Source organism: Gobio gobio (genome assembly GCF_949357685.1).
Source record: "Gobio gobio genome assembly, chromosome: 4".
NCBI lineage: Eukaryota > Metazoa > Chordata > Actinopteri > Cypriniformes > Gobionidae > Gobio > Gobio gobio.
In genome coordinates this window covers 24,920,865-25,065,043 of record NC_137100.1, presented here as the reverse complement: position 1 = coordinate 25,065,043, position 144,179 = coordinate 24,920,865, and the positions used below count along the sequence as shown (strand labels likewise).

The 144,179-nt window shown below is 38.8% G+C and overlaps 5 protein-coding genes across 11 annotated transcripts; 2 read left to right on the top strand and 3 right to left on the bottom strand.

The window, feature by feature from the left end:
• Positions 1-26,427: 26,427 nt before the first annotated feature.
• On the bottom strand, positions 26,428-45,580 carry lhfpl2b (LHFPL tetraspan subfamily member 2b). Of its 2 annotated transcripts, XM_079815810.1 has the most exons (5): positions 45,501-45,578; positions 45,265-45,400; positions 39,191-39,332; positions 35,494-36,093; positions 27,334-29,159 (listed from the first exon to the last, which is right to left on the bottom strand). In XM_079815810.1, exons 4-5 carry the CDS (start codon positions 35,900-35,902, stop codon positions 28,903-28,905), a joined length of 666 nt encoding a protein of 221 aa, XP_079671936.1. In that variant the 5' UTR covers positions 35,903-36,093; positions 39,191-39,332; positions 45,265-45,400; positions 45,501-45,578; the 3' UTR covers positions 27,334-28,902. The 2 variants fall into 2 exon arrangements, with proteins under 2 accessions (XP_079671935.1, XP_079671936.1); XM_079815809.1 differs by lacking the exon at positions 39,191-39,332 and having other exon boundaries at positions 26,428-29,159; positions 45,501-45,580.
• A 4,663-nt stretch (positions 45,581-50,243) lies between these two features.
• homer1b (homer scaffold protein 1b) lies at positions 50,244-84,908 on the bottom strand. Of its 4 annotated transcripts, XR_013816403.1 has the most exons (10): positions 84,531-84,908; positions 75,932-76,088; positions 66,423-66,554; positions 62,991-63,083; positions 62,450-62,607; positions 53,562-53,718; positions 53,226-53,336; positions 53,019-53,099; positions 51,073-51,435; positions 50,244-50,969 (listed from the first exon to the last, which is right to left on the bottom strand). XR_013816403.1 is itself a non-coding variant. In XM_079815702.1 (9 exons), the coding sequence occupies exons 1-9, from the start codon at positions 84,533-84,535 to the stop codon at positions 51,247-51,249; spliced, it is 1,083 nt and encodes a 360-aa protein (XP_079671828.1). In that variant the 5' UTR covers positions 84,536-84,908; the 3' UTR covers positions 50,244-51,246. The 4 variants fall into 4 exon arrangements, 2 of the variants coding, with proteins under 2 accessions (XP_079671828.1, XP_079671827.1); XR_013816404.1 differs by lacking the exon at positions 84,531-84,908 and having other exon boundaries at positions 75,932-76,439; XM_079815702.1 differs by having other exon boundaries at positions 50,244-51,435.
• Positions 84,909-86,842: 1,934 nt separating this feature from the next.
• Positions 86,843-105,381, top strand: tent2 (terminal nucleotidyltransferase 2). Of its 2 annotated transcripts, none has more exons than XM_079814153.1 (15): positions 86,843-86,945; positions 87,384-87,534; positions 87,638-87,751; positions 87,880-88,138; positions 89,440-89,554; positions 89,671-89,762; positions 89,933-89,996; positions 90,093-90,159; positions 91,550-91,626; positions 91,713-91,841; positions 92,352-92,395; positions 92,485-92,621; positions 97,920-98,011; positions 98,115-98,194; positions 104,685-105,381. In XM_079814153.1, exons 2-15 carry the CDS (start codon positions 87,413-87,415, stop codon positions 104,757-104,759), a joined length of 1,467 nt encoding a protein of 488 aa, XP_079670279.1. In that variant the 5' UTR covers positions 86,843-86,945; positions 87,384-87,412; the 3' UTR covers positions 104,760-105,381. The 2 variants fall into 2 exon arrangements, with proteins under 2 accessions (XP_079670279.1, XP_079670280.1); XM_079814154.1 differs by having other exon boundaries at positions 86,863-86,945; positions 87,379-87,534.
• A 445-nt stretch (positions 105,382-105,826) lies between these two features.
• cmya5 (cardiomyopathy associated 5) lies at positions 105,827-129,819 on the top strand. Its single transcript, XM_079813894.1, has 13 exons — positions 105,827-106,285; positions 106,818-110,445; positions 112,215-112,310; positions 117,274-117,507; positions 117,712-117,734; positions 118,022-118,143; positions 118,222-118,356; positions 120,922-121,068; positions 121,335-121,482; positions 122,890-123,023; positions 123,435-123,549; positions 123,766-123,942; positions 126,815-129,819. Exons 1-13 carry the CDS (start codon positions 106,161-106,163, stop codon positions 127,065-127,067), a joined length of 5,337 nt encoding a protein of 1,778 aa, XP_079670020.1. The 5' UTR covers positions 105,827-106,160; the 3' UTR covers positions 127,068-129,819.
• mtx3 (metaxin 3) lies at positions 129,671-141,879 on the bottom strand. 2 transcript variants are annotated; one of them, XM_079813895.1, is made up of 9 exons: positions 141,777-141,879; positions 141,121-141,190; positions 140,860-140,936; positions 139,406-139,498; positions 139,127-139,309; positions 137,832-137,908; positions 133,029-133,201; positions 132,540-132,628; positions 129,807-130,874 (listed from the first exon to the last, which is right to left on the bottom strand). In XM_079813895.1, exons 1-9 carry the CDS (start codon positions 141,867-141,869, stop codon positions 130,782-130,784), a joined length of 948 nt encoding a protein of 315 aa, XP_079670021.1. In that variant the 5' UTR covers positions 141,870-141,879; the 3' UTR covers positions 129,807-130,781. The 2 variants fall into 2 exon arrangements, with proteins under 2 accessions (XP_079670022.1, XP_079670021.1); XM_079813896.1 differs by lacking the exon at positions 132,540-132,628 and having other exon boundaries at positions 129,671-130,874; positions 141,777-141,877.
• Between the last annotated feature and the right edge of the window lie 2,300 nt (positions 141,880-144,179).

The window sequence follows — 144,179 nt, the reverse complement described above, 5'->3', positions numbered from 1 at the left end:
TGAAGTTAGAACCATAACCACTCAAATATCCCCCATTCAGCAATTCATCTTGGTAATAGAGACAGAAGCAGGGTAATGTGTGGTGGTCTTGAAGCGTGAGATTGAGGATTTCTCTGGCACAATGCATAATTCATGGCCCTGGCCAGCAATGTGTGTAAGATGAGAATTTCACAGCATGCTAAGAGTAATGGGGTTGTAGGAAGAGGTGGACTGTATTAAATTTCGTTGTATTTCCAGGTATCCCGGGTTTTCAAGACGTGCGCTTTACAAAATTTCACTTCATAATTTGCAAAATCTAGGCTAGAAGATATTTTTTGTGTTTTCATTTACTGTTCCTTTCACATTCAGCATAATGTTTATTCTGTTTCTGGGGTGTTTCAGATGTGAAATTAAGGATGAAAACGCAATGATAACAGGCTTTTAAACTCTCTAATGATGAAAAGCCTGAGTTAATTCGAGCTACAGATTTAATTTGTTCACAACAGGAAAAACAATATAAATCATTTTTAAAACCATTAGATGCTGACTTACATTAATAAAGTCATAATTTGGGCATTATGCTGGTTTGTTATGGAAGCAGCAGGGTGAGCTAGCGCAATTAGCATCGGTAATAGGGAGTTCAGGGTGCGGGAGATAGGCGGCAAGGACATGGTTGAGCAGGACGCTGGTCACAGAGGCCAGTTTTAGTCCGTCTGCGGTGTTGTGTGTATGTTTGTTTGACTCGCTTCTGTTAATGACAGAAAATGGTTTAATTAAATTATTTTATTTAATCAGACACTGTTATATTACTACAGTGCTTGTTGGCATGGTATCAGTCTGACAGAAAAAGCCCATTGATCCTCATTTTCCAAAGGCTGGTCACATTATCTCAACAGCTTGAGTTAACCAGAGCAAAGGTGTAATGGTTATGTTTAGACTGCAAAAGATAACCTATTTGTGAGAAAAAAAACTTTGGTAAAATTAGAATATAATAAAATCCTTACAAATTTTTGTTGTGGTTGTTTTAAATGAGGGATGCTCTGATTTTTGCGGTCGTGGAATTGGATTTTTTGTCATTATGATCATCCGATACCGATCCCATCCCGATCATTCAATCTTTATTTAAGTGATATGTAAGCTTTCTGTTGACTGTCTCTGTTACTCCTTACACCCTGAAGGCATTTTTAATGATTTCACATCTAAGCGGCATATTTTAAAGTAATGTTTTAAAACTCTACAAAAAAATTATCATCAAGTACATTTCATTTGATAGAAAACCTTTCAAATTTTGAAGAAAATAGATTTGGATCATGTTTGGAGGTTCTTATATTACAACATTGCTGAGAAACCCCCAGTATTTTGTATTTATTTATTTTGTTATTATTCATGCTTTACATGATTACTTGAAAGTTCAAAGCCTGGATATACCAACATTGTACCCTTCCAAGGATTCTCTGGTCCGTCTTAGTTTGCGAGATCTCCACAGTGGAGGGCTTTGAGAGGAGAATCAGTAGGTTCTTACAGAAGTGGCCACCTCAAAGTTTGAGCAGCATCGCCTTGTACAGGTGAAACAACAAGCTGAAACTCCCCAGGAGCAGCCCAAATGAAGTATTTATGGTGATCTGTACTAGGGAGGTGCTGCAATGCCGTGAGTCCTGTGACCCAAAAGTCTCATTCAGGGATTGAGGTTAGGACAGGGCGGAAATGGAAGGCATCTGAGGCTGTGGATGATGCTGAATCACATCAGAAGCAAAAGGCATTGGTGGGTACAGAGCAGGACTGGGTAGCAACATGTCATCGCGCTATGGCAAAGCAAGGAGGAAAGACAAAAGACCTCAGCTCTAAGATGAGGTACGAGCATCGCTTGAGGAAGTGCGAGCCCGCAGGATGGTTGGGTTGTGGCAGCAGGGAGCCTGGACAAGGTGGAAACAAATAGCAGAGTGTAAAGTCACTTGGGCTGAGCTCTGAAAAAATCTGAGTCCCACCGAATAAAATTCCTAATCCAGACTGTCTACGATTTACTAAGCCTGTCCAACTTGTTGTTCTGGGGGAAGGTAGAGTCACCAACCTGGCCTCTGTGCCTGAAAAGAGGGACCCTGGAACATCCTCAGCAGCTGTTAAAAAACACTGAGCGATGTGCGCTATCGTTGGCGTCATGACAAAGCCCTGTAGGCCATATGCAGACAGCAGGATCACCCACTGCTAGCACCCAGCGGAGAAGACCATCACTTTTGTCAGGGCTGGGAAGAAGGTATCACCAGCAGTTAGGACTATACTTCATCTGGCCTGCTAACAACAGCACAGGACTGGGAGCTGAAAGTCGACCTGGGGAAGCAACTTAAGTTTACAGAAACTGTTGCCATAACATCACTAAGGCCTGATATCAGCGTACTCTTCCACCCTCAATACCACAACTGAGGGGAGACCCAGCAAGGCACCAAACCCCCAGCTGGGTCGCCTGGGTGAGGGTGTCTGATTGTTGGAAGACCTAAAAAACTTGATGACCCCTGGAAACATCACTGATGATGTGTCCAGGTCCATCACATGGAGATGTATGATAAACAAAAAAGAAAGTGTTTGTGTTTGAAAGCGTCAGACGGGTTTGTTAAGTAGTTTGCAGGTCTTCTTGGAAACTACTTAAACTTCTTGGAAAACCTATTTAAAGAGGTTGTTCCACATTATTAAGCATGTCACAGTTCTCATGCAATATGGAGAGGGAAAAAAAAGATACAGAGTGTTTATTCACACCAAGTGCAAATAGCGTGCCTTGTTGGCAAGTGCTATTCGCACTAGCTCCGCCTAACAATGCCTGGTTGGGCCAAAAAAGATTTAAAAAACGCTTGCACTTCCATGTCTTCAGTGGTGCAATCAGTAAAGTGTAAGGCTCAAGGATCTTGGTTTTGACGCGATGACCCGGGTTCGAATCTGCCTTTTGCAGAGCTCGCTCTTATCTCTTTTCTCATCACAAATCACACTGGAAAGGCACTTTCATTAAAAATTAAGAAAATGTTCTAAATGTGGAAATAAAGTGCATAACAAAATTTTTAATAATAATAGGGGTAGGGGTAGGGCTAGGTGTAGGGAGGGCTTTTTCTGACCCATTAAGGCGGCATCCATTTAATAGTTTTAATAAAAATAATAATTTACACTATGTTATTATTGCATCCTGTTAATGTACAACAATACTGAGGTGCAAATAGTATGTATCTGTCAAAATAAAGTACAAATGACATGTAATTACTATTTACACATATTGCAAAGAACTGCTACTTTTACATGGTGTGAATAGAATATATCACTATTTTCACTTAGTATGCTATTTCACTTAGTAAATAGCATCTACAGCTATTTGCACTTAGTGTGAATTTCATCTATCGCTAATAAAATGTTATTTTCACTTGGTGTAAATAGCATCTATAGCTAAGAAAAAAATATATATAAAAAATAAATAGTAGGCATGCAGTAAGCAGTGTATTTGTGCATTATTCAGCAAATAGTCAGCCATTATTCCATAATAAATATATCCTAAATCTCTGCATTGTTAAAAAAAGCATACATTCACTGAATAGACATGAGCTCATTGTTTCCTTCTCAGAATTCTCAATTTATTTCCTTTAATACACTTGAACATAGAGCACGCAATGAGTTGCAGCACATTAAAGCTATGCTTGATAAGTCAGAATATGTTGCAGAACGCTGGCCCCATCTACAGCACTTTCACAATGGTTTGGCGTCCATCAAACTCATTTTGAAAAATAGAGGCTGGCTGAATCTCCTCTGTGCGTGACATTATCCACTTATGACTGATTTTTATGAACACATCGCTTAAACTAGCAAGCAATTCTTATAGATCACACTGGATCACGTCCAGGTGTTACTGAGCTTCCCAAAGCATTTGTAATAAATTATTCAAGTTATTTGAAAACCGCATATGTGATTTTATTTATTTATATACTAGACGTATAGAAAAAAAATATGTATAGTCAAGAAGGAATTCTTGGGAATGTGATACGAAGCTGTACGAACTATATAATATATAGCATAGATTATATCAAGCCCCTTATGCCTATTTCATTTATGTGTTTCTGTCTCAATTTCTGCCTCTTTATGAAGGTTGCCATAGATAATAGATCCTGAGGGCTGCATTTCTGAACAGACAAATGGTAAATTACAGAGAAGGTCATAAGAGTCATACTTAGCCCAAACTTCCTGGAAAATGCAGCAATTTCACCAACAGTCTCATCAGCAGCAATGCAAGGAGTCACCCACTCTAATTTGAAAATGGAAATGCAAATAGTGTGGTCTACCAAGGGACCCTTCCATTTATTACTCTAAATAGGTTTCATTTAAAATTTGCATGGCATCAGCCTTATTTTGTAAATGTCGCGCCCTATGAATGCGCAGTGTTCTTTTTGGTAAGTTTGTGCTCCTTCTCATTAGTATGTAAATATAAAGTCAATCGGTCTTCTTCTTGACAGTAAACTGCACTTCTAGTGCAGTGTGTAATCAGCTTTGACTGCTATCCACCATTTATCATAAAATGTCAAATAATAAATAATGGGAAAGACAGTACACTCTGAGAGCCCTGTTAATAGGGTGATATCCATTTAATTACAGATCATCATTTGCATTTAAAAGGTAAATATAACAATAGGCTGTGCTTTAAAAAAACATTTAAAAGACTTTACTGAGACTATAGAATCAGGGCTCCATCTCATTTAGAGGTATTTTCTCAATGAGTTTAATCTTTTGATGGTGGTAACACTTTTGGCAGCTGGGTTAATATAACTATATTATAAGAATAAAAAATCTATTTTAAAACATGTGCCAAGTAGGTATGTACTCTTTGTATTTATGTTGCTTTCACACGGTTCTCACTTATATATATAAAAATAGTTAATTTAATAAGAAAAGTCAACAACGCTATACGTTATGTGGTGTAACCATCAAGTAGAAAGTGATAGCATATTTTACACCTTGAATATATTTGTTTGTAATTATCATTATTACTACTTTTAAAACAATTTAAATACACCCACGCACACATATACACAGGTATGACAGGTTGTCATAAAAGTTTGTTTATACAATTTCTGTATATATTCATTTTATTATATATTAGGTGTTAGTGCTAAATACACACACAAATATTAATTATTCACGCAGATATAAAAGTAAAGCCTTTTAATAAATGTGGAGAATAACAAGGAGCAAACCAGAAGCAATAATAGAATTTGCAACTCACACTAACCAAGGACGAGAACCGCCAAGCAACAGAACCAAACAGGGGGGTGCATCTCAATCAGCTCCCTAGTTCAGTAGTCAGGGCACTGATCAGGGAGTCTGCCCATTGACTTATTCCCTGATTAGTGCCATGACTACTGAACCAGGGAGCTGATTGAGATGCACCCAAGGAGTATACAGGGACCCAAAGATAACTAAACAAGACACAGGTGGAGCTAATCAGAAACCAAGGCAACTAACAGGGAGTAATTAAGGTAAAACTGAACTGAAACTGGAACGAAAACACACAGAACATAAAACTGGCACAAACCATATGACATTTTACAACCTTTTTATTTAAACTCTTTCCCCATCATTGATGGAATTTTCCGGCAACCCATGTTATAAGGTAGGGGGCGCTATTACGCATCTTCTGAAAGAGTACAGAATCTCTGGATGCAAAAATAAGTGAAGAAGCAGCAGAAACAAGCGATCATCAAGCATAGAGGGTATGCATCGATGCCACTTTCCCACCGGAACACGCCCCCTCAGCCAGGATTGAGTGGCAGAAGAGCTGCTGCGTGACTGGAGTTAAAGGGTTAGTTCACCCAAAAATGAAAATGCTGTCATTAATAACTTACCCTCATGTCGTTCGACACCCGTAAGACCTTTGTTCATCTTCGGAACACAAATTAAGATATTTTTGTTGAAATCGAGAATCTGTCTACTATCATTGATATGCAGTTACAGTTATCAGAAGCAGGGAGGTCGGTGATGAAGTCTACTCCTAGGTGTGACCAGGGTCTGTTGGGAACGGACAGAGGACAGATTTTTCCGGAGGGAAGATGCTGAGGACCTTCTGACGTCAGCTGCCATGTTTGGCCACCAGAAGCGCTCCTTTAGCAGCGAGAGGTTTTCATTGACCCCAGGGTGGCCAGTTCCCAATAACGTGTGGGATGTGTGGATAAGAGGAGTGTGCCGCGTCAGTGTGATATAGAGCAAACATGGCGGACAACCCGGCGGAGCGTTGGCGGAGGCATTGGAGGAGGGAATGGTTTCTTTGGACCAGACGATTGGACTTACAATGAATTTCTCTGGTAAGATGGGCTCAGTTCTTTCGGCATTTTCTTCAGGACTGTAGAGACGGGATAAGGCGTCCGCCTTAATATTCTTTGATCCTGGACGATAGGAAATGGTGAAGTTGAAGCGGGTAAAGAACAATGCCCAACGCACCTGTCGTGGGTTTAGTCGCTTGGCGTCTCTGAGATACTCCAGATTCTTGTGGTCAGTTAGAACCAGGAACGAATGTTGAGCACCCTCCAACCAATGCCTCCACTCCTCAAGGGCCAGCTTGATGGCCAGAAGCTCCCTGTTGCCGATGTCAAAGTTGACCTCCACCAGGTTGAGTTTTGCGGGAGAAGAAGGCACATGGATGGAGTCTACTTGGGTTCCCTGCTGCTGGGACAAAACCGCTCCCACTCCAGTGGTCGAGGCGTCAACCTCAACAACGAAGGGTTTCTCAGGGTCTGGATGCACAAGGAGGGGAGCGGTAGTGAAGGCTTGGGTGGCGGCTGGGGTCCAGGACAGAGACTTGGTCTTGTTACGCAAGAGGTGGGTAAGTGGACTGGAAATGACACTGTAGTCTTGGATGAAACGGCGGTAGAAATTGGCAAAATCTAGGAATCTCTGGAGTTCTTTGATGGTAGTGGGTGTGGGACGAGAGGAAGTGGAGAGCGGAATTTCACTGTGATCTTGTTGAGTGCTCGGTAATCTATGCAAGGCCGCAAGCCTCCGTCCTTCTTAGCCACGAAGAAGAAACTAGACGCAGCAGGGGAAGTAGACAGGCGGATGTAACCTTGCGCTAGACTAGAGCCTCCTTGATGTAGTCCTCCATGGCCTTCTCCTCCGGTAGAGACAGGGGATAAATCCTCACACGGGTCACTGACTCAACCGGAAGCAGATCAATGGCGCAGTCCCATGGCCGGTGTGGAGGCAGCTTGGAGGCTCGCTTGGGGCAGAAGACGTCGCTGAAGGGCGTGAAACATGGAGGGATGTCCACCGAACGCTTCTCTATTGGGCTTTCGATGGATGTGGCGCAGACAGCCAGATCTTTGGGACGTGGAGAGGACAGGGAAAGCAGAGAAACAGCTTGAAAAGCAGCTGTCGCCCCACTTCAGGATCTCGCCGGTCTTCCAGGAAATGACTGGGTTATGCTGCTCCAACCATGGGTGCCCTAAGACCACGTCAGCGGTGGATTCCTCCAGAACCAGCAGATGTTGTTGTTCGATGTGAAGGATACCCACTTGAAGCTGTACTGGACCGACACAAAAACGCACTTGTCTTCGGCTGAGTGGCCTTCCAGTTATCGAGTTGATCTGGTAAACGGACAGAGTGGCTGTTGTCTTGAGTTTGAACCAAGCCTGCAGCGCTCCTGTGAGAAACTGAAGCTTCCGCGCCTCGGTCGCCCCCCGGTTGCCGGTGCAGTATAGCTCCTAAACCCCACCCTTCCATGTATTTGAATGGAGAGCGAGACACACTAAACAATTCAATAACACTTCAAAATAATTGTTTCCTAAAGATGGTTTCTGTCATTTTAGGCAGTTTTTATCAAAATGATTTCATTTCAAGTGTTCGTTTTTTAAATAAGTTTAGTTTTAGTGAGATATTTGATGCTATAAAAATGGGGGGTGTGATGTCATGATTGATAGCTGAGATTGACGGCTTCTCTGAGTGAAGTTGTCACTGAGGCACTAACAGACTTTTTTTGGGATTTTAAAGAGGAGATTGGAGCTTTAGCTTTAATTTCTACATTTCTATAACTGTTTATTTCACACCAACATAATGAATTGTTATGCATCTGTGAGAGTGTGGGCGGGCTTTTGATAATCACGCCTCTACTTCCTGTTCTCTACTGCGCAACTCCGGTCCCGAGATCGCTACTGCGCAGACTCGGTCCCAAGATGTCAGCGCCGTGAGCGGGCCTACGAAAGCTTCAACTATGGTCAGCGGAAGTCAATGAAGTTGCGTCGTCCATATTTTTTTACGGTCTATGGTTTGAGCTGACGGCAGAGGGCGCCAGAGATGAAGTTGCCGGCTGACCAGCGTCGAGGAGGGCACTAACTGGAATGGAAACACCGGCAGGGTTTACAGTTGTGGTGAGTGGTTTCATCTTATTTATCGGAGGAAGAATGGCACTCACTATGGAACGAGGAGGACGAACTGGGCATGCGGAGATGAAATGCCCAGGTAAACCACAGTATAAGCATAGACTCTGGGTCAGCCGCCTCTGCCGCTCAGTAAGTATCAGACGTGAGTTTTCCAGTTGCATGGGTTCATGTGCTGGTTCTGGAGGGCTGACGGATTCCGGTCGATGGAGGGGTGGTCCAAATAGCCTATTCATTAACAATCATAGAGCCTTGTTTTAAATGGTACAATTGCTCACCAATCTAAGAATCCCAGGCGGGTTTCCCGAAAACCTCTTTGAAGTGGGAGACAAAACTGGTGAGTGACAGAGTAATGGGATTATTCTGGGACCAAGATTTTCGGCTTAGTGAAGCGCCTTGCCATTTAACTGGGAAATGATAAACACTACCTTAGCGTGGTCATCGGGGTACAGGTGCGGTTGCATCTCCAGGACTAGCGAACATTGCAGAATGAATCCGTTTCAATACTCCGCCGAACCGGAGAAGGGCGCCAGTTTAACCATGGGACTGGTGTACACAGGGGTGAAAGAGAGATGGCGGTGTTGACGGAAGTGGTCGCTGGTGGAGGTGCTGGTGAATTCGTGGGAATTCGCCGGTTCGGTCCGGTCTTCTGTTACAGTACAAAAGGGACAGAGACAATGGAATGCAGGTAATGCAGGTATTTATTGAACAACCAGAAGAGCAAATGGCAGTGCAGGTGAGTGAACATGGAATAGCCGGGAGACTGATGTGGATGACAGTGATACTGTCCTTTCTCCTTGCAGATGCAGCGGGCTGGAGACCGAACGGAACGAAGAAGACACAGGAGAACTCACACAAGACGAGTGAGAACGAAGGAGACTTGGAATCACATTGGAGACAGGTAAGTAGCTAACGAGACCGGATGAAGACTGTGTGAGTGAGTGTGTCTTTTGTGCTGCTGGTGATTACTGTGGTGATGGGGTGCAGGTGTGTGTGATCAGTATTCGGGTGAAGGAGTGTGCTGTCATTGGGGGACGGTGGAGCCTGACGTGTCTGTGACAATCTATTAATTATTATTTTTATACACTCTAAAAAAAAGGTTCTATATGGCACCAAAAATGGTTCTTCGTCGTAATCATAAAGGAACCAATCTTGGTGCAATCTTGGTGCTGAGTGTATCGCCTAGACAGCACGCAAAGAGTGCTCCCTTTATAATCACTAAAAGCTGTCACTCATTCAATGAACGCGATCACACAGAGTTTCGTTATATTAATCAGTGAAGCTGATTACACAATGAATCTTTTATACATAATGTCTACACTTAGAGAGGATTGCCGCACGTGCAGAACTCCGCACTGGACAAAAACTCGAGCGGTGAGTGGATTCTAACTTCCATACCTGTGATTGGCTATTGCGTTTTAGAAATCAACGAACATGTCTGTGATTGGCGACATTACTCACTGAAGCGAAAACACATTGGAAATTTTATAATTTTTCAAGCGCAAAGACAGATACACACTGGATCATTTGCCTACGTCAAATAATATGCGATTATAACGTAGAAAACAGACCCTAGACCAGCAGTGTTGGGCAGCTTTTCCCTCTAAAAGCAATCAGTAGCAGAAGCAGTAGCAGGTGGCAGTGGTTTAGTGAGAAAATTACACGTTATTATCAAGTCCGTCTCCCTCGGTCCAGAGGGACACAGGGATGTCCATGGGCTCTGTGGCCAAGACCCCCCGACGCTGTAAACCAATGCTGCCTCTCAGTCTTTTTGCCATTCAGTGGGGCGTAACCGCAGTCACTCCAGCTGACGGTGACGTCGCATGCATACCCTCTATTATCCGATCCAGATAAATAAATAAAAAATGCGATTTTCTCAGCTTTTTGTTCAAATTTTTTTTTTTTTTTAATGAAACTTACCCACATTATATATTTGATATATATTCTATTATCTATTATGATAAACTACTTAAAGATTTTTTTTTTCTTCCTTATATCAGGGCGTTTTTTCCACTGTGACTTTGTTATATTTTTTGCCCCTCAAAAACATCAATATTAAATTAATTTCAGAAATTAAAAAAAATTATAATATTAGAATAGAAATTGATAAATTAATAGAGGCAACAAACATGTCACTACAGTTGTACTTTTATATTGCAGAGGATTTAAAGTGTATTGCAACTTTAACAGGGCCTTTATTCAATGTCCAGTCTCTTAAACCCCGAATAATGTTCTATCTAGTTGGTGAGCTACAAATATTTGATGACCGACTGATAATCACTCCTGGCAAAATGCGTGGCCAAATAACAATACATTTACAGTGAAACAATGAGGGGTATTGGATGTTTCCTTGCATCTATTTTGCCATGAATCCTAATTAAGGTGGCATAAACCTGAGTGTGTGGTCGTCCCAGGAAAGTGACTGAGGCTTGATTGATAACGTGGAAACGGTGAGCTCAAGCTGCCAGAGTTTCTACTCTTTCTTAAATTAATGGCCATCCCAACAACCCTAATAATGCAGCCCGGATGATACACCACCCCCCACCTCTACTCTACCACCTCCCCCCAATTTCAATTTTCTAGAGGCATGGAAAATGGGAGAGATCATTCATTTATCTTGTAATAGCTGGATAATAGATCCATCACAATGGAACATCTGCACATCGCACACACAAACACACTGCCACAAGCCTCATACACTTACACACACACACACACACACACACACGCTCACGAGTACACTGACACTACACGTTAACACAGCCTCCCTCTTCCTCTTCCTCTCACAACCGCTGCCTGTTAAATCAATATCTTGAGAAGAATGAAGCCCACCTGAGTTTCACATTCGGAGCACACAAACAGCTGTTGATATATAGCTCTATATAGCGATATACACAGATATAAATGTGAGACATAAACAGTTTTATAGTCTCTGCAATGACGTACTAATAACGTTAAGGCACTAAATTGATGTTGGAGTCCTTTAAAACAAATATAAGTCACTTCTGCTGACACAACGGACAAAAATGTGTGAATTTAAAACATGAAATCGCTTTTTCAGACATAAAAAATTACATAAAAGTAATAAATAAAAATAATGAATTTTATAAACAATTCAGTCATTTAATTTACCACGCAAAATTACCAAACAAAAACATGATGTGTCAAAATAGGTAATAAAAGCTTACATTATGATCATAGATGTTGAGTTGGTTATCTTTTGGGTGTTGAAAGCTAGAATGGGTCTCCTGTAAAGTAAATGGTGCTGTCAGCGGGCCTGTCTGTGAGGAGGAAAAGCATTACGGGTTTCCTCAACCTGTCAGACTGGCCCAGCTTTCCCCATCAGCCTGCTGAATTAGCACAAAAACAATGGTGGTCTTCTTTCCTCTTTCCTCAGCCTGCCAAGCGTTTAAAACGCCCAGCAGAAAACATACTGCTGCTGAGAAAGTATATAAATGTTGCAAAACAATCTAATAGACTGTTTATTTGGTTCTGTGGTTATATCTACAATTATTTTAATGTAAGTGTTTTTTAAATTATTTTACAATGTCATTTTCTGACCAAGAAATTAATTTGTTTACTTTGTAAATCATACACAAGATTTCATTTTTAAGGTTTGTTGTCCACATATTAATAATAAGTAATAATAATAATCCCACATGGATCCTTAATAATAACTCTAATTCCCATCATAACCCATCATATTCATTTTAATAGAATCAAGTCCCCATCTCGTCCGATGACACAATATTCGTACACTTTGTCCAATCCAAACAGATAATTGTGGGTTTGGCTTTTAGCACTTGGCCTAATGTTTAACACTGAAGTGCTCTTAGAGTCAACAGTCAAGCTCATTCATTCAATTAAGCAGGAGTGAACTATTGCACCTATTCACTCTGCACCAGTGGTTAATGAACATTTCCAAATGGCCATGACCAGGTGTTTAAGAAGACTAATGTACTAGGCATTAAGCATGAGCAGTTGTTTCCCCGCAGATTGGCCAGCACTCACCTCAGGGAAATGACACTACTCTGTTTTTTTGTCCCCTCCGTGTTTACCTTTCACATTCGGCAGCAAACAAACCATGTGATGGTCTGTACACCCAAGCGGAGCATTATTCCTAATTAAATCCCGGGGATGTGTGCCATTAGCAAGATTCATGCTCAGCTTCAGGAGAGTTCATTCCGGCTGTTGACTATCCATTGATTATTCATACACAATCTGATTGGAGCCCATTAATGGAAGATAAAGTGGGAGGCAGATTCTGTGAGAGCAGGCAGCAGAATGATGGTGGTCCTATTGAATGCTTAGAGAGATGGAATGGAGCAGAATGGGGGGCCTTAATATCAGTGTATTTACAACGCTGCTTCATAAATGGAGGGTGTGTTTTTGTTTAGACAGTTTGCAAAGCACTCCCAATATAGCAAGCAAACATAGTTTCTTATAGATATATTTCCTGTGAAATAAAAAATATAACAATTTCATGTTACATTATATGTTAAAATGTTTAGGTTACAGTAACCAAATCCAAATGAGTCTAATTTAATTAGTAACTTCAGATAAAACATGTAGTAGCATTTGAAAAATGACCAAATCACTTTAAATGTACACCAGTTAAAGCAGAAGATTGAATTGGCATGTAAAAATATAAAGTTAGGAAGTGACCTGAACAATATTTTTAAATAAATCTAAAATACTAATATTAAATAATATTTTTTTGCCCACAAACAGGATATTTTCCAATCATTTCACAGTGATATTTAATATTTATTGTTTTGGTATGATATAATATTAAATATAATATGTCTCCACCTTTTTTCTTATAATATGCTTTCTTGTTATTTCAGCTCATAAAGGACTCATAAAGGTCCAGGTTATTTCTGTCTCTAACTTTGAGCTAAAATACAAACCTTGCTACATAATTTGATACATACTAATGTAAAGATGTGCTCACTTTTTGTGGTTATTCCACTATAATGTATTTGTCAATGGATGTACTAACGATGTAAAAGGCCTATAAAAAACATAAAATTCAGTTTTGCTGTGCCAAAGCTGTTTAAAAAGTTTCAATAATTCCATAACCCCAATACAATGCTCATGTGAATTTACTCATTATTTTCACCAATCTACTAGTCAATATGTTAAAACAAGCCTAATGAAAATCCAATTTTAGTTTCAATGCCAAACTAAGCTCTGTCTACCCAAACAAGTTTCCCACAATTACATAAACCCAATACATGTGTTTACTACATTTATATACATTTAATTTTACTGCTTGATATATAATGAGTTTGTTTATTTTGTACTTTGACGATGGAACAGCAGGAACAGTTTGACAAGGGCTCCTCCAAATGGTATATAAATGCTACTACAACTACATAGAAGCAACTGATGCACAATGAACGTGAATTCGTTGTGTAGCCTATATTGAATGGTTAATAAGGCAAATTTCTTTCAAAATGGCCAATTTAAAATATTACACTGGACACATTCAAATGGGGGATTAATTAAGGATTTTCTTTAGGTAAAACAGATCAACAAGGAAATAAACCTGTTTGATAATGCAAACAGAAAGAGCAAAGCAAGCTGTGCTCTTTCGGTTTGCATTATTAAACAGGTTTCAATACATGCAAACAAACAAAATCACTGCTCCACCAATAGATAGCAAAACTAACTCTTGACCCTAAATAATCAGACCTCAGCCCCCGTTTACCAGGACATTCAGATCTAATGAGATGAAACAGTGAGCCATGCTTGTTTGGACAGCAGTTTAGGTGGGATGGCCTGCATACATTCATCAGAGCAGAGGGTGCTTTATTGGGAATTCATTAATCACAACAGACCTAATTATAAATTGATCGCATGCTCATACAAGATGAAGAGGCCTGTCTTGCATTTCTGATCAGCAGGGGAGGGCCAGCAGGGCCTAAGGATAGTAACTGACAGAGAGACTCAGAGATCTGCTTTGATCCGATAACACAGAGCTGGATGAGAAACCTCCCCTCAGCACACCTGCCACATGCAGTCATTACAGAACAAACATCAGGAGTCCGGCCCTCGCTGCAGCGTGTACTTGCCCACACCGACTCATTTGACAAATCTTACTAGAATCAATGACTTTTCTAGGTCCTTAGTTGCTGATGCAAACTTCCATGCATTCACAACCTTAAAATGCAGTTTGCTACATACAGTATGTGCATTTGACACAACTTAGCTTTACGCTCTTCTCCAGAATGAGCATTGGGAGTAATGATAAGGACAGCAGTAGAGGATGTTCCTTTCTGAATTCTGTTTCCTGAGATCAGCAACTTCCTGTTGTGTTTTTTTTTCTTCTAGAATTTTGCTATTTAGCCTCTAATAATACATGATAAGGATTGAAAACAGTGAAAGAGAATTTCCCTATGTAGCAGTAGCTTACTAATATTTGTTCATCTCAACCATAGTAATAGCCTACATAAATTAATTTTATGACACTTAACAATAAGGTATCATTTGTTAACATTAGTAAATTCATTAGCTAACAATGAACTAACAATGAGAAATAGGCCTATATTATGGGGTTTACGCGCAACAAACGTCCGTATTCTGTAAAACAAGTTGCATCATTTCCGGTTCAGGTATTTTGTGCTTTGTTAAAGAACTGTTTTAATTGAGATGCCTTCAAAAGAGCGGGCATAGATGAGCACAACCGAAGTCCACTGCATTTGCAGATTGATATATATATAAAGTTTTTGGTAACACTTTAGTATGGGGAACACACATTCATATTAACTACGACTTTTGCCTCAATAAACTCTTAATTTACAGCTCATTAATAGTTAGTAAGATATTTAAGTTTCCGTATTATGTAGGTTTAAAGGATGTAGAAAAGGGTCATGCAGAAGAAGGCATAAGCAATAAACAGCCAATATCCTAGTATATACATGCAAATAAGCGAGAATTGAAATCTAAAAATTAAGTGTTACCAGTTTTTCTTCTTCTCACATTTGGATATTAAAACCGAATAAAATGAACAATTAAAAAAATGGCTAGGTTAGTTGATTAGCTTACCTTAAAAGTTCACGTCATAATCAGCTGAGGGATAGTTCACCCAAAAATGCTAATTTTGTCATCATTTACTCACCCTCAAGTTGTTCCAAACATGTATGAATTTCTGACGTCCGCTGAACACAAAAGAAGATATTTTGAAGAATATGGGAATATTTTAAGAATGAGAATGTTTCCCATACTTTGGATGTCAGTGGGGCCCATCAAGTGTTTGGTTTAAGCACACCCCCTCTTATAGGCATTTTTTATGTTCCCAGCTCCCTCCAGCGATGAAAAGCTGAGGCGCCATGCAGAGAAAAAAAAACACACATGAAAATGGTTGTAAACTCACCTTATAAAGGTGCGTTAACAGAATGTCGTAATTATTCCAACTTGTAAAAAGCGTTCAGGTCTAATTATAAAAAACATGGGAATTTTCTGAGAGCTCCTAATTGAACCATGTGAGCGCTGCAGATTCAATAGAGATGTGTTCAACTTGAAGTGATGCTATGCAGACCGATCGGCGTATGACATCAAAGTACTGCGAGAGCGTTTCCAAAGCATATGGAGTCGACCTGCTCTCTAATTTGGCTCTTGCAACTTGCGGGGGGAGACTCGGGGGAAATTGTAACATTTTTAAAATTTTCCTTCATAACTCACAGACTACTTGAAATAGACTAGTCATCTTTTGATACAAGAAACAAATAAAGGTGCACTAATTATTAATAAAATTGATATATTTTCACTAATAAGGACAAAACTATAATAATAAATTAAATGCAAGAAGTCAGAGTGTTACAGTTGCCCCCTTTAGTGATTGTAACAGTGTTTGGGGACAATTGTAACACTGAAAAATGTGTCATATTAACCTCAAATGTGCCACACAAGCGTTCCCTTTCGAAAGGGAACTCGCGCTGCGTCAGCTGACGCTACGGGGAACGCCTCTAGCGTGACAGGTGCCTGAAATCACAATTACAAAATGTCAATCCTATTGACCGGCGACAGCCTATGACGTCATCAAGGTGCAACCAGGAAGTATAAAAGGGCGCCTTGCCAACATGACAGTATCTTTTCGTCTTCAGGGACTGTTTGCCGATTTTCACGTAAAGCGTCAAAAGAAAGATACAATCAAAGATGAAGTGTGCCCAGAAACAACGCCACTTCCGCAGATGTGTGGACCCATGTACCAGGTATCTTACACCTGAGGATACACACACACTCTGTATGTACTGTCTGGGGGAGGAGCAGGCACGGGAAGTTCTCGAGGGAGCTTCCTGTGCAAACTGCGAGCGTTTTCCCCTGAAGACGCTCCGCTCTCGTCTGGCTCTCTTCTCGAGGGGAGAGAATTCAGCATCTGGGGACAGCCCCGCTCGAGCTGAGGCTGAGCGGCGTCTGAAGTCCTGGGGTTCCAGGATGGATCCGGCTCGTCGTCTGGAGACTGGTGTGGTGCTCGCAGATGATGATCCAGATCGCGAGGGGCAGACATCGGAGGAGGAGCGGGATTTGAGCTCCTCCTCCTCGTCTGCGGCTCTTCCAACTGAGCAAAGGATGGATGAAGTGGTTGGTGAGTCAGCTGAGGCTGAAACCTAACATCCATCCTGTCCCATGTAAGGGGAGCTGGTGGAGGTCATGGAGCGCGCTGCAGGTAGACTGCAGCTGCCGTGGCAGCGCGCGAGGAGAGAGGTTGTGCGTCCAAATCGTTTGGATGACCGGTTTCTCTCCGCTCATGACCGCCCAGCTCCCGGGAGTCTTCCATTTCTTCCGGATCTCCATCAATAGATCTCGAAGGGATGGAAGAAGCCGTATTCAGCCCGCATCCATCGGCATCAGCGAGCTAACTTCGCTGATGTCGAGGGATTGGCTGAGGCTGGATATGTGTCGTTGCCGCCCGTGGACGAGACGTTTGCGAACTATCTCGCCTCTGGGCGGCCATCGACACTGAGGTCTCCCACCCTGCCGACCAAACCTCTTAGGACAACATCACGGTTGAACGGCAGGGCGTACATGTCAGCGGGTCACGCTGGGGCGGCTTTACACACCATGGCGGTGTTACAAGCCTACCAGGCGGACTTGCTGAGGGACCTCGATCAGGGGGAGGGACTAACCCCTGATGCGGTGACCGAGTTGCGCCGGACCACGGATCTCGCTCTCCGGGCTGCCAAACAAACCGCGTTTGCCATCGGTCGTTCGATGGCAGCGATGGTAGCCACGGAGAGACATCTGTGGTTGAACCTGGCGGACATCGGGGAGAAAGAGAAGTCCTTTCTCCTGGATGCCCCGGTTTCGCCCTCTGAACTTTTCGGCACCTCCGTGGAGGCGGTGGTCGGAAAGTTCAGGGAGGCGAAGGCGCGCTCGGCGGCATTTAGAACATGCATCCCGCTGAGGTCCGGGACCGCGCCCAGGCAGCCGGGTGTCCCTGGCCCGTCACGATCTGAGGACTGGAGACGGGACCAGCGAACCAGCGTCGCATCTCGAGCGCCCCCTCCGTGGCAGGACTGGTGCGCAGAGAAGGCGGGACACCCGCAACAAGAAGAGGAAGGAAGCCGGTGCTGGTAACCGGAACCAGCGTAGGCAGCGGACTCCGCCTCCCAGGGCGTGCAGATGAGCGCTGTAATATAATGCTATACTTTAGCTAGTAGAGATCTACCGCCTCTCCGTGTTATCTCTCTCACTTATGTGAGTGTTTGTATTTGCCGCTCTTGCTCGCGGGCTTGTGGCGCGCGGGGGCGAGTTGTTTGTTTTCCTAGCTCTAAGTATAAAGTAGCATTACGACCGGGTTAAGCACTAATGCGTGAGCTGTAGTGAGATCTGCGCCCAGCCCTGTTGGGCTTTTAAATGGGTTTTCGGGGCCCCGTTGTTTATGTAAGGGGTGATAATATTTCTTTCCCGAGCCCTGGGTAGATCTAGTGCAGGTTTAGCACCGCACCACTTGGCCTAGGCTTTGCCAGGATGGGGGGCGCTTCCTTTAAAAGCAGGTTTGTCGCCCTAGGCCTGTCTTTAAGTATAAGAACAGTGCATGTTTTTCTGCATCCTTGATTCAGTCTCCTCTTATTACAGAGTAGTCCGGCCAGTGGTCGTGGGGCTGGGCTGAGCGTCTTTCGCTGTGTGCGTCTAAGACTTTAGTTTTGCTGTGCCCCGCCTTTCAGAGCTGGTGTGGCCACCACCTTCTGGTGGCCCCCGGCCTCATCCTGGAGGATGGTACGGCCGGTGGGTTACATTTTTTGTATGATGTGTTTACCCTCTGCTCTATGTCCTCAGCTCCACCTTCTTTAGGGCTCGGGTCGAGCTGAACATCGCAACCTTCTGCAAAAAGTGGCGGTTTGATCGAATGCTCCCCTGAGGCCCGAGCATTACCAATGGCTGACGTCCTTGCACGAATGGCAGACCGCTGTATGAGAAAGTAAGGTGGCCGCCCTGAAGCAGGTGACGTAAGTTGTACTCCCCTCGCTTTAGAGGGTTCCTAAGCATTTGTTTGCTGAGTGCACTGCTGTTGGCAATGTGACTAGGTTCATGTCTGTAGGCACTGCCCTGTGAGACTGCGCTATCGCGGAGGCCCTTTAGCCTCTGGGATGGAGCCAGCCCCAGGTGCGGGCATATGAAGGCCAGCTGGTTGTGAGTAGCCAGCTTGGGCAGTCTGGGCAGCGGACTCCAGGACAAGGGAGTCTCGACGTCGTGGCCCATAGGTGGGCCCTCGAGGATTCTTTCCGTCAACGTCAACTTCAGCAGGAAACCTCGTCAACCAGTAGGCCCTCTTTGGCCTCCTTGGGGATGAGTCCCCAGGTGATAACTGGATGTCCAGTTCTTCGTCAGCAGCAGACAGCTACCGTCAGCCCGGGTGCAGCAGCCAGCCTTCTTCTATCTGCGGCAGGGTTCATAGAACCTGCAGACCTCCTATTTGGAGGTAGGCCCTGCCCGGCCTCCCTGAGGGGTAGGCTCCCGTTTTTGGGTTACCTTGGCTCAGATGGTAGGCCCCATCAGGCCTCCCTGAGAGCCTGCTGTGAGTAGCAGGCCTTGCCCGGTCTCCCCCGAGGGGGTATTCCTGAGCATTAGTCCCTCGACGGCTGGCACGAGCTGCTAGTAGGTGGTAGGCGTTACCAAGCCTCCCTAAGGGCCTGCTGTGGGGTAAGCAGGCTCACTGGACCTCCTCTGAGGGGTTGGTCCCGGGCCCCAGTCACTGGATGGCTAGCACGAGCTGCTAGTAGGTAGTAGACCTCACCCGGCCTCCCTGAGTCCCGGTTCCCAGTCTCTGTGGCGGTGAGCACGGAGTGCTAGCAGGTAGTAGGCCTCACTAGGCCTCCCTGGAGGACTAGCACGTTCTGCTATCAGGTGGTAGGCGGCGAGCCTCCCTGAGATCGTTCCCCGGTCCCCAGTTTCGGTACCTCACGGTAGCATGGGTTGCTAACAGGTAGCAAGCGGTACGGGCTTCCCTGGGGGATTCGCTATTGGATTGTAGGCCTCACCGGGCCTCCTCTAAGGGCATGTTCCGGTTTCGCAGTTACTAGATGAGTCTAGTCACTGTGGAAAAGCTATCTCTAGCGCACCTATTGTCAGGTGGCAGGCCTAACTAAGCCTCCCTGAAGGAACGCCCAACGACTAAACAGGTGGTAGGCCTCACTAGGCCTCCCTGACGGAGCGAGTCCCTGTTCTCCCAGCTACCTCGAGGGCTAGCTCGACTGCGGTCAGGTGGTAGGCCTGCTAGGCCTCCCTGAGGGCGAGCTCCGTGGTTTGGACACGCGAGCAGTCGGCACAGGTTATCAGGTGGAGGCCCCTTCTGGCCTCCCTGGGGGACGAGTTCCCTAGGAGGGAACACATAACTGGCTTTACGCTGACAGCTGGTGGTCACCTGCTATCAGGCGCCGGTTTCTAGCTGGTAGCACCTGAAGGCGGTGTTCATACCCTAGCATGAAGAGACGACGCTGCTACTATGCGGTCCCTACAGGAAGGGACTCTCATAGATCGCCTACAGCATGGTTACCTACCAGGCAGGCTTGGGAGCTCCTCTCAAGTGAGAGTCTTCTGTGAGCTGATAGCCGCTTGGCACTGATCCGTCGGTTGTAGGCCCATCGAGGCCTCCCAGCAAGGATCAGCCTGTAGGCCTGTTCGGCCTCCTGAGCACGTTTTAAAGGGGTGGTAAACCACGATTTCACTATTCTAACTTTAGCTAGCGTGTAATGTTGCTGCTTGAGCATAAACAACATCTGAAAAGTTACAACGTTCAAAGTTTAAAGCAAAGGGAGATATTTGCTTTTAAAGAAATCAGTTTCTAAGGACTACAGCAAACGGCCGCTAGGCGACTACAGACATTCCTCCAGGGTTGGTGACATCACCAGGCTCAATATTTACATAAACCCCTCCTCCGAGAATATTAAATAAGGGGGGGTGAGGCCATTTTGTATCGCGGCGCTGTTGTGGTATAGTTAGGCTGGAGTGTTGTTGCCGCGATGCCAAGGAAACGCTGTTATTTTCATCCGGATTGCAGGTCTGGGGTACTTGCTCTGTTCAGCCTTCCTTGGGACGGGGGTGCGTTGCAGAGCGTTTAACATACAGCATGTTATATGCACGTGTGTATGAGACAGCGGGGAACAGGCGCGCGCGGGGCTCCCTGCAGCACATCTTACGGAGGAAAACAACCACCGTCTTCACCGTCAATGCCGGATTTACACAACGTCAGCTGCGTGAAAAAAACACTGCCAGTGCGTGGATGCACGACGCGCGCGCTGCACATTTCACGGAGGACAACTTCCACAAACTTTGCGAGTTCAATACAGGATATGCACCACGGCTTGTCCTGAAAGCTGGATTTACAAACAGAAGCTGTTTACGGGCCACAACCTGTAAGTCTGATTTATTTTTCATCGATGTGTTTTCCTGTAATAGGTTGTACATTGTAGCAAGGAAGTAAACAGATGACAGCGCTGTTCTGCAAACCAGTCTGTTAAATGCTCATTCATACTTAACGTTATCCGACGAACACCTAACGTTACAAACACTAACATTAAAATCTCAACAGCGAACCTGGCATTAGTGTAAATGATTCTTTGATTAGAGCTTTTATGTATTGTTTATCTACAGGCATGCTAAACATGGTTCTGTGTGTGATTTGGCTAACTTACTAGTAAAGCCAGTGCTTAGTGTTCGTTTTGGGTTAGTTCTTGCGACAGATATTTGGCTATAATCGTTCTAAAAATACAAAAGTTAAAGTGCCATTCAGTAGCGATTATAGATCCGCGGTCTTTACTCTTGAGGACTGAACAGGTTCTGCTCGATCATCTTCACTCAAATGTTCTGGGTCTGATTCGGGCTCATATGGTTTTATTGAAGCCGTTGTTTCTAATACTGACCAAAGCACAGCCTCCGGTAAAGGTAAGGGGCGTGGCGTTTCCGACAAACGTGCACTAGGCGGTTAGCGAATCACAACACACTGGGCCAGCTAACCAATCTGAGCCCATCGCGTATTTTTGAGGGACTGGCTTCATACAACCCGGAAAGCATCAGACCGTATTACAAGGAGGGACAGAGCAGTGTAGAAAAAAGGTCAAATATATGAAAAATAAGGCAGTTTTTTTTTAAACGAAGCATGAACACATGTTACAGTGCACCTCACAAACACAGTCAAGCCTTCAAAAGAATGTGTTTTACCACCCCTTTAAAATAAGTGCTTGGTAGATCCTAGGATCGAGTGGCTAAACTCCCCTCGCTAGCAAGGGTTAGAAAGCACTTCGCTGAGCGCTGCTCTCCAGGATAACCCGTCTCTGAGGTCCGGCTGGTGGAGGACACTGCTTTTTGCAGTACCCTAGCAGGATGTCTCTCCGGAGGCAAGTACCAGAGGCTCTGTACTTAAGCAGACAGGGGTTGGCCGAACTGACGTGTCCCACATAGAGGTCGCTAGGTCAGGCCTCCCTGGTGGCATTCGGTGAATTCTTCCCGAATAGTGACTGGCATGGGTTCCCTCGGGTCCCCCTGCCACGTTCCCTTAAAGGAACCCCTTCTGTCGAACGGGCTGGTTCCAGGCCTTCGAGCGGCCAGGGTAGGACTTCATGTAGTATGCGAAGTGTCCTTCTCAGGTTTATAGCTTGGGCTTTGACCGTAGGGAGCGCTGTCACTGACAGCCTAATGTGACCAGAAGGGGAGTGGTTCAGGCTTTTCAGTTGAATTTGCTTGTCCTGACAGTTGTCACTGCCAGTGGGCATGCACTCCTTTCGGCATGGCGGCGTTGGTATATCGTTCCCCGTAGCGTCAGCTGACGCAGCGCGAGTTCCCTTTCGAAAGGGAACGTCTCTGGTTACGTATGTAACCTATGTTCCCTGAGAACAGGGAACGAGACTCTGCGTCGCTTTGCCATGCCGCAATGCTTGCCTGCCAAACAGTCCCTTCAGACATTTAGATACTGTCATGTTGGCAAGGCACCCTTTTATACTTCCTGGTTGCACCTTGATGACGTCATAGGCTGTCGCCGGTCAATAGGATTGACGTTTTGTAATTGTGATTTCAGGCACCTGTCATGCTAGAGGCGTTCCCCGTAGCGTCAGCTGACGCAGCGTCTCGTTCCCTGTTCTCAGGGAACATAGGTTACGTACGTAACCAGAGACGTTTTGATCGCTCCCAGGTGGCTGGATGTAGTATGGGTCATAAACCCCGCCCTCTCCATGTAATGTAATGTAAAGGTACATAGACAGACTAAACATTTAAATTACGTTTAAAAACTTTTTTTCAAAAGATGGTTTGTCCGTTTTGGCTGTTTTTATCACGCCGGTGTTAGTTTAAGTGTTGGTTCGTTAAATAACTTTGGTTTTAGTTAGTTATTTGATGCTATAAAAATGGGGGTGTGGTTATGATTGACAGCTTAGATTGGCAGCTTCTCTGAGTAGTAGTCACTGAGGCACCAATAGACTTCTTAGGCATCATATGCATTCAAAAAGCAATGCTTAGAACAACATGGTGTGAACGCAGCAACACCATATATGGACTGCTCCCTGTGAACATGCACAATTATTGAAAGGCAGAAAGCCCCATTCAATTCTATGACCGCATTTCCATGACCCTAGTTTTTATATGGCAGCTCAACCTAGACAGATATACTCCATCAGATACCTGATTTAAACCTGAATCAAAATAGGTGCAAAGACCATTTTTTATTATCTTTCCATCTTATTTTATTTTTAGTGGCCATTTATGGGTTGGTAAGGAGAATATAATAAAAATTTAGATTATTAAAACAGTAAATAATTCCTGAAAATGAATAATAGAAATACAGAATTGAACAGTAAGTGCTATAAAATAGTATAAACTGCTAGTACATACAAAAAATACAAAAAACAACAACAACGGGTCCTAGAAATGCAGTCCCCTGTATTGCAGGATAATGCTACTCAAGAAAGCACCACAATCGTCTTCTGATTGGCTAAACAAAGAATCTATTTTTATTTTACAGTTTAAAGAGATCACAGATACAGGGCAGTTATTAGGGCCCAAGCCCTGAAAGGGCGCAGAGCCCTATTGTTCTTCCTCAGATTATTCTTTGTTTTTTTTTTTTTTTTTTTTTTTATTTTTTTTTTCGACTTCTCGGGTACTTTTGGGGCACTTAACATGCTCGAAAACTCTTGAAACTTCGCACAGGCGTCGGAATGCGCGGCCATCAGAGCCGGGCTGAAGCTGGTACCCGGGCGTGGCAGGGGGGCTCGACAGCGCCCCCTTAAGTGGGGTCTGAAAACTTGGTCCATATATCAAACACACTTGCACGTACATGTATGAAACTCGGTACACATATAGACCTCATCGGGCCAAACAACTTTCGTGCTCATAGTTATGCGTCAGCCCAACAGGAAGTGAGCTATAATCGGTTGTTCGGAAAACCCATGCTCTGGAATTTAATATACTCCTCCGAGGCCATTGTTTCGATCATCGCCAAACTCGGTCAGCATGAAGAGAACATATCCAGGATGCTAAATTGCGAGCGGATTTTTGATATCTCAAATGGTGTGGCCGTGGCGAAGCAACGAATTTATGGCGAGAAAAGGGAAACAGGAAGTGTGTTATAACTTGTGCAAACATTGACTGATTTGGATGAAACTTCAGCTGTGTGTTTGTTGTAAGAGGCCGATCACATGGATATGACTTTTGTGAGTCAAAGTTATAGCGCCACCAACTGGCAGCAGGAAGTGTGTCACTTTCAAAAATGCTTTGAATCACCATCTTATTTTCACCCCATTTACTTCAAACTTCATCAGTATAATGTGAAAACATGAGAGATAGAGACGTATGAAATGGATTCCTGAAATTTCAAATACTGTTGCCATGGCAACGTGTCAAAGTTTAATAATCTTTTGGCTGTTCTGAGGCTCTTAGCATGCTTGAAATTGCTTGAAACTGCTTGAAACTCAACACACACATCAGAGATGTCAGTCAGTACACATGGACAAAGCCTCAGAAACGGGCGGGGATGAGGGGCTCTCTAGCGCCACCTTTTGACAAAAGTGAAGGGCTTCGTTTCATCTACAATCACCAAACTCAGTATATATATTGACCTCATCGAGCCGGACAACTTTCTAATTTACAGTCATTAGCTCCGACCAACAGGAAGTCAGATATTTTGGTTTGAAGGTAAATTTTTGGTTAAATCGGGGTCTGAGTTTTTACGTTCTCCTCGTAGGCGTTTTATTCAATCTCCACCAAACTCGGTCAACATGAAACAAAGATACTGAAGATGCTAAAATGTGAACGGATATTGGATATCTCAAACGGTGTTTCCATGGCGAGGGATTAAATAAGGACAAAAAAGGGGAACAGAAATTCTCTGTCTGCTGCTCTCCCCTCAATGAACACAAGATGGCAGCATTGTATTAGTTTTGAAGCAGGATAAAAAAAAACTCTCTCTCTCTCTTGTTTGTGATTTATGAGGACACAAATTTGTATAATGACATGGGTATTACACTGGTATTACAACGTGTATGTGTGTGTGTTTAAAAACATACTAAAACAATGTTTTATTAAAATGTAACCAAATAGCTTTAAAATAATCATACTATTTTTCAGATCAATATATTTATTTTATTTAATATATTTCTTCTGAATATTTATTCTCTGTCTGCCCTCCCCTCACTAAAGGGTGGCAGTGTTGTGTTATTTTTTAAACTCTCTTTCTGTGTGTGTGTGTGTGTGTGTGTGTGTGTGTGTGTGTGTGTGTGTGTGTGTGTGTGTGTGTGTGTGTGTGTGTGTGTGTGTGTGTGTGTGTGTGTGTGTGTGTGTGTGTGTGTGTGTGTGCAGGCCCGTCGCGACAAGGCAGGCAAACCAAGCAATTGCTTGGGGCCTCGAGCTGGCCTGGGGCCCCAAGACAGCGACAGGTTAAGAATAAAATGAAACGACAAACTGTGTGAGCGCCCCATTGATAGTCAATGCAGTAAAGTGCAATGACACTGTTATCGGGATCCCCCTTAAGGGGCCCCTCTCAGAAGTCGCTGACAGCAGCCAGCCAACCACGCGATCTCTGCTGCGGCAAAATACAAAATCTTCGGATTTTAAGCGGAATTTTATGCTTCAGGAAGCCAGAAAAGAAAATAGAGAAAGGAAGAGGAGGATAAGAAAAAACAAGATAGTGGTATGTGATAAATTACACTGGATAAAATAGCTCTACTTGTCTTGTACAAAAAAAGTGTAAGTTTGCAGCAGGTAGGCTAGCAAAAATATGTTTATGTTAGCTATCGTTACCTGCCTGACGGCAAATGCTGCTTGTAACGAACAGTTAGTGCAACTTTTTTTTCGAAAAGACGGAATGACATGAGATTGCTATAGCTTTGTAATAGGTTTTGATGAAAGTGGCATAGCATGCTCTACTATTATTTATGCTATGCATAAATAACCTGGAATAGTTAATATAGCATGCTATATTAACAATTATTATAAACATTATTTTACCAGAAAGAGGCAGAGGAACATGATTTTTTTCATAGCTTATCTTAATGTGCTAGTGTCGGGATATATACGGTAGTGACAGTTTATGCAAATATGACATTATTTTTATGAGTTACCAATAGATCTTGAACAATTACTTTATTCTGTGGCAATTTTTACACTGTTACATTTTGAAGTACAGTATCAGGACAACCCACATGTTTGACTGGTACTGTTTACATGTTTTACTGGTACTGCCCACGTTTTACTGGTACTGTTTATTAACTATTTAACAAGGTATTATAGTCATCGCTTGCAACTTTATAATAACCATCCAGATAATGTTTATAGACAGTTTACAAAACAACTAGTAACCCTTAAGTATTCCCAAAGTGTTAGGAATATCTGGTCCGTCTATCTATGTAAAAGTAATGTTTATAGATGTTTAAAAAATGGTTACTTAAAGGTTTAAAAAAAAATTAATGATACAGTGGTGTTTTTTGCAAATGTTTTCAAATTTTATGCACAGTATATGCAACAACAGTATTTGCACTGTAAACCTTTTTATTAATATAAAGTGTAGGTGAACTTAAACTGTATGGCTATGCTGGTATGCTGTGTGTGTGTGTGTGTGTGTGTGTGTGTGTGTGTGTGTGTGTGTGTGTGTGTGTGTGTGTGTGTGTGTGTGTGTGTGTGTGTGTGTGTCAGTGTCCTATCTGTGTGGATGCGTCTCATGTCAGCTAATCAAGGGACACTGACACACACACACACACACACACACACACACACACACACACACACTCGACGCATAGATAGACTCGCGTCAGTTTCCTGCTCACATCGAGTTCTCTTTTGCTCTTGAACAAACAATAACACAGAGGATTGTGAGTATTCTCATATTCGAGTCTTAAATTAGTTAAATAACGTCTTAAATGAACTTAAAGAGTTGTGAGGAAATGAGATGCGCGGGACAGCGCGTGAGATCCACGGCTGTTCTTAAAGTGACAGGAGCACTGATGATGCCTGTCATTAATGTTCATCAAAGAACAACGGGAACAGAGAAAATTGTAGCTTTAATGATGATTAATCTATATTTCATTTATTATTTATGCAGTTAAGGAAGGTTTGATAACTATTACATTTCTGTATAACAGGGAAGGCCATGGGTAAATATAACATTTATTATTTTGGTGATTTAGGTAAAATGGTTTAAAAAAAACACAGCAGAACCACAGCGCATCTGATATGACTGGCATAACGCTGGCGAAGTTAGGGACCGTCTGCAAAGTTACATACAACATTGAAACGTGTATAACGTTACCAAACTTCACTAGCATTTAAAGAGAATGACAGTCATAAAACTGACTGTAAAGTGTTCATCTAGGTGTCAGGTATGATGCACACATTTTGATATTTAATAAAATAAACTGTCAAATCATATGGAAATATGGATATGCATTATTTCACTTGGATACTGTTTGGGCTCTAACACAAAATATGCTTGATTTAAATGCATCGTAGCTGAACACTGATGAGAATATTTATTGAGAATATATTTACAGAGATAATATTAGAGATTATATTTACGACAAATTATTATTATTTATGCGTTATGCGTTGCTATTGACGACGGCCATTAAGTAAAGAAATCCCACAGAATCTAGCTTAAAAAAGTGCTTAGAGCTGCTTTAGTTATTTGTTGTTTGTTTAATTTCAAATATAAAACTTGTTGAAATGTTTTAAGTGTGTGCATCTGTTCTTTTTGAACACTTTCATCTTGTTTGAACAAAACCGTGATAATATTGATAACCGTGATAATTTGGGTCACTATAATCGTGATGTTAAATTTCCATACCGTTTCATCCCTACTTTAGTGTGAATAAGTAAAAAAGAACTACAAACACCTTGAATTAAATACTGGCCTTCTGGACTTACAAAATTTTGAGCAGGAAAATATAACTTTTATTTATTTTATCCTATGATATTAAAATTAATCTAGATTTAAATTACATCATGGGTGTGGCTTGTGGTGATAGTGGCACCAGTTGCTGCGGTAAATGTGGCATATTCGAGCGATTCTAAAATATTCTCCTGTTTAAATGCATATTGCCTGCCGTGCACAGTTAAGCTGATGCCACCGGCGTGGCGGTGCCACCGGCTTGGGCCCGTCATCGCTGCTCGCAGCTTTAATTTAAGATATATCTTTCAGAGACTACACTTATTTTCAGTATATCATTCCATAAACAAAATTGCTAACAGCATTGTTCCGTCCATTATTATTTTTTAAGTCCATATAAAATTTTGTAACAAATAAATCAAAATACTGATCAAATGCATTTGCTTATAAACACATGTTTAAAAAAAAGTTAGTTTAAAAAGTTAGTTTAGTTTTCTTAGGAATCCTTTGTGATTCGTATATTTTGCAATAGCGATAGAGCGATAGGAATAGATAAGAGTAAGAGAGCAAAGCAAATACATTTGTAAAGTCTTTGTTCAGCAGACCAACAGTAGGCCTGAACTACATTCCCATTTATGCAAAAGTCATTTCAAGCAAGTAAACATGAAACACAAATGTTTCTCTTTCATTGGAGTGGTCTGGGCTCACATCTCACAGCACACAAACTCACAGCACACAAACGAGACTCCGTCCCTCTTCAATCTCATCCTGCACCTTGTCGCTGGAGGTGGCGATCTCAGCCTGGGCTGAAAACATGGCACAGATGAAAGTGAGCACAGTGCCTCCTATGGCTGTGTAGAAGGCCCAGCCCAGAGAACACAAGCCCACTTTGTATGGCGAAGCATCCTGACCACAGTAGTCAACCACCTTCTTAGAGCCCCAGCCTGCAGGATAGAGCATCAGACCTAGAATGAGGAATAGACCTGCAAAGAGGAGAACGGGAATGCTGTAATTACAAGGACAAGTTCAAGCAAACAAATAGAAACACATACATGAATGTCCAACAATGGCAACATTAACAATAATGTTTTGTAAGTGTGTGATGCAGTTATGCTCGAGCTGGATTCTGACTGGCTGTCAAAAAATATCATTCTGAAAGTGATTTCAAAAATATCATTCCTATCCTATGTGGTTAAATTCATGGTGTGTGGACTTCCCTATTCTCATAGAATTTGAACGATTATTAAGGCAAAACATACAGACAAAACTCCCCTTTTTATGCACTGGTCAATTATTTTTTTTCTTTCAGACCATGTGACCAAAATACATATCTACATGTGTATTTTATTACACTTTTATCTGTCTGCTTTCAAATAAAACACATACAATATATGGCATGCATTGAGCCAGAAATCGCCATTTCAGTAGAATTTATATAGACCACATTTTTACAGATCACAGATTACTTGCTTGAATTATATATCATTTTATTATTTCTAAAAATATGTGTAATTTGATTACATTTAATTACTTTATTCAATTTCTGTACCAGTAAAATACTGTTAGACCTACCTGAAAAACACTTTATTTTAATATTATCTTTGCTCTATTGTATTTATTTGTGCTATTCCTTGTAGTGTTTGATTATTTATTCTTATTTTCTTTATTTTTATTTGAAATTTAAATTTTTCCTGAAGATAGCACATACTGAAACGGTGACCCTAAAACTGAACTAAACCGTGAGTAATTTGAAACACATGTACACATGTATGCATATATTTAATAACAATTTGTAATATATATATATATATATATATATATATATATATATATATATATATATATATATATATATATATATATATATATATATATATATATATATATATATATATATATATATATTATATAAACTATATAAATATATACATGCAAATATTTCTTAAATATATACATGAATGAGAGTGTATTTATATATACACAATTATACACAGTACACACACATATGTATGTGTGTACAGTATATATATTTGGAAACTGAACTAAATGCAACCCTCATTTTTCTCTTTATTGTTGCTCTTTCCTCAGCTACGTGCTCATTCAAAACGTATTTAGCCTTGTTTTCCTGACAACAACCCTGTAGCCCTTTTGAACTCTGTGATAACATCATCAGAAAAAATATCTTTACAACATGTAATAACTAAGGGTGAGCCATGAGTCAAGACTTCAATTCAATGTCATTTTGTGCCTCTAATAAGCTATGCGATTATGCTTTAAATAGATATTTGCTTCAAATCTGTGATTTAATTGTTGTAAGTACTGTTTAAAAGGCAAGGCAACAACTCTTGCTGATCTAATCTTCATACCAAACAGAGCCGGTTACTGTGATCTCTCCGTTTTATTCCGTGTTCTTACTCTAAATAGGCAAGTGAGATCCTGTCTCTGAAGTCATGCTGAAGTCATGCTCTCACTATTCACAAATTACTCAATCAAGTGTCATAAATCTTTCAATTAAATTATACAACAGCTATGCATTTCGCTTGTGCCTGTTGTTGGTCTTGGTCTTCTATAAAATGAACCACAATATTTTTATTGTACCACAATACTTTATTGTTCTAGTGTTTCCACACATGACTGCAAGTAAGGTGCATTATCATGACTGATCTGTTAGTCCCTGGTATTTTGACTCAGAGTGCCCTGCCACAGTCAACATTACAGCTCCCTTCCTTTGAACTGGGTTGAGAAGTGATCACAAAAGGAGGTTGGATTCCTGGGCCCGGATTCACAAAGCATTCAGGCCAGCATGAAATGAAAATCCAGCTCATCTTTTTTCTAAATTCACGTTATAGATTCAGATGTAGATTCATTCATGCATGTTTCACTTTTAATTTTTAGTTTTTTTAACCTCATATTGTTTAATCAGAAGGTCATCAGACTTTTTTTCCAATTATTAAATCCGCTTAAACTCACCCCTCCAGAACTGATTGTAATCCCACATCTCAAAATCCAATAAACAGCCAAACAATTTTGTTCTTGACAATCTATTACACCCAGTTGTGTATCAAAATAAGCAAAGATGTGTCGCTACTTCTGTTTCATCACAACTTTAAGAATATAATCAACTAACATTTTCGTATTTTTTTTGTTTCTTTTTGAACTTTTTCAAAAATTATTAGGGCCCGAGCACCGATGGTGTAAGGACCCTATTGTAATTGCTCAGCCTATCATTCTTCTTCTTCGAAATGAATCGCTTTTTTGAGGGCCTAAACATGCTCGAAGAACTCATGAAACTTTGCACACACATTAGAAGGGGTGAAAATTTACGCCTGATATGGGTCTCAGAATTAGGTGTGGCAAAATGAAATTCGGTAGACACATGTAACAGCCCAATACCTACAAAAAGGTCTTCTGGTGCAAAATCTGAAAACCAACAGGAAGTGATTTAATCAGACCAACAACAACATATTTTGTCAGTCTAATCTTAAAGGTCCCATGGCATGGCATTTTTCTATTATTTTATAATGTTTCCTGAGGTGTACTTATATTGTTAGTATGATTTTTACATCATAAAATGTCATAATTTAGAAATAAAAGGCGTTTTTTCAATACTGATGTTTGCCCTGTGGCTGAATGCCCTGTCTCAAGAGGCGTGTCTGCTGTGAGACTTCAGTAAAAACGCCCACTGTTGTGATTGGCTGACATCTTTGCATTTGAAATGAGCGGAGGGGGCGTGGTTTAACGAGATCTACGAGGCACGAGCAGGCACGAGCTGCTGCCAGAGAGACGGATGGACCGGAGTTCACTTCTCATCAGTTCTGTCAGTCTCAGTTCAGTGAACTGTTATAGTTACAGCATATACTTCATGTTATTAGTCTATTTCTAGTCGGAGGGGCTGTCACTCATGTCAGAAAGTTAGTAACTTTAGTAAATTATGGATCAGCGCTGACTGGAGACGCGAACCGTTTAGAACGATTCAGTCCGATTTGGGGCGCCCCGCCCTCCCAAAACGACCCCCCGCCCCCCCTGAATGAATGACAAAAAATATTTGTCATTACGGTCGACAATAAGAATTGCCTGATGGTTCAGTGCCAGCGTGAAAGACACTCGGGCCATAGCTGCATCTTCACGGAAACTGATCATTTGCGCATTTTTAAGCCTTGCCAATTTAAATATTCAAGCGCTCATAGACGAGAAAGTGTCTCTCAGTTTGATACTCGCGAAGGACCGCAACACACACACACACACACACACACGCACGGCCACGCATCTCACAGCACGTTAATAATCACACAAAATTATATCAAAATTACTGTCTTGTTGAGTATCATCGTAAACATAGTCGGTTAGGTCTTTTAAATGAACGTAAACATGAAATTTGCCAGTCACCGCCAGCATTTATGGTCATTTTCACAAGTTTTAATGGTCCACAGAATATCTAAACATGCAATATATCAAAAGAAAGAACAGACCCACTGTTTTATTCCAGCTTCATACATTATTTTTTTAATCAACACTTGAATGTTGCAAGTTTCATGAAAAAGCAACATTTTGAGCATAATCACGTTTTTGTAAAAGACTAACGTTACGTCCGAACGATGAACAAAACACAGATGTTGTAGATCGAGTCCATCAACACCCCAAAGCCTCACAGTCCTATAACTCGTCCTGGGTTGGCATTTCATTCAATAACATTAGGCAGTTGTGATTTATATGCTGTTTAATGGTGATGATCGCATTATTTTACATATGCATCTGCTTATGATAACTCACGTTCCTGCTTCTTCAGCAGTGTTTTGATCAGGAGATTCTGTTCTCGTGCAGGAAATGCGCTACAGCGCCCCCTACCGTATAACAGTGAACACACATGGAAAGCCGGAAAATATCGTCATTTGCTATATAAATATTTAGATAACAAAAGACAAAAAAAAAAAATTCACTCACTGCTCTTGACTGAATAACTTTTAATAAGGGTTAATCTGTATTTATATGCAGTGGCATATACTTTTATGCAGACTATGCAGTGATATTTTACATTTGATTACTATTTTTGTACCTGACAATCTAGTTTAGACCTACATGAAAATAACTGTTTATTTCATTTGTATATGTTTGTTCTGCTGTATTTATTTGTGCTTTTGCTCATAATTTGATTATTTGTTCTTATTTTATTACTGATGGTCTTTAACAATATAAAAAATATGTATGAGTTAGGACCCCCCCCCCCCAAAGCTGTAAACCTAGGGGAAACACTGAGTATTATTTTTAGATATGTTCCTATCATATGAAAAGCGTCAGTGATGCGCATTGAGTACACAGCACAAACAAAGACACAACAGCATTAATCGAATGTAATCCAGTTTATTGTGGGGAAAGCTGGCTAGCCCGGATATGCTCACGCTTACCCCCCTTCTGCTTAATCTCGCGCCGCGTTTGGTGCCTCTGCTGTGTGCCAGATGCAGAACTGGGGGTCGGGGATGTTGAAGGCCGACCGGTCAGTGCAGCCCAAGCTTCGGCGTGCGTGAGGTTTATCTCTAAAGATGTGACTCTGCTGATGTTGAGCAGAAACGACTGTATGCACATTTTAGAACAGATAGACGCGACGAGGACGTACAAAAACACTGACTCACAAGATAGAAAACACGAAAACACCGTTCTGTCTGGAGAGAGAGAAGCAGCTGAGTGTGCACGAATAATAAATAATTAGCTACACATCAGAAATCACTGATCACAGATCAGAAGGAACTGAAAAAAGACTTCTGTTTTAATTTGTACATCCAAACACTGAGAAACTGCCAGCGTTCACTCGTTCACAAGCAATGATCTCTCGAGCGCTTGCATGGGCGTGCCAGATTCTCTGGGTGGAGGAAAGGGAGGTAACCGTTCCTGCTTGGACGTCAAACCAGGAGACTTCAGGATTGGCTAGTTTGGCCTGTCATTTTCTCAAAGGCAGAGAGAGACAGCCAGAACTCGGGTTTACACCGATCAACATTTCTATCCACTTAGGGACAATATTCAGGCTAGGGGAACTCATATTAATGTTGAAAAACCTCATAAAATGAAAATTTCATGCCATGGGACCTTTAAGGCCTTAGCGATGTTAAATTCTGAAGATCTTGAGTTTTCACTGAAGGCCATGTCTGTGGCAGCCTGACAACGTTTGATGTTTCACCATTAAACAGGAAGCTGTTGTAAGTCAGGCATACAATGTCCGAGCTGCCCCAAACTTCACGTTTGATAATAGTCCTGACCTGAAGACATTTACATGCCAATATTCAGTTAGTCATAGTGCCACCTGCTGGCAACAGGAAATTGCATGCTTTACACTGTAATTCACTCCCAGAAACACATTTAAATATGCCATGAAGTACCAAAAATGCTAGAAACACGTTAAATCATGCAACACTCGGCTAAGTGCTAATGTGTGAGAATTACGCCACGGCAATATTTGGTTGTAGTCAAAGACTTTGGCATATTTCTCTTATATTTACCCGCTTAAATGCATGTCACCCACTATTCACTGTTTTCTTGAGGCCACCAGGTAGCGGTGGCCCCAGGTGCGAGGGCCTTTTCATTGCTGCTTGCAGCTTTAATTATTATTGTTATATCATTTTGTGTTTTTTTCTTCCTTTTATTAAATGTCAAATTACAGCGAATAAATGAATGAATAAATTAATTTCATTAAACTAACACTTTACCAGTGTTTAAGTATTGAACTTGATGTAGAATAAGGCAGCCTCATATGTAGGCTATAGCAAACAATCGGATGCCTGTCATTTTATTCCTTTTAAAAATGTATGTTCTTAAGAAAAAATAATAATAATTTACTTTTTATGAACTTGCAGTTAACCTTTAATTTTTTTTAAAGAAGACTTTCATGAATTCAGTCCCTGGTGCACCACCATCAGGAAAGTATGCGAAAGATACACTTGTGTTTAAAGGTTTGAGAGGTTCTGTTTCAAATCAGAAATAGGACAAGCTTAACAAGGTTTTATAAACATTGGAGACACCAGAGAGACACTGAAGTAACATTCCCAATGCCGTAATATTTAGACTGTCTTTTCTGTAATAGGATGATGAGAGTGCTGAAGCTCATAATTAGATAGCATGGTCTTTGAGGTCACCAGAGGAATGTCAAACCCTTGAATCTGGTAGTTCAGAGCATTCTGGGGGTAACTTGAGTGTCTCACTTAAATATACTCCCTAATTTTCTGTGTCTAGTTGATTGTGGTTCAAAGCTAAAGATGACCATCAACTGCCACCCCAAAAGACTGCCAAGAATCTAAGAAAGCAGTGTTTCAGTATATGTTCCCATCTTACCTGCTATTCCCTGAAGCAGGCCACACACGTTGAATATGCTCTTCTTCAAGATACTCTGGAAGCACATGCTGAAAACCGAAAGGATGCCCACTACGGACAGGAGAAAGATTCCGATGACTAGAAATATAACAGTTGCCTGCCAGAAGCCACTGGCTATTTCCATAAAGTCTGTGGCGTAGGGCCCACATTGGGCCACTTTCTGCTGTGCCACCTTGATGCAGCGGTTATAAATACCCAGGTTGCGCTGGTTATTGCGTTGTGAAGCGGTGACGGTGAAGTTGAATTCAGAACCATCTGGATATCCCACGAGCCATTCAGCACTCATAAAGGCCACCAGTTCAGCAAACGCCACCACAATGCTCATCAAGGTCCATAACATAGAGCGGCATGTGACTATGACGTGACACATTCTGCAGAACCTTGGATGCCGGCACTTGAGAGGAAACGCTTTCTTCTCTGTTGAGGTCAAGCAGCACGTCAGTGAAGGTCCGTTGGTGTTATCATCACAGCTGAATCAGCCCCATATCTCTTCAAACTGCATCACTGAACAACTCCTGAGCTCTTGAACCATCTGCAAAGTATCCGTGTACTGACACAAATCTATGAAGAGGAAAAAAAGGAACATTTGTTTGGAAAGTTATAATCAAGACCATAAATCTAGATTGCTCAAGAGCTCTGAATCAGCACACTGATCTCTGTAACAAAAACAAGCCACTTCGATTCTCATCAGGTTTTAGAATATATAAAGGTGGCACACTTCTTTCATGACTCAGGAACAATTATTCTTTTAAAGTGGTTATTTTTTTAATGAACTGTTTTAAGTGAAAAAAATGTATCACCCTACTGAAAGAGAGAACTTTAGGAGTGAAACTGTGATGACTGAAACTGTGAGGTGGGAGACATACTGGAGCCATAAACAACACAGTATTTGAAGATGCAGATGCTGCATGAAGTCGTCACGAAATGGAAGTCGGGGTGGGCGATCTGACGATTTTATATTGTGATCGATCTTAAAGATTTCCATGATATTCTCTTCAAACGAATTGTAGAGAATGTGAACTTTTATATCCTCGTAATAATGTTAAAATACAGCAATGACTGCCAACAAGTACTGGCTGTACTGACTTGCCAAATTATATTGTGTGTCTCTTTCATGCGTGGCGATGCATTTGAAAAACATTTCAACAGCAGTAGCGCTGTGCGATGAATCAAATTTTAGTTTCGGTTTCGATTTTACATGATAATCAAAATAAAATTATCATTGTGCCACATACCGTTCCTTTCCTTTAAACCGGTGTGCTTTCGCCCTTCCTTAAAAGCCTAAAATTAATGTCCAAATCAGTTAAATCATGTAACGTGACTGTCATAAAATGCTGTCTACTGCGGGACATGCTTTATTTTAAAAAGTTATTAAAATCGCATTAAACTGAGAAAGAGATTGATCCCCACACACTTTCTGTGTGAGCGAGGCAAGATGGACCGGAACACCGCCGAGCAAAGTACACTTGGGGTTTCAGGAACACGCCTAAACAGTCAAATATACACACGCCAATAAACACGTCATCAGAGAATAGAAGAGGTAGGGGAAATTGAATGAAGTAGAGACGCACACTGATAAATAATTGAGATTATATTTAGCAATAATCCATAAAAAAACAAGAAGTGTCAATTTTGATTTCATGGTGAAAAACTATATTTTGTCATTTTTTTATAAACCTATATGAAAACTAATATAAGTATTTAAAGGTGATATGTATAATTTCTGCACTACTAGCATCACCAGAAGAAATTGCACAATAGGTGTGTTCAACTTCAACTGCAGTTGGGTTTACCAATCTGCAAGTTTTGCCACTTGCAATTGAGGTCGGAGATAAAAATGGAGCTGTCAAGTTGGACACTTTCTGCTTGCTGTAGTGGTATTCACGGCACTGTCAAGTCAGACAGAATTTTTAACCGTCATGTACTGCTTTAAGTGTGGTCTGCTCAGAGCAGTATTAAGTCAAGCACACACCTAATGACTGTTATGAACAACCCAATCCCATGGGAAAATATAACTATTTTATGAGGTGCCGATTTTGTATGAATGGGGTTAGGGGGTTAACCTTCATTCTTACTTTCTCTAAAATCTTACAATTTCATATGAATTAGCCACCAATTCACTAAATGTTTAAGTCATTTCACATATCGCAGGACATTGCTGCTGCAAGCTGAAACTTTCACCTAGGTCTGTGTTATGACAGGTCCTTATACTGTGATACCGCAAGATTGTGTAAGTAGAAAATGCCTGTTTGTACAGGCATGTAAGGTGATAAAATAAAGAATTTGAAAGAACAAATTCTACTTCACCTCAATGAAATCCTAATCTAAACAAAAGAAAAAGGCTTGACATTTCAGACTTAAAAACTCCTAGTTTAAGTAAACTAAGGTTGAGTGCATGATGACAGGTAAGGGTTTCCTTAAAACCTTCAATGACAGTAATGTGCAGGCAGATTATGAATGTATTGAATGAATAATTATGTCAGGTTTTCACTTGGTATCAAGCACTTTTTTCCGTTAAAATTGAAATGGCAGGCAATCGCAACACCATGTCAAAGCTTGTTGTCCCAGGGAATCTCCAAATATAGGCTATACACATACAGTATGTCTTCTGTGTACATATTTTTGTTGTTGTTGCAACCAATAAACTTGTCCTTTCAGTTCTCAAGAATGATTGCTTTATTATTAATAAGCTGCATCGTGGGCTGCCCAACCATGATAAAGTGTTTACCTGAATGGCCAGAATGTTTCAGATCTAAGAAACACAAAGAATGAGCTCACGCTTAATTTAATCACACCACATGATTTCCCCAAAAAAGGAGGTAGAAAACCAAATAGGAAAGTGCCATGGATTCTTAAGGGGCCTGAAGAATGTCAGAGCCTGTTGCTGTGAGATGTGGACACAAAGGCTCTCCTGCTGGGGAATTAACATAGTCCTGAAAAGGGATGAAGAGGTTCTCTACCTCTGAATGAAGATGGAACCCAGTCCCTAGAAATTCAATGGCTCAAGTTTCAAATGGTTATTTGACCAAATTTTGCCTCCAAAACAGTTTGAAAGTTGACAAGAATCCTACAATGTATTCATCCTCAATAATCCTCATCCTTTTCCTTATATGTAATTAATACTGGCTATCCTCTACTTTATAAATATAGTGTTTTCATTGAAAGATTCTGACACTTTTATTGTAGGATTGCATTAACACAGTGGTGATATATTAATTGGTGGTATCATGGTTCACATGGTACATCAACGAAAATGTATGGTAGCCTACATGTCCAAACACAATAGTATTGTCATGTTCCCTTTCGAACGGTCAGTTCGTACTGCGTCTTTAAGACGCTATGGGGATAGGTTCTCCTATTCTCGAATACTGAAGCATTTATAAAATCACGCAGTGCTACTGCACAGTCAAAACGGAGTCGAGACTACTCGCGCGCTATTGGCTGGCCAGTGGCAACTGCATGAACCAATGGCAGAACAGCGTATCTGAGCGAGCCTATGGGCGCTAAGCCCGAGACGCTGAACACAGAAGCCCGCGAACTGAGCGTAAAAGCCCGCGAAGGGCGCCCTTAAAATACGCTGTAATGCCCCAAAAACGTCAGATTTTTCTCCTTCAGCGAAGTTTTCTAATCCTCGCTGATACCTTTTTCTGAAGCTTACCGTGAAAGACGAGCCGTCAGCGGAATTGAGCCAGCCAGCCCGGACCTTGAGAGTCGGTCTGTCTTCAGCGCTCTCATCCAGCATCCGCGAGCTGTCGCTCCTTCTCCCCTGCGCTCGCCGGTGAAAAACACTTCGGTGTATCCTTGAGTACAATTAAGAATACACATGTCACAATTTTGTATTAGGTGCAGCACAACTCTGCATCAGGAGGATGCCCATGATCAGTGCATTACCTGTCTGGGCAAGGCCCACGCTGACACTGCTCTCTCTGGGTCCGGCTGCTCCCACTGCGAGAGCATGCCCATCTCCTCCCTCCGTTCGCGGATCGCGTTCTTCTCAGAGCGCGACCCCGCCCCTCGCGCTCTCCCGCTCCCTTTCCCGTCCGAACCCCGGCGGAAAAAGCGGCGGAGCCAGAGGGCTGACTATACTGAGGCGGGCGAGCTCACGTCGGCCCAGTGCCCGCGTGCCTCGTCCCCGCCTCAGAGAGACGTTTCCCCAGTAACGTTCTCTCGTTTAGACCTGCTTCCTCCGCTCGACGCCGAGGACCTGGTCTCATTCGGCGGCAATGATGAGGACGATCCACACGACGGCTCCGTGTCCCTCGTCGCCTCCGATGCCGAGGAATGGTCGGGCTCCGTTGGCGACCCCACCCCCTCGACATCTCAGCAGCGGAATGACGCGGCTAAGGCTGGTGCGGACACCGAGCTCATCCGTGTCCTCCATAAGGCCGTTGGCGAGCTGGGCCTGGATTGGGCAGCCCCTGAAGAGCCCACACCTAGCCGTCTCGATGAATGGTACCTCCCGGGGCGCCAGCAGGCCCCTCGGCAGAGAGCGGCCCCATTTTTCCCTGAGGTGCACCAGGAGCTGGCGAAGTCATGGCGCGCTCCCTACTCCGCTCGCCTCCGCCCATCCACCTCGCACGCGCTCTCCACCATTGACGGCGCAGTCGAGAAGGGCTATGAGAAACTCCCACCGCTCGAGGAGTCGGTGGCTGCACACCTCTGCCCGCCCTCCGCGATAGGCTGGAAGCCCAAAATCGCGCACCCTTCGAAGCCCTGCCGTACCACGGCGGCCTTGGCGAATAGGGCCTATGCTTCCGCCGGCCACGCAGGCTCCGCTCTCCACACGATGGCGGTCCTGCAGGTATTCCAGGCGAAGCTCCTTCGGGCTATGGACGAGTCCGGTCCAGACCAGGAGGTGTTTCGTGACCTCCGAAGCGCCACAGATCTGGCCCTTCGAGCTACGAAGGCCACCGCCCAGGCCATCGGCAGGTCGATGGCTAGTCTCGTGGTGTTAGAGCGGCACTTGTGGTTAAACCTCACGGAGATCAAGGAGGCCGATAAAACTGCCTTCCTCGACGCTCCCATTTCTCCGAATGGTCTGTTCGGTCCCGCGGTGGACGGTTTCGCGGAACGTTTCACCACGGCGCAGAAAGCGTCCCAGGCGATGAGCCATTTTCTGCCTAAAAGAGCCAGCGCCGCCTCTTCAACTCGGCCGAGAGCTCCGTACCAGCAGCAGCAACCGCAGCGCAGATCTGCGACCGCGACCACACCCGCGCTCGCTCCCGTGCAGCCCCGCCCACCTTATGACCAACGTCAACGTCAGCGTCATCACCAGGCAAAGCGCTTCCCACCGAAGCGTCAGGGCCCCAGACCTAAGATCACGCTGGACCCTGATCACAGGAAGCAGTCCTGACCGGCTGCTCAGGAAGAGAGGAGGGGTGAGCTCCGCCCAAGTTGGTCCGCCCCCCAAAAGACTCCGAATTCTCTCCCCGCGGCCCGTTTTTGTTCCGGCCCGGGAGAAACATATTGTGTTTATAAAAAATGTGAGCAGCGAGCCCGCGCTTGCGCGCGCTCCACTGCACTCTGCCGCTGTTATTGCGTGTTCAATAAAGAACTTGAATGTTCAACAAATGAGTCTTCTTTCTCTTCCGCACCACACGACGGTCGGCGCGCGGCAAAACGCGCCGCCGTTCGACACTATAAAACCCCTGTGCAACTGGGCAGAGGCTTGGAAAGCAATCCCTGGTGTGTCACAGTGGGTTATAGAAACAATTCAACTAGGCTATTCGCTCCAATTTGCTCGCAAACCACCGCGATTCGCGGGCATAACTTACACTTCAGTGAAGAGCAACGTAACCCACGTCCTCAAAACCGAAGTGGAAAGCCTATTGATGAAAGGAGCTATAGAGGCGGTGCCTGCAGCTCAAAGCGAGTCAGGGTTTTACAGCCGTTACTTCCTGGTTCCCAAGAAAGATGGCGGCCTCAGGCCCATCTTAGACCTCAGACATCTGAACAAGGCTCTTATCAAACGGCCGTTCAGAATGCTGACATTAAAACAAATCATTGCGCAAATCCGCCCGATGGATTGGTTTTTCTCAGTAGATCTGAAAGATGCCTACTTTCATATCCAAATTATCCCACGTCACAGACCATTTCTGAGATTCGCGTTCGACGGGAAGGCCTACCAGTACACAGTCCTGCCATTTGGCCTGTCTCTAGCACCCCGCACTTTCACAAAGTGTATGGATGCAGCTCTCTCCCCTTTAAGACAAATGGGAATGCGCATTCTGAACTACCTCGACGACTGGCTCATACTGGCCCAGTCGGAGGAAGAGCTACAATCTCACAAATCTGTGCTACTCAGCCATCTAGAATGCCTGGGTCTCAGAATAAATACAGCCAAGAGCTCGTTGCTTCCCAGACAGAGGATCTCTTTTCTGGGAACGATTTTAGACTCAGCCCAAATGAGGGCGTGGCTGTCAAACGAACGTGCGCTGACTACACAGCAGCTTGCACACTCGTTCAAAACAGGAACCAACAGACCCCTGAGAATTTTTCAGAGAATGCTAGGCCTTATGGCATCAGCTTCTCCAGTACTTCCGCTGGGTATGATGCAAATGCGCCCCCTGCAGTACTGGCTGAAATCACGGGTTCCTCCCCAAGCGTGGCATTCAGGCCAGCTTTGGATCAAAGTGGGCCGCGGCTGTGTCAAAGCCTTGGCCCCGTGGTCGAATCCCCGCCTCTACGAGTCAGGGGTGAGCTTGGGAACAGTTTCCAGACGGATGGTGGTCACCACAGATGCCTCCAACACGGGTTGGGGTGCTCTGTGCGAGGGCGAACCTGCCTTCGGCTCATGGTCGAACGCGGAGTCACGGTTGCACATAAACTGCCTAGAAATGCTGGCAGTGGTGCTAGCCCTCGAGACTTTCTCACCACGTCTTTTGGGTCATCACGTCCTAGTCCGTACGGACAACACGACAGTGGTCTCCTACGTAAATCGCCAAGGCGGGCTCAGGTCGAGATGGCTCAACCAACAGGTCAGACATCTCCTCCTATGGGCAAAAGACAGAATGCATTCGCTAAGAGCAGTGCACGTGCCGGGCAGACTGAACCAGGGAGCAGACATGCTCTCCAGGGGCCTCGTGTCCCCGGGGGAATGGTCCCTTCATCCCCAAACGGTTCAAATGATATGGAATGTTTTCGAGAGGGCAGAGGTCGACCTCTTCGCCTCCGAAGACAACTGTCATTGCCCAATTTATTTTTCAAAGAGCAAGGATGCGCTGGCCCACGAATGGCCCAGCTGCCTGCTTTATGCTTTTCCACCAGTACCGCTTATTCCCCAGGTCTTAAAAAGAATCAGGGAATGCGGGCACACAGTCCTGCTAGTGGCTCCACTCTGGCGAACCCACCACTGGTTTCCCGAGCTGATTCAGCTGCTATCAGCATCCCCTTGGCCAGTCCCGCTGAGAAAAGATCTCCTATCTCAGGCGAACGGGACAATATGGCACCCCCGTCCCAAACTATGGGCGCTACATGTTTGGCCCCTCAAGGGGAGCTCGAGAACCTCCCAGTGAGTGTCCTGAACACCATCGGTGAAGCTAGAGCCCCGTCTACTAGACGTCTCTATGCCCTTAAATGGTCAGTGTTTTCTGACTGGTGTTCAGCCAGGAACCATAACCCAGTGTCATGTGAGATATCACAGATACTTGTTTTTCTACAAGAGATGTTGGATGCAGGACGCACTCCATCCACACTCAAAGTCTACACGGCAGCCATTGCCGCATCTCATATGCCTATAGCTGGCCAATCAGTAGGCAGGCACGACATGGTCATAAAATTCTTAAAGGGAGCTAGGAGGCTTAACCCTCCTCGCCCTCCTACGGTGCCATCCTGGGATCTTTCTTTGGTCCTACGAGCACTAAAAGGACCTCCCTTCGAGCCAATGCAGACGGCTGAACTAAAACCGCTTTCACTGAAAACCGCCCTGCTATTAGCATTGGCATCAGTTAAGCGTGTTGGTGACATTCAAGCGCTCTCCGTGAACGCATCATGTCTAGAATTTGGCCCAGGTGATTCTAAAGTCATACTCAAACCAAGACATGGCTATGTGCCTAAAGTGCTTTCAACACCGTTCAAAGCACAGGTAATCACTCTTTCTGCTCTTCCACCCTCCGAGGATGAGAGACAGTTACACCTGCTCTGCCCTGTTAGGGCGCTCAGAGCATATATTGAGCGGTCCTCCCACTTTAGGCAGTCGGAGCAGCTCTTTGTAAGCTTTGGTGGCCGCACTAAGGGACTGCCGGTCACCAAGCAAAGTCTAGCCAGATGGCTAGTTGACGCAATAGCGCTAGCATACGATACTATGGGCCTTCAATGTCCCATAGGTGTCAAAGCTCACTCCACTAGAGGCATGGCCTCCTCCTGGGCGTGGTCTAGTGGAGTGTCTATTGGTGACATCTGTAGATCGGCAGGCTGGTCCTCACCATCTACTTTTACCAGATTCTACAGCCTAGAAGTCCCTGCACTGCAGGCACAGATCCTTGCTGTATAATAATAAGTATTAACGGGTAACCCGTCCTTATTAGTTAAGCATCTGGGTCTTCATATGCTCAATGCATAACTTAAATTTTTCCCCTTAAATTGCTGGCCTCTATGAGCCCAGTATGAAAAGGGAGATATATATATATATAAATATATATCATGACATGTCAATAACTCTAGTCTTGGGCCCCCTTATAGTGCTCAAACTGAGGGAGTACATACCATTGCGCTTCATAGCACGGCGGGATTAAATAGGCCCCCATAGCGTCTTAAAGACGCAGTACGAACTGACCGTTCGAAAGGGAACGTACTCGGTTACTTAACGTAACCTCGGTTCCCTGAGATAAGGGAAGGAGTACTGCGTAGACTGCCGTGCAATGGCGCTAAAACAACGGGTGACCTTCGCTTCAGTCGAATTAACCTGACGTTTTTGGGGCATTACAGCGTATTTTAAGGGCGCCCTTCGCGGGCTTTTACGCTCAGTTCGCGGGCTTCTGTGTTCAGCGTCTCGGGCTTAGCGCCCATAGGCTCGCTCAGATACGCTGTTCTGCCATTGGTTCATGCAGTTGCCACTGGCCAGCCAATAGCGCGCGAGTAGTCTCGACTCCGTTTTGACTGTGCAGTAGCACTGCGTGATTTTATAAATGCTTCAGTATTCGAGAATAGGAGAACCTATCCCCATAGCGTCTTAAAGACGCAGTACTCCTTCCCTTATCTCAGGGAACCGAGGTTACGTTAAGTAACCGAGTACGTTACCATGCCCAAAAACCACAATAATCCCATGATACTTTTTGGTTAGTGAAATATTTATCCCCAAAACATTATAGGGTACATTTCCCAAAACATATAGTGTCATGTTCAGAAAACCATACTAGTTCCATGTTTGGTTAGTAGCCAAGCAAGCCAACTTTGATAATAACTTCTTCAATCTTAAACTGTCTACCGGCTATAAGACTTTTTCTCATACCTCCAAAAACAAAGTTTGCCTAAAAGCACACAGTTTGAAAGCAGTTTTATTGATATATGGGACTACGCGAGGCAGTAAATTCATCTGGATCACATCTCTATTCGCTTGTTCTGTTTCTCTGAATGACTTCGTTATAAAATTGTATCATCCCACAGAGTAGCCTAATGGTCTCTTTTGTTCAGCGTGATTTTCGACGATGTCAAAACCTAGATTCGACACAACTAAATTGAGAACAATAACATGCAGTCTGAAAGGCAAACTTAAAATAATTGTATCCCCCTTACCTTAACAGTGGTGAATTAACGGGCTGTTCGCTGATAAGTCTTAAACTTCCTGCTGTGGCGGATCTCTTCTGTTCTGACGCTACACGACACGAGCCAGAAGGGAAGAGCCACAGCAGAAACATTCACAATCAGACCTCTGGAATACATGGAAAATCATACAATATGCCATTGTTTAGCATTCGTGGATCCAAACTCGGTGCTAGTCACAAAACTCTCAAATTAATGTCAGTTCTTACCAACTTTAGCTACTTTCTCATTGTTTCTTCACCGCCTTCTTTCCTGTAGCCCCTCGGGAAGTTATTATTGTTCGGAATGCGCCTATACGCCTATAAGGTAGACAGCACAGCTCACTATAGGTTTTGAGGCATAGGCGAGCTCTCCTTTTTCTATCATGTATCGCCGTTTTCGTTTTTGAAGAAGTATACATTTGTCTGGAGAATCTGATTAACTATATCATTTCATGATATTTCAAGAGACACCGTGCATTTATAGTGTGGTGGGAAGGAAGACTATACATTTTCACAGCTGGATGCTTCAAGAGTAGCCTACTTTTGGCCCTGGGGACTCTTTTAAAACACTTTTTACACTCTCACAAATTAGTTTAACTTGTCCACAATTTCAAACATTGTAAATATTCACCTGAGAATCTTGTCATTTTTACATACTTTTTCTGAAAAAAAAATGTCTGTCATAACCAAGTGTCTTTTATACGGTTTTAGCATTCTTTGGAGGAAATTATATTTGATTTTTTTTTTTTTTTTTTGAATGGCCAACATCTGTGTTAAATATTAAATACACAATTAAATAGTATTTTCATATTTTTCACAAAACTATAGCCTGCTTGAAAATGATAATAAAAATATTCTGTTCTCAAATTTAATACATAGATTTTACTTTGATTTGTTCACACAGCCTATATTTCATCTCAAGATCATCAGTGTTGTTTTCTTGCTAAACTAGGTTATGCTAACTTTTGAAGAAGAAAAAACTTCATCATGGAGAAAACTGCTTGGTAGCCTTTACTTGCGCAAATACATATGCAGTTTAAAATGTTTGTTGTGATGCTATGCTGCAGCTGTGGGACAGACATAATTTTAAATCATTTTCACACAATTAATAGGCTTACTGAAAACGTTTGTTTATTCCAGTCTTTGTTGAGATCCTAATAGTAGTAATACTTTTATAATGAATGAAATAAAACAATGTAAAAAATTATAAAATTTACTAAAAAGAGAATTAAAAAAAATCACGATATTTTATTCGTTTTATAATGTATTTAGATTGAAAGTCTGTGTCCAGATCAATGTGTCATGAAATAACAGAAGCATGTTGTAGTACTTCTGTGTCAACTCTAGAGGGCTCTATTGTGTCTGTTACTGAGTGTAGGGTGTAATATTATAGTTGTGTAAAATAAAAAAAAACCAACAGAACAAAACAAAGGATACATGACAGGAAAGTCCAGACAAATTGATGTACAGCTGAAATATTTAGTACAGCAAATGCCCTACTCTCCTGTTTCATGTGCAGTGGCCTTTGCTGACTGTCACTTGAATCTTCCACTATACACATTTTATCGGCACGATATTTTAGGATTTTTATTTTGAACTAAAAATAACACACACACACACACACACACACACACACACACACACACACACACACACACACACACACACACACACACACACACACACACACACACACACACACACACACACACACACACACACACACACACACACACACACACACACACACACACACACACACACACACACACACACACACACACACACACACACACACACACACACACACACACACACACACACTGACACACACACAAAAACAAGCTTAGAAGATCAAGCCACCGAAAGAACAAATTATGCACTCTGAAAAATACCTTCACTGTCTCATCCTTACCTAATCTGCCCTGCAGCATTCGTTTTTGGATGTAGTCCTTAGATTGCCTGGCTATCACCAGACCAAGCTTAATTAAATGTTGAGAAATGCTGTATTGACTTGCCAGTGAGATAAATATCTATATCAAATGGGATGAAATTCATCCCCCAGATGTTTGGCAGAATAACTCCCAACCTTTTTAAAATGATTGAATTGCTCAATTTGTCTAAAATATGTTCAAAATTTTCCAAATATTTTATTTTGTAGATTTAATAAAACATAAATAATTGGAATAGCATGGTTTACGCACAAATATTTGTTTTAGAAAATAAATGGTAATGTAAATGAAGTTTTCACTCTACAAAGACAGCCCAGTGTTCATTGTAAACCTGTTTCTGTGTATCCATCCTGGTTGGTTCTTAGAAACTGACTGTGACTTTCCATGGCTGTAACATTTTTAAAAGACATCTAGATTGAGGTGAAGCAGACTGGAGCAGTTTAATCTTCAGGGAAACAGAGGCTAGGACAGGCCAAAGGGCTCATCAGTGTCGTCAAATTGAGCTGGTTAGACATATTGTCAATACCTACAACAGCTCTACTGGAAAGTAATGCATTTCAGTCCCAATAGCCTATTTAGAAGAGGAACGAATCCATATCCAATACAAAACAATTATACAAAAGCCATTATATGAGTCATTCTATAATTTAGGGTACATTTCACATCAACAAAAGTGGCAGAGCAACTATTGGTTTCAGTTTATATATTTTATCAGTGTAATGTATACGTGTAATCATTAAACACCATTTTTGGTTTCAAAAACATGTTTTTCCTTTTTGTCAACTATGCAGACAAATTGTATGCCACTTCACACATACATATATATATATATATATATATATATATATATATATATATATATATATATATATATATATATATATATATATATATATATATGTTTTTTTTTTTTTAATTTGTGTAAAATTCTCAGGTCACTAAAGAAAATAACTTTTTTAATCATAAGTCTAAAGATAATTTTTAAGAATGTCTGACAAAAATCCAGTTCATGTGGATGCAATAATGGAAAAAATTATTCCATATAAAATTATATATTTTGAAACAATATCAAAGCAGCAGTCTAGATATTTAAAGTAAAAAATCAGTCAAAACATAGTTGACACATGACAGTAACTTAAATGGCAGTCCTTCGTCTGTCCAATCAAATGTTATTTTCTTGATCAGGTTAATGATGAAAAGTACTTTGATTTCATACACCAATGGGTCTGCACAGCGCCACTTCAAGTCGAACACACCGAGGCTGTGTGCCAGAAATCTCACTATTTGAGGGAACAGGATAGTGGTGTCCGAAACCATAGTGGACTTTATCGAGTGCACTCATTCAATCCCATAATACACAGTTATAACAAATTTACAACTGATGTACACTCAAAAGATGGAGAATACCCATAATGCAATGTGAGTGAATGAATTCCCGCATCTCACCAAAAGATGGCACCCGCAGCTGAATCACCCATCCATCCATTTTCCAAACTCCTGGTCCAGCGTAATATCATGCAGGTGTGAATTCCTTTTTAATTGATTATTAAATTGTTTAGTAAGGTTTATATATGCTAGTTTCCATGACAGAGTTCAAGATAAATCTTTTCATTAGGTTTACGCACTAAGTGTCCGAATTCCCTCACTGTGTTATGTTAGTTGAGTAATGTAGTGAATGAGGGAGAGTGACATCACATGATGTTGATCACATGGTTTTGGGTTAAATAATTGGTAGTGTTTGGTTAGTAAAATAGTTGAGGATTTTTTTCAATGAAATATTTTCTTATTTGAAAGAAAATCAAATGTAAACAATCTATTTATCTAAGGAATTGAAACGGAAATAAAGTTAATTATAAATAAATGTAATATAGGACCTACTGACTTAAAAAAGCAGACATTGAAAACACTAATTTAACAGACATTTTACACAATTTCAAGCAAACTGAAAAAACAGGGTACATAAAATATTGGTGTGAGATTAGAGTATGCACTCTCTTAATGGGTTAAATATTTTTCGGAAGAAAATTGTTAGAAAAAGTATAATGATAATTAATGGACATGTACCTTAATTATAGAATGACATATTCTGCAGTGCCCAACAGAAAATGTTTTGTTCATGGTCAAGACGATGTTCCTCGGCTTCAGTACACTTTATACAATACTTAGCCATTATCATCCGACCAGCAGTGCCTTTGGGGCACAGGCATACAACTAAATGACATAATTTATATTTTAGTTCTGCTTCCAACCACAAGGTGTCACGCTACCCCAAGTGAAGACTGGTATTAAGGGTGTCCAGGGTACTTGCACCACTCAGCTGTTACTGACCTGCACACTGATATTCTAGACCTGTTTACTAGATGTGAACATTCTAAAAAGGGAATGAAATGGCTTCTTTTGTGAAGCTATCCTTGTAGTGTAAAAAGTTCAAGTTTAGGATTAAGGCAATGGTTCTCAACCAGGGGGACAAATCTAAATACTTTGTTTTGATGGTCCACTTTCTACTAACATTCTACTAACTATAAGTAACTTGTCAACTACATGTCAACTGAGTATTGGTAGACTGTAGTAGACTGTTAAGGTTAGGTGTTTTAGAGTTTAGGGTTCACCTATCTCATCGAAGGAAGATTAATTTTAAAAGTGTGATTTCTAAGACCTGGAAAAGTACTCCATGGGCATTTTTATTTAATATATATTTTTTTCCAGTTATGCAAAGCTCTTAAATATTTGATTGGGTAAAAAAAAAATGGAATCCTTATATTAATCCTTAATTATAAGGGCGACAGGGGTAAAACCAGGACTATAATAACATTATCGTGGGTCCTGTGACGAGGGAGGTCTACTATGCATCTTCTATTGCATAACTTACTCATTGCCCTGGCCCCTGTGAATTTAAATGACGGCCCTGACTTGATGCAAATCTCTCACAGATTGCGGGTTTAAATGTTATAAAACCTTGGTGAGTCACACCATCATTCTCTCTCTTAATTTCTAAAGAACAATGCAGTCAGATATCTTTAAATAGTCTTTATTAACATTGGGAAATTTAAAACAGAATTTTCCCCACATATAAATACAATCATACTGACAGTGATCTATGTATCATAATACCCATCAGCAGGATGGACTTTTTAAATATTACAATAATATTGTTATTGAAAATTGTAAGGAATTGAGTACATAATTGCATTTGGTAAGTCAACAAACAAAGGAAGATCCTCGTCTTCAAGAAAATCCTGAAAAATGTATAGATACGGGTTATTATAAGGCCAATACGATCCAAAAGCATTACACTGGTCATTGGAGAAATCCAGAATTTAACTATAACAGGCCATGAATTCACCTTTTCCACTGACGGACGCACTGTGGTGGCTCGCACTAATCTGGCATAAAAACGCTCACTAATATTGCTCAGTGTATATTACAAGCCTAAAGCATATGCCACATCTACGTCTCAGCTAAATGTCAAGAGCTTTTTAGGTCAGCGGCTGAGTATCCTGAAACTTTGACTGACCTAACATTGAGGCAGTTTCCATGAAGGGGAAGAGGCAAGCCAATAACATTTGGCTGAAACATATGGCTCTGAATATCCAGTCTTAAAATACGACTGAAGATCCAGTCAGTGTAATTCATGTAGTGTCCTCAGCAGCACAAGAAACGTCCATTAACGCCAACAGCCAGGCACACGAAACCAGCACCTTTAAAGAGTAGGAGCCTATATGCAGCCATGTTCTTTGCAGGCTGCCTATTTTGGGGGGGAAATTCAAGGAAACATCAATAAAAGTACAGGAGTATTGTTGACAATAAAACTTGGTAGGTAGCAGTGGCACTGAAGAGAACGAACCCACCTCAAAAATACAAAATCAAGTGCAACCAAAGGTTAATCATTCCGTGTAAGTGAGTGAAGGAGAGACCGACAGTCGAGGTCACCAGACGCTCTCGGCCTGAATCAGACTCTGTGTATTTCATAAAAGGAGGAAAGTGGCATTAAAATCAAGTTTTGAGGCGAGAGGTGGAGGAGTCTAGCTGTCCTCTATGAGCTTAGCTAGGTTGTCTCTAAGCTCTGTCAGCTCGAAGATCTTGCCATCCAGAATCTCCAGCAGAGTTTTGAGGTTCTTGCGGAGGTTCTCTTGATCTACTTGACTTGACTCCAGACGCTGCTCCAGATCAACCAACTGTTCCTCAAGCTCCTTGTTCCGCAAATCTGTGTCCTGTAACACATCGTGTGGGCATTTATTACACTACAGCTATAAACGAATCACTAATAGAGAGTTCCCCTCGCTTTGCAGCTATAACAATAATTATTATATTGATTGTGCACACGTTTTTTTGTAGCATTATATGCATCCTTGCTGAATAGAGGTATAATTTTCTTTAAAAAATTATACTGACTGACATATATATGTTATACAATTTCAAGTACGTAATAGTAATATTCAAGGACTGCTTCACTGCTCTTACAGATATCCCACCCTGCAAAAACTCATTTCCGCCAGATGGCACAACACCATAGCTGTTGTGGAGACACTCCATTCGTTCCGGTGAAATCACAAAACAAAATGCACACAAACATGTCCAATCACTGATTAACACCTTTGGTTTTAATGAGAAAAAAACAAACTATACAAGGGCAGATTAGAACCCATAACCTTCGACATGCTTAACAAAACTTCTACCACCAGACCATTAATGGAATAGTTCACTCAAAAATGAAAAATCTGTCATCATTTACTCACCCTTATGTTGTTCCAAACCTGTATAAGTTTCTTTCTTCTGAACACAAAAGAAGATATTTTGAACATTGTTGGTAACCAGACCGTTGACGGTAGCCATTGACTTCCATTGTATTTTTTTCCAACTATGGAAGTCAATGGCTACCGTCAACTGTCTGGTTACCAACATTGTTCAAAATATCTTCTTTTGTGTTCAACAGGTTTAGACCAACATAAGGGTGAGTAAATGATGACATAATTGTCATTTTTGGGTGGATCATCCCTTTAAGGCACACAAACATGCTGTGTGTTTATTGAATCTGTGAACTAACAATATTGTATTATATGTGACCCTGGACCACAAAACCAGTCATAAGTTGCATGGGTATACTGTATTTGTGGCAATAGCCAACAATACATTGTATGGGTCAAAATTATAACTTTTTCTTTTATGCCAAAAATCATTAGGATATTAAGTAAAGATCATGTTCCATGAAGATATTTTGTAAATTTTTCTACTGTAAATATATCAAAATTGTATTATTAGTAGTAATATGCATGGCTAAGAACTTCATTTGGACAACTTTCAGATGATGTATAAATTGACCCTTATGACTGGTTTTGTGGTCAAGGGTCACATATATAGTAGATTTACAGATGAAACTATCACATTAAGCATGACTTCTGCGTTGATGAATTAAACTCAATGTACTATTAAAATTTCTGGACATTGTAGTGCAATTTTTTCTGCAATTGTTATTGTACATATTGTATTAGCACCCCACCTCCCACTCCTGTCCCACCCTCTTTTTAAAATGAAGTTACGCCATGCACAATATTGGCTACTATAAGTTCAGTCAATAGTATTCGTGTGCCAAAAGTGATGTAGTTGAGTGTGACGGAAAAAAGAGCAAACGGTCTCCACAAAATCCAAAAGCAAGTGGTCACAGAAGATGCATTTGAAACACATGAAAATACCAGGTGTAACAGTAATGCATCTTGGCTGACCATTTGTGATTGGTTCACTAAACCGCTACCAATATGCGGGAGACTCGTGGACCCTCTGGGATGTCTGTTCTTACCTCTAATTTTTTAGTGAGTTCATCTTTCTGAGTTTGAAGCTGCTTTGCATTTTCTATTTCTTCTTTCAATCGAACCATTTCCTATGAAAAACAAGCAAGAAAGACGTTTTAAATGGTGTAAGTATCTGGCAAAGCCAATAAAAATGTGAATGAAGGAAGTCTGTTGGTGATACAGTTTTATTGACCATACAGCATAACAAACAGTACCTCTTCTTTTGCCTTCAGGGTACACTCCAGCTCCTCTATTGTTTGGTTCAGCTCCGTTTTCTGGGATTTGATCACATTGGTTTGACTACTCTGACTTTCCAATTCAGAAACCTGCAGACCAATAAAAAAACAGTTTTGCTTGTCACAAATTTAGTTTAGGTTACAAATATCGAAACTAAAGGGGAGTTCACATTCACAAATTTGTCATAGACATTAGTCACACAAGAAAATGTATCAACAGTTTTAGCTAAGTTCAAGACCAGGTTAGATATATTGAACCCCAGGATGTAGTATGCTCACAATATTGGGTTACAAGGTCAACTCTCCCCTCCTCACCCGTTTGTGTAGCCTTTCGGCCTCCTCCTGATAAGCTGCTAGCTGCTGTTTCCATTGTTTGACGTTGGCTGTGGACTCCAGTAGAGCAGCTGTGAGCTTGGCATTGTTGCTTTTCAGTGTTGCAAGCTCTGCTTCCCAGTGTTTGTTGGTAGTCGGGCTGTAGACAAAAATTATAAACAACATTAAAATTTGTTAAACCAATGTTAAACCTTGAATGTTATATATCCTTGATTGTTCATGTCCATTTTAGACATCTATAGACCACCATTTATTCAGCAAGGGTGCATTAAATTGATCAAAAACGGCAGTAAAGACATTAATAATATTACAAAACTGTTCTTTTGAACTTTCTATTCATCAAGGAATCCTGGAAGAATGTATCGCAGTATCCTTAATGTTATAATGTTTCTCGAGCTCCAAATTAGCATATTAGAATGATTTCTAAAGGATCACGTGAAAATGACTGGAGTAATGATGCTGAAAATTCATCTTTGACATCACAGAAATTTATTGCATTTTAAATATATTGAAATTAATTTTTTAATTGTGATGATATTTCACAATATTTCTGTTTTACTGTATTTTTGATCAAATAAAGGCAACTTTGGTGAGAAGAGACTTCTTTCAGTTCTTAATGATTCTTATACCAGGGGTGTCCAATCTCGGTCCTGTAGGGCCACTGTCCTGCAGTTTAACTCCAACTCGCCTCAATACCCCTGCCTGGAAGTTTCTAGTATGAATAGTGAGACCCTGAGCTGGTTCAGGTGTGTTTAATTGGGGTTGGAGCTAAACTTTGCAGGACAGTGGCCCTCCAGGAGCAGCACTGGACACCTCTGTCTCATAGACTCTTAACTTTTGGCCAGTAGTGCAAGTAAAAGCATTAACCTTGACAGGTCTAAAAATATATTTTGTAAAATCTTTTTTCCTTTTCTCAATGTCATCATTGTACTGTACAACAACACTACTGGTATTTATCAACAACAGCAGAGCTGATATCTTTCTGACATTACTTGTAATGTTATTTAAAGTACATTATGATAAATACTTTACTTGTTAGATATATACGTGCAACATTTCAGCTGTAAATAAATTATAAATGTTAGCTAGATTATGTTCATTACCTGTCTAGCGATGTATATTTATGATGAAATATAATAAAATAATGGCTTGTATTTTTAAAAACATCGGGACATATCAAACAGCCCCTCCCCCCTTTTAAAATAGCCAATAGTGTTTCATTTATATCACAGCTCGATACATTTTCTGGTTTGCGCCGCCTCGCACATGATCTTGTCTATGCTATTGTGTCTCTGGACCGGGGCAGACTGTGTGCGCGCTGCGGAGTCTCACGTGACACTAACATGAAACCAGACTTCATTCACCCCAATGGGAAGTATATTTACACTGTCTGAATCGTTCCCTATCCCCTATATAGTGCACTATGTGCCATTCATCATGTAGAAAATAGTATTAATGTGAACAAGTGACCGATTTTAGCCGTAGCTTCATATGGGATGAGACACTTCAGATTGTAGAGAGCATTTGATTGGACAGAAAATATGATGAGAAGCTGAAGTGCAGAGTGATGTCATCAAAATCATTGATCCGGAAGTGAGAGACTGTACGTTTTGAACGCTTGTATCTTCTAAATGCTAATTTTGTCATTGTTTTGGAGCACACTAGCTTAAAGATAACAGTAAGGCTAACATATTTATACACACAAAAAAATTGGTTCTTTAGCGGTTCTTCAGTGGTTCTTTTGGGTGTTTGAGGTGCTATAAAGCACCGCTACCGTATAAAGAACCTGTTAAGCCCAGTGTGGTTCTTCAGCAATTCTTCAGCGGTTCTTTGGAGTGGTTGAGGTGCTATATAGCATCAATGCCATAAGAACCCGGTAAGCCCCTCTATAGCTCTTTAAAGGTTCTCTAACTCTCCCTTAGGCTTTTAGTTTAGTTGGGGAAAGGATTAAAACAACATTAAAATGTGTATTTCCTGAAGATAATGTGGTTCTCAACCTTTTTGCCCCCAAGGCCCCCCCATAAGGAAATATTCCAGGGCCCCCACACAAGCCTTTTTGACCTCAGAAAAGCAAAAAAAAAAAAAAAAAACGATTAAAAACAGCTTTTGCCATTGTTGTAAATTCCCATTCATAGCAAACATAATGGAGTAACAGATCTAAAATCTAAGGAGGAGAATGGGGTGGTGGTAGGATGAAACAAGACAGTTTGGATACTGAGAGCTGTCAGTTGCAGTTAAATTATGTGGAAGGAGGAATACAATTGGAGGATGACAGAAAGATAAGACATTGTGATTGGCTGTAGTCTTTGAATGAATATACCTCTTATGGTTCTACATAGCACCATTTAACAAAGGTTAAACCTTCAAAGAGGTGCTATACAGCACTTAAAGTGGTTCTCCTGATTACAAGCCAATGAACCACTTTTAGAGCTATTTAGCACCATTTTTTATTTAGAGTGTACTAAAAACAAAAAACAAAATTTCATAGAGACTTTAAGTTTCACGCTTCAGAACTTCCATTAAGGGAACATTGTTAGAATCGATGCTCCCTGGTTTTCAAGGTGCATTGTGGGACTTTTTAGGGAGCGAACATTTCAGTGCCCTGGAACTATTAAAAACTCTGTGATTCAGATTCCATGTCATTTGCATAAATATTTTAATAAAAAGATTAATGGAACGTGACAAGCTGAAAGAGATCAAAGCAGAATGTCACTTAATGATTCTAAAGGGATCTCAAAAGTTTAAAGACAAAAGAAGGAAGCGACCTCTTCGGTTATGTAATAACAAAATATTCACCATTTCTCATCAATCCATCTGTGTTCTTCATGTAGCCTAGTGACAAAGAAATGAAGCATAAATTTACCATGTGCTCTGATCCTCATGTACAGACAAAAAATAAAAACATAAAATGCTGAAACAGTGTCACAGTGCCAGCAAATACATAACCAACCAACATCTCCAAAGGACTATGAGGAATCCCATCCGCTGTCATCCTGCTTAACATCTCATCACGAATCCCACCTCCTCTGCCTCCCTCCACGCACTCCACCGCAGCTTAACCACGCAACCGTTGCCTGGGACACGTGCAGTGCAGAGAACCATGCAGCACAGAGTCCTCAGCATTAACGCCTACGCTACGGAGCGCCGCCAATTCCCTTTCATCTCCCCCAGTGCCACCACCTCTGCTGTGGCTGACGTGATCGCCTCCTCCCCCGACCCCCGCTCTGACAGACAACACCTCAGCCCACACGCTCTGACTCCTACTGAAGCTGTGACACAACAGACTGGAGACCCACATGGCTATAAAGCGCCGCACACAAGGAGAAGAAATGTTCCTCTGCAGGAGAAAGAGAGGAGAGAAGATGAGAGTGAAGTCTTGCAGCTTCAAGCTAAGAGAAACAGGGACTTCAGCCTGGTAAGTCAACATATGTTGTATATTATATTATAACTAAATGTTCGTTCAGTTGGGAATGGGAATGATTAGAGCCTAAGACACTTTAATTAATCGAGAATTAAATCCTGACTTTTAGATTCAATAACAGTCATTTTTAAGCAAAATACATAAAGGAGTCTTTGAATTTGATGAAATTTTTTTGTAGAACACATAGGAATCAGTTCAATGCAGTTTTATGCTCTTTTGGATGTTTGGAAACAAATGTATAGATATTTATAGATAATCTGCATTTTATTTAATTCACAGTTTTTTTAAGTGTATTCATGATGCATTTATGGTGATGTATATACTATGTTTTCATGTAATAAATTATTTTAATTTGAAATAAAGTCTTTAAGTCTCTCATTTCATAAGTTGAACACGTATGCTATACGCTAACATATGAATGTCATTGCATTGGATATGAAATATCAAACAAAGTGGCATTATGGCCATTGTATATATGCAGGTGCACAAAAGCATATGGCTGTCCACATCACATAACTACAAAAGAACAGGATAATGTCAGTGTGACTGTCCTTCAAGCCTACTGAATGTGAATCAATAAACAATCTCCATCTGATCGTTCCTCTATTCAGAGCTCCAACAGCCCAGTAATCAACATGAATATCATTTCAATGCATCCACAATGCACCTCTATTAAAGGTATACATTTTAAGTCACCAATAAAATTGATTTTTTTCTATACGCCACATGAAGAGCAGTCCATAATGAAGTTTAAAAACCATTGATTGGTGTGCCACAAGTTTTGGTGTGTGTGTATCATATTAAGCCCCACTGTAAATGTGATTCACGACACTGTGGCAACTTCCCAACCAGCCCCTCAACACTTACTTTAATGTACTGCACAAGACTGTGGGTGAGAGAATTAGTGTTTGAAGAAATGCCTTCAATTCACTCGCCATGTAATAAAAGCCAAAGCAGAGCAAATACACTCAACAGGCTAATCTATTATCCATAAACATGTTTTTACACCTTCATCAAGTGACAGGAACAGTATTTTTAAGGGGAGTTTTGAAGTAAGATCATCTTTAGGGGGAACTAATTGCATTATTTACTTCAAAAATCCGCCTCCTTGAAGAATGAAATGCTGATTATTAATATAAATTGCTAATATCACAGTGGTATGAATCAGTCTTGGCAAAACTGAAAGGATAGTTTCCATTTTAAAAATATTAGATCTAGAATATTAGAATATTAAAGTAATATGATCACTTATTCATGTCAACCAGTTTTACGGTAAATGTATTGTTAAAATTCAAGTTTGAAAACTTCAGCAAACTGATGAATTGAAGTGGAATGACATTTAATAAATGTTTTAAATGTGATGTCAGATTTACAGATATCAACCTTAGAAACACAACTTGATACAAAAAAGACCACAAAACAAAGTCACAAAAAGATTCTCCCAAAGAAAATGGCAGGAAATATCAGTTTTCAAAAATTATTTCTCTACAAAGGATTTTAAAACATGACTAATAAAACAACATCACGAGAGTTCAGCTGACATAAGTATGCGGTCAAACTTTATATGAGGTGTCTTTAACTACTATGTAATTACATGAAAAGTTATGTAGCTACAATATTGGGTTACATTTTATTTCATTGTGTCATTGTTACAGTGTAATTATATATTTAAGTGCTGAGTAATATTGATTAACTACATGTACTTACTATAGGGTTATGGTAGGATTAGGGTTTGGTTGAGGGTTAGCTGCATGTAATTATGCATAATTTACTGTTATTACTATGGTAAGTACATGTAATATATGTAAGGACACTGTAAAATAAATATTGTGTTCATGTTGTATTTCAAAACGATTTTGTTGCTTTTGAGGCGGGATACGGGTAAGGTTAGGGACAGGTTTGGTTTAATGGGTAGATGTCATTAAATGTAGGTCTTTTTTAAATATAAGTACAATGTAAAAACATGTATGAACACAACAAGTGCATTGTATCAAATTATTAATATAAATGTTAGTATATAATAGTTAAAGACACTTAATATAATGTGGGACCAAATATGCATATCTGTCTAAAAATAATAACAGAACTTCAGATAGAATTAGTTGCATCTACAGTCATTGTTGCGTAAGAGTGCATTCATTATAAAACATTGTAGTCATGTCAAACAGCTGTGACATGGCGCTATCAGTAGGAGCAGACCCGACAAGTTTTAAGCACGTGTCTGAAAAAAAAGACAAAAAAAGACCATATGAATTTGTCCATAATATAATAATTCACGTGGAAAAAACACAATCCTATTTCAGGTCACATTTTGAACAAAATGGTTGTGCTGATTTAACAGTGGGTTTTCTGACTCATTTCGCAAGGCTCAGAAACAGATGACACCGCCTCCAACTTCATAAGTCACATTTGCTCTGGGTTCAAAACGTGGCACTGTATTATATAATTCTGACTTGTTTGGACATATTATTCCAGAGAAAAAAAAATACAGTTCTTGATGCATGCTTCTAAAATGCCTGACAATAAGAAAACCATATAGCTGTCTGGAAGATAACTGCAGTGTGGGTGTTGAATGCGGTTTTCACTGCGCATTTGCGTCCAATAATCGTTTAGTATTTTTCAAGTGGCAGGTGAGAGTGAAACATTAACCTGAGATTATGTAAGAAACGCTGGGATGCTATTTTTGAACCTGCAGCACTGGATTGCTCAACTAATTAAAATTCAAGCATCCAGAGACCTGGTGAAATGGGCTCAAAATGTTGCCTTTGCAGTCAGACTAAAAAAGCTGCTGAGTACATACTCATATGAACAAGTGTCTGAATGCTCATACTGAAAATAATTTTAAAGTGCTCGGGAAAAGCGCAATGAACTTATGACTGTTAGTGCTAACTTTAACATCACTTTTACTTAACACTTCAAGGCAACAAACAAACTACGGATTCATTGATATTAAAATTCTGGCTAATAAGCCAATACAAAATGTGTTATGACAACCTCAGCTGATATTAAAATGCAATATTAATTTGATTAAATAAAAATAAAATATCAAACACTAAAAACGAAATTCTGCAAGTAAATTTAAGCATCACAACATTATAATTTACACTACAGTATGAAAAATGTATATTCATTTTGAGGTTTCCAATAGACTGCATTTATGTTGTTATTAAATTATTAGTGTTTTTAAAGATTTACTTTAAGTGTGTAACTTTAAAATGATGGTGAATCTAAATGTAAAAATAGAGGATATGAGCATTCAAAATTAAATATCCTACATCGACGTATACTTCAAGGGGGAGAAAAAAACTCAGAAAAGCAGAAATTAAAGAAATAATCATGACAAATTAACCAAAATATTTATCTTTAGACATTCTAATTATAAGTAACTTTGCAACTACATGTCAGCTAACTCTAATTCATTTGCAAAACAGGTCAACTAACTCTCATTAGGGTATTAGTAGTTAGGTGGGTTCAGGGCCCGATATACTTCAAACGAAATAGAAGAACGAACTGGTGTGACATAATTTCGAACAAAACGATGTTCACTTGGAGTTCGTTTTAAGAGTTCGATACAGCTTGCCAAAGTGAAAAAGTTTTCTCAGACTGGTAAACCACCTCCAAACTACCATTGGTCCATGACGACAATGTAATAGGTAAGTGTGTCTCTGATGCTCCGTCTTCTTTGACGTGGAAATCTTCTCCAAGATCATTTCTTCTGTTCTGTTGGTTACTGTTGGACATCGGTGAGTAAAAACATGAACACATTCGAGAGCTGTTTTATAGTAGAAAATTAGTTTGAAACAGCTTGCCAAGGTGGAAAAGTTTGCTCTGGCTGGTAAACACCTCCGAACTACCATTGGTCCATGGCGATTATGTAATAGGTAAGTGTGTCTCTGAGGCTCCGCCTTCTCTGACGTGGCAATCTTCTCCAAGTTAATTTCTTCTGTTCTGTCCGTCACTGTCTGTCGGATATCCGTGAGTAAAAACATGAACACAATGAAGAGCTGCTTTATAGTAGAAAAGTAGTTTGAAACAGCTTGCCAACGCTGCAAAGTTTGCTCCGGCTGGTAAACACCTCCGAAACTACCATTGGTCCATGGCGATTATGTAATAGGTAGGTGTGTCTCTGAGGCTCTGTCTTCTCTGACGTAGAAATCTTCTCCAAGATCATTTCTTCTGTTCTGTTGGTTACTGTTGGACATCGGTGAGTAAAAACATGAACACATTGAAGAGCTGTTTTATAGTAGAAAATTAGTTTGAAACAGCTTGCCAACGCAGCAAAGTTTGCTCCGGCTGGTAAACACCTCCGAAACTATCATTGGTCCATGGCGATTGTATAATAGGTAGGTGTGTCTCTGAGGCTCCGCCTTCTCTGACGTGGCAATCTTCTCCGAGTTAATTTCTTCTGTTCTGTCTGTCACTGTCGGATATCCGTGAGTAAAAACATGAACACATTGAAGAGCTGCTTTATAGTAGAAAATGAAGTTGTAATTCTAATCGAAAGCAAGAATATTACTGTTTTTTCATGTTTAATACTATTGTATAAATCTATTGTATAAAATTGCTATATAAATAAACGTGATGCGACTTGACTGGAGTGCCGAATTGCAGAGGTCGTGTAAACGTATTCACATTGCAATGATCAGATGCTTTCTTAACTCTTTCCCTCCAGGGATGGAAATTTCCTTCATTTGTGAGACAACGCTTCCATTGCATTGACGGAAATGTCTGGCTTTCCGTGTTTTCACTGTTATACGGTAAGGGGGGCGCTATTACACATCTTCTAAAAGAGTACTGAATCGCCTGATTAAAAGACATACGAAGAAGAAGCACAAACAAGCAATAACATATGTAAGCAGATGCATATGTTAAATAACGTGATCATCAACATTAAACAGCATATAGATCAAAACTGCCAAATATTACCGAATGAAATGTCGACCCAGGATGAGGTATAGGACTGTGAAGCTTTGGGGGTGATGATGGACTCCATTTACTCTATGCTTTGATCATCATTCTGAATCCGACCTAGACGCAGTCTAAAACACGATTTTCTCAGCGTTTTGCTCAAAATGTTGCTTTTCTATGAAACGTACCCACATTCAAGTGTTGATAAAAAAGAAATGTATTAAGATATTCATCTAAAAGCTGCTCTCAGCAGTGACAGTATGGTTCACTAACAATATATCGCTGGTCACAAACTCCTTTTTACCCCTAAGCAAAGAACGAAAAATAACTCCACTGTGCGTATATCAAGGCTTTTAGTAGAATAAGTTGACATGCAGATATTAAGCAGACCATCTACTAATACTCTAATGACAGTTAGTTGACATGTAGTTGCAAAGTTACTTATAGTTAGCAGAATGTCTAAAGTGGACTATCGAGAAAAAAAGACTTATCTCTTGTTGTATCAGGATTCTGAAAAGATTTAATATTAAGCCCCAATTACCTGTGTGCAAGGGTCGGCGTGGTCGGGGAAAGGTCTGATTGGAGCATAGAATTCGGTGACACGTCAGACAGAGTGACGTCATCACCAGTGCCGTTGATTCGACAGAGGTCCGCGGTGACGGGTGGAGTCAGGGGGGAATGAATGTCGGCAGGCGATTCCTGTGAAAAACGATTAATCGTGGATTATGAATTTGTTGCACCCTCACATAGTCGTTACATAATCTTCTTTTACATATATAATTGTTAAGCAGCTAATTACAATAGGGGATTTAGGGAAATGACATTTTTCTTAGAGATAAGAAATATCCCTTGGAGACTGAAATGCTGTGACTAGACATTGTTCTCTACTGGTTAGACTACTGATAAGAATAAATCCTAAATGGAAAATATACTGATTGCAAAAAACAATTACGGATTTGGATTTTTACATTTACTGTATATATTCTCCTGTTTTAAATAACAAGTTTTCCAAGCAAACTTCATTCCATGTAAACACAATACACTAAAGCAACATGTCAGAGTCCAGACATTACAGGACATACCTGAGAGGGCGAACTTGCCAGATCCATCTTTTCTAGAGATTTCTCCTTGGCCATCCTAGCTGCTTCCTTGTACTCTGCAAATTTATCTGCAAACTGAGAAGAGAAACATGTTTAAGCCTTTAAACCATGGGATTCACGTTCAGTTTGCTAACATTCCCATTAAGTTATAAAAACTTTAATTCTGAATATTCACAACATTTAAACATCCAACAAAACATTTCAGGTAAAAGCATAAATCATCATTTTGTGCTAACTTTTGGAGAACATTATTAAAGAGGAAGAACATTACTGGAGGAATGTTTGTTCATAACTATGAGAGAACCTTGCCACAACATTAGCTAAGTGCTGAGAACGTTCCTTGTTAGCTAGCAGCATAATCTTTCTGGGTGAATAGTTTGACCGAAAAAAGTCTTCATGGTAAAGCTAAAAACATTTTTTTTTTTTTAAATAAGCCTGATGGGGCACACCAAGTTGGAGACTTTTTAAAAAAAACATTTTCAATGATGAATCAATGTTCAATGTTGAATACAGAGACAGAAATAAGAAGATCATGTTTATTTGTTTAAATAGATTAGCTATTTTAGAGTAGGATAGGATATGTGGATATGTGGTATCTCTTCTAAAGAGGGAGCAATGGTCACAGCTCCCAATATAGACTGCTCCCATTAAAGCTTCCCGAGCTCTGGAAGGACTCAAGCATTTTCCTCTGAATATCCAGCAGGGAGATTTATGTACACTTTTGGGTCATAGCTACGGTGTTCCATTAATAATGTTGAAACATCAGATTTTGAGTGAATATACCTGAGACAGAAGGTTTGTATTATGTTAAAGGTTGAGGCATTTATTTTGATGGTCCCTTTTGAACATTCTTTTGACTATTAGTAACTTTGCAACTATGTCAAAAAACTCAAACTAAAAACTTAGTTTGATGGTCCCCCAAAAGACATTCTACTAACTATATAAGTAACTTTGCAAGTACATGTCAACTTATTCTAACCTTAACTCTACCAGTCTACTAATCCTCTACTAACACTCTAATGAGAGTTAGTAGACATGTAGGTTTAACGTTACTTATAGTCAACAGAATGTGTTAAAGGGACCATCAAAATAAAGTGAAACCAAAGAGAGTTCATCCAAAGATAAAGCAAATATGGTTTCAATAAGGTTCCATTAGTTAACAACAGTGTTGGGGAAAGTTAAAAGTATTGCTTTGCATTATTGTGTTACTCTCTAAAAATAAACTAATTGTGTTACTTGGTAACACTTTACAATAAGGTTCATTAGTTAACATTAGTTAACTACATTAGTTAACATGAACTAATAATGAACTGCACTTACAAAGCATTTATTCATATTTTAATACTAATACTTTATTAAAATATTGTTAACATTAGTTAATGCACTGTGAACTAACATCAACAAACCATGAACAGCTGGATTTTTATTAACTAACGTTAACAAAGATTAATAAATACAGTATTAAATGTATTGCTCATGGTTAGTTAATGTTAGATAATACATTAACTAATGTTAACCAATGAAACCTTGTTGTAAAGCGTTACTGGTTACTTTTTTGTAAAGTATTGTGTATTACAATACCTTTGCTTTACTGTTTCTCACCTGGGCTAGGCTTGCTTGTTTGTTTTTTTAATAACAAAAAAAGTTATATTTTTGGCAAATGTAAAGGCTCGTTCACACCAAATTTAAATAAATAAGCCTCGAGCCGAAGGAGATGCAAATTCACACCTGAGGGCGCAACTCAAACAAACCTTTCAAAACAGTAGTTCAATACTCTCAAAGTAAGTTCAATACTCTTCAGGGATAAAAAAAGCAACAAATAAATTAAACACAAATATGGTGTTTAATTAAAGTAATTTTTGCTTATTCGAATGGTTTGCTTATTCAAACTGGATCATTGGTGGAAAGTATGTAATTTAACATATTTAATTATTGCAGGTTTGCGTAATATTCAGAGTTTGCAATTCACTATTTTTATTCCTTTTAAGGAATAATTAATCTGTTTTTGTGTAACCAAATCAAATGCCTCACCTGATTTCAACATGGGGACAAAAACGTCAGTCAAAAAATGGGAAATTATATGAAAAAGTAACTTATATTTTGTATTGTAAATTTAAAAGTAATGCGTTACTTTACTAGTTACTTGAAAAAAGTAATCTGATTATGTAACTCCTAACTCACGTTACTTGTAATGCGTTACTGCCAACAATGGTTAACATTAGTTAATGCACTAACACAAGCTAACTAACTATGAGAAATTCATTTGTTAGAGTATTAAAAAAAATACAACTGTTCATTGTTAGTTCAAGTCAGCTCAAGTCCATTAAATAATATTAACAAAATAAAACTTTTGTTTTTAATAATGTATTGGTAAATGTTTGAAAGTAACATTAAGAATGAGAAAAAAGTACTTTTCATTGTTAGTCCATGTTAACTGATGTTAAAAAGGGAACAACAAATCTTTGAATTATTTACTCACCTTCATGTCATATCAAAACTCTGTGACTTTATTCTGTGGAACACAACTGGAATTAAATTGTGAAAAAATCACTACCGCATTATATTATGGAATCAAAGTCAACCTGACTTAAGTAACATATGATTATCATAAAGTAATGTAAAACCATTAGACTTTTTTATTTATTTATTTATTTAAAATGATAAAGTAGAAATATAAACTGTTTAGTGCTATTTTATGATACTGTTATGTGTGTGTGTGTGTGTGTGTGTGTGTGTGTGTGTGTGTGTGTGTGTGTGTGTGTGTGTGTGTGTGTGTGTGTGTGTGTGTGTGTGTGTGTGTGTGTGTGTGTGTGTGTGTGTGTGTGTGTGTGTGTGTGTGTGTGTGTGTGTGTGTGTGTGTGTGTGTGTGCGCTTAATGTATTTGTAAACATTTTAAGGAACACTAAATATGAATGCAATTAATGTCTAATAAAGATTGGTGTGTGTGTTCCACAGAATAAAGTGAGAAGGATCAGAACAACATGAGCGTGAGTAAATGAACGCAACATTTTCAAAATGATAAATAAATAATAGTGAAACTACTGCTTTATAAATCATATTTTTTTAGGAAGTAAATACAGCATATATAAAAGCAAAGAAAACAGAGAACGAGGAGAGTGAGAGGGAATGAAAATGGAGAGAAGAGGCAGACAAGATGAGGTGGTGAGCTCCTGGCAGTGCATCATCATAATGCAGAGGAGCGAGAGATAGAGGGAGCGAAAGAGAGGAAAGCACTGCACAGAAGAAGCCTCCCACGCACAGATGACTGTACAGCTCCTCATTAGGGCACAGTGTGTAGGTGTTCCCCAGCTCAGAAACACAGGGGGTGGAAGAGAACGAAAGAAAGGGAGAGCAAGACCTCCAGAGACACAGGGAAGAAAATGAGCGATAGGAGAGAGAAAGAATTCCACCCACCTTGGCCAGATGATGCTCAGAGGAGAAACCCAGCCCATACACTGTGTTGGCACGGCTGTCAGCCCACTGCCCAAACTTCTGAGACGTCTTTGTGAAGGTCATGTTCGGGGTGATAGTGCTGTTTATTATTGCCTGTGACATGAAAAGGAAAACAACTCCTCAGAAAAGAATGTGAAAACATGAGTGCGTGTTTTCAATCTGGCCTTGAAGCGTTTAAGACGAAGGCCTTTTGTGAGAGCAAAAAATAGGCAAAAACAGGGTGAATAACATGGTTGAAATATTAGTTTAACAGCCAGCATAAAAGAGTGTGTGAAAGAGTATCATCGTCATGCTCATAAAGGAACTGTTGTCAGAGATGTGGCCTTGGAGTTAGTATAAGTTCAAATATGGCCTTCGATATTTCTAGTGTTGTTATTGTTAACTATAACTAAACCTAAAATAAAGCTGAAATAATATACACTCAAAAAACTAATTTTATTATTAATTTTAATATTAAAATTCTATCAAATTTAATTGAATAATACATATTTTAATTGGATCATTGATTACGGATTGTTCAGTTATTCATTTAAAATATGCAAGGATTATTCAATTCAATTAGATGGAATTGTATCATTAATCGAAATGCGTATAAATCTTTAAAAAAAGGCTTAAAAATGTTGAGTGTATATTCCAAATAGATAAATAAATATAACTATTATATGAAAATAATAAAAAAACTGATTGAAGTTTAAGTTTAAGTACTAAAATGACTAAAACTAAAATGAAATTAAATGAAATTAAAGCTATAGAAATCTTAAAAAAACTCAAATTAATAAAGATGACAAAAGTACAAAATGACTAAATCTTAAATTTAAATAAAATATAAAAGCTATTTCAAAATTAATAAATACAGTAATAGTATATAAGCAATGCTAAAATAACACTAAATAAAATAATTCTAAAGAAAGAATTTCAGATTTTTTTGCACAGACTTTGGGGAACATTTTGTTACAAAACAACTTTGAATAAAAGCAGAATTGAATTAATTTAGTAGCAAAAAGCATGATCAAATTACCTAATAATTAATATAATGTAATGTAATGTAATTAATATAATATAATATAATATAATATAATATAATATAATATAATATAATATAATATAATATAATATAATATAATATAATATAATATAATATAATTAATATAATATAATATAATTAATATAATATAATATAATATAATATAATATAATATAATATAATAATTTCCAGTGTGGATTTAATGCCGAGACACAAGGATGGAGTTTAAAGTTAATCAGTGATCAGTTAAGGAGTAAATAAACAGCTCATATTGAGGGGTCTTAAAAATCTTTAAAATGTTTCAAAAATGTCTAAATGAGACATTCAGGACATGGTAAGAAATGGATGCTCACAAACACTTTCCTTCAGTACATCTCAAGATATTTCCTGCGTTATAAGCCTGTGAAATGTTATTGATGAAATGACGACAGTCACTGCCAGTGAATGTGTTTGTGTGGGTGTGAAACCGAGTGCAAATAAGGAGGGAGGAAAGAGCGAGAAGGAGAAGGAGAGAGAGGAAAGCGGTGCACGGTGAATGTTGCACATTCTGTGGATCTCACAATCGCAATTTGAGCATCCAGAGATTTAAGTCATCAAAATTCTGTATCATCTTCACAGAAATCACATTCTTTATAGGTATCAGATTTCTAGTAAAAATATCTAAACATCCATACAAAAATAGGCCTTTAACAACAAAATTACATAGACTTCATATCATTGTGTTTATCCTGTTCCAATGATAGATACTTGTTTTAAGCATAAACCTCATATTTTCATCTATTTTTTGCAATATAGTTCTTCAAGATGGGGAATGTAAAACATGGAATGGATGGGTGCACAAAGCATAGCGATCCACGAAGGCTGCGTGGATAAAAGGCCTCGAGTGCTCTCATACTCCCACACACTTCCAGAACAAGGCCAATTGGCCACACAAAAACGTGTAATTTCAAGCGAGAAAATCGACAGTGGGTTACCACTGTCAGCTTCCTGTGTCTGTGTGTGTTTGTGTGTATGTGTGTGTTACACATGTTATACAATCATTCCCTCAGAGAAGTTGGAAGGATGAACACTGTTCCCTCTATTCTATACTTACAGTATTTAGCATTTCCACAGATATTTAAGGTTAACCTACAGAGCACAACAGCTCTGAGGTATGAGCTCTGAGGTTGTTAAGTGATGGTATATGCTTCTGTGGAAACCAGAAATCGGTTTTAAGCAATGAATATCTGGTGAATTACTACACAATCCTGAAGAGAGATCCACCTATCATGAAGTTGCTGTTACCATAGTAATGGTAATCACAGCAACAGAGCTGAAAAGAAATAGTCCACATGCCCATAGTTAATTTTAGTTCTCTGTAGTCTGAAACAAGCTTCCTTTCAGCCAAATACTCAAATGCTCATTAACTGTAAAATTGTATAGCAGTGGTCATTTTTTATATATTTTTTTCAAAATGGCCTAATCTTTCCATGTAAACTCAATTATGATTACAATTAGATGACAATTAGGCCTAGAATTAAATGATCACAATTTGGAGGGGGGGGGGTCTTGTGGGTGGTGAAATGTTTCTTGAGCAGCAAATCAGCATATGCAAATGATTTCTGAAGGATCATGTGACACTGAAGATTGGAGTAAGGATGCTGAAAATTCAGCTTTGACGTTTCTGAATGGTTACTTGATGAATTTATGTAACTGATGTTCTGAGAAAATCTATAAATCGCTTGTGTCACTATTGTAAAATGCCTTCAGAGCCATAGAATAAATGCTGCATGAAGATAGAACAGGTATAGTTTAGTTTAATTATGGTTATAACTTATGTTGTCATCTTGCTTTTATGACATGCTATTACATTTGTGTTACATACTGTATTGCCATAAATGTGAAAAGACGGATGCGACAGCTTGAGCAGACTCACAAAACAACAACTCTTCCTCTTCTCAACATGGCCTCACACCCTTTGTTGCGTGTTCCTGGGGGCAGGGTTTATGTAAATTTTAGGGTTAGTGATGTCACTAATCCAGGAAGAAGCTCATTTTAGTCTCTACCAGCCGTTTGTTGTAGTCCTAAAAAAGTGATTTCTTTCAAATAAAATTGTACACCTCTAAAGCTTGGTACATACTCCGCAAGAACAAAGAAATGTGTTTGTTTTCTCGAGGTGGCAAGAACAAGAACTAAGTTCGTTCTGGCCAGGACATTCCATACTTCACGAGAAAAGCAGGTGCCGAACATTTCCGTTTCTCTGCGTTAACCAGTGGCGGCTGGTCAATAGAGGGCACTGGGGCGCCGCCCCCATCAAAATTCCAGAAATATACATGTATACAAAAATGATATAAAAATGAAATAAAAATAAAATAGTTTACTCATACGATGTGCTGGTTGTTAGTAAGAGCCTCAGCATTGAATAAAAACGGGCTTTGATCGGTTAACTATTTTATATGTTCTTCAATATGTTTCATGCGGTTTCATGTGCGAGGGACGCCGGACAAATGGATGTCTATCTGAGTCCAAAAATCTACGGGCAGCATGTGACCTGAAGCTGGTCTCTAATTGGTTTCTTAGAGATCCCCCTCCGGACGCAGATCGCTGCGTCCCTGGCGAATCAGAATTGGATGCGTGTTATTTTATCCAATCTGATTGGTTCTTGTCACCTGTCATTCAACTTTACGCTCTTGGCCACTAAAGCAAAAGTGCGTGGGCGACACAGTCACTCCGACTCCGCCAAAACCTTGTTGAGATGATCACTTTCGTAGAGATGGCAGCAGTTAAACCAAATTCTTTCACAAGGCTTTCGCTGGAAGAAAAAAAAAGGATAAAGGATCCCGGACCAACGCGATTTACAAATCCAGCAGAAGGCCAGTGACAGAGGATGAAGCTACACACGGAGCTTCACGCGCTTGTTATGAGAAACGTAGGTGGCTGGCTGGATTTGTTGTTAGCAATGCCTTTTATTGCTTTCCCTGTCTTTTATTTCAAAGTGTCGGTACTGAAGTTTTGTGGACAACAACGGGTGTAAGAGACCTCAAATATCTGACTGAAAAATGCAAACGTCATGATATTACTGAGATGACAGACTTTGATCAGAGAGTCATTGAGAAATTTGCTGGCCAGAAAGAAAGGAGAGCAAAATGTATGTTCAAGTAGTCAACATGCTAGTCTGTTGTTGCTGTTTTCTCTTGTTTTTACTTTCCTCATTCAATTATATGTGGGAAATGAATGTGTAAAAAGATAAAAGTGAAGACACTGTTTTCTCTTTAATGCTTGAATTTAGTCAACATGCATCTTGATCGTTTTGTTCTCGTAGCCCCGGGAGCGAGAACTTTTTTCTCTGTTCTTGCGGAGTATGTAACGGCCTTAAGTGGATCCCTCAAGGCACATAATCAGTGGTGAAGCTGAGCTTTTAGCACACTATAAATAAAATCAAAAACAATTTCAAATACTGTATCAACTAGAACAAACAATCTTCCAGAACACCCCAATGGGAAGCAACCAGACACACCACCCTATTGCAGCACGTTTTGCATGAGCAAACAGCTCATTATATTTTTCAGAAAATGTAAAAATATAATAATCAAATTATTATGATATTTAGCATCTAAACTGAATGTTTTCTACCAAATCTATGCTAGTATCTGCTAATCTGCATCAGCATGACTGATGTTTGCGCTGTGCCTAATGTACACATTAAGGGGGTTAAACCTAATTAAATGAACATGTGTATGTGTGGAAGACCAGCTCAGGAACTTCACAGTTTGAGCTGTTGTGTACGAGCTGCTCAGCTAGCAGAACGCTAAGTACGCTGGAGCTGGTATTTGCCTTTATTTTCAGATGCAGACGGATTGGCTCGGCGAGAGCCCTAATCAGAGTCCATGCAGCCTGCTGTATAATCACTCACTTCAGGCTTGTAATTGCATGTGAACAGCTGAAATCTGTGCAGTGGGTGGACAGCAGCGAAGCACAACGCTGAGGCTAACGTTTCTGTTACTGGAAGAAGCTGTCCGTTTCATGCCACTTTTGCAATCTCTCAGGGGTTAAAAGAGGGCAGGATGTCACAATAATAGCCTAGCTATTAGCAACGCAAGTTTGTTTCCGGCACATGGCATTTGCTCTATTCTGAACACTTAATGTCCCATCCTAAGCAACAAGAGACTTTGAGTTATCGTCATTCCAAACCAACCAATCATGTGCCTCATATTCACGTGCTCTGAACAAAATGTTTTCAGCGTTTCAGCGTTTAAAGAAAACAATGACAAAAGTGATGTAAAACACATCAACTGGAGATAAGAAGAGTTTTATTCCCATAGTCCCAAAAGTCCATTCAGGAAAAAATGTATAATATAGTCGGCAATATGAGTGTGCGCAATGATGGAGCTTTTATGTAAACAGGTCACTTACTGCTTTTGTCCAATAAATTACATTGGCGCACCGCAAATATTCAACAAAGAATGTTAACCCAGGGTTTAGGAATGTACAGTGTGAAATGTCAGCTTAAGAATAGCAAGGATTAATTGTTTTTGTGATTCTTTTCTATTGCAGAACTGAACATGGTCAACATGTCAAGGATTGATTGTAAACCACGGGTAAATTATGCAAAAGCAATGTGATGCAATGTGAAACGTGGAGCAAGATAACCCAGGAATCCATTTACCTGGGGTTTAGAATGGCCCATGGTTAACTATTTCAAGTGTGAAAAGGCGTAGAAGTACATAAAAACAACTAATCTACTTAGTTAAGCTGTAGTTACACAATACGCTACATACAAAAAGTAGACTAATGCCCGGTTTCACATGGTGCGTTAAAGTCCTCCTGGGAAGTTCGTATCTACGACTTGAGAAGTCGTGTTTACAACATCAGGTTTGTTCAAGTCACTTTTGTCGGAGCAACATGGTGGTGTACCTTCTCTTAATTAACTACACAAGGTTTTCAAACTACTTCTAGAAAGTAAATGTGATTTGCTTTTTAAAGTTTTTTTGTTCATTTATGAAGCCACTGTAAAATGTATTGTTACATAATGTATTGTTGGATTACAATGCTATTACATTTTGTGCTGGGAATTAGCTTATTTTGTTGTAAATAAAAAAAAAGCCTGACAATGTCACTGCTAAATACCTATAAATAATGTGGTATTTCGCCACGTTTCTCACTGACACACCCCCAACTCGTAAAGATCGGGGCTTAAAGAAAGCTTCCCAATCGTATTTACGACTTTTTGGTGAGGTTCATGTGCGTTCAACTCATAAAAACGATCTTTTTAACATGACTTGACAGCACCAACAGATGAGGCTCAAGCATATTCCCAGACTAAAATGCTTGTTTGAGCTGTTTTAACTCAAGATGAACAGCAGTAATTTTTTTTAAGGCACGTTTATAAAAGCTACTAAAAAGTCCTAGTCCTGGCTTAAGGCCCTGATATAATTGAAGTGAAATCGAAAATTTAACTGATGTGAGGTCATTTCGAACAAAATCCGGCCAAAACAAACTTCAAAGTTTGAAACAGCTTGCCAAAGCAAACTTTCTGGAAAAGTTTGCTCCAGCTGGTAAACACCTTTGTACTACCATTGGTCCGTGGCGATTACGTAATAGGTACTGTAGGTGTGCGCGGAAGCTCCGCCTTCTGTCAGGTGGAAATCTTTTCCGCTTCATTTCTCCTCGCGAGTCCGTGGAGGTCAGAAGTCCATAAGTAAAAATATGAACACACCGGAGAGCCGCTTTATAGTAGAAAATGAAGTTGTACTTTTGATTAAACGAGACAATGACACTGTTTTTTCATGTTTAATATAGTAAAGCTGCTTAATTTTAAGCTATCTATTGTATAAAGTGCTATATGCAGTAAATAAACGTGATGTGACTTTAGACTTTAGACGCCGAATTGCAGAGCTTGTGCAAACAGATCCACATTGCTATGATCAGACGCTCTCAGCAGTGGGCAGCGTCAGATGTTCGATAACAATATATTGCTGGACAAGTATTTAAAACGTAGTTTTACCTCTAAACAAAGAACGAAAAAGAACTTTGCAGTGAGTATATCGGGGCCTTTAGTCTAAGCCCTGTCTGTGAAACCAGGCTTAAATTTACTAAATGTAATACTAAATTAAAATATATAGTCCATCGGGAATTGATTGGATTGGATCTCATGTGAGTGACAGGTTGTCCCGCCCTCACGCCATGGTGACTTTAATAAATTGGCAAAAATGTAAGAAGAAAATGGACTGAAAGGAAACTGCATTTGATCAGAAACCATCAAGTGAAGTTATATCCAAGATAATGTGAATAGCACTCAGCGAATAGAGACCTTACTGCTGGCTCTGCTATTGCCTATTATAGGTCAACGGTGGTTCAGATAAAGACAAGGCTTAAGTGGCAAGTCTCCGTCATTCAGAGTGACAGGACCACAATCAGTTGAGCCACATAAAAGCAAGGGCAGAATAAATTGCATAGGGGAAGAGGGAGAAAACGCAGGAATGGTCAGAGCTTAAATATGATGTCAGGCTTAACATGAGCTCTTCAATCAATGTAGCATCCTGCTAATACCTTCAACCACTATGAGCATGACTTAAATTCCCTGCAGGGCTCAGACTGGACTTAAGATCAGACTCTAATTACAGCTGCTGGGTTGACCCCATTCCCTGTCCCAGTCTCATAAGGAACAGTAACATTTTAAGACATAATAATGCAGCTGTGGATCTCTATATTTTGTAATACCACCACCTAATCTCTTAACCAAGAAAGTACGGTGGCCACACCATGGGACAGAGATCATATCAGAAGGTAGCATTTTTATGTCCCTTGGTATTTAGATGCTACTCCAAAGTAAAAATATCCTGGAATTACCATGGTACTTTTTGCTAGTGTTGAAAGATACCTAAATCAAGCCTATTAGTATACTAATTAGATAGTATTTAGTATTAATTAAATAGTATAAAAATGTCATAGCCATCAAGTAAAAAAGTTTTAAAATATATATTATTTGAATAACGTAAATTATTCATAAATTTTTTTTATATTTTTGGGAGTAGGTCGTAAACGAGCAACGATGGTCATAAAAAGTCAAATGATCTGTTTTTAGGACTAATTGACACACAGTCATGAGGGTTTTGCAGGGGTCCTCTCAATTTTATTGAGACATTCTTTTTTTTTACTTTTTACTTTACCCCAAAACATAAGAATTATGGGTTGCACTTTATTTTACAGTATGTGTACTTTCAATGTACAAAAGTACTGAGTAATGTATAGTAACTACATGGGTTAAGTTAAGGTTTAGGGGTAGGTTCAGGGTTAGCACCTAGTTATAACCCAGTTAGTGTCATTACCACAATAAGTACATAGTATGTTCATGCGAAACAGGGATGTAAAATAAAGTGCTACCAAATTATGCTCATTGTAGAAGAGGTGTATTCAAGTCATTGTACTAAAGACATTTAATGTATTTTTGAATAAATTCATAAATCTGCACCAAAAAAATGTAGCATAATGTCGTTGACCCTATGGTATGTTTAAGGTCTACGCAAACCTAAACATGGATCAAACATGATCAACTGCTGAACAAACAGTGTGCGCTCGTGTAGGTGTCAACAGTCACAGTGCAAAGTGCATTGGTTCACATGTTATTTCTGTCTCTGAAACCAAAAGCTAAGGGGAGGGCTGAGCATCCCAACTCACATGCACATTCAGACACGCTGCGGGAGCTATTTTAAATCTTCCTCTGCTAAAGTAGAGGAACTATTGGGATAGGGTTATGACTGCACATGAAACACTCCATACAATGTTCATATCATGTTTTTGAAAGCATAATATTGCAGTGTGTCCTCTCCTGCAGAAGCAATACTTGTGATTTATGGGTTAATTTGGTCTAAAGGTTTGTGATTTGACATACAAAACCACATGACTGATTTCTACAGTGAGATTTCAGGAGGATGGTGGAGATCCATGGTCTGCAGTGGAAGTATTGTAGACAATTACAGCATCTACATTAAAATATATGGGTGAAACTATGAAAGCCTTAAAGTGAATAGCCAATGGTAAGATGGATGAACTTACTCTAGCGGATGTAGAGTCGCTACTACTGAAATATTGGGCCATTACATTACTGTATAAGGTTGCACCGCAATGACCAATGCAAGTGCATGCTGCTCTCCACAGGGAAAGTGAAATAATCCACTTCTATCTTAGAGAGTATGTTTGATAGCAATCTCAAGCAGGTCGGTCCTGTGCTCACTCAAATCTCTTGAGAACAAAAGGGTCCTGCTAATTCAACTGAATGCATCAAACACACACATTTTTGAGATTTGGAAAGCATTATCGGATGCTTTTCCTGGACCAAAGACAATCCTTTAATCTCCACCATACTGAGAAGAACATATCATAGGACCTACTTCCCTACATTCACAATGGATGCTTTCCTACAGTATACCAACAAACATTAATCCACATCAGAAACATAGCACATTACCTTTGATCCGTCCAAGCTGATGATCCTGTACACGTTCCTGGTACTGTCATAGAAGTAAGATACAGTGACTGCATGTTTGCTGGTGGGCATCCAGTTCTTCTTAGTGTTGGGGTCTATCTGGAAGACATGTGCCCGGGTGCTGTAAATGGGCTGCTCCCTGAAAGGTAGGAAAAAAAAGTGGTGAACCTCTTTGTGCCTGAGCACCGTCGTCTCTCCGATTCCGCCAGGCGCGCTGGAACGTCCCGGTAGACGGATCACCATTTCTTCAGCCTCCATCTTGCTGCTGTGAACCACTGCTTGAACCCAGGTAGAAACCTGGGTCTTGCCTAAGCAGTCAGACACATTGGTGCCCTGCTACCAGTGCAAGGCAACCATTCAACGCCCTGCTGATAGGGAAATGCCAAACAGGCTGGGGCAGTGTGGGACGGACACTAAATATAGTCAGGGACGCAGTAATCTGTGCAGTCCCACCCCTACTGACCTGATCTTTGCTGTTGGAAGTACGTCCTCGGTCCTCGCACACATGTTGGGCCACAATAAGATCGTATCAGGGATCTTTTCCCAGACACCCTAGCTTAATTTGATAATCACACATAGACAAAGGTTACGTAAATACTAAATAAACTAATGTGCATTCATTTTTTTGTCTAAGAGCATGGGTGGAATTTCATTAACACCTCAGCCAAGTTTTCCAATGCTGCATTTCAAGGTTCAGATAATGACACAAAAGTCAACAATACACTCTGCAAAAAGATAGTTTAGGGAAGAAAAAACAAACAAATTGTGTCATCATTTACTCACCCTCATGATGTTTTAAAGGTTTCAAACGAGGTTTCAAAAGTTGTTGTCCATGCAATGAAAGTCAATGGGGTCGACAACAACACTGGATGCCTTTGGCTTTCATTATATGAACAAAAACAACACTGAGATATTTCTCAAAATATCTCCTTTTATGTTCCACAGAAGAAACAAAGTCATACAAGTTCAGGTCATGAGTGAGAGCTTTCATTTTTGGGTGGACTATCCCTTGGAGGCCATGCACAGTGAAAAACGAAGGTCAGTTTCGTGAACATTATCATCATTTTAAGCAACAAAAAACAGAAAAGCATGTACAAGCAGGAAGGAATAATCACTCTAGAATAATAGGCAATCATCGCTGAAGAGAACAAAAGAAACCTGGAGCTCGAGTCAGATGAGCTGTCTCACTCTGAACTTGTCTCATTCTTCTTAAGATAATTACACATTTATCCTGATACATACATGTCATCAGCAATTAGCATTCACATGGCAAATCTTCTCAGTAAGGTTCAATTCGTTAATATTAGTTAATGCATGAAGGATCATAAACTAACAATGAACGACCATTTTTACAGCATTTATTAATATCAGTTAAAGGTGCACTACAGAAGATTAAAGTACATGTTATTGCCATACCCTCATTTACTATGGTAAGTTTACAATGATGATTTGGTTTAGTGGTAGATTTCAGATTCATTTCAAGCAGTAGCGAAGCAAAAACAAAACAAAACACCACAAGTAACTTGCATACAGTTTTATGTTTTAACCATAGAGATAGAGCTCAGATAATGTATCAATAGTACACCTGGTTTTATGTTAAAACGTCACGATGAAACGAAAGTCACAACAGATCTTTTCTTCTGTATTGACTACTATATTCGTGTGTCATGGATTTCCAAAAAAGAAAAATGTAGGACGGGTACTTTGTTCTATCCAGTGGTTATTGATTGGATATTGAGATGTGGCTGTTGCACTCAAAAGCAGAGGCAGATGAACATGAACTTTAAACAGGCTAAATGATTGGAGAAGTCCTGCATATGTCACCAGAGAGAAGTCTGTCGTTTTCACCAGAAGGTGAAACTTTTTTCTTTTAAATCAAACACATGGTGAGTGGTCCACAATAACAAACATTTAGAAAATAGGCTGAATTTTATTTCATGCTGACCTAAATAAATAAAGTGGATAAATACTATTGTTCATTGTTCATTCATGTATATTCAAAATACATTAACTTAAATTACACAATTTATTATTTATACAATGTATCAGTATGTAGAAATTAACATTGACGGATTTAAATACTGTAAAGTATATGGTTCAGGGTGATTTCGTGTTAGCTGTTGCAAGTTTAAAATATTCTAGCTTTTTTAAGGCAACCATTATTTTAGTTCATATCACCTTATTATTGTTATGGTGACGCGTCATACCTTGTCACGTGACACACCACAGCCAGCGCCAGCCAAAAAGCAAAAGCACATTTGAATTTAGAAGTTGATCACGTGAACGTTCATATGGAAGCACATGGGTAGCAATATTCAATTTGAAATGTAATATGCAAAATGGGAATGTATTTCTGTATTTAAATGTACATTTTCCATACCAAATGTGCCATGTTTAGAGCAAAATGCAAATTCAGATTCAATCAAATATTTTAATTAGCTATTTCCTACACTAGTTGCATTTTCAATTCCACACTGAATTTTTCTACATTCATTGCGGGACATTTAATGAAAATGCAATCGTGTCTTAACTGTGAGTGTAAATTCAATTAAATTACAATAAAATTAATAACATTTAAATGAACGTTTTGCTACAATTCTTTCCTTTAAATACAGAAATACATTGCCATTTTACATATTGCATTGCCATTTTGCATATTACATTTCAAATTGAATATAGCTACCCATATAGTACTTCCATAGTTCTAATCACACCAGTGAGATTGTACGGGACAAAGGTTGACACAATATTAAAGTACAGAACCTCATTTTAAAGTGTTATCGGATAAACTTACATCAACTATACCAACTGCATCAGGGTCAAATCATTGACAATCTCGGCTTTACATGGGGTTACATGGGAAGTTCACTAATGCCCTTCAAGTTTCAGGTAATTGCAAAGAGAAATGCTTTGCTTCAAAATCCAAATACAAACACAGATGGAAGCCCACTACAGTATAACCTGCTCATTGGCCCTTTCCCAACACACTACTCTAAAAGCAACTGGCCTCAAATCAATGTCAAAGGGCATATATCTCCACTTCTGTATGCTCAGTCATCGGCAGATGGAGCTTTTCCATACCATTCCCATACCTTACACTCCTCTGACCCAATTCCACAGATAACACCCTTCAAATCCCAGAAAAAAAAAATCCCATTCAATCCCAATATACACTAATATTTCATCCAGCTTATTAAAACATAGGATCAGAAGCGGGAAGTATAATGGGGGAAAGGAGGCAATATCGCAAACACAGACGGTTTGTTGCTCCTATTCCCAGGATAATTAATCACCATATTCAATTACATTAGCGTACTTCTAATCAGCTGCTGCTGGGCTGATGTGCAGGGATGAGAGAAACTGAGAAGGAAGAGGAAGGAAAAAAGAAGGAAGAGGAGCAGGGATAGCTTAAGTAAGGTGAAGGAGAGAGAGAGAGAGAGCTGCGAAGTACGGAGAAGTGCTTACGCTGCACCGTGGAGGCGTAAGATCTCTGAAGAGCATCAAAGGCTTGTTGCATAATTAGCATTTAAATTCGATTAATGCAGTTGCAGTCACCATACATGGGTGGTTCACATGACATCACACGCTTCTTTGTCGATAGGGCCGAGTATATTGGAACATTTCCATCCAGATTTTTTTGGTGTGTAAATAACCCAAACATACTTTTCTCTGTTCTCAGTCGAATAAAACAGACTTATGAAGTAATTCATTAAAGGCACCCTTAGGGAAAGAATAAAACAGTAAATAGACTGGAACCGGTCATATTGCTACATTATTGCAGCTGACTTGAAAATTGTCTGGATGTTTTATTTCTGATTATTGTTCAAATATATTTGTTTATGTGTTTGGATTCCATTTTCTATAATACATTTTCTCATATTGTTATAATTATAGTGTGACAAACGTATTTGGTGTAAATTAATCTAATATATTAACAAAAATGTGTTGCATTGTAATAGCATTCTGTTTTGCTAAAACAAAATATGAAATGCATTATTTTAATAATGTACTTAATAATAGTGTTATCATTTCCAGGAATGACTTCGAAAAAAATGCTTTTTTATCAATTTGACCAGTGAGCAATCTGTCACACTATGACAGAAAACCTGAAGAAAAATAGGTTATAATACAAACTCTTCTAGTATCCTTTGTTTTGTTTTTTCATAGTAGCCAACAGAATAAACGTCATGATTTGCATATCTTGATTGCTAAGATTTTCCAATACATTTTTTTCATCAATTCATGGTTAAATGTCAACCGCCCACGCAGGAAAAAAATAAGATCAGCCTGAATTTAGAACGTGAATTTAAAATAAAAACGTGATTTCATACTTAAATGTTTCTGAAAACACAAACCCTGTTCTGAAAATGTGAATGTTGTTACAAGCCATACTAGACTATTTAGAACAGACTGATCATAAAATCCACTGGATTCAACCGTCAAATGCATCTCGAAGCTGAGACTGTCCAATGTTAAATGTAAGTGATATATAGTCAATTATATAAGGAATCAAAAGCAGCTAGCTCTGTATTAACATCAACACTGATGATTTCACGCCACCCACCTTCAACAACCCACCACCATCCAGAGCTAGCAGACATTTTCATTCTCAACATCTGTCTTTCTGATCAAATAATAGAGCAACAATAAAGAAGACCAAACTTCTGCCACACTTCCAGCTTGAGTGATCTGGAATAGCAGGTAGTGGACATACATGGATAAGAAGCTATTTTGTTAGTTACATAACTTGGTAGCATGGTCAAGCTTGACTTTGAGAAGGTGCCATCGTTTAAATCATTCAAATCATGTTTTCTAATAAGCAAAATAAGCAAACTGGATAACTTTTCATTTTACAACGAAGCACTGCTTATGAGAAATGTCAAATGTTGTATTAATTTCTCTGTGCGTCTACCAGGGGGCAAAACTGTGGAAAGCCCAATACATGCTTATTACACCCACTACTGCCTTAAAGCCCCCGTGAAATTCAAAATTGAAGTTTTTTTTGGCTTTTAGTATGAATTAGAGCTGCACAATTCTGGATGAATTGAGAATCTAGGTTTTTTTCGTTTCAAACTGAGATTACAATTCTCCCACCATTCTGAACAGACATGTAATAACATGTAATTTACTAGAGATTCTGACAGAATGTTAATTGCTGCTGTCTATTTAGAAGTTTAATTAATCTGAATGAATTATTTTGAAACAAATCAGTTTGAATGAATGATTCAATGACTCTTTCATTACTGGATGAATCAGCGTTTTTGAACGAATCTCTTGAATGAATGATTCAATGACAAATACATTTGTTTAGAATATATTTCAAATACATTTCTTGTCGCCACCTATGGCGTAACGATGTAAGCGAAACAATCGTTGAAGCACCATGTTGTTTTCAAAAGGTGATTTACTCTAAATTGATCGCTACCATAGACATCAGTGTTTATATCTTAACTATAATCTTTTATCCTAGTACTTCTGTGATAATATGAATATTTGTAACAGAAATAACGATACCGTATGGTTAAAACAAGCCTGCAGCACTCCTCTCAGAAACTGAAGCCTCCGCGCCTTGATCGTCCCAGTATAGCTCCTAAACCCCACCCCTCCATGTATTACAATGGATGCAAGACAAACTAAACCATCAAATTACACTTCAAATAATTGTTTCCTAAAGATGGTTTCTGTCATTTTAGGCAGTTTTTATGACGATGATTTCATTTCAAGTGTTAGTTTTAGTTAGTTACTTAATGCTATAAAAACAGGGGCTGTGACGTCATGATTGATAGCTGAGATTGACGGCTTCTCTGAGTGAAGTTGCCACTGAGGCACTAACAGACTTTTTTCTGGATTTTCGGGAGGAGATTGGAGCTTTAGCTTTCATTTCTACATTTCCATAACTGTTTATTTCACACCATCATAATGAATTGTTCTGCATATGTGAGAGTGTGGGCGGGCTTTTGATAAACGCGCCTCTACTTTCTGCTCTCTACTGCGCAACTCCGGTCCCGAGATCACTACTGCGCAGGCTCGGTCCCAAATCTGTGCAAGATGTCAGCGCCGTGTGCGGCCTCCGAAAGCTTCAACTCTCGTCAGCGGAAGCCAATGAAGTCGCGTCGTCCATATTTGTTTACAGTCTATGGGTTAAAAGGACTGTTTGTGAAGCTGTTTCATACTTATACATGACAACTTCTCTCTTTGTCAAAGGTTTAATGGACACAGGCGAATCGTTGTCATTTAGGAATGAAATTGTGTGGGTGTTTGAATCGAGATCACAATTAACTTTTAACAATTAATCGTGCAGCTCTATGAACAGGTCTTACTGTTATCTAGTGTGCTCCAAAAAAAAAAAAAGTGCATTTAGAAATTATAAGTGTTCAAAACTTACAGTCTCTCACTTCCGCCAATATGTATCAATGATTTTGATGACATCCCTTTGCACTTCAGCTTCTCATCAGATTTTCTGTACAATCAAATGCTCTCTAGAATCTGAAGCGTCCTGCCCCCTACACTATAAATAGATGCTGAAGCTGTGGCTGAAATCGGTCCCTTGTTCACACATTTACTATTTTCTACATGGTGAATGGCACATAGTGCACTATATAGGGGATAGGGGACAATTCAGACAGTGTAAATATGCTTTCCATTGGGGCGAATGAACTCTGGTTTCACGTTAGTGTCACGCGAACCGTCGCAGCGAGCGCAGTCTGCTCTGGTCCAGAGACACGATAGCACAGAGCAGATCATATGTGCGAGTCAGCACAAAGCACAAAACATATAGGATCCATTTGAATTTGATTTGGAAGAGATTAGGAGGAGAAACGTTAGAGATTAGGAGGAAACTGCAGCTTTACCGAGCTCAACGGCTCTGGCAGAGCTGTGATATAAACGAAACGCTATTGGCTATTTTTAAAAAGGGGAGGGGCTGTTCGATATGTCCCACCCTGTTTTCATGTTTCAGTCAACACATTGAATAATACTGCGCATTTCAAGGCACTTCAGTGGGCCTTTAACAACGGCTGTTCAGTAGTGTTAGCAAGCTACATAACAACCAAACACTTTATAGCATGTAATAAATTGAATTGTGTGCCACTAAATTGAGTAGGAAGTGGGAGTGATTTTCTCCAGAGTAATATACTCCCCGAACAGCCCTTGAATCTTTCAACGTTTATAATTTAATTAAGAATGAAGAAGAGGGGTCTCCTTAAAGCAATTCAAGTTTTTTTTAAATGTATTTATTAAAAGGAAAATGCTTTACCACCACAAGAAGTTCAACCTTTATGTAATAACACATTTAAAATGACAAGATGATCACTTCCAGACACTGATCAAAGACTACTCTGGGAAAATCTTTGAGTCTTTGAGAATATCTACATGCGGGATACCAATGGGTTCATGTACCGATAAGAACATTTTGCCCAATACCGAAAACGAATAACCGATATATTGGCCGATAAATCTAAATCCAAATTTTTATATAATTTTTGAGAGCCTGATTGCAAAAACAAAAGTCTCACCATTAAAAGCTATGTGCCAAGCACAAAATTATAATGTTCTCATAATAATTTTATGTAGCCTAAATGACAGACTTGCGCTACAAATGTGCGCTGCACTTAACTGTATTTTCCATTTTTGAAGTGATTCCAGTCATATTTCCAGCAATTCAAAACCATCATGGCGAACAGTGTGCATCTAAGTGTCCCAGCTAAAGGAAACAATCCACTATTTATCATTACATTTCGCGCCGATAATGATAACATTAAAAATGAACAGATACCGATATGGTGGCCGATATATCGTGCACCCTTAACAAATGGAGAAGATTGTAGGTCATAGAGACCGGAACAAACTGTAAGCAGAAGACCCTTAAAGATTGAACAGCCATGTATAGGGTCACCTTTATTTAAAATCGATATTTCAGGTCAATCTCCAGCTGAGCTTTGGAAATTCCACTAGATTCCACTATGTACAGATATATCAGATGTCATTGCCAATATTGGCTCCAAAATTGTATCGATGAGGCTGTGCCGTGCAGCGGTGCTCTGTTGAAATGTAGATTACATAAGCATGACGAGATTAAAGGCCTTTGGCTCTGCAGCACATCAATATATGAAATTAGCTAATGTTCATTCTCATTCAGAGTAGCCTACATGCTTGTTATTATTTGCATAAAAACAATAATACGCAGCTGACCGACAAACTGTGGTCTCAGTGGTCAGAAATGTTCACCCCAGCGAATGAAGAATGAACTATCAATTAAAAGTATATGCAGAATATATGAGTGAACACCCACATAGTGTGTGTGTGTGTGTGTGTGTGTGGGGGGGGGGGGGCTGGGGGGTATAAAAAACTGTCTCACAACATATTTTAATACATAACGCACATAAATATATTCAGCATTATAATAGTGTTTTGTAATTCAGTATACATTCCTATGCACGCTATAAAGGGCACTAAAGACGTTCATGAACATGAAAAACTGCCCTTATATTCCGCTCTGTCCTCATAAGACCGGCGATAAAATTATCAGGCTCGGCGCTGCAGATTCTTACACTATACGTTTTGCTATTTACAAGCAACTTACCCCATGTTGATGTTTTTCTCTCCTGAGACGAGATGCGATTTGTTGATCACCGAGTTTCTTCTTCAGGCTGAATGTAGCGGCTTTGGATGCGGTGCGCGCGGTCAGTCACATTATGAGCAACGGCATTCTGCGTCTCTCATTACGCGCTCTGCATGTAGGCTGTCAGATGCACTGAATGAATCCCACGGCGAATAGCCCACTAATGGTGCCCAATTTCAGCTAGTTTGGCAAACGACGGGCTCATCTCGCATCTCTGCGGTTAGAATATGGTGTTTTTGAAGAGCGCGAGGTAACGGTAGCGCTGGGGTGGATAAAGAGCTGCTGCCTCTCTCTCAGTGCAGTGGGCGTGTGGCTCTAAAGATGAATCTGCTGTCAGTCGATGGTCATAACACATACCACACATATATCCCACAACAACGCCCCCTGGCACGCTCTTCTCCCATTAAAAAACACTTGCCACTTTTTCATCATAGGATTTTTCGACAATCATCATAATTCACATTCATTACCATTTTCATGTCCTCATTTTATTGAAATGTAAATACAATTTAATCCTAATTAGCCTACTATATAGCCTAGGCTACGTTTAACTCAGAAAATCTCTTCAGTAGCCTATAGGTTAAAACTGTCAAAACATCTTATGAGAAACTAAGTTAAAGGGAGCTCACCCAAATATGACATTTCTGTAATCATTTAGGCCTAGTACTCACCCAGAGAAAAAATTACAGATGTCCTGAATCAAGAACACCGGATAAAGGGTGTAAAATCCCTTGTTACACTCGGAGTAAACAAGAACTAGCATTTAAAAGGGGTTCGAAATAAAAAGGTTAAAGGGATAGTTCACCCACATATGAACTTTCTGTCAGCATTTACTCGCCCCATTGAGCTGTATGAATTTCTGTACATGTATGAAATAGTTTCTTCTGTTGAACACAAAAGAAGATATTTTGTAGAATATGTTTAACCAAACAGTTGTGTGGCACCATTAACTTCCATAGTATGCAAAAATAATTAATAGAAATAAATACCATGGAAGTCACATCAATTATTTGTTAACCGACATTCTTCAAAATATCTTCTTTTGTGTTCAGCAGAAGACAGAAATTCATACAGGTTTGGAACAAGTAAATGAGTAAATGATGACAGAAATGTCATATTTGGGTGAACTATCCCTTTAACCTTTTCATATCCTCTTTTTAACACTAGGATATTTCTTGTTTACTCTGAGTGTAACAGTTTTAAACCTTTTGGTGTTCTTGATTCAATACTTCGATCTGTCTTTTTCTCTTTTCCTCTTTTTTGTGTAAATTTAAAAACTAGCAAATGAGCTATTGGACTTATCACAGCCATATAGGCAGCAGGTCACATGCTCCTGCTGATATTCAGTACAACAGCATTACAAGTGTATAATATTGCTTTTAAACAACAGTTCAAAAAGCAAGTTGATAATATCAGTGTTTCAGATAAAAATGTGGATGTTAGCTTTCTATATGTTATTTCTTCTCCGCCAATGAATATTGTTTCAAAAGAAGCAAGCATCAAGCTTTCATTAAACCAGCCAGTTAAAGAGTGAACCTAGAGCAGAGGAAAATGCTCCAATTTTTAGAAAATCAACTCCTTGCTCCAGGCAAATTCACTCCACTTTCATTTCCGCTTGCATAGTCTGGAACACAGTGAACAAAGAATACAGTTAAAAGTGGAATGCTGTGAACAAAGGACACAGTGAAGCGTAAAATACTGTGAACATAGAACACAGCGAAAACTGACAATGCTATAGCATTAGGCCTACTGGGGAAAATGCAATGTGAATGTACAAATATTTGTCACAACCACCAGAGAGATGTGAGTTTATTCTTTTCAAACTGAACAACTGCTGAAGTTTTTATAAAGAAACAGTTAGCAAGTTTAAAAAATACAACAACAACAACAACAATAATAAAGAACATAGGAAAGAAAGAAAATACAGTGTCGTCAACTTTGAGATATGACGTTTGTAATTTATGCTTTATAACAAAAAAGCCAAGTATATTCAAGCAATGTTTACCACAGGCCCATGTTTAATCATAAATTTAAAAACACCAAAATCCATTCAACATTTCCAAGGAAAGCAAGGGCAATTAGAACATATTAGGCTATATATCATATATATTTTGTAAATAATAATACATTATTATAAATAATATTATATTATAAATAAAATATAGATGTTTTACAAATATATATAATTTCACGAATTATATATATTTTTATATCATACCCATTGACTGTAAAAAAAAACATGTTTTGTCACGTGGGACTTTTATTTTGAAAGTACGGGCTTGCGTGCGCATTAACCCGGAAGCAGAGTATATGGTGTTTTGATAATTTTATACACGCTTGTTCTTCTCTCTCTTACCAAACTTGCCTGCCACACTGGTGAGTTTCTTCAGTTATTACATAGAAGAATCGAATGCAGTTATTATAAACGTTTTACAGCAGGTCTGACTCTTAAACAGTTAGGCTATTCTAAGCTAGCAAAGTGCTAGCTTATGTCTAGCGCTCGTCGGCTAATCAGCTGCGTTATGATTTTTTTTGTTTGTTTATTTAATAAAAATGTATTTGCAGTGATTGTCTCGGGACAGTACGAAGATGTTAACATATCTCAATTAAAATTGTATTACGAACCACCGTGAATGCAGTGATTTTCTAGTGCCAGTTGGTTGGGTGTCGTTCACTTTACAATGGACATTTAATTTTTTTTGGTGACAATTAAAATCACAGATAAAAGGGTTGGAATACCATATAAAATACAATCTGTTGTCTGACTGCTCAAACATATGTTTATTGGTTGTGATCTTGTTTGTGAAAGTGCAGGCAGTAAATGTTTGCTCTGGCTGAGGAGGATGTTCCCTAGAGCTTATGTCTTCTCCCATAAAGATGGGCCATCTGAACATATATTCCAGCACATTCTACCTCACACTGTGTCCCAGCAACAGAGAATTGAAGCCCATCTGAATGTAACAAAGTGAGTGAATATTCATCAGTGAAATGACAACGGTTGTGCGTTTGATATTCTGCATATGATGTTCTGTGAATTCATTTGAGTAATTCAATGTCTATCACCGTAGCTTCATTGGTCCACCTATGAATGTTCCTCGTTTGATTCCAACTTACCAATGGACACCAGTGGAACTGCCAGATGTTTGTTCCAGTCCAAATGGAGTAACAGGAAGCAGCAGAAAGTGAGCAGCACTTTGGCATCTTGAACATGTGACCACAAACCACTGGAATACTTGTTGCTAATCTCTATTTCAATCAATGGAAAGTTTTAAGTTCTCTGCCTCAAGAACCATGTCTTTTACTGTGCCAGGAGAAGGAGACAAATTCACAGTCAGAATGACCTGAAGAAACAGCGCTTCAGTTCTCCAGGTCCTAGCAACCAGCCTGCCAGAAATGCCAACTTTACCTCCCAACCAGTGGCTGGACCAGTGACAGGCAGAGAACCATGTAATTCTTATTCCAGTGTTCCCACATGCTCATCTCCCACCTCTAAACCAGGAGGCTGTGTGCCATCTTTGAGAGAGGGATCCCATCAGAGCACCTTTAACCCATCAACAGTCAATGATAAGGTGAACATGCAGATAAAAACTTGCACACTTAAAAATAAAGGTCTTTATTGGCATTGATGGTTCCATGAAGAATGTTTAAAGGGTTAGTTCACCCAAAAATGAAAATTATGTCATCATTTACTCACCCTACTCGTTCCAAACCCGTGAGACTTTAGTTCATCACTTTTCATTTTTGGGTGAACTAACCCTTTAAACATTCTTCATGGAACCATCAATCTTTGGTTCCATGGTTCTTTAGATCGTTAAAATGTTTTCCACACCAAGAAAATAAGAACTGTTGACTGAAAGGTTCTTTTGGGAACCTAGAATGGTTCTTCTATCTATGGCATCGATGTGCAAACCCTCTTTTGGAGTGTAGTCATATGACCTTTATTTAACCCTCATGCACCCTCATGTTTGATTTCTGGTTCAGATATTTAGATTTGATTTTCTCTGAGTTTTAGAGTTGAACATGTTTTGTAAAATGTATACTTTATATATTTTAAATTTTCATAAACTTAAACTTCTATAACTAAAATGTACGTTTACAACTTTTTAGTTTTTTTACTTCTACAATAATCTGTGAAGTGTTCCCTTTAAAAAGATACTTAACTTAAGTCTGTGCTCTGAAGTATTCAAGATTTTTAACAATTTAAGTTGAAAATTAATTTTCATGTCTATGCTCAAAAAGTGGGAGAGACAGTTAAAACAACTTTTTATTTTCACAAACTTTAAAAATAAAAAGTTGTAAAACTCAGCAAGACACTGTCACTTCAGGACTAGAGTTGAAGAGCTCTGACATATACCAAAGATGTGTTTTGTATTTTGGCTCTGTACAGTTGCTTTTGAATAGATGTCTATATGGGTCAAATTGACCCACAAACAGCAATATCGTATACAATTTTTGTATGCACATTTCACGACACATCAGCTTGTTGAAATTTTGCATGCATGTTCATGACCCTAAATGAGAAAGTCACAACATTTCATATTTTTACAGTGTGTCACTGACAAAATATTTTCCTGTATTAAAATAAGTGGGGAAAAGTTAAGTTTTTAGCTCTATAGGGTAGTAAAAACTAAAATAACAAAATATAACCAAGGAATGTTTTTATTTTTGGCTCTGTACAGTTGCCTTTGAACATTAAAATATGCGGGTCAAAATGCATGCATGCTCATGACCCTAAATGAGAGAATTGTACTGATATTTCCAAACGAAAAAAATTGACCCGTAACGGTGCATAAGGGTTAAGGCAAAGTGTAGAGAAGTACACTTGTATTTTACAGTACTAAGTATTATATTTATTATTCTCTGCCCACAGCTAAGTCAGCAGATTCTCAACCTGTTTCATGCTTGTGAGCAACAAAACGATGATCTGGAGAAGAAGGAAAATTGCCGAGCAGTGTTGCAGAGGGACATCCAGACAATCTTCCCAGGTACGATGCGCTCATATTTGCATAAGTTATGACTGGGATCTTCTCTAGCCATAGCGTTATGTGCCTTCTTCATGAAATTGTTCTCCATTTCAATCTTTTCTCTATTTTTGGTCAAGGTGCACGAGTCTTCTTGGCCGGGTCATCTCTAAATGGCTTTGGTAGTCGTACCAGTGATGCTGATCTTTGTCTTGTCTTTGATGAGGGAATGGTAAGTGTATTCTAGAGGACGGATGCTTTGAATTTGTGTTCTGTCCAAATGGTTTCTATACTACCGTAGTTGTTCAGGCTTTGCTGTCTTGGATTTAACTCTACAAATCTATTTACATATTTACACTACAAATTTTTAACTCTTAAATCTTTCTACATACTCCTTCATAGGTAAACCACAGAACGGATGCTGTATATGTTCTTAGTCTTGTGAGGAAATTGTTTTACAATCTGTGTAAGTGTTTTGCCATGAATTTGTCTACAGTTGTTTCACTTTATATTTCACAATTGCTTTATGTTCACTAATATGGCATGATTTTTTGTTTCACAGCTTACATTGAGAGGCCTCAGCTCATCAGAGCCAAAGTGCCCATTCTAAAGTTCAGGGACAGAGTCAGGTAAGTCCTTTGAATATTTGTGTCATATTTGCAGTCAGCAGTAGCTGTGCCTACGCTACAGTTTAAGCAATTGATTTGAAAGGAATTTGTACTTTCTTTTAGCAAGGATACATATAATAGATAAAAAGTGACTGTAAAAACTTTTATATTTACAAAAGATTTCTATTTCAAATAAATGCTGTTCTTTTAAACTTTCTATTCATCAAAGAATACTGAAAAATATCCAAAAAATACTAAGCATATTAAGCAAATGATTTCTGATGGATCATGTGATACTGAATTCAATTTTCTAATATATTCAAATAGAAAATGGTTATTTTTAATTGTAGTATTTCTCCGTATTACTGTACTATTAGTTTTAGTTCATGATCAAATAAATGCAGCCTTAAGGCCTGTACACACCGGGACGAATATTGCGCGCGCTTATCGCCAGCGTTTTTCGGCGCGTCTTGAGTGTTCACACCCAAGCGATTTTCACTGGCGCTGCGCCGAGTGAACGTGCACATTCAGTCGATGCGCTCGCGGTACACAAGATGGTGCTGCGGCACTTTAAGCCTCTGACACTCGCTTGTCACACAGAAGGAGAAGAGAGACAGTATTTACGTGCTTGCCAAAACCATAGACATATTATGTATATGGACAAAACCATTCACACACTTTTTGCTAACTGGCAAGCAGCATTAGCAGCTCTTCTTCTTCTTTGTCTACTTACTACTTCTTCGTCGTATCAATGTGTGCTCGGCAAGACCGTTTTGTGCTTGAGCGCCACCAAGTCGTGTTTTACTGTCACTTCAGCAGCTCCAGGCACGTGAACAAAAGCGCCGGTCTCATTGGTCGGCCAGTTTTTTACGCGCTGCGTCAAAATAAAAAAACGAACCCGAGGCGTTTTTTTTAAAAAATGACGCTTTTACGCCTGGCGTTTTGCGCGTCGGTGTGAACACTCACATTGGCGCCCATTGTTTAGTCCCGAGGCGTTAAACGTCGGCGATTAAACGCGTGCGAAAATCGTCCCGGTGTGAACAGGCCTTTAGTGAGCATAAAGGCCTGTACACACCGGGACGAATATCGCACGCGCTTATCGCCAGCGTTTTTCATGACGTTTTTCGGCGCGTCTTGAGTGTTCACACCCAAGCGATTTAAACGCGTGCGAAAATCGTCCCGGTGTGAACAGGCCTTAAGAGACTTCTTTCAAAAACATTTTTAAAGTCTTACCAAATCCATACTTTTGAACAGTAGTGTACTTTATGTACATAGAACTACAAAGCCAAATGTTGCAGGCAAACAGGTTTGGTTGTTTACTGGGAATTCATGAAAGACAATGTCATCTGAAAAACAAAAGATCAATACAACAGCTAACCACAGTTGTTCTGGATTTTTTTTTGCATATCAGTGGTGTGGAGTTTGACTTGAACTTCAACAACACTGTTGGTATTAGAAACACCTTCTTACTGCGGACGTATGCCTATGGTAAGATTCGAAAAGTTCAGAATTGTGTGCCTAATTGAGATCTCTGTGAAAAGATTTAATTGATTCTGGTTTTGTATTTATTTCAGTCGAAAAACGTGTTCGTCCTATAATCCTTGTAATAAAGAAATGGGCCAACCACCACCAAATCAATGATGCCAGCCGAGGAACGCTGAGCAGCTACACACTGGTTCTTATGGTCTTGCACTACCTTCAGAGTAAGTCTAGTTAAATATTTTTTATTAAAGGTGCACTGTGTAAATTTTAGCGGCATCTAGCAGTGAGGTTGTGAATTGCAACCGTCCACCGCTCACCCCTCCCTTTCGAAGTACGTAAAGAAGCTACGGTGGCCGACACAGGACAAAGATGTCGTCTGAGACAGCAGAGAGTAGCTAGCGCTCTGTAGAGCAGTTTGTCTGTTTAGGGCTACTGTAGAAACATGACGGCGTAAAATGGTGACTTCACTGTAAGGGGACCCGTGGAGTATGTAGATAGAAATGGCTCATTCTAAGGTAATAAAAACATAACTGTTCATTATGCAAGGTCTTACTTATTGCATTTCTGTCAATAGATCCTCATAAATATTACACACTGCACCTTTAAGTTAAGATCTAATGCAGTAAACTATTATTATGAGTTTTTTCTTACCAAATCTGCAAGCTTTGAAGCTTTCTTATGTTATGCTTTTCTGCTTTTTGTTCTGTTCTAAATGCTTCAACCTCATATAGCCCTTCCCGAACCCATCATCCCATGCCTTCAAATGGATTATCCAGTAAGCAAATTGTCTATTAAATGAATGAATGAATTATGCATAAATGTTTTTTTTTGCTGTTAAATTCTTGCTGAAATCACTTCTTGTAGGAGTGTTTCAACCCTAAGATGGACATTCATCTTGTGCCAGGTGGACCAAGCAATATTCCGGCCTTTGTGTCTAAAAACCAATCATCACTGGGTGACTTGTTTTTGGGTTTCCTGAAGTACTATGCCACTGTTTTCAAGTAAGTAACATTACTGATTTCATAGCACAAATCAAATCTATATTTAGAGCAAGAAAAAAAAAAACCAACAAAAAAACAAATTATATACACACACACACAGAGCGCTAGCTACTCTCTGCTGTCTCAGACGACATCTTTGTCCTGTGTCGGCCACTGTAGCTTCTTTACATACTTCGAAAGGGAGGGGTGAGCGGTGGACGGTTGCAATTCACAACCTCACTGCTAGATGCCGCTAAAATTTATATACCTATATATATAATATATATATATATATATATATATATATATATATATATATATATATTATATATTATATATAGGGCTCGACATTAAGCCTGTTCACATGCTTGTAAATCTGTCATTCACTTGTCCGAGTAAAAAATTAGCTTGTCCGGATTTTTTTGTAAACATAATTTATTCTCTGAAGCAATATTCTGACCAGTGTTCAATCGGCTTTGACATATTTTAATATGCATATTTGTGATATTTTTACCTTTTTATAAAGGGCATTTTTCCATAATCGTATTAAAGGGGTCATAGAATGACATTTTTGTACAAGTTAATATGATTCTTTAGTGTCTAAATGAAAAGTTTGTAATATACTTTAATTAAAAATTCTCATTAGTATTGTAAGAAAACACTCATTTTACCTGGTTAAAACCAGCTTAGTTTTCAGCAAGTCATTTCAGTGTATGTGACTTTAAATGATAATGAGCTTTGCTCACCCCGCCCCCTCTGCTCTGTGGGGCTTTCGGTTCGACCCGACACAACACCACAACACACGTGGAGTGTTGCCTTGATAACATTTGAGGCTATATTTTCGAGAAATAATGGCAACGGGAGTCTCTGAGTACACATCTGAGCAACCTTATCATTTTGAACCGGAGTCGGACCAGGAACAGATGACGAACGTTTCTGAATGGTTGGTTAACGTCATGTCACTTTGATCTATCTTTGTACTGGCAGAGTAGCGTAGTTGCTATGTGTTTACTGATGTGTTAGTTCATTGACAGATTGTTATGTTATAAGATTTTTTTTTTTTACATTACTTCTTAATCAGTAACAGACACCGTTATAAACCATGTACAAAAGTAACCTTAGTGTAGTGTTACCACGTTAACTTTATCACCCGAGTAACTTACACAGTTTGTAATAACAAACATAATGCGTTGTTCATTATAAACATGGGATTATGAATTATATTGACAACGTCATACACAGAAAGCATGCCGTAATGTAACTTACCCTGTAAACTTTAGCCTCATTCATCGTGAAGCGTGCAAGCGATTTGCAAAGATTAATATAAAGGTTAATAAAACGTTACTCTCACATCTTCCTGAGGTGCAGCAGGAACACGATCCTTTTTTCAAGAGCAGCTTATTAGCAAAACCTGCTTTATACTGACGCTCGTTTATAAAGCAGTCTGCTGAGAAATGATTCGCGCAAACATTGACGTTGATCGGGGGGAATATTCCCTTCTAAAACAAAACTCAGCAGCCACTGGGTCTTCAGCGGTTCGGATTTAGGAACATCAAAATGACTGCTGTGTTCGTTATTACACCCAACAACACAACACCACAATCGCTTAGACGCCATTCTGCTCCAGCGTATCAACAAAGGCGGACTGATGACAGCTCGCTCAGGGCGGGTCTGTGTTGAAACGCTGCTGTCAATCAACAATCTTAGGAGGGGCGTACACCGTGTAACGTCACACGGTCAGACGGCTCGATTTGAGACAGGGGAAAATATATAAGGAGATTAAAAAAAAACACTGGATGTATTTTTATCATTATAGGATGGTTGTGTACAGGCACTGCCAACACACATTTCCGTATAATCAACTTGTAAAAGTGCATGTACCATTCTATGACCCCTTTAAATATAGGCTATGCTTCAGCTTTCATTTTATATTTTTAAATTTGATAAATTCAATTAGAATAATATATAAGTAATAATTTAATTTAATAATAATTAAATTAGACACTATAGGCTGTTACCAATCAAATTTAATTATTTACACTGAAAAATTACAACTGCAAATAATGTTATGAGATTATTTTAAATATTTTTGAATATACAAATTAGAAATGTTGGAAAGATGAAACTAGACAACCAGTAGGTGGCAGCAGGTGACCGTCTTAATGAGTGAGTCATTGAGTCGATTCGTTAAAACGGCTGATTCATTCAAGAATTAGGCGGTCGTTTACGAATAGGTCTTTGAATCTTTGATTCAACCGATTCATTTAAAACTCACTTAATGTTAATTAATTGTTTATGGAACTGGCGAATGAAATCAGCGTTATTTTCAGTTGTGATGGTCAGGGGCGTAAATCACGGGGGGGACAGGACCCCCCCAATCTGAGGGCTGTCCCCCCCTAAAAACCATGCTGAGTATTGTAAATAATATAATGATATATACTTAAAATACATGTGTAAGTAGTAAAACAATACAAAAGCAAACAGGACAAAAAAATGCGTTTAAATTTAGAAAAATGTTGAGTTCCCCCCTCCCCCCTTGCCCCACAGTGGTTTGATCCACCGCGCACCTCAACTAACTTAACGTTACCCATAGAACGTAAAAAAAACTACAACACAAGTTTGGGGAGACAACAAGCCCTTCAGACAGCAGTTATGAAACTTCAGTAAGCTGTCAATACTATTTTATTCACTTTAAACATCAGATGAACTCTTTCGGACTCTTTTCTCTTTAATACAGATTAGGCAAAACACTGTTAGCATCACTTGCCCACCGCGGCACCGCCCCGGGCCACCGTCGTTTTCATTTTTATAGTAATAAAATAATTTTGTTTAGTTAGAGAACAGACACAACAATTAAAAACTGAATGTGTCTGCTCAATACAGCACGAGCCGAACGAGAGTCAGATTTCATTAATCACCAGAGCAAACAGCTGACAGACAAGATGATCGCGGAACATTTGGTTTCAAAGCGACATGTAAAAGTGCCTATTTAAGGGAGTGTGTCATTGTACTGTTTTCTTGCTGTGTTTTTCATTAAGAATAATAGGCTAATGAACCCATAATTCAAGCAACCCGAACCCGCCCTCGAATTGGCGCTAATTCTAAATCTAAAGTATATGGGGACGGCCGCTCCGCCAGATCTGTGTTGGGCTTGCTGCAGTTGAATATCTAAAGATCTGAATATCATAGTATAAAATACTATGTGTAGGATACAAGATAATTTAATAATTATAATATGACTGCGTGGGGAACCTTACTCATATTTAAACAACTATCGCTTTGTGTTGTTGGTCAGATAAAATGACAGAGAAAAGAAAAACGGACATTAGATCATTTTTCAGTGCACCAAAACGCCAAATAAGCACAAAATGTTTTTTTTTTTTTATATATTATTATATATTTTTTTTGTGTTACACATATCCTTACAAGTACGATTTTGGCTGTATTATTTGTGTCCCCTTCAAAAATTGCTCTTGAGAAATTTCATGTTTATCGTCCCCCCCAACTGTTAGATGAAATTTACGCCCCTGGTGATGGTATTCAGGAAAACAACACTCTTGTTTGTGTGATGTTGCTTAACTGTATCATATGTTATAAATATAAAAACTACATAATTTTAACCGTGTATGTTAACCATGTTAACTGAGTTTCTTTGTATGAGTGGCGCTCATTTGTTTTCGATTTTCTCCTCGAGAGGCTGCGCGAGCCTCAACAGCACAACCTTGTTAACGTCAGTTTGTTTTATATTATTATCCACTATCGATCTCCACTTACACTAACTGAATGCTGAATCATTATTGCACTTTGGTGATTCCCTAGTTATTTTTTGTTTTGACGGTTTAACCAGGATACTTTTACCAGGAAATTATTTTTCACTTGCCCCTTCAAAAAACCCACTTGTCCCGGACAAGCGTTAATGTCGAGCCCATATATATATACACACACACACACACACACACACACACACACACACACACACACACACACACAAACACACATTAGGGCTGGGTATTGACCCAAATTTCGATACGATTTTCGATTATTTTCAATTCAATATCGATTATTTTGGATATGTATCAGGTATAATACATGGAAAATTTTCTCAAGGAAAACTAATGTTGTAAACTTTGGGAATCAGTTTACAGTCAGTTAATATTGAAGGTAAAAATTAACTGATTTGTATACAAACACTTAAATTACACTAAATTATGTTTTTTTTTAAATATAATAATAATAAAGTTAAAATATTAACTTTACAATTACATAATCATAATTCTACTTTTTTAAATATAAACATTTAAAGGGTGGCTGTCGTAAAAACTTGCCAGATTTATTAAATATTGAAGAACATTGACAATGAATATCCTATGTAATGTGGTGCATATAATTAGCAAAATGCTCCTCTCTAGAGTTATTTTTTCTAGCTGACTAACAAGTTTATGGACACTGGATATGTTTTTTCTGAGGTAACTGACATTACGTGACATTGTTTACTTGTAAGCCGTTTTACTTGCATCTTTCTGCGGTTGAAACACTGATTGAGCGATTCTATGTGACATGATACGGATTTCGGTAAGTTGTCCTGTATCTTTTAACACACTTTCAGAAGCTCATTCGTGTTTATTTTGCGCTGTTACTGGTATTAAGGTGGGAAAGAACATCCGTTCATGTTTGCTCCGCGCTGCTGGTTCTCTTGAGCTGAGCTGCGGCAGAGCAATCTCACGCCACAGCGCCAAAACAGTATTTATGTTTTTGAATTTCGTAAAAAAAATATAGACTACAGGTAATCGATTCTTGGGATTTAAGAATATATATTGTTTTGTAAAAGTGAGAATCAATTAAAATCGAGAAATCGATATTTTTTTAACCCAGCCCTAATAAATATAAATATATTATACACACACACATATACTACACTAGTAAGCTATTAAATGCATGTGAACACTAGTTTTAGTTCATGCATTTTGTATCCTACCTGATTTTCTTTGTTGTCAATGAATTTTTAGTGCAATAACATATTAATTGTCAATCAAATATGTAATTTTTCTTTTCTAGTTTACATAGCAGGTTAAATTCTCCTGTTATAGACAGGGGCCAGTGCTGCTAACAAAAACTAACTTAAATCTAAGCCACCTGCAAGGCTCCAGTTTCATGTCACTTTGCTAGATTGACAACAGCAGGTGAACCGCTGCCTTTCCCCGGTCCAGATGGCCTGCTCTAATGTTCATAACACTTGATATGTGCATGTGCTTCTTTGACTAAACAAGTCTGAAGGCATTGACAAGCATGTCTTTACGGTTCATTGTTATATTTCCACAGATGGGAGAAGAATGTGATCTCTGTGCGTGAGGCAAAAACTTTCCCCAAGACCAGCTGCCGAGAATGGAGAGAGAAGTTCATCTGTGTAGAAGGTAAACATTCACAGAATCTTTGTACATCATGCACTGAAAGAATAGGCAATGGTTTATTGTTATTATCTTCTATTTATACATGAATATTTATACTTTATTTCAGAACCATTTGATCGTACAAACACAGCCAGAGCAGTTCATGAGAAAATTAAGTTTGAAGCCATTAAAGCAGAATTTACGGAGGTAAGCATCTTTGTCAGTCTTAAAATAGAAATATATATTTAGTATTAAAATATTAAGTATATTTTTTAAATAAATGTTTAAAAAAAAATATATATATATATATATATGTATATATACAGTGAGGAAAATAAGTATTTAAACACCCTGCCATTTTGCAAGTTCTCCCACTTAGAAATCATGGAGGGGTCTGAAATTGTCATCGTAGGTGCATGTCCACTGTGAGAGACATAATAAAAAAATAAAAATCCAGAAATCACAATGTATGATTTTTGTATCTATTTATTTGTATGATACAGCTGCAAATAAGTATTTGAACACCTGAGAAAATCAATGTTAATATTTGGTTCAGTAGCCTTTGTTTGCAATTACAGAGGTCAAACGTTTCCTGTAGTTTTTCACCAGGTTTGCACACACTGCAGGAGGGATTTTGGCCCACTCCTCCACACAGATCTTCTCTAGATCAGTCAGGTTTCTGGCCTGTCGCTGAGAAACACGGAGTTTGAGCTCCCTCCAAAGATTCTCTATTGGGTTTAGGTCTGGAGACTGGCCAGGCCACGCCAGAACCTTGATATGCTTCTTACAGAGCCACTCCTTGGTTATCCTGGCTGTGTGCTTCGGGTCATTGTCATGTTGGAAGACCCAGCCTCGACCCATCTTCAATGCTCTAACTGAGGGAAGGAGGTTGTTCCCCAAAATCTCGCAATACATGGCCCCGGTCATCCTCTACTTAATACAGTGCAGTCGCCCTGTCCCATGTGCAGAAAAACACCCCCAAAGCATGATGCTACCACCCCCATGCTTCACAGTAGGGATGGTGTTCTTGGAATGGTGCTCATCATTCTTCTTCCTCCAAACACGTTTAGTGGAATTATGACCAAAAAGTTCTATTTTGGTCTCATCTGACCACATGACTTTCTCCCATGACTCCTCTGGATCATCCAAATGGTCATTGGCAAACTTAAGACGGGCCTGGACATGTGCTGGTTTAAGCAGGGGAACCTTCCGTGCCATGCATGATTTCAAACCATGACATCTTAGTGTATTACCAACAGTAACCTTGGAAACGGTGGTCCCAGCTCTTTTCAGGTCATTGACCAGCTCCTCCCGTGTTGTTCTGGGCTGATTTCTCACCTTTCTTAGGATCATTGAGACCCCACGAGGTGATATCTTGCATGGAGCCCCAGTCCGAGGGAGATTGACAGTCATGTTTAGCTTCTTCCATTTTCTAATGATTGCTCCAACAGTGGACCTTTTTTCACCAAGCTGCTTGGCAATTTCCCCGTAGCTCTTTCCAGCCTTGTGGAGGTGTACAATTTTATCTCTAGTGTCTTTTTGGACAGCTCTTTGGTCTTGGCCATGTTAGTAGTTGGATTCTTACTGATTTTATGGGGTGGACAGGTGTCTTTATGCAGCTAACAACCTCAAACAGGTGCATCTAATTTAGGATAATAAATGGAGTGGAGGTGGCCATTTTAAAGACCTGTTAACAGGTCTTTGAGGGTCAGAATTCTAGCTGATAGACAGGTGTTCAAATACTTATTTGCAGCTGTATCATACAAATAAATAGTTAAAAAATCATAGATAGTGATTTCTGGATTTTTTTTTTGTTTATGTCTCTCAGAGTGGACATACACCTACGATGACAATTTCAGACCCCTCCATGATTTTTAAGTGGGAGAACTTGCAAAATAGCAGGGTGTTCAAATATTTAATATAAATATTTATATAAATTTATATAAATATTTCCTGTGTGTGTGTGTGTGTGTGTGTGTGTGTGTGTGTGTGTGTGTGTGTGTGTGTGTGTGTGTGTGTGTGTGTGTGTGTGTGTGTGTGTGTGTGTGTGTGTGTGTGTGTGTGTGTGTGTGTGTGTGTGTGTGTGTGTGTGTGTGTGTGTGTGTGTGTGTGTGTGTGTGTGTGTGTGTGTGTATATATATATGTATATGTATATGTATATGTATATATATATATTAGGGCTGCTCGATTATGGAAAAAATCATAATCACGATTATTTTGGTCAATATTGAAATCACGATTATGTAACGATTATTTCACATGACTTTGGGAATGTGTTGTATTTATTAAAAATACACCTTTCAACAATTCAATTGAAATTGTAACATTTGTTGTACTTTTTGAACTATTAAAATAAATAATATAACATATATTCAAATCAAAGTATAAAAGTATTCACGTAAAAATGATAACCACAAATAAATAAGATCAACAATATGGTTCGGCTATGCTTTTCATGTACGTCTAACATTAGTTTTCAGGTACAGAAATGTATCAAATGTAAAATAACATTGCATATTTGAGTGCATAAATTAAAGATTAATCCTATTAAACTTACAAAAGCTATTCAATCAAGAGCGGTGAGTGATGCCCTTGTCTTGTTGTTTGACATTAAACAGACAGCAGTAAAGGCTACTGCCCCTTTAAGACCTCGCGTCTTCTTTATCGACTGTATAAAGTTCACTTAAGGCATATACAGACTATGTCTGCTAGGATACTCATCAAGATGGACATGTTGACATACGTTTTGTGTGAGTTTGTCCGTTCAAGAGCAAGACTTGAAAGAGAACTCAATATTTGCGCGCTGAGAGACGTGTGCGCGCTCTCGGATGAACGCACAGAGACACATTTTCTCACAGCGCGCGCGGCTTCTCATTCTAAACCTAAACCCTAAAGCACTAAACCCGGGTGATGACGGTGAAAACGACTGGTCATATTCGAAAATATGGCAGCACTCGCAATCTCGCATGTATTGAACAAAGTTTACAAAGAGAGAATTATTTGAAAAATATGAAGGAAAAAAAGGACGTTTACACGGCTCCCCTGCTCTCGTCAGTTTTTGTTTCTTTATTAGATTGTCATAGGTCACTCTGTTTAATTTTCAAGTGGTTAAACTAATTCGTGGTGTTCCCTTCCGTTGCAGCCACTGCCATGTAGCAAATCTTAGCATGTTTCTGCTCGTCGTCTGATTCCTCGAAGCCAAACTGTTCCCAGACAACGGAGTTGGTTTTGCCTTTTTTGCTCACCAAACGCTGCTGTAACTGCCCTCCTTCTGCCATCTTTACTCGCGCCGAGTTTTTAAATTCCAGCGGATGATATGCACACGAGTCACGAGACTCACGACCTGAGAGAGTTTGTGGGTTCGAGAGGGGCGGATGTGCGCGTGCGCGTTTCATTCAGAACGCAAGGCAAAATAATCGTTTTTTCTCGATTGTACTATTTTGGTGATCGTTGGGAGGCAAAATCGAAATCGAAATCGAAATTCGATTAATTGCACAGCCCTAATATATATATATATATATGTATGTATATATATATATATATATATATATATATATATATATATATATATATATATATATATATATATATATATATATATATATATATATATATATATATATATATATATATATATATATATATATATATAATGTGTGTATATGTGTGTGTATGTATGTATGTGTATGCATATAATTAAGGCTGCACGATTAAACAAAATCGATCCGCAATCGCGAATTGGCTTATGTGTGGTTATGAAAGCGTAAAGGCTGCGTTTTTAATTAAATAAATATAGGTGCAGTGTGTCAGTGACGAGCGGCTCTGTGATCAACAGTAAACGCTGCTCCGTCTAAAATATTACGAGTTTGAAAAAAGACGTTTAATAACATGTTTTAACTAGGGATGCACCGAATCCAGGGTTCGGGTTCGGATTCGGCCGAATATTGGGCTTTTTGACTGGGTTCGGTTTCTGCCGAACCTCAGAATTTATTTCCACTGAACCCGAACCCTAGGCTTGCACTATACGCGCCCCGCTGGTCGAACGTAATGACGCCACTGTTGAAAGTGAAAATGGAACTCATGAACAGAAAACGTGGCAGTATACTTAAAGTCAAAAGAAGGCGATTCAAGTTGAGCTACGCGTTCAATTTGCAATGCCGATTTGTCTCGTGATGACAAGGACCCTAAACAACAGCCGCTGTTATAACATTTGCATATGAAACATCCGAGAGAATACGAGTTGAGCATGAAGGAATCTACAGACAGCAGCCAAAATGTATTTTATTTTACCGTGCAAACAGCCTATAGATCTATAGATCAGATAAAATATAAATAAAATTAATAAAATATATAGGCCTTACTAAATATTTTTCACTTAAATAATTACCAAATTAAGACGAAAATACACTGAATCCGTAAGCTTTGAAGAACCGGAATTAGGTAAATAGGTAGATAATATACTAAATATCTTTACATATATACTATTCTCTTAAAACCATCATTTCGTTATTTTTATTAACCCAAATAATGACTCATCCGCTAGGTTGCACGTGAGGGGGAAAAAATAGGTTCCTTCCACTTAAGAGTTGAGCTCTTTTTATTTTAATATATCTCTTTACATAAATACTATTTTCTACTTTTAAAAAAAATAACTTCGTTATTTTACTAACCCAGTGTTTTGTATGTGAAGCTGTTTCACGTGAATATTACAGGAGTGAAGCACAAAGCTTAGCCTAGAAAGGAAATAATGGTCAGATAGCTCTTTTTCATTCTGTTTTGCGATCTGGATCTGGTCACTCGATTTTCCATGAATTTGAACAATAGGCCGAGTCCATTTTATCCCAATGGACATGGACATCTCGTTTCTTTTCCCAAATCTTCACTCACGTCGCAGCCATGTTCGCAGGGGATTATAAACGTTTCTTCCTTTCGTTTGCTTAATTAAGTCTAACTATTCACATCCTTTACTGTGGGAAAGTATAAAAAACACTGTAAGACGAATACCTTTTTACTTCAAATTGTATTTAACACAGTTTGTTCTTGTTATTAAACTTGGTAAGGCGCGTCAAGTTTGGTTTATTTGAATAGCGCATTTCACACACACGCCGGTGATTTTAGTTTCGTTTTCTCTGGCAGTGAATAATCAAACAATGCCTAAATGTCTTGACCCTGTGGAAGATAAAATCCGCTCTTCAGACCTTTTACAACAAGTGTTGCTTTGCAACATCAGTAGAACATATGAAGACGAAGATATTCAAGAAGGTGTCTATTCAGTGTCCCATTCCTCTCAAAGCGCAGAGCGGTAGCCTATATGACGCATCTTTGCAGGGAAATAGTATGAATCAAATATTTTTCTAACTAATATTTAATTTTCATATATTCTTGAGGTTACCATTATTTACGGAAAATCGTTTTTGTTTTATAGGCTGTGTTGTTTCACTGACAGAAGTGCTAAAATAAACACGCATGGATGTTTCAGCCTCAAATGATTTCAAAATGTAGGCTATATATCTGGCATAGACTACAGTATTTAAAATAGCATATATGCATTAGTTACATTCTCAATTTAATTTACAGAGCAATCCCTGCTAAGTTTTTAGTTTAACTAATACTATAGAAGAGGATTAGTGTGTGTCGCAGACTCGCAACGAGGGCGTGGCATCACGATGGTGGCGCTCCATCTTGATGTCGGCACAACCCTAGCGCGCGCCTCCTGCGCTCTCCGTTGGGTTGTTCTTTGAAACGATAGAGGACGACTCGGGGTAATTTTTCTATAAACCATCATGAAATAGCGTCGAGAAGAACATACACGACAGTGTTTTACTTTAGTAAACTTGACCAAAACAGTTAATGGTCAATAGCATCCCTACACTGCTGTGGACGTTGTTTACTTCATTAATGTGTTTACTGTGATAATGGACTGCGGATGGGAGTAGGATTCGGTATTCGGTTTCGGATTCGGCCGAATCTTAACCAGTGGATTCGGTATTTGGCCGAATCCCAAAAATCTGGATTCGGTGCATCCCTAGTTTTAACTCACATCATATCCTCAGTCGAGTGTTTAAAATTTGATTTATAGTATATATATTAGGGCTGGATATTGACACAAATTTCACAATTTGATTTGATTTCAATTCTGATCCGATTCAATGTTGATTATTTTGGATAAATATCAGATACAATACATGGCTAATTTTCTCAAGGAAAACAAATCTCTTAACTAATGCTGTATACTATGGGAATTAACTGATTTGTATATAAACACTTAAATTGTGCTCAATTATGTTTTTTTTTTAAATAATAAAGTTTTATGAAATCTAAACCTTTAAATGGTGGCTGTCATAAAAACTTGCCAGATTTATTCAAACATGCTTTAAATATTGAAGAACATAAAACAATTATAATGCATGTAATATGGTGCATATATTTATCAAAATGCTCCTGCAAAATGCTATCTAACAAGAAGAGATCATATCAGGACAGGTTTGTAATTTTGTAACATTAGTCATTTTTATTTTGTCCAATCCTCTGCACTTTTAAGGAATCAAAAAAAGTCACGAGGAATGGGGGAATAATGTCTACAGAATCGACAGAATATGTAGTTACATTTGCAAAATATCTTATTGATAAACAAGGCCTTTTGCAACAACACTAGGTTCATGTTTGGTAATGAGCTTTTTTTATTGATCATTTACAGTCCTACCAGGTTCTGCAGCTGAGAAAAGATCTCAACTTCATCCTGCCCCTCAAAAACACAAGACCAAAAAGATAGCAAGACTTGAGGATCTGCCCAGATAAGTAAGAATAAACAGAATGGATTAAACCTGGAGTCTTCAAATACCATCTGTACATTGTGAGAAGAAATACTATACTCTTTTACAAGGGCTTTTGGGTATACTGGACCTTTTGGAATGTGTTGAGCCAAATCCATTGAGCTGACGTGGATATAATCCGGTCGTCTCTGAGATGTTTGATATGTACATGTAACGTCAGACACTGAGAAATAAATTTTGCCCATAAGGTATACAGTTTGTTTTCAGGAAATAAATTTACTGTTGCAAAAACATTTATTCTGTGAGTAATTTTTGGTTTATTAGTCAATATAATCATTTTTCAGCTCACTGAAATCTATTAAAGCAAAACTATTCTAAAAAATTCTAAATCTTGCTTTATGCGCACAACTTTTCTGTGATCTTTGTTTTCCTCAACCCAAAATTGTATTAAAAAAAAAACAAAAAAAAAAAAAAAAAACTTTTTTTTTCTGGCAAATGACTACTTTTACCTGAGCATTGGTGATTGGTTTTCTATTTGTTTATGTTCTGTCATGTTTTGTATAGTTTGTACAGTCTTTTAAATGTTTATTTAAATGATTAAAATATCACTATGAAGTTGTATTTTGCCTTTTGTCTTATTTATTTATTTATTTTCTTGTCTCTTTTGGTTGTGGTTAAATACAAGAGAAACGAGAGAAATTGTACCTAGATCTGGTTAAACCCTTTACATTTTCTATTTGAAGGTACATTCTTTAATATGATCAAATCAGAATACTTGTTTAATATGTCAGATATTTACTCATGTCAATGGAGTACTTTTGAACTGGATATCTGCGTGGAGTAGTTTAGTATCTTGCAGTAACACTTACTTGCAGTAAAACGGCAGGTAAATATGGTTTATGTTTTGACTGTTAGTACATTAGCCATTAATGGGTTGTTGTTCTCGATTGCCAGCATAATATGAGTTTGGGAACGTTGATATCTGCATGGGGGGTTAGAGAGTAAAATTAGCACAGCCAAAGGAAACTGACACTACGGTGGCCCGAGTCCTCCACTCCTATCCCTCATGGACATGGCGGTGTTCTCGTGTCATATTACAGGGGACACCGCCGCTGTCGTTTCATGCAACCTTACTGTTCAGGACATGCTTAACGATGTGCTACTGTTGAAAAGTTGACAGAGGAAATGATAATATCCTTAACTCGGGCTTCAAAGAACGGAGACCACAGTGACTCTTTTTCCAAGTGCGCAGCCTTGAGCTCAAGAATATGTGTAATCTATTTACAGCAGCCGCTGAGTAAGGCGAACAGCACTCAACGAGACATGATCCCAACACGAAGCTGTACTCTCAAAGACCGTTTATTATTTTAAAATAACACCACCATATTTCAATTATCAATATGGATCGTAGTGCTTTGAAAGGGGAATGTGAGGGGGCAGAACCAGAGATGGACGCATTGCAGGACACGGGGCCAGGAATAATCGAAATCGACGACGAAGATGAGATTGAGGAACTTCATAAAAGGTAGTTTTTCCCCACGGGCGCTTTCTAGTTATAGATTTTCGGATTAATGTTTTCTTGTAGGTATTTTTTTAAAATATGAATGTTCTCTCCTTCATTGTTCACCACCTATTTTATTAATTTAAGTGATCAACCCACAAAGGGTTTGAACAAAAAGTTTCATAATACTCTTTTTGCATATGTGCATTAAATATACATTTATGTATTTTTGTAACTATATAATATATATACGCAAACACTATTTAACCACAAAAAGGTTTGCAACAGCAATTTTTTTTTTTAAATAAATATAGGCTATATAAAAAAAAACTTTGTTCAATGTTTGATTTACTTGGAAGTCTGTAATAAGCAGATATTCTAACACCTGCTTCCACTAATTGTTTTTAACCTTTTAAGGTTTTAACTTACAAACATAAATATTTTAATTTCCAAACATTAGTAGTTAAGCACTAAACATACAAAGTTATGAAATAGACAGCAGTATAGCCTATTACATTGCTTTATTGAACCATACCTGTTTCTAAACTCTTTTTAGTTTAAAGGAAGTTGTGCAGGATCCATCAGTAAAGCCTAAACTCCAATGTCTGATGGTGGACCCATCCTTCTCTATGGTGACGGTACAGAGCGAGGACAGTGGGATAGTATGGGAGACTGCTTCCAGTAGATGCTCAACTCCATGGGCTTCAGAAGGAAGCTCACCATCTGAACAATACAGCATGGAAGGTTCTGGAACACAGGGGAATATTGTGATCATAATGGATGAAGACAGAATAAAGAGGAAAAAAACAAGCAGCAGAGGCAAGCTGGGTGACAGGTTTAAAAAGCCAAGCTCCAGACTGCCAAAAAGTCGTGTAGGTGAGGAAAGACCCGCGATGATTGAGGTGTCGGTGCCGAATATCAGGTCTGAAAGCAACGAGGATAGAATGTCTGCTGGAAGCAAGGATCAAAATCTTTTTAGTTTGATATCAGAGGGTTTTGAAATACTTAACATTGTTGTACCGTCAAAGCTTGCCACAGTAGATGAGGAAGATAGCACTGAACTGGTGGAGAATTTGGCCTACTTGGATAATACCCCAAAGATAAAATCCAAGCACAAACATGAACCTGTAGCTACAAAAAGCTGTCCTGTAAACATAGAGATAGACATTGAGGAAATAAAGCAAAATGAAAGCTTGAAGGATTCATTCCAGATCTCTGCTGACAAAAAGGATGAAACTCATATGGACTACCTTGAAAAATTCACACTGTTAGATGAGCAGGCACCTAGTGATACACTGATGGAAAAACTTGAACCAGAAGTGACTGTCCAACCAGACGAACCTCAAGTGACTCAGAAAGAACCAAAAGCAGAAGAAGCCGTTGATGAGGATTCCTTTGTAATTATCGGTGATGTTGAAATTGCAGATGAACATCTTGACGAAGTGTTTTATGGAAATAAATTGAATGCAGAGCCTGTGGTTCCCCAAGAGCATGAGGGCAGATTTGGAAGAACAGCAAGCTCTAAAACTCTTAAAGAGAGTGGATCAGCCTTATTTGGAAGTCAGGAATGTATCCTCACACCTGTATACCTCCCTACCGGACCACCAAAGATCATAGATCTTGTCCTTCTTGAGGAACCACGAGCAATGTCCTTCCATTACTCAGACCTTTATGAGGACGCAGTAGGAGACCGGAAGAAAGAAGACGAATTCTCAGATACGGAGAGTGTCGTTTCAGAACGTTCCTTCAAAAGGCGATACTCTGATTCTGATGATGCAGATGGATATCTGGAGAAATTCCTATTGAAGGATGAAACCCCAGTGGTTTCTAATTTACCTGAGGCCAAAGAGAAGGGAGATGGGGGGAAATTGGCTTGGTCACAAAGTAAATTTGAACTCACTGTATGTTTAGACAGAGCACAAGAAGAAAATGATGAAGTAACCGACGATCAACCATGTGTACAAGATAAAAACGAAGGTGAAGCACAAAGTGAATCCACAGGGTGTTGTTTAGACGGACACTGTGCTCCAGAAATCCAACCAGAGGTGGAAATGATCATTAGAGGAACGGTCACTTCAGCCGACTTGGTTGCGAAGCATAGTAGGGAAAATGAAAAGCAATGTGATGTCACTGCCATTATCAAGGACAGTATCACAACAAAAAATGACCCAGATGACACACAACCTCAAATGGATCAAGTCCTTGAGCCAGAAAGCAAAACCACCAATAAAGATGATCACAGTGGACAAGAACAAATAAGTCTGACTGCTCATATTCAAGTGCCTGGGGGTTTAGCGCATGAAGATGTTATTAAAGCTAAAGATGAATTTGAAATTCTGTCTGTAACAAAGAGCTCTGAGAAAATCCAGTCTGATGTACCACATGCTGTTGAAAACATTTGTGTTTCTGAGGCCAGTGTGGATAAACGTCAAGAAGTAGCTGATGTCATTGCTGACATTCAGGAAACAAGTATTATTACTAAAAATAGCAAAGGAGAGAAAAATAAAACTGAGACACAAGGCAACATTTTTGCCTTGACACAAGAGCAAAATATTACCCCAGGGGTTGATAAAGGCATTACTGAAATATTACAAATAGAAGAACCAGAAATAATTGCTCAGAAGGTTGTCAGTCTCAAAGAACCTCTGTTAGATGAAACAGAACCTCCAAAAATTGAAGAACCTTCAAAAGTAGAGAAAGAAGTCGAGCCGTCAGAAGAGACTCAAACAATTACAACAGATGCTGCTGAAGTTGAATGTTTTGCGAAATCCTTAGAAAATGACTCTCTAGTCCATGAAAATGGAGAAATACTGGCTGTAACTGAGAATAAAATGAGTGAAGGATTAATGCCCGAGAAGAAGAAACAAGAGCAAGTAATTGTCAAAATTGGTGCGGCGCAAGAGGTTGAGGCAGAAGTGTTAACAGAAATTGAAATAAAGCCAGAGTCTGAAATTACTTCAGGTCAGACCTCATCAGAACAGTCACATCCAAGTGAAACAGATACAGCAAACATTGAGCTTCAGACTAAACCTGAGATTACGAGCAAGGAGAACATTTATCCAGAACTACATATTGAATTCAGTGCAACAAACAAGAAAGCCAAAGAGGGCACAGGTGCAGATAGGCCAACAAATGAGGCACCGGTGTTTGTACAAAGGCTGGAAAAGCAAAAAGAACGTGTTGACATACCAAAGATTGAATGTGGGGTTACAGAAAAAGTTGAGGAAATCGAGGTGGATGTTACAGAGGAAGCAGATGAGAAGGTTGACACCACAAATGAGCCTGTTCAGGATGAGATACCTTCTGAGAAAAGAGTGACAACAGAGACGAATCAAATGATTGATTTAAGGCAAGAATATAGCTTATTGCTAGTTAATGACAATGAGGCATTTGCTCGAGAAAGCACCGAAGAGATAAGAGTAACAGATGACGTAGAGGACTTATCAAAAGTAAGGCTGTCACATGTTGTACCAACAAAGGAGGAACAGGTAGAAGAAAACAATGAAATAAATGACATGACCATATTAAAAGAGATCCCAGAGAAAGAATCGTCTATTAGTAGGACAGATATTGAGAATAAGATGTTACCTCTAACGCCAACAGAAACATTAGAGGAAGGAAAGAAAACGCATGTGAATGATGCACAGATTGAAGATATAACCGACCTACCAGAGCCCATTTCGCCTCCTCCAGTTGATGAAGATGACCCCTCAGCAATGAGAGTCTCACCTTTAGAGCCAGAAGATAGTGACAAAATGTATGAAGATATACATAGAGGAGGAAGCCTAAGTAGGAATAAAGGTGTCTTCTCGCAATTGCGAAGTTTTACCCCTCAAGAGGACCTGTCGGCCTTGAGCTGCAGCCCAGATGTGCAGCAGGAAATTGCAGATGAACTTGATTATGAGATGGTCACCGAACAAGAGGTAAGACAGTCTGAACAAGCAATAGCTGAGGATGGGCACTGTGAACAAGTTCGACTGTCAGATCAAACTCTGGAAAAAGGCTTTGAATTTGTTGAGGATTTGGATAGTGCACAAATGGCGGAATATGAACATCGAGAGGAACTTGAAATTCAACCAATGGATGCGTTCTGCCTTGTTTGTCGTTGCCCAGTACTGCGGAGTGAGGCTGAGCATCAAAACCATAAGATGGCCTCTTTGGATGAGGCCTATGACAGTATTAAGGTAAGTTATGTTCCCTGTGCTTTGAAAGAGTGCTAAGACGTGATTTCCTGACATCAGCTTGACATCTGATCTTTCTCAGCTAGCCTGTTTGGAGAGCTTACATTATGAAGTCACTGATTACTCAAGTGTTTAATACAGAAGGACACTTCCAGTGTATAACATTTCCAAATGATAAAAACACATAATCGGCTGTAAAACCAACTTGTATATGTTGACTTGACAAGAATATTTGAGGATAAATCAGGTGGAGACAGTGAAAGATTGTTTACTTCAGGGACGTCGTTAGGCCTATTTTAGGGGGGCTGAAGCTACCCCAAAATGTTCCTAAGCCCCCCTAAATGATAATAAGAACAACAATTACAATTTGATTTATCAATAACCGTATCCTTAGACGCAACAAATGATATATATCCAGCTACAAAAAAATAGCCGAAAAGTCGGAAGTTGGACAGAAGTAGCCTAACAAAGAGTCGTTGTGCTATCAAGATGATGCACTGCGTCTCGTTGCATTGGTGTGAACTGTGGCAGCTTTCAGAGCGTTGCAGACGGGAGCGTTACTGCAAGTAACTGCCTGGAGGATTCATCTCGTCTCTTCGTTACCAAGGTTATAACCGTTAACGAAAATGAACGAAAACTAGGTGGGTTGTCGTTAACTGAAATAAAAATTAAAACGAGGCATTACAAAAAAACGATAACAAACCAAATCTGTAATGTGTGTTTGGCAAAACTAACTAAAATAAAATTATAGATTAAATGTCTTTATCAATGTCTTTCATTGAGCAAATAACGTTCAGATGCATTTCCTTTCCCTGCGTCTCACGCTCCCTCTCACATACACGCGCGCACACACACACAGACACCGCCGTCTTCATGAGAACGAGTGTTCGACGTTGAAAGCAAGTTCGCGAAAGGTTGGTATCTCGTGAACACCTTTACACAATCACACATTAAAAAGCGGTATAAAAATATTTTTAATTCAGAATATAATTTTGTCAGTGTGTTAATGTCGACCCGAGAAGCGATGGCTACTTTAGAAAGTTAACTAGTCGCAAGTTTGAGGTAAAATGCACTTGGGTTGTCGATGTCAAAACACTATAGAAGCTGTGATTAAAATATTAAATAATGTTATGTCATTAGGCTATTGTATAGGGTAAATTTAGTATATGGTGTGAAAATTGTACAGCTGTGGTATTTGTAGCCTAGGTTTAGCTCAATTTAGGTTTAGCTGTATATTTGTATTTTAGCTCAAAAATGGGTTTAATACATGCGGTTCTGTGTAATTAAATAGCATTCTGTGGACAACTTATCTTATATAGAGAGGAATAGTATGCTATTACTTTATCATACATTTACATGAGCAGACAGATAGCTTTTAAGTCATTGCTTAGTAACTCATAAGTGTAGCTCTAGATGTGAGTGCAAAGATTTTGCAAACGCAAGTTACAAATACGCTGGGGGCTAAGCCCCCCTGTCTTCCAATCCTAGTGACGTCCCTGGTTTACTTTATTGGCCTTTGACAGCATTCTTAGCAGATGAGTCAGAACTAACTGACTCATAGCCAGCCCTGAAATGTCCATCTCTGAAAGTTGACAGCTGTTTCCATGATTCATCTGTAGTTTATTCCAAAGGACTGCACCAATGTGATTTTATGTTTCCAAGTATGAAATACATAGAATCATTCAATATAAATGTTAAATATTTTGTGTAATTTGTTCTGCACCTCAAAATATTTCATGTTGTCTAATTTTCCATGTGATACTATTTTTCAGAATCAGTTGAGTGAACTGATAACAGATTTACAAGGAAGATCAGAGAATATTGAAGACTTTGTATCTGAGCTTGAACTGGCGTACAACACAGTGGAGGTATTTGCATTATTCATTTAGCCATACGCAACACATCCTGTACCAGTGGTTGTTTTAGACTATAAAAACAATCCCATAGACTTATATTTGAGTCATTTGATGACATGATGTGCATATTTTTGTGTCAAAGTGCATTATTTCCTTTTAAAATAATTTGATTTATTACTGACATGTATCACTTTATTTTGTAAAACCTATTTAGTGTGAATTTATTTTTAGATTCATTCATTCACATTCAAATAATAATTATTATTTAAGTTTTGGTATCTTAAACTCCCCAAATGTCAGGTGGTGCAACCATTCGGATAAATTAACAGACTAAGAAAACTATTTAAAATGGTGTTTTAATAATATGAAATTCAAAATAAAATACTATGGCATAATTTTATGTTTGAAACATTTCAAATGAACAAATTTATATAGTTTTAAGCTGTTTAAGATAATTGCAAAACTTTTGTCCGGCAATCTGTATATTCTCAAATGTCAGGGTGACACAACGGCAAATATGGGTCTTTTATTTTGAATTGACAAGGTAATAACAGTAAGCATGATCATGCATCATCCCAATAATGCAGGACCCAACTGATCCTTGTGGTAGAGTAAAAAGGTTTGTAGATCTCTCTCTTTCAAAAAAAAAAAAAGCTGCTTTCAAGTATGTGTAGGTTGGTAAACTTTCCATGTCAGGTGGTACAAACAATGTAAAACTAGGAAATGTATTTTCTATCATATATCAACTTTATTGTATTTAAAATGTATGAACTTGCCAGCATAGGCAAAAGCTAATACAGGCATCCAAGCAGAAGCCTGTTCAATGTAAGTTTAGTTGCAAAAGTCAGCTGGTGCAACCAGGAATTCAGGTGGTGCAAGTGCAAAGAATGCTCCTATTTGAAATAAAATACATTATTTAAGCTAAATAAATAATACATTTAAGCTAAATTTATTGTATATGTTTTAGTATATTGTACTAAAATGTTCGGTTTTAAGTTAAAGATGTTTTACGCTTTCAAGTATTTTCATGATAATATTTTTTTAATATAATTTAGATGCCACTATTGTATCAAGTAAAATAATAATGGGTCACACTTTATATTATGTGTCTTTAACTACTATGTACTCACATAAAATAAAACTGTTAGGTATGATGTACTTGTTCATGTTGTTTTGCAAAACACTTGGCTGCTATTGGTGGGATATGGTTAACATTAGGGACAGGTTTGTTGGTATGGGTAGGTTTAAGTGTGGGTTGATGGATTGATTGGTAAGAGATGGGTCAACAGTATAGATGTCATTACAGAAATTAATTACAGATTTAATATGCAGTTTGTAAAACATATACAAGTACAATGTAAAACAAGCCTATGTACACAATACCTGCATTGTATCAACTTAATTATTCAACTGTTAGTTCAGTAGTTAAAGACACTTAACATAAATTGGGACCAAAAACTTGCATTGAAAATGATCCGGCTGCACAGGAAGCATATCTTGCAAAAAGAAAAACAAGGTGATGAATCTTGTTTAGTAGGTTGTTATATAGTGTTCTATTCCGGTTGCTATGCATTTTAAGTTTAAAACATTTTGATAAAATATTTTAATTTAAAATTTCAACTGACTTGAGCTGATTCTTTTTGTATCAATATAAAACAAGACTTTGTTGTTATTCAATTTTCAATCAATTACAGTATATCTAACCAATCTTTTGCTCTGTAGCCTATTCCAGTTATATGATGAACATGGCAGGTGATTTATTCAGATTTTGATACATTTACTTCAATAGAGACTGTTGACTGTAACACTTTTTTTTGTATGTTATGTAATGTAATTTTATCCCTGTCATTATTAATGTTGTCAGGTGACACAACTGATATTCAAGTAAATTCTTTATTTAAACCAACAAATAATAGGTCAAAGTGAACACATGGCTGAAAACTAGATTGTAAATAGTTCATACATTTAATGCATTTACTGGTATACCTGTATGATTATTTTGATTATTATTTGATTATAATTTTAAAGATCCATCTTTAAAAGTAAAATTGGATGCTAAAGATACTAAATACATAATGCAAGCAACTTGCAACATGCAGCAACTAGGCTTTTGACTGGGACCAACAAGCAGGTCTGTTTCCCCAGTATTAGCTTCACTGCATTGGCTCCCAGTTGAGTTCAGGGTGCAGTTTAAGGTTTTAATGTTTGTTTTTAAGGCCTTGCATGGTCTAGCTCCCAAATATATTTCAAATCTTCTCCAGGTTTATCAGACGGCAAGGCCACTGAGGTCATCTCAAACATTACATTTAAACATCCCTAAATCTCGTCTAAAGTCCAAAGGGGATTGTGCCTTCTCTGTTTCTGCACCCCGCCTCTGGAATAATCTGCCTCTGGATATTAGATGTTTTACTACTTTGGGTATTTTTAAACCACGTTTGAGGGTGCATTTACTTGCCCAGGCTTATGGTTGAGCTAGCAGTTGATTGTACCTTGTGTTACTGTTTTCTTGTTTTTTGGTTTGGTGTTTAATGTTTTTGTATTTTGTTATGTATGTTGTTGGAATATTTTTTTAATGAAAAGCCCTTTGGCCAACTCAGGTTGTTTTTAAATGTGCTATACAAATAAACTAACTAACTACTTGGCCACTAGAATTAAATAATTAATATGAATAAAATACACAACCACAAAACAATAATGTGTTAGGCACTGTAGACACTCTAAGGGTTACTTTGCTAAGATTTCACTTAGAAATAAAATCAGGAAATGTATATATATAATTCACAAATATTTGGTTATACCACCTGACAAAAGAAAAACAATCAAAAAATGAATTTAAACACTTTGAAATGTTATTTAACAAATTAAACTTGTTTAAACACATTGTTCTTGACTAAAAATAGATTACATGCATTTTGCATAAATATGCATTAGATCAAAACACCTTTTTATTACCTTTTTTTTTTTCTTTAAAGTTTTATAATTGACTCTTTTAAGAAGCAACAGAAGTCATATCATAGAGACTTGAGGGTGGACTCTTTTAAGTTGGACCAGCAAGCAAACACCCAAAACAGTATAACGTGTAAACATATCATTACTCATATTATTATTAATATATTAAAATAATATAACAATATAAATACAAAGCTCTGGAATCAGTTACATTTACCTACAGGGAGTGCAGAATTATTAGGCACGTTGATTTTCTGATCATATTTTTTTTCCAGGCACATTTGACCAATTCCAAACCACAGTAATCCTAATAACTACTATTGATTTAGTATTTAATAATGTATAAGTGATATATAATTGTTCATGAAGGCTGGAAATGAAAAACACCTTATATTCAGGTGTGCAGAATTATTAGGCATGTTTTCTTTTACAGATAAATTGAGCCAAAAAAGAGATTTAACTCAGACTGAAAAGTCAAAAAGTATTAAATGCCCATGAGAAGGATGCAATACTAATGCAATACTAGACATTGCAGTTAAGGCATGACCATTGGACAGTGAAATGCTCGTTGGGTCAGCAGGGTCAGACAAAAACAGGTGGTGAAGAAAAGACACCTGTTAACTGCAAAAGAATTAAGAATTAAGGTGAAGAATTAAGGGTGAAACCATCAGGAACCCTTTAGTAGAACCCTTCAGCGCCACCATTTTCCAGAGCTGCAACCTACCTGGAGTCTCCAGAAGTGCAAGGTGTCAGGATCTCAGAGACTTCAGTTAGGTAAAGAATCCTAAAAAATGACCCCCACTAAATAAGAATCACAAGCTGAAGTGTTGTAAAATACATGAAGACGTTTTTTTTATAGGCTTTATGGACAGATAGGTTGAGAGTGACTCTTGAAGGACCAGCACCACATCCTCTAGTACCACTGTTTGAAGAATTCATCTTCCAGAATCTGGCAGTACGTTTTGGGAGTTCATTTTTAGTCCATCTCTGCAAAACGGACTTCAGGATGGACTAAAATGAACTCCCAAAAAGTACTGCCAGATTCTGGAAGATGAATTCTTCAAACGGTGGTACTAGAGGATGTGGTGCTGGTCCTTCAAGAGTCATTCTCAACCTATAAAACCTATAAAGCCTATAAAAAAACCTTCTTCATGTATTTTACAACACTTCAGCTTATGATTCTTATTTAGTGGGGGTCATTTTTTAGGATTCTTTACCTAACTGAAGTCTCTGAGATCCTGACACCTTGCACTTCTGGAGACTCCAGGTAGGTTGCAGCTTTGGAAAATGGTGGCGCTGGAGACTAAAGGGTTCCTGATGGTTTCACCCTTAATTCTTCACCTTAATTCTTCATTCTTTTGCAGTTAACAGGTGTCTTTTCTCCGCCACATGTTTTTGTCTGACCCTGCTGACCCAACGAGCATTTCACTGTCCAATGGTCACGCCTTAACTGCAATGTCTAGTATTGCATTAGTATTGCATCCTTCTCATGGGCATTTAATACTTTTTGACTTTTCAGTCTGAGTTAAATCTCTTTTTTGGCTCAATTTATCTGTAAAAGAAAACATGCCTAATAATTCTGCACACCTGAATATAAGGTGTTTTTCATTTCCAGCCTTCATGAACAATTATATATCACTTATACATTATTAAATACTAAATCAATAGTAGTTATTAGGATTACTGTGGTTTGGAATTGGTCAAATGTGCCTGGAAAAAAAATATGATCAGAAAATCAATGTGCCTAATAATTCTGCACTCCCTGTATATCGACCCTCCTAGTTTCTGATAATAAAAATTGTACACATCAGGTCAAAATAGTTTTGACTGCCCTAGAAAATGAGTAGCAATGTCCTGGCAAGCACCCGCAACATCTTACCATCATGGAGGTGAATTTTGCACTCCCAAAAAAATAGAGTGAGGGTTTTGTAGTGCTTACGTTAATGCACTGTCAGCTTGGGGATGCTATTAAGGTGAGAAAGGTTACTGAGAACTTATGTGTAGCTTTATTGTGCTGTTCCCACAGGAGAACTTTAATGATTGTGAGAAGATCATAAAGGAGCACAATGAGGAGGCGGTGAAGCTGGTGATGGATCAGTATAATGAGATGTCTCAGGCCATGGAGGAGGAGAAAAAGGCCAAACTGGAGCAGCTGTACGACCAGATTGTGTCGTTTCAGGAAAATATGGACAAGGCCAAGGAGACTCTGGAGATGACAGCTAAGGAAGAGGAAGAGAAGGACCCACTCAAGTTTCTTTCTGTGAGGCTTTCCTCATTTGTGTGTTAGTTACTCGCTTAAAGTAGGTCACACATTAAGATTAGTATTAATGTATTGATTTTGTCCAAGGCTATAGTTGCTTTGGAAGCATTTTTAAAGTGCTTAGCTAAGATTTGTTAAGAGAGATGAACTTTATCTAGAACGGATACTTTAATCTAATCAAACAATTTTTTCACCCCTTCTCAGTCATCAAAAGATATCAATACGAGGTAACTGAATGGCCTGAATTTACGTTGTGCCAGTGGCTTGCTAACATTGCTCAAAAATGATCTGCATATTAAATTAATCCAAACAGAAGCTTGATGAAGCTTGATTGAATTGCCTTGATTTTGGTGTGTTCAAACAATGTTTAAATTAAGTGTTTGTAGCCTTTAAATAAATAGAAAGCAAATCATTTAACGGTGCATGGAGTTTTTACACACTATGACAATGTTGTGATAAGCTGGATTTTCTTCCAGTCTCCTTCCAATGACCCCTCCATAAATTGTTTTAATAGGTTGAATACAGCTTTGGAATCCACCATGTCACTTGAACTTGGTCCACGAGGGTTGCTGGTTTTTGAGGATTATGCCAAGGGCAAACCAGGCAATGAGAAGAAAAACAGACAAGCCATTCCAGGTGCGCCTTAGCTAAGATTTCCATTTAGAATAAACACCCCTCACGTTTTGCTGACTTGTAATGTCACTCATTTTGTAGTGCCACAAAAACCACATCTTCAGCCTCAAGAGGCCAATTCTGCAACCAGCACTTCCGTCACTGTGTATTGGAGAGTCAATGAGGATGACATTATAGACTGCTTCCAAGTCTACTGCATGGAAGAGCCACAAGGAGGTTAGACTAGACTAGCAGGGTTTTAACATCCATACTGAAAACAAAACATAAACTATACACCATTTAAAAGTTTGGGGTTGGTAAAAATTTTTTTTCCTGCATTTATTCACTCTAAAATACAGTAAAACAGTAATATTATCAGCAGCCATTTTCTGGGTTCTATGATGAATAAAAAAAAACAGCATTATCTGAAATAAAAATATTTAGTAACATTAATGTTTTTACTGTCACTTATAATTAATTGAATGCATCCATGCTGAATGCAAGTATATAAAACTGACCCCAAAGTTTGGATTTGAATGTTATATATATTCAGTGCTGGGTAGTTTGTATGTGATCTGGATTATGTAATCAGATTCCTAAAATTAAATGCTTGTCATTATATTACATTTTAAAATACTCTTTATCAGACTACTATATGTTTTTATTGATTAAATGATTATTTAATATTCACAATTAATACAATTCCCAGTAAATTATTCGCCATTGAATGATTCTTCCTAATTCTCCTAATTTTATCTTTTAAATGTTCCTTACTAAAAAAGCCTATTGCTTATTATATGTTCAAAAAGTCTTCTAGTTTTGTGGAATTGCACACACAAAAATGGCCACTAGTTAGGCAGCTATAATTTCATGGGAAATTGATAGGCCACAAAGCATAAACAAGTAAAATATTTTTAGTAAGTGTTTTATTTTACAATTTTCTTTTAATTTAACATTTATTATTTATTTATTGGCTTTTCATCAATTTATGAACTTCCTGCAGATCCTACACAAACCCCAGTTTGAGAAAACCTGACATGTTTAATGCACTTCACATTGTTGATAACAAAGAGTGGAATAAATGTTCTTGCTCTTTGCATCATTATATAAATATGCTACAAGATAAATGAGTTGGGTCAAAAGAAATCAAAAAGTAATCAGATTATATTACAAATGTTTAATGTAAAGGGTTACGTTACTAACTAAAATTTTAATCATGTCATTTGTATTCAGTAATGAATTACAGTTTGTAAGTAATCTACCCAGCACTGTATATAGTTTAGAATGGGATATATTAGAATTAGAATATCATATATTCTTTACACTGTTTTTACTTAGTTTTTTTTATTTAAAAACACACAGATCAGGCATAACTTTATGACCTAATATTGTGTTTGTCCCCCTTTTGCTGCCAAAACATCCCTGATCTGTCGAGGCATGGACTCCATTAGACCCCTGAGGGTGTGCTGTAGTCTGGCACCAAGATGTTAGCAGCAGATCCTTTAAGTCCTGTAAGTTGCGAGGAGGGGCCTCCATGGATCAGACTAGTTTGTTTAGCACATCCCACAGATGCTCGATTGGATTGAGATCTGGGGAATTTGGAGGCCAAGTCAACACCTCAAACTCGTTGTGCTCCTCAAACCATTCCTGAAGCATTTTTGCTCTGTGGCAGGGCGCATTATCCTGCTGAAAGAGGCCACAGCCACCAGGGAATACAGTTTCCATGAAAGGGTGTACATGGTCTGCAACAATGTTTAGGTAGGTGGTACATGTCAAAGTAACATCCACATGGTTTCCTTGCAGAACATTGCCCAAAGCATCACACTGCCTCCGTCGGCTTGCCTTCTTTTCATAGTGCATCCTGGTATCATGTGTTCCCAAGATAAACATCCACAAGATGTAAAAGAAAGCGTGATTCATCAGACCAGGCCACCTTCTTCCATTGCTCCCTTGTCAGGTGCTGATGATGCCCACTGTTGGCGCTTTCGGCGGTGGACAGGGGTCCGCATGGGCACCCTGTCTGGTCTGCGGCTATGCAGCCCCATACGCAACAAACTGCTAAGCATTGTGTATTCTGACACCTTTCTATCAGAACCAGCATTAACTTCTTGAGTAATTTGGGCTACAGTAGCTCATCTGTTTGATCGGACCACACGGGCCAGCCTTCGCTCTCCACGTGCATCAATCAGCCTTGGCCGCCCATGACGCTGTCGCCGGTTCACCACTGTTCCTTCCTTGGAGCACTTTTGATAGATACTGACCACTGCAGACCGGGAACACCCCACAAGAGCTACAGTTTTGGAGATGCTTTGACCCTTTTCAAACTCGCTCAAATCCTTACGCTTGGCCATTTTTCCTGCTTCTAACACATCAACTTTGAGGACAAAATGTTCACTTGATGCCTAATATATCCCACCCAACTAACAGGTACTGTGCTGTGAATCAGTGTTATTCACTTCACCTGTCATAATGTTATGCCTGATCGTTGTATATTATCAGTATAAAATATCCTTGCAATTGTGGGTTAAATGCTTAAACGGATAATCTGTGGAACATAAAAGAAGATATTTTAAAAAAAGTCAATGGGTCCAATAATGTTTTGGACCACACTGACTTTCATTGTATGGATTAAATCAGTTGACACATTTTTCCAAATATATTTTTAAGCATAAACTATCCCTTTAACATTCACACAAATAATGTCAATCTGATTAGTAATTAGTATGTAAAAGTATGTCAGTGGGATGCTCAGATGAGCCGCATACTTCAGTAAAAGTGTGTTAAATGTAATTGAATCTGCAGCTATCTCAGAGGAGTACAGGGTGACTGTGAAGGAGAGCTACTGTAATCTAGAAGAGCTGGAACCAGATAAGTGTTATAAAGTGTGGGTGATGGCGGTGAACTACACAGGCTGCAGCATGCCGAGTGAGAGACTGCCCTTCAGAACCGGTTAGTTGCTCACTGTGTAAACCCCCTCTTACTCGCATGATGTTTGTGAGAGCAAGAGATCATGCTGTGTGTCATAATATATCAATATATAATGAGGTGACCATGTGGTGCCTCTTTAAGAGATCATTGACATGGAATGCAAATTCCAAAGTGTATGTGTTATCAATCCATATTAAATATGCAGTGTTCACATTTAGCAAAACAAACTTGGCATTATGTGTTAGTCAATGTCTGAAAAGTAACTCAGCTCACCGTGTTCTCTCTAGCCCCCTCTGTCCCGGTGATCCAGACTGAACAGTGCACAGTGCTGTGGGACACGGCCACGCTGCGTTGGAGCGCCGTTCAGCCCAGCGCTGTAGACTGCTTCACACTGGAGTATTGCCGTCAGTATGCATGTGAGAGAGAGGGACTCAGGTACAGTTAACCAGCCCTCGTTACATTCAGAAACAGCTCTAGGGGTCAAGAGAAAAGATGCCAAATATGATATCGTCATTTTTCATATTTTGGTTAATAGTGTTATAACTTTTAATTTAAAGGTGCAGTGTGTAGTATTTATGAGGATCTATTGACAGAAATGCAATATAATGTACATAACTATGTTTTCAGTGGTGTATAAAAACCTTACTTAATGTACCGTTATGTTTTTATTACCTTAGAATGAGCCATTTCTATCTACATACACCGCGGGTCCCCTACAGTGAAATTGTCTTTTTGTGCCGTCATGTTGCTACAGTAGCCCTAAACGGACAAATTTCTCTACAGAGCGCTAGTCACTCTCTGCTCTCTCCGACAACAACATTTTTGTCCTGTGTCGGCCACCGTAGCTTCTCTATGTGCTGTGAAAGGGAGGGGTGAGCTGTGTTTGATTGCAATTCACAACCTCGCCGCTAGATGCCGCTAAAATTCACACACTGCACCGTTAAAGTTTTAAAATATTATTTTATGTTATATTATATTAATTATCTTATTACATTGTATATTATATAATTAATATTGGTTTTGTTTTTGGGGTCTACTAGAATAGGTTTTCCTGCTTGAATGTTTAAAAAACACATTATTTTTCACATATTTTACATTGTTGAAGCACCTCTTTTCCCAGTCTGTCAGTAACGCTCTGCTCAGATCCAGTCTCTATGAAGCCCCTCCTTCTGAAAAGTGTAATGTGCACTGATTGGTTGGCTGGACCAGTGTGTTGTGACTGGTCAATCAATTTGAGCGGGTTTTGGAAATGTCACACCCCTTACCACAAGTTTCAACACACTACAAATGCAATTCAACCAGGCCTCGCCCTCTTGTTTTGCATATGCTTTGGGCGGGAATATTTAAATGAGGGATATTGTGATGTGTACATTTCTAGAAGACTACAATCGAGACCTTTCAGGGAGTTCTGAAACAGTGCTTACTGCTTACTGATATAGTGAATAAATCCCTTTGGAGTGCACTTTGTGCTTTGCAACTTTGCAGACCTTTTTATGCTCAAATAGCAATAAACAGAAAAAAAAAGTCTTGTTCGAGCAGCCATTTTTCAGATATTGTCACATTAGGAAAGAAAAATTGGTTTCAATTGGTGAAATGTATATTTAAAATGTTTTAATTTAAATATACTCAAAAAATACTAAAAAAAAAATTAAATATGCTCATTGATGGCCATCAGTAGCATTTCATATTCACATTTCATGTAGAATATTTCACTGAGAGCTTGTACACTGAATCCATTGAACACTAATGAACATGACGTTTCCCATGATTCCTCAAGGGTGCACATTAGAGCATTACTGAAGGTAAAACTGCCCTCATTGAAAAAAGTCTCTTCATACACAGATCCATATCAGGGATAAAAGGCTATGAGCAGAGGGTCCTTCTTCAGCCCAATGAAAATTACCTCTTCTACATCAAATCAGTGAATGCCGGAGGGGCCAGTGAGCAGAGCGAGGCGGCCCTTGTCTCCACCAGAGGTCAGATTCACCACTATTACATCATCATTCTGACACATATTCCTGTTGTTTGGCGAGTTTTCATGGGAGAAATCCAGTCATAGCAATAGGAATCTTTTGTGCGAGGGCAAAAGATTCCCTGACGCAAATTAGACAGCAGGTTAAAGTCGGTCACATGGATTCGTCGTGTTAATCAACAGAAAGCTGCTTGGTTTGAAAGTGACTTCTGTGCGAGCCGTGCTTCATCCATCACTACACTATTGACAATGGACCTTTCTTGCACATGACATTTCACTAATCTGACAAACATCTTTAGTTAGTGATTTAGAACATGCCTAGTTCAAAGCAACGTTTGAGCATCATAATTATAACAAAATCCTTGCATTCTGTTTGTGGTGTTTTTTGGTGACTAGTGATTGTTGTTATTTTAAGGTACAAGGTTCCACTTCCTTAGCGAAACAGCCAACTCAGTGCTAGAGGTTTCAGAGGACAAGAACTCAGTGGAATACCCACATGACACCTACAGTAAAATGTCCTCAATCATAGAGTAAGTACCATTTCAAATCTATCACTGAAGATACATAGTTGGTATGCAGAAAAAAATACAAATTATTGTCAAATTGCACAACATATGCTGTTTGTTTTGTTTTCATATTTGTGATCCCCCACCCTGTTCCACAAATGTCTTAAGTTGCTGCAAATGTTTTCTTATTTTATGTCTTTTTAGGCAATTTTTTTATTTGACGTTTGTACTTGTTCTCAGATGTCCAGCTGTATTGGGTGAGCTTTTGCCTTCTCTTGGATATTACTACTGGGAGACAGAGGTGTCAAAGTGCAAAGCCTACCGCATCGGTGTCGCATATCAAACTGTATCACGAACCAGCACACTGGGGGAGAGCAGCGCCTCCTGGTGTCTGCACTGTGTACCTACATCTATAAGGTATACCATTCATGTGATGTAGTTGCATTTGTTCTTGTGTTTTTATTATTCCAAAGAGGATATCCATTAGATGCAAAGGTCATTGAATATTTTAGTAACATTTAAAAGTCTTTCTAGCAGAAAAGAGCATTTATTTTTTAATCTGCTCTTTTCAGTTTAAATAAGCAACCTGGTACGACATTTGGAGCTGCATTCCAAACTGTGTAATTAAGGTTTTTTGGCACTCAGGGAGGTAAATTAACTGGAGCTTTCAAAAAGAATCAAAATGCCCCTTTGGTATTAAAAAAACAAAAAAAGTGTTCTCTCGTTAAATCTGTTCTCTCGTGTCTTCCATAAAATACGTATTTTAAAAAAAAGTCTAGTCAGGTCTACTACAATGAAGGTATATTGTCTATGATGTTAGAGGCAACTAGGGTCCTGTCTAATCCCAGCCAACAGAGAGCAATTTTATGAGTACAAAATGTGAGCACAAAGGTGATATTATAGATGCTCTTTTTAAATTAGAATTTATTTTGATTGACAACACAGTCTTGGCTAAAGGGAAAACCAGTCATTTTCTCCAAAGGTTTACACTTACAAAAGTGACGTGCATCTGCGATAAAGACTGCAGCCATATCCGTGGCCTAGAAAAAAAAAGCTACTTTGTTCTTTATCACATGACCAGCTAAATATCAGTAGTATCCCTATTAACAGACCCTTTTGGTTCTGGAATAAATGGATGACAAAAAAATCAGAAAAGGGAATCGATGAAATCGATGTCACATTACATTGCATATACACTACCGATCAAAAGGTTGGATTCAGTAAGATTTTTTTAAGGGGTCTCTCTAGGCTACATTTATTTGATCTAAAATACAGTAAAAACTGTAATGTTGTGTCTATTGAAACATTTTTTAAAGGGACAAAACATGTTTTAGATGTTAATAAAATAAAAACTAGCACTACATTATTAAAAATTGGTATTTTAGTTGACAAAGGTCTCAGATAATGAACCATGTAAGGGAACAGGCTTATTTCTAAATATTTTTTCTAAAATAAAATATTTATTCACTCCATAACTTAATTTGTGTCAACTCTGTCAGACACACTTAAAAGCATCTATTCAAAAACAGTGTAAAGTATTCAGTTATGAAATGCTGGTGTTCAGTAAAGGCGCTAAGTCATAAAATACATTCTCTGTTTTTTGTTTCACACTTTTATGAACAACATGGTTTCCAAATGTCTTAATTGTCCTCCCTCCTTTTAATATTAAACATATATCACCAATGTTCTTAGGTAATTAAGACACAATATCATGTAGCTCCATTGATGTTTTGACATTTTTACACAATAAATTGAAAAAAAGAATAAGACATTTCTTTCAAAATTAACAAAAACCTTCACCTGACGGTGTAAAATACTGACAGAGTTATTGATAGAGTTGACAAATACGGACGGTGTTTTCAAAGGTCCAGCTGGGGCCAAATATACAGTATGTAAATAGAATCATAAAAACAGCATTAAAAGAATTCCCCATATGCAAAAAAAAAAACATATTAAATCACATTATACAGTTTTTGTTTTTGAGAGCACTTGTCAACCATCAGACATAAAACATGACGGAGTTGACAAATTTTTTTTCCACCTTAAAGCTACACTGTTTGATATTTTCCCCCATCTAGTGGTGAAAATGTATATGACCATCCAGTGAATTTTAGTTTCTGTTCCTCTCAATTCCGATTTCGTTTTAACTCCTATGGTGGCCGATTTAGTCCAAGATTAACATGGCATCCAGTTCGACCTCGTCCACATTCAACACGGTGCCATCGAGTGTTAAAACGTGAAAGGCGAAGCTTGAATTTACGGGTATGTCCCTCTTTGGCTAATGTACTTTCAAGATGGAGGGGCAACATGGCGACCCGCATTCGAACCCCTTACCCGTATGTATTTTCAATGGCATATTATAAACTTACGAGAATACTTTATTATTTGAAAGAAGTAAATATACATTAATGAGCACATATATTTTTGAAAGAACTAAGTGGTTTTAGCTAAGAATAAACTAAAAAAGTTACACAGTGTAGCTTTAACCACGTTGTACAGTGGAGCAATTTTGTTTTGTTTTTTCCGCAGTTGCAGCTGCCTTAATAAACATCAAAATGGCAAGATTCATCCCACAAAAAGTAATATTTTCAGAAACTATTACACTGCAATGACTTTATTATTGTTTGTTAAAAAAATTAAAAAATCTATAACTTCCAGGACTACGTGTCCTGCTGTGAGATCCACAATGAGCAGGAAATAGTTAGTGCTCCTCAGAGTTATTCAGAATTATAAAAAATCCTGACGGAGTTGACACAACTTTTATAGCTATTTTTAAATGGAAAATATAATATAATTCAACATTTACTTTTTGTATTGTTTGATATCTTAAAGATCTCTGCCTTTTATTTTTTTATTTAAAATTGAAATTATTTAAAAGTATAAGCAATGAATGTCCTGAGTATACAATTTCCTTTAGATGTAAGTATTTTTAGTGTGTTGACATTCTTACTTTATAACATAAAAAGGGCTTTTTTGTTTGGGACATGTTTTGTCCCTTATCTCAAGAATCAGGAAATGTATTCCTGTGATGACAAAGCTGCATTTTTTTTTTGCATCATTTTAGCATCATTACTCCAGTCTTCAATGTCACTCGATCCTACAGAAAGCATTCTAATATGCTGATTTGATGGTCAAGATTTTATTATTGTTATTATCAATGTTGAAAGCTTAATATTGCTGCTCAATATTTTTGTGGAAACCACAATGCATTTTATTTTAGGATTCTTTGATGAATAAAGTTGATTATTTGATCTATTTAATATGCTGTATTAACCCCTCTTCTCTCCAGCTGCAGATTTGAACTACTTCATGACCGCGTGGAGTCTGACATCTTTGTTATGGACATACCTGCGCGGATCGGCACTTTGTTGGACTACAGCCAGGGTCGGCTCTTCTTCTTCAATGCTCAAAACGGGCAGCTCTTGGGCACTTTTCAGCACACGTTCAATCAGCCCTGCCACCCTGTGTTTGTCCTAGAGCAGCCGGGGAATCTAGAGCTGAAAATGACCATGGAGGTGCCAGAGTTTGTTAAGCACTGCTAGCTGACACGACTCAAATCACAGTGCCCAGGGCTTGCTTGTGCAGCAGTATATGAATCAAGTGAAAGGAAATTAAACCATATTGTGCTGTCACATGAGAAGTTGCTCAGTTTTATGAAATGGCATGACTGAAGAGATATATTAAGTTTTGTGAAAGGAAGGATTGTTTTTGAAGCTGTGCTTTTAAATCCCTCCAGAAACTAGTTTTGTGGAGCTGTTGCGTTGTTTTGTATATATGAAACAGAAAGTGCATGCGACCAGTTTTGTTGCTTATCATACAGTATATGATGCACCCCTGGATCACATGATGTGCAGACATTTATATTCAGTGTCAGTGTATTTATTTTGGAAGCTACAGGCTTTCAGATTGTTTGAATAAAACAGATTTTGGCAAAGCTAATAACAGACTTTCATAGCTGAAGTCTCCCTCAGTAGAGACATGCTTTGAGATCATGGGCATGGCATCACATATGAGTGAGAATATATACACTAAGTTTTGGGACGCCTGCCTTTACATGCACATGAACTTTAATGACATCCCATTCTTAATCCGTAGGGTTTAATATGGAGTCAGCCCACCCTTTGCTGCTATAACAGCTTCAACTCTTCTGGAAAGGCTTTCCACAAGGTTTAGGAGTGTGTTTATGGGAATTTTTGACCATTCTTCTAGAAGTGAATTTCTGAGCTCAGGCTCTGGTGTTGGACGAGGAGGCCTGGCTAAATCTTTGCTCCAAACCCCTGAAAAACAACCCCACACCATAATCCCCCATCCACCAAACTTTACACTTGGCACAATTCAGTCAGGCAAGTACTGTTCTCCTGGCAACCTTCTAAGCCAAACTCGTCCATCGGATTGCCAGACAGAGAAGCGTGATTCGTCACTCCAGAGAACACGTCTCCACTGCTCTAGAGTCCAGTGGCGGCGTGCTTTACACTGCATCCGATTATGATGTAAGGCTTGGATGCAGCTGCTTGGCTATGGAAACCTGTTCCATGAAGCTCTCTATGCACTGTTCTTGAGCTAAAGTGAAGGCCACACAAAGTTTGGAGGTCTGTAGCTATTGACCTTGCAGAAATTTGGCGACGTCTGTGTCCCTCAGCATGTGCTGACCCCGCTCTGTGATTTTATGTGGCCTGTTGCTGTTGTTCCCAATTGCTTTCACTTTGTTATAATACCTCTAACAGTTGACAGTGGAATATTTAGTAGTGAGGAAATTTCATGAATGGACTTATTGCACAGGTGGCAACCTATCACGGTACCACGCTTGAATTCACTGAGCTCCTGAGAGTGACCCATTCTTTCACAAATGTTTTTTGAAGCAGTCTGCATGCCTAAGGGGCTTCATTTTATACACCTTTGGCCATGGCCAAGTGATTGGAACACCTGAATTCAATGACTTGGAGGGGGGTTTCAATACCTTTGGCAATATAGTGTATATATAAGGTTATTTCACTTCAGTTTCCATTTAAAATTGTTGCTGGATCTCATTCAATCACAAACTAACCAAAGGTAAATGTGCAGTAAAGTAAATTAACTGATTTTAGTTTTCACTTACAACGGATCATTGGAGTATTGGGTGTATTTTTATTCTGTTCTGAAAGCTCCACTATATGACAGTCAAAATCAACACTTGCATAAGAGAAAATATATTGAAACCATATTTGTTATCTCTATATTGGCCGCATACTGTAGGGATTGCTCTTAAGTTGTTTGGTATCCATTTTGTAAAATTATTCTTGTAAAATTTTCAATTTCCGTGCTCTGTTGTAGAATAATTTAGTAGTGGTATAAATTAGTCTACTTGTATATTTATTTGTATTTCTGAGAATGACTAGATTGAATTAAAAGTTTAACCATTAATGTTGTTATAAACAAAAGAATTAAGCTCATAGATGAATTAAGATGTTTCAAAAGTTTGGGGTCTGTAAGATTTTTTCTAATGTTTTTGAAAGGTCTCTTGTTGCATTTATTTGATCAAATATACAGCAAAATCTATAATATTGTGAACTGTTACTACAATAAAAAAAAAACTGTTTAATATTTTAGTATATTAAAATGGCAAAGCAATCATTACTCCAGTCTTCAGTGTCACATGATCCTTCAGAAATCATTCTAAGATGCTGATTTGCTGCTCAAGAAACATTTCTATTATTATTTTATTTATATTATAACATTTCTTCATCATTATTATTATCAGTGTTGAAAACAGTTGGGATTCAAATTTTTTGGGGAAAGTGTTTTTTTCTTCCAGATTTTGTTTTTTGATGAAAATAAAATTCAAAAGAACAGCGTTTGTTTGATTGTAAAGAGTCAAAAAAATCTTACTGACCCTAAAATATATAATATTTTGTGTGTGTGTGTGTTGTATTATTAACTCCGATCTCCAGCTGTATGTTATGGATTCAATTTAAATGTCTTTAATTTGGTAAAAACGGGGGGAAAGGGCCAGCAAAACAAAGGGTAAAACTCTTCCATTTTGTTGAGGGAACGTGAATATTTGGGGAGTGGTGAGTTGTAATAGCTTCCATGTGACATCCAAACAGCAGCCCTACAGCTGTCTCTCTATTACTGCCATATTTAAATGATGAATGAACGGAAAGTTGTGCAATATGTTAGTATTGTTCATTCAAAGAGCATAAATAAGTTCTTCAGTTACGTCAGGGTGTACTTTCCAGTATACAAATAAATGTTTTGTGGGTTTTACATGTAAGCAACTAAATATATCAAGTAAACATGCATTAACGTGTCTATTTCAAAGAATTTCACTTTATTGCATATATATACATATTGGAACATTGCTGTACACTAATATATTTAGAAATATACAATTTCTTGAGACACAATGAATAATGATTACATGAAAAAAAAAAAACAGTCAGGTGAGATGGCATGGCACAGCACTGGACTTTAAGGCATTCCTTGCATGTATGAAACCTCCAGAGGAATATGAAGAACAATAAATGTATACACAGTACACAAAATCAGATTTCAAGATCCCTTTACACCAAAAGTAAAGAATGTGAAAATTACATAATCAAGGGAGAGAAATGGAAAGATCAGTTCACATAAGAGAAAGTTATGCTGTAATGAGACACAATGCAGATACATGCATGCTTTTTTTAACTTGCCATATGCACTAAAGTAACTCTGATGAATCTTAAAGATTTAAACTCCTAATTCGATTATAAACGCCACCATGATTAAATAAAAGCTGAAAGACCTAGTCTATATAAACCGTAAAGCTTATAATATACCTGTAATTTTGTGTGGGCGGATTTGAAAAAATAAATAAAAACAAAACATATACATAAAAGCATTTGCATTTAGAAAGCCAGCTTGTGCATTCAAAGTTCCCAATACAATTATTATTTTAAGAGAAAGCCAGACAGCCAGCAAAACTGTTCAAAAGCAATGCAATTGAACTAAATTTTTGAACAATAATTTAATCATTTATTATTTTTATACTGTATTTAGTTGCAACGTGCTAACGATTCATATATACAACAGATGACGACAGACCATTTAACAAGCCCTTTAAGGTGTTGAGTTACAAAATCCGAACACTCAAACCAACATTTCAGAAAAACTAGCATTCATTTATTATGACCCCATCAGTGTTTTAGATTTTAAATAGGATTTTGAAATGATTTCAATTTCCATTGGGGTAAAAAAAAAACAAAAATGTTAAAGTCAGTGCTTAGATAGAAGGGGGTTTATCAGGTTGCGCTCCTCTCGCTGGCCAGGGTCGAGGGTTTGGCCTCATGTCTGTGCGGTCTGTGCTGCGGACTGCTGCGAAGATTGTCATCCATCTGTAGCATAAAGATACATGAAGATAAGACTCACAGGACAAGTGTTAAAAAACGCAAGATGATGTTTATAGGTTATGAGATTCACTACATGGGCAAAAGTATGTGGACTGGACACCCCCTTGTTTGTCTATTTTACTAGTAGGTTTATAAAATCACGCATACACACACAAACATACTTACGGTACTGTAATGTTTATGGTAAACAAATGGTAGCTGTGGTTGGCAAAACTTTACAGTAAAAACATTACGTTTTACAGACTGAACATACATTTGCAGTAAAAAAAAATACACGCACGTATATTTCATTAGCTAAAACAGGGATAGTCGACCCCAAAATGAAAATTCTGTCATCGTTTGCTCACCCTCAAGTTGTTCCAAATCTGTATGAGTGCTGAACACAAAAGAAGATATTTTAAAGAATGTCAAATAGTTGATGCGCCCCGTTCACTTTCATTTTTTTCTCCATACAATGGAAGTCAATGGGGCCCATCAACTATTTGGTTGATACAGGTTCAGAACAACTTGAGGGTGAGCAAACGATGACAGAATTTTCATTTTTGGGCGAAACGTCATACAGACGACTCATTTGTGACAAGTTTATGCATGGCACCTTTAGACATTTAGCATTACCGTAGTAAGCATATAAAGAGCATAATAAACAATGTTATAATTTTGAAAATTATTTAGACATGACGAAGGAAGACAAAAAACTTTGAAATTACTAGTTACTTTGTTTTGTGCCCATGATGAGAGGTTTGTTTATGTATGTTGTTTGTTTTAATAGTTTATTACTTTGAGAAAAATATATAAACGGCCCACACTTTTCTAAAGAGGTAAACCCTGCACCCCAGCATGTTTTCTCAGTCCCAAGGCCTTCTATGCGCCATACACATAGGTATCTAAATGTAAATGTAAATAAAAAATAGCCTGATAAAACTCATATATTCATATCCAGTTGGGAAAAATATACTTTTTTTGTTAAATATTGGTAAAAATTCTTAGACACCACTGCTTTGGCTCACGGGGCCCAAGATTCTTATCCTTGATGACTATTTTGAGTGTTTAGGATTTTTTTTGTGTGTCTTTTGCAAAGTACTACAGCTGCCCCGATGGAAATATATAATAATATATAACCTCCGATGGGAAGGAAATATAGCAACCGGACCTCTTGGTGTTTATTTGAATACCCCTGATACAGAAAAAGGTACATTTATCCCATATAGACTTTTTACAGTCTTTTTATGTCAAAATTGTGAATATGTTTTACACTATCTTCTTATAGATATATCTTCTATCTTCCTACATTTTCAGCAGAATCCTGCATGACTTTTCTGTTTTAGCATGAAATGCCCATGTAAAAAGCAAGTAAATAAACGGCTTAGTTGGACACTTTATTGACTGGCCTGGACTAGCCCAGATCTGAACCCCGTTGAACACCTTTAGGATGAACTGGGATATCGACTGTGAGCCAGATCACATCACTCAATATCAGTGTCTGACATCACTTATTCTCTTGTATATGAAATTCCAAACAGGAGAAAATACCAACATGCATGTTTCAATATATACTGGAAAAACTGTTTGGGCGTCCACATACTTTTGACCATGTATTGTATTTCCTAATGACATTCGATTCAGAAGTGAATGAGCAGATCTTGCCAAGACCTTTTCAATAAGGTTGGACTCTTTATTAACAAGTTGTGTCAGTTTCTGGAGGTTTGCATCGACAGGATCATGGGTAGCCGTCGGCGAGCCTAGCGAGAGGGCAGAGATAAAGAAAAGAAAAAGACAGATAGGACACTGATTGTGGAGAAAAGCAGATGTTTTTACGCACATGGGAGAAAGGTTAGTAGAATCAGAGTGCAGCCAAAGAGACATAGCAAATCATTTAAAATAATCACGAGGCCCAAGACCATGCTGTTATTAAACTGTCTTTTAGCATCTGCTATGAGCCAAATGTCTCGGGTTGAAAGCGATGGAAAGGTGATGAATCATGAATGTCTGGTTAAATGATTTAATTCTATGCGATTCAACAGCAAACAAACGGAAGTTGAGATGAACTAATAAAAAGAAGAAAGAGACGGAGCAGGACCAATACTATGTTTTTTTTTGTGGTTTTATTATTATTGTACTATAGGGGCTGTGACTACTTACAGTCCATTCTCTTCTCAGCGGTGGCATCGGTAAAGTAGTTTTTAAGGATGGTGTTGCAGAACTGGCAGAGGTTATCAAGTTGGTTCAGGTGCTTCTGAAGCTGCCCACTGGGCAGAGGGGCTTTGATGAGAGGGGCGATATGGCCAAATACAAAGGCGTCCAGGCTTGTAGGCCTAGCAGATAGAAAACATGGTGAACTTCAGGCTAACACACAAAGATGATTACATTTGACTCAGTTATACACTACTGTTTCAAAGTTCAGAAGAATTTTTATGTTTTCAAATAAAAAGTACAGTAAAAAAACATTGTGAAATATTATTACAATTTAAAATGATTGTTTTGTAACCCATTGACTTCCAACAACACTAAAGGCACCAATATACTTTGAACGGAGCAGAAGAATGTGGTGCGATGTAATTTCGAACAAAATCAGGTCAAAATAAAGTTAAATTAGAGGCTGTGCCAATCCTCCCCATACCCCTTGCTCTCATTTTTGATTTTGGCTTCCAATGATTATGAAAACATGATGGCGCTTTCCGTTAATTTCCTTTAAAGCGGTGCAGTGTCACCATACGCAACATCCAAATCAGTCGAATCATGTAACGTCACGTGTAAAAGCGTATTGAGCTGCGAAAGAGCTGTTCAACAGGCTGCTTTCTGTCCACGCGATCCGAGATGGAGAGAAAAGCGTACAAGTACAGGCTAATTTGCACTTAAACGGACAAATGCACACAAAAATATGTCAAAATGTCCGTCATTCAGTTATGTCTTCAGTGAACATAAACAGCTGGGAAAGTAATCGAATGCTTGTCAGTGTAATAGGTCTTAAAGTGACAGCAGCCTAATAAACACGCTGCTCTCTCTGTCATTTAATGTTAATCAAACAACAAAAGAAAACCAGAGAATCACTTACTGCTCTTCACTGAATAACATTAGTAACTTTAAAGGTCCCATGGCATGAAATTGTCATTTTATGAGGTTTTTCAACATTAATATGAGTTCCCCTAGCCTGAATATTGTCCCCAAGTGGATAGAGATGTTGATCGGTGTAAACCCGAGTTCTGGCTGTCTTTCTCTGCCTTTGAGAAAATGACAGGCCAGACGAGCCAATCCTGAAGTCTCCTGGTTTGACGTCCAAGCAGGAATGGTTTCCTCCCTTTCCTCCGCCCAGAGAATCTGGCACGCCCATGCAAGCGCTCGAGATATCATGGGTTGTGAACGAGTGAATGCTGGCAGTTTCTCAGTGTTTGGATGTACAAATGAAAACAGAAGTCTTTTTTCAGTTCCTTCTGATCTGTGATCAGTAATTTCTGATGTGTAGCTAATTATTTATTATTCGTGCACACAATGCGGCTTCTCTCTCTCCAGACAGAACGGTGTTTTAGTGTTTTCTATCTTGTGAGTCAGTGTTTTTGTACGTCCTCGTCGCGTCTATCGGTTCTAAAATGTGCATACAGTCATGAGTTTCTGCTCAACATCGGCCTCACACACGCCGAAGCTCGGGCTGCACTGGCCGGTGGCCTTCAACATCCCCGACCCCCAGTACTGCATCTGGCCCACAGCGGAGGCACCAAACGTGGCGTGAGATTAAGCAGAAGGGGGTAAGCGTGAGCATATTCGGGCTAGCCAGCCTAGCCCCACAATAAACTGGATTACATTCGATTACTGCTGTTGTGTCTTTGTTTGCACTGTGTACTCAACGCGCGTCACTGACGCTTTTATTTTATTTAAAGAATAATGCTATTATCAACACTTACTTTTAACTCGTTCATCTCGACAGCTGTAATGGTACTTTGCATGTGTTACAAAGTTGGTAATAATGATGAAGACGGACTCGGTGTGACTGGGACTCGTGTTTATTCAGAACTCTCAGATACAAACACAATAAACTCGCGCTGACAGACAGCGCTCTCATAACTCAGTAGTTACTGTAAATAACTTTGTTAGCGATCGCTGAGCTCAGTCTCTGGTATATTAGTGATGTCCGGTTCGCGAACGATCTTTCTTTAGAACCAGTTCTTTTTAGTGAACCGAGTCAGTTCACCAAATCGGACTGAATCGCTCTAAACGGTTCACGTCTCCAGTCAGCGCTGATCCATAATTTACTAAAGTTACTAACTTTCTGACATGAGTGACAGCCCCTCCGACTAGAAATAGACTAATAACCTGAAGTATATGCTGTAACTACAACAGTTCAGACATGCTGAGAACTGATGTGAAGTGAACTCAGGTCCATCCGTCTCTCTGGCAGCAGCTCGTGCCTGCTCGTGCCTCATAGACCAAGTTAAACCACGCCCCCTCCGTTCATTTAAAATGCAAAGATGTCAGCCAATCACAACAGTGGGCGTTTTTACTGAAGTCTCACAGCAGACACGCCTCTTGAAGCAGGGCATTCAGCCACAGGGCAAACAGCAGTATAGAAAAAATGCCTTTTATTTCTAAATTATGACATTTTATGATGTAAAAGTCATACTAACAATATAAGTACACCTCAGGAAACATTATAAAATAATAGAAAAATGCCATGCCATGGGACCTTTAATAAGAATCAATGTTTATTTAATTCATACAGTGAAGACTATGCAATGTTTTATTTATTTACATTTTATTATTCAATTTCTGTATCTTAGGCTATTATTAGTAGTACGCTAAAATGTTCATCATTTCATGCATATCTTTTTTCTGTTGTATGTGTCCTATTGTTTTTATTGTATTACTGAATGTTTCAACTCACTGTTGTTTGTTGACAGTGAAACTGCTCTGAAAGAACAGATTAAGGGGTCATTTTGGGGATTTTATGAACGCACTGGCAGGGGCCCCGGACAAAGTTTTGCTTAAGGCCCCCAGAACTCTAGGACTGGCACTGGTTTGGAGTTTGTTTCAGGAGTTCAAAACAGCTTGCCAAAGCAAACTTTCTGGAAAAGTTCACTCCGGCTGATGAACACCTTTAGGGTGTGTTCACACTTGTTATGTTTGGTTCGATTAAAACAAACCCTGGTGCGATTGCTCTGTTAGTACGGTTCATTTGAATAAGACTGAACGCTGTCATCCGAACCCTGGTGCACACAACACAACCAGAACGAGACCGTTGAAAAGATGGGTCTCCGCTTCTAAACAAACTCTGGTGTGGTTCAAATTAAATATGAACGCAACACAAATCAAAGACATGTAAACGAACCAAAAACAGGACGATGAGACCCTAAAAAGTTTGTTGTAGAACTGCGTCAAAATGCCATCATATGTGCATTTATCACGTCTCAAAATAGGCAATATGTCAATAAGATTGTGAATGTATCCCTTTGCCTTTAAGTTCGGTATCTTTAGGTTTGGTGACAAAAATGTTGGACGTGAGTTAAAATATGAACACACTGAAGAGCTGCTTTATAGTAGAAATTGAAGTAGTAATTCTAATTGAAAGCAAACACTGTTTTCATGTTTAATACTGTAAAGCTGCTTGCTTTAAAGCAATCTATTGTATAAAATGCTATATAAATAAATGAGACATGACCATAGACTGTAAAAAAAATATGGACATAGTGCCTGTGACGTCACTCGTAGGTTTCTGAAGAGTATTTTTGAAACCCAAAAGTGGACCCAGCCGGCCGTCGCCATTTTTGCGGCGCGTCACTCCCGGATAACAGAAAATGGGCAAAGAGGCGGGACCTGGGTGGAGCTGATGTTTGACAATAGGGCAATCCACATGTCACTCAAATGGCCACGCCCTTAATTTTGCAGAACTTTAAGGCTTAATATAATTTAAACGGATGAGTTATACAAATAAATTCGCCCTCCTCACAGTTGTCATGAAGGGCAAAATTAGCTATATACACCAAAACCACTTTATGTACAAGGCTGTAAACATATTTCTTTATGTTTCTCGTGGATCATGGCGTGGATCGGTGGTCATTCGAGCGATCCACGCCATGATCCACGCAGGCACTAATGAGGAATCTATGTATACATGTCTATGACCCGGCCGGAATTTTGACCTCACCTACGGGAAGTGATGGCAGTCTGGAGAGCTAAAGCGTTCGTCTGATATGAGGTGAAATTAATTGCATAAATACCGTTCGGTTTCTCTCAGAAACCGATCGTTTCGTGTCTTAAGACATCAATGTGCCGTCACGAGCCGCGGGGTTTAATTTGAAGTTGTCTGTCCATGTTTTTTTTACTCTAATAGAATTAGACCCCATTGACAAGCATTATATGAGTGACACACAGCAACGGTTGGAGTTAAAAATCTTCATTTGTGTTCTACTGAAGAAACGAAGACACCTACATCTTGGATGCCTTAGGGGTAAGCAGAAAAACATCACATTTTCGTTTTTGCGTGAACTATCCCTTTTAAGTCACTTCCGTGTTGGCTTCAAGAGAGAGACCGGAAGGTTGCCGCTCGGACATGACTTGCGCCAAATAGCAGAGCATGTGCAAACATATTGCTATAATCGGATGCTTTCTTCTGACCACTGTGATTTTTGTCATGTGTTTATTTTGTTATTGAGAGAAAAGCGTGCAGCTGCACATTTTAACATATTCATCTAAACACCGCTCTAAGCAGCGTTGGGATATTCACTAACAGTATACCGCTGTTCAGGAATTTTGAAATTTTTTTTACCTCTAACCGAAGATTGAAAAAGAACTTAGCTGTGAGTATATCTGGGCCTTAAAACATTTCTCAAAATATCTTTGTTTATGTTCCATGAAAGTCATACAGTGAAAAAACAAGGTGAGTAATTGACAGAATTTTCATTTTTAAGTAAACTATTGATAAATATTATGTGATAAAAGAACTGAACAACTCACGTCTCTCCAAAGAAGAAGCGGAAGTTCCCAAGTCTGTGGGAGAGCAAATTCAGGCACTCTTTGGCTTCGCTGTAGATCTAAAAGAAATTCTATTACTAACCATACAATTTTTATATTCATTATTATGAGGGATGGAATAACTACAATAGCACATTCATTGTGTAACATATTTCATGATCCTCTGGTTTCTACACTCCAGAGATTTGCTCATGAGGTCTGGGAGGTAAACTGTTTTCCATCTCACAACACAGAACCGCAGACATTTCCATTTCATCATGGCATTAAAGGAGTAGTTCACTTTAAAATGAAAATTACCCCATGATTTACTCACCCTCAAGCCATCCTAGGTGTACAAGACTTTCTTCTTTCTGATGAACACAATCGGAGTTAAATTAATAAATATCCTGATGCTTCCAAGCTTAATAATGGCAGTGATGGGTTTTTTGAGTTTGAAGCTCAAAAAAGGACATCCATCCATAATAAATGTACTCCATGCGGCTCCGGGGGGTTAATAAAGGCCGTCTGAAGCAAATCGATTGGGCTTTGCAAGAAAAATATCCATATTTATAATGTATTAAATAATATATCTAGCTTCCGCAACACCACCTTCCGTATTCAACTTACAGAAAAAGCGTAACTGGCGCGACATATCACTAGAACGTAGCGTAAGCATTTTGAACTGCGAGAGGCGCTACACTTTCAGAATAAGTTAAATACAGAAGGAGGTCTGGCGGAACCTAGATATTTTATTTTATAAAGTTTTAAATATGGATATTTTTCTTTTAAAAAATCCCATCGATTCGCTTCAGAAGGCCTTTATTAACCCCCCCCGGAGCCATGTGGAGTACATTTATTATGGATGGATGTGCTTTTTTGAGCTTCAAACTCAATGGACCCCGACACTGCCATTATATAGCTTGGACACGTCAGGATATTTATTAATATAACTCTGATTGTATTCGTCTGAAGTCAAGTCAAGTCACCTTTATTTATATAGCGCTTTTTACAATGCCGATTGTTTCAAAGCAGCTTCACAGTGTTAAACAGGAAAATAATGCTACAGAATTTCATTCGGCTGTACAGCCGCTCTGGAGAAAACGGTGATGTTATCCAGCTGAAAGAAGAAAGTCATATACATCTAGGATGGCTTGAGGGTGAGTAAATCATGGGGTAATTTTCATTTTAAAGTGAACTACTCCTTTAAAAAGGACAGATGAATTCAATGCTATGCATGAGACTCAGTAACTGAGGTAAGAATTATGATCGTACATAATTATGGATCTGTTTTCTCATACCTTTCCCTCCACCTCTGTGATGTTCAGCAATGGCGACTCTGCTTTGGTCAGTAAAATGCGAGACAGAGCCAAACTGGCCTGTCGACCCGGTACAAAGAAGTTGAGGGGGAACGGGGAATGGGATGTAAACCAGGGCCGGGTCAGGTTCGCATAGTTCTCTGCGTCCACCCAGAATGTGTGCAGCTACAAATTAACAACACAAATCAATACTTAATTCATACAATCATCATTATGGGGATCAGAAATTTTAAATCAGCTTATGAATTGCAGATGAAATACCAGTGCTGGCAGCAGCTTTTCCTCCAGTAGTGCGATGTAAGCCATTGTATCTGCCCCTTGCTTAGCTGTCAACTCATAGTCGGCATTGAAACTCTGTGTGGATTACGTGACACAAATTCTATTGACACTTTTATTTATTTTTTACTGCTGGACTTTATTATTATTATTATCATCATCATCATCATTTACTGTTTATATTTTATTGTTGTATGTATACCTTTATCAAAAGATTTAGAATGATGTAACAAATATGCATGCGGTTTTTATATTTTTGTTAATGGTTATCGGTAGGGGTGCTGATACTTTTCAAATTTCACACATGTAAGTATATAAATATATCTTTACAAAAAAGTTGGGAAACTAGATTCTGATAAGTCAACTGTGAAATTCTGTAGTCAAATATCTTTGAATAATGCCCAAATATAGACAACAAATTGTAGCTAATCACATATAATACATTTATATAAATAGTTCATGTTCATGTATGAATGTATTAGGTAAAGCTGTGTAATAAGCAGTGTTGGGGAAAGTTACTTTGAAAAGTAATGCATTACAATATTGTGTTACTCCCTTAAAAAGGAACTATTTGAGTTACTTAGTTACTTTTTAAGAAAAGTGAGGCGTTACGTTACTTTTGCGTTACTTTTTCTCACCTGGGCTGGGCTTGTTTTTGATTTTGGTTATAACAAAAAAGTTAGATTTTTGTGCAACGGTAAAGACCTCTTCATGCCAAAATTGAAATAATAAGCCCCAGGCTGAGGTAAAAATGCAAATTCACGCATGAACAGTAGAGGACGCAGCTCTGCTGTGCTGCCATTCTGGATAATGGAAGAATAGGATGCAGGAAAAAAAGTTTTACCAATAAAAACAAAAAATCTAGTAATTTTCATCATCAAAGGTCAGCAGCAAGACATTGGTAAATTAAATATAAAGGTAGATTATGCATACAAATAGTTGTTTTATTTAACATTTAATTATTGGAGGTTTGCATAGTACTCTGATGTTGCATTTGACTGATTTTATTAATTTTGAGGAGTACATAATCTTTATTGTGCAAGTGAGATAAAAAAAATGCTCACATTTAGTCAGGAACTACAATAACCATCATGTTTACACACAACGCCTCTCAACATGCGGGCAGGAGAGCTGTCAGTCAAATTAATGTGAAAAAGTAACTCAGATATTTTGTTGTAAATTTGAAAAGTAATGCGACACTTTACTAGTAACTTGGAAAAAGTAATATTATTACATAACTCAAGTTACTTGTAATGCGTTACCCCCAACACTGGTAATAAGTGGGACAATGTACAGTCAGCTTGTCAAAATAAACCACTTTGCATCAGGATCCTGTATTCATCAGGGTTCTTCTGCGACATTGACTGTCAAACTGTAAAATTTCCCCACTTATATTACACAAAAAAGGAGCAAATCAGTAAACAGATATGAATTTCTACCTGTTTTCGTAGGAAGTTTAGGATTTGTGTTGGTTCTGTGACTGTGGATCCCTCATAACGTAGTTGTGGCACAGATGCTGTGGAGGGAGAAACGTGACAGCTGCAGCTTGACCATTAAAAAAAGCCTCACTTCAGCAATGTTTGACATTCACAATATTACATTTGGAAAACTACATGGATGCGTGTGGCTACATTCCAAACTTTCACTACATTAAACATGCTCTCACATCAGGGCTTTTACAAACAATCCTTTCTTCTGACCTGTAATAGTCCTCCACGTCCAGTCAACAGACTTTACCGCAAGCTTTGCGCCTGCAAACTTTGCATAAGCCTATAAAAGAACATTAAAAAAATGTAGGATGAATAGCTGATTGGATTATGATTAAATAATTGTTGGTAATCGTCTTTAAAGCGCTATATTGTAACTAGGACTTTTATTATGCATTTTTGCCAATGTGTTATCAGAACGCATGTTTTAAGCAGCTGCAAAAACAAACAATAAAAGCTGTACGCCAGCACAAAACACAAGCACTGTGTATAATCTACATTCTAAGTGTAAAGCGTGTAAAAAGAGCCCATACCCTTCAGATCCTATCAGCATTATTCCTCTGACCTTCAAGAAATAAAAACCGGAGCTGTGCGACACATATTAGCTTACTATTATCGACCAGCCAAGCCAAACCAAACCAATTTAATGCAATTCTTTCTGCTACTGTTATGGGATGCATCAGTTGACAACTGAACTGGCGTATAAATAGAGTAGTAAAACACTTTCATTTATCAAAGTGACTCTGGCACTGCTGAAAGCTATCCGGAATCTAGGACAGGCTTCTCCAAAAAGGCATCGACATTCTTAAATAAATATTTCATTGTGAATATGTTTTCAAAACAAGCTTTAAAATAACCAGTGCATTTACCAGCACGACGAGGGAGTCTGTGTGCACTGATGGCAGATCCCAGTCGCCTCCCCAGCAGAGCAGCTCCATGGGTTCCGCCATGTTTGTGTGCATGACAAACGAACAGCATCCCAGGGTGCTAGGTGACAACTTTCACCCAGAAAATGTTTGATGAAATACATGGATCGTGGAAACAGAAAAGGTTGGACTGACTTCCTTACAAACAAACAATAAATAAATATTATTTTATTTTATTATAATTTTTTACCAAAAAAAAAAAAATAATAATAAAACTTAGCCTAACTAAATAAATAAATAGAGGAGAGAAAAACAAAATCTAAAGTATTGTGGCATACTGTGGAGCATGAACCAGAATGTAATAGGTTACCATAAAAGAAAAGTGTCATATGATAAATAGTGAAAACGAAAATGAAAAAAATCTAGGTAAATACTTATACTAATACTTATATATATGTTATATTTTTAATATATTTATCATGCGCCCTTAAAATCTACATATTTTTATTTTATTGTATTATTTTTTACAACAATTTAAAAAAATATAAAACTAAATAAATAAATAAATAAATAGAGAATCTTTTTTTTTTTTAAACTGAAGTATTGTGGTATACCATGGTGGAGCATGAACCAGAATTCAATAGGCAACTATAAATGAAAAGTGTCATACACGTGAAATAGAAAACGAAAAATATATATATTTCTTGTGAACTGAATATTTTTTATTTTGTGGCTTTTAAAATCAAAATGTAATTTTGTCAAATTATAATGTACAAAAAAAGTGTAATATATTTTTATATATGTAGGCTAAGCTAACTGGGACAAATTAAATATATTAGAGAGTGTAACATTTATTTTTTAAAGTCAGCATGAAACAGAAGTTGCGCAAAGTACTCAAGTAGCGTAGGGCCCCTGAACCACCAGGGGGCCCCCTTGCTCTCAAGAATGATTTAGGGCTGTGTTTCAGTTTCGTTTTTGATTTTGGCTTCCAACGATTATGACAATAATGCCGTTTTCCGTTTCTTTCCTTTAAAGAGGTGCGTTGTCACCCATACATAACATTCAAATCAGTCGAATCATGTAACGTCACGTGTAAAAGTGTATTGAGCTGCGAAAGAGCTGTTCAACAGGCGGCTTTCAGTGCGCACGATCCGAGATGGAGAGAAACACGGACAAGTACAGGCTACTTTGGGCTTCGGGAGTGCATAAATGGACAAATGCCTGCAAAAAAAATAAGTCAAAATGTCCATCCTGGGGACTATTTAACTTAAACGCATTCAGTTATGTCTTCAGTGAACATAAACAGCTGGGAAAGTAATCGAATGCTTGTCAGTGTATTAGGTCTTAAAGTGAGAGCAGCCTAATAAACACGCTGCTCTCTCTGTCCTTTAATGTTAATCAAACAACAAAAGAAAAACAGCGAATCACTTACTGCTCTTCACTGAATAACATAAGTAAATTTAATATGGCCCCCGCAGAAGTCTAGGACCACTGAGTGCCACCATAGAAATGCATAATTCCCAGTCCAAGAAAGTGAACAGCTCCGAATATAACGGCATGTGTTGTCATCTTGAGACTATGGTAATTGCAACATAGTGTGAATGCAGCACAAACGGCTTCTTGAAGAGAAAAATGACTTGATTTTCTCCATTGCTGTGATCTCATGTGGGTGACAGGTTGTCCCGCCCTCACGCCAGTAAATGCGTCATCAGAGAACAGAAGAGATGTCATTGCAAGTAGGATGGGAAGTTATTTTGGTTAATACGAAGGCACATTGTTTATTTGTATTTTTTTATGTGCACGAATAAATAATTGATAATACTGCAATATTCCCTAAAAAAAAAGAATGGTCCATTTTGATTTCATGGTGACTTTAAGAGAGCTTATTTTCTAAAATGCCATAGGACCAAAAGTTCCTATTAAAGCTGGTTATTAGCTGGTCCAGCTGGTTTAGAAAGCTGGCGGAGCTATTGACAGCTTGGTTTTTGGATGTTGGGCTAAAGTCAAATAGCTACCAGCAACAAACCAGCTGTCATGTTCCGAACACCAGCTTGAGCAATGGTGTGAGCTGTTATTTGTCTTTCTTGTTTTACACTTTTACACAAATGAATTAAATCCTACTTGTGCTTTCAGATTTATTTTGAGGCTGCAGGATAGAATATACAGGCAGTTGTAGAGTTAATGTGGTAAACTCTTTCATTCATTCGAATATGAAGTTTAATTGATTTTCCATAACTCATCTGCCGTAACACTCAAACTGGCAAGAGTCAGCAGGGACATGTCAAGCCAGATAATTCCTGTAAATGTTTTTTTTTTTTTTTGGCAGGACAGATTGTTTGGTTTAATGCATTGGATTGTTAAAGGGATAGCTCACCTAAAAATTTAAGTTGACTTCCCCATTGACTT

Bases quoted from the DNA above. Each gene is read 5' to 3' on its own strand.
- cmya5 (XM_079813894.1), top strand. From the start codon at position 106,161: ATGGATCGTAGTGCTTTGAAAGGGGAATGTGAGGGGGCAGAACCAGAG. The intron at 117,735-118,021 runs GTAACTGAATGG...TTGTTTTAATAG, and splicing joins TCAAAAGATATCAATACGAG to GTTGAATACAGCTTTGGAAT. The intron at 123,024-123,434 runs GTCAGATTCACC...TGTTATTTTAAG, and splicing joins GGCCCTTGTCTCCACCAGAG to GTACAAGGTTCCACTTCCTT.
- tent2 (XM_079814153.1), top strand. From the start codon at position 87,413: ATGTTCCCTAGAGCTTATGTCTTCTCCCATAAAGATGGGCCATCTGAA. The intron at 88,139-89,439 runs GTGAACATGCAG...CTCTGCCCACAG, and splicing joins CATCAACAGTCAATGATAAG to CTAAGTCAGCAGATTCTCAA. The intron at 91,842-92,351 runs GTAAGTCTAGTT...AACCTCATATAG, and splicing joins GGTCTTGCACTACCTTCAGA to CCCTTCCCGAACCCATCATC.
- homer1b (XM_079815701.1), bottom strand. From the start codon at position 76,207: ATGGAGGCTGAAGAAATGGTGATCCGTCTACCGGGACGTTCCAGCGCG. The intron at 53,719-62,449 runs GTAATTGGGGCT...TTTTGTCTACAG, and splicing joins ACGCCGACCCTTGCACACAG to CCCGACTACCAACAAACACT. The intron at 53,337-53,561 runs GTGAGGAGGGGA...ATTGGTCTGCAG, and splicing joins CCGAAAGGCTACACAAACGG to GTTTCTGAATTGGAAAGTCA.
- mtx3 (XM_079813895.1), bottom strand. From the start codon at position 141,869: ATGCACACAAACATGGCGGAACCCATGGAGCTGCTCTGCTGGGGAGGC. The intron at 137,909-139,126 runs GTATGAGAAAAC...AATTTCTTTTAG, and splicing joins TCACAGAGGTGGAGGGAAAG to ATCTACAGCGAAGCCAAAGA. The intron at 132,629-133,028 runs GTAAGTAGTCAC...CCCTCTCGCTAG, and splicing joins CGCTGAGAAGAGAATGGACT to GCTCGCCGACGGCTACCCAT.
- lhfpl2b (XM_079815809.1), bottom strand. From the start codon at position 35,902: ATGTGTCACGTCATAGTCACATGCCGCTCTATGTTATGGACCTTGATG. The intron at 29,160-35,493 runs GTAAGATGGGAA...TCCTCTTTGCAG, and splicing joins CCTGCTTCAGGGAATAGCAG to GTCTATTCCTCATTCTAGGT.